Source organism: Acomys minous, assembly GCF_964271855.1.
Source record: "Acomys minous genome assembly, chromosome: 3".
In the NCBI taxonomy this organism is placed as follows: Eukaryota; Metazoa; Chordata; class Mammalia; order Rodentia; family Muridae; genus Acomys; species Acomys minous.
The window spans coordinates 76629124-76770208 of NC_140485.1; the positions used below are offsets into that span (position 1 = coordinate 76629124).

Sequence of the window (141085 nt, forward strand, 5' to 3'; positions counted from 1 at the left end):
CCTGATTGGCTGTTGCTCATCGGGCGAGATGACGCCACGGGAGAGGCAGAGCACAACGAGTGGAAAATCCCTTCGCACATGCGCAGATTAGTTGTTTTGTCAGCATGGGACACAGGATGTCAGCGCCATCTTGTAATGGCGAATGTGAGCGCGGCTTCTCACAGGAGAGGAAGTGTAAAGTGGTTTATTTCTCCTGCATATTACCTGCCACCTTCTTTGGTCACCAGCCTGTGCCCACCCCCCCACCCCCCCCCCCCCCCCCCGTAGCATTGCAACTTGAAGACTCAACTCCTTTGTCTGCTCATTGGCACTATGGTGACAAGCAACAGGAACATCAGAATTCTGGTTACGCTTGTACAAACACGACCAGTGTTATGACCAGACCGCCCTTGGATGTGACTGCTGTTGCCATTATCTTTGTAGGCAAGTAGTGTGGGGAGGCAGTGACCTGCCCAGCACCACAGGAAGGTGCCTGAGCCCCTCCCACTCTTTTTAAAATCATTTATTATATATACAGTGTTCTGTCTGCACACCAGAAGAGGGCACCAGATCTCCTTATAGATGGTTGTGAGCCACCATGTGGTTACTGGGAATTGAACTCAGGACCTTTGGAAGAACAGCCAGTGCTCTTAACCTCTGAGCCATCTCTCCAGGCTAGCCCCTCTTACTCTTTACAGAGATGGCAAAGAGACAGGGAGGAGGAGGAGAAGCCGTGCATCACTGTGCCACCAGCTTGTGACAGCGCACCCTCCAGTCTCAGAGCCCATCTCTGTCATACAAGGAGTAAATGGGTCTATTCCCCATGAGTTATCTGCTAGCCGGCAGCATTATCTATCTGTTCATTAACACAATTAACAAAAAACAACTCCACTGAGCTTTCTGACTCCCCGCCTGGGGGCCTAACTACAAAACACGGAAATGACTCTTTATTAAGTCTGATCAAAGGCTTGTTGTTCGGTAGTTAGAAATCATGGCCTCTCCTCGGAGGCATGTGGCTCATGAGCAACAGTAGGATGAGCTTTTGATTTGGGTCCAACCAAAACCTTCCTTGGATCCCTCTCTTCCTTGCTTGCACAGGCCTCACTGGGGGAAAGCAGTGAGGGGCTGTGATTTTGCTTTGGTTCTGGGTCTGTTGTGGGCAGCAAGCAGGAAGCAAGGAAGTGAGTGATGCTTGTGGGCATGAGGCTAGGAGCCTGGGCAGGATAAGGGCCTTTGTGATGAACACCAGACCAAGTGCTGGGGAAGGGTGTGTTTGGAATCCTCCAAAGGGCCAGAAAGAGAGGCCAAGGTTGTCTAGTCTTAGAATCCACAGGTAGGGCAGCGCATCTAAGACTGGCTGAGATCAGGTGGGGGAGCAATAAAGAGGCTCAGCTGGAATGTCATGTCATTCTATAAATATTTATTGATAACCTACTAAGCGCTAGCACTCTGCCAGACTTGAAGATCAGATGACGACTTGAAAACCACAGGGCCTGTTTTGAAAGCCATCCCAGGTCAGCGGAGGGAGAGAGTCCTTCCTGGAGGAGAGAGTCAAGTCCAGGTCAAGAGGGTAGACCTAGTGAAGAGGACTGTGGGGGCGGGGCCCACCAGAGCCAGGGACAGAAACACCTTTGTGTTTTGAGACTCTCTAGAGATGCGCTACACATCTGGAATTACAAGTGGCAGGTCCAGCTGTGGCCTCTGGAGCCCATCTTTCTTCTTGTCCTCAGGCTCTCGTGTACTGGACATTGGCACCCAAGTATAGGAAGTCCTGGGGAGAGGGGAAGAGTAAAGAGATTCCTTGAAGCTGGGTATTGCGATGCACACCTGCTGTCCCCGCTCTCTGGAGACTGAAGTGGTAGGGTCACAAAATTGAGACCAGATCTTGTTAAGAGAGAGAGGGGGAGAGAAAGAAGAGAGAAGGAGGGGGAAGAAGAGGAAGGGAGAGAGAGGGAGGAATGGAAGGAGGGACAGACAGACAAGACAAGACAGACAGACAGACAGACAGACAGACAGGCAATATAAATCCTTTACTCCAAGAAGATGCCTGCTGCCCAGAACACAAGCTGTGCTAGCAACAAGAGCCAGTTCAGTGTATATATCTCCAGCGTTGGTCCCCAGGGTCTTCACTGTAGGCTTTGCCAGCTACTTTCTCCCAGATGGCACCCTATCAATCTTTCCCAAGCTGAGGCTCTTGGCAGGCCCTCACAAATGTCCTTTGTATCACCTAAGTTTTCTCTCCTTGGCAAAGGACATGAATTCATGAGCTCCTGGGCTTCACTTTCTTAAATTTCCATCACCTAGAGGGGTGAAGGCCTGTTCGGACACTTACTGCAGTGATCCACCACTGCCTTGTATGTTCAAAAGGTCACAGTTGACCTCAAACTTCTAATGGAAAAGATAACGTATGACAAATCTTACAGCCACTTCCCAGGTGCCAGACGCTGAAGGAAAAGCTTCCATACTTGGCCCCTGACTTTAACAAAAGCTCCAGGAAGTTTGAGCTATACCCCATGGACAGAGGAGAGACCCCAGGGACAGCTGTGTGAATGGTCACCTAGCCTTTGCTCTGAGCAGCATGTTGACCACGGACCACAACATCTCCAATGGGGTTCACACATCTGCCAGGCCCGATATCTCACCTTGGAAATGTGACTTAGAGAGATAACTGAGACTCAGGGTGTAGATGGACCACAGAAACACGTCATCACCATAGTAGTCAGGAAAGTGAAAAAACAGATACATTTCTTCCTGTATTGATGGAGTCAATTGTTTTCCTTGTGGACTGTACCCAACTATCTAACACTGGGCAGCAGAAGCTTGATATGAGAAGGAATAAATACAAGGAGTGATGCTATATACGTGTATATGTATATACATACTTACACACACAAACACACACACACACACACACACACACACACACACATACACACAAAGGAAATAAAACAAGTTCATGCTAGGAAGACAGTTGTCAATATGAGGCCACTGAGGAAAACTGCAGTTGCCTCTTGGTAGTTATGTCTCCTATTGATAAGCCTGTTAAGTTGCAGTTAAGTTGCTCTCTCTGTGTTAGAAATTGAGGCCTCAGGGCATCCTCCCAGACACTCGCACTAACGAAGGGTCTGCATCACATATCGATCCAAGAGGATTCTGTTATCATTTGCACTGTGGCTCTGACTCCCCCTTTTGTGAGGATCTTGGAAAGGGGAGGTCTGGTTCACCATGGTTTGTGTGGGAGAAAGGTTACCCTATGGTTATGCCTCCAATGCCATACTTACAAAACTTGGCAGATCTATAAAGTAGAATCCACCGGTAGCTTGGGAATCCACCTTCAGAAGCAGACTCCAGTCTTTTTTGAGTATTTATCTAGCTCTTTAAATTATATTTACATCTATCTATCTATCTATCTATCTATCTATCTATCTATCTATCATCTATCTATCTATCTCTCTAGTTATTGTGTATGTGCATGATTGAGTGTGTGTGTGCTTGTGTCCTTATGTGTCTGTGTCCGTGTTCGTGTGTGTGTGTGTGTGTGTGTGTGTGTGTGTGTGTGTGTGTGTGTGCCTATGTGTGTGTGACACACAGACACATGGCACATGCCTGGAAGTCAGAGGACAACTTGGGGTAGTGTGTATTGACAGAAGTCAGTTGTCTCCTTGCATGATGTAGGACCCAGGGATCGTCTCAGGCCATCAGGCCTGGGGACAAATGCCTTCACCTCCTGGCCCATATTACCAGCCCCTGCTGAATAGACTTCTCTTCAATCTGTCTCTGTCTCTTGACTAAATTCCAACAGATCAGAAATGGAGAGACTCCTGTAACAAACTGAGAGCTAAGACTGCCCATGCCTGAAACAAATAGTAAGAAAACCTTAAAAAAGAAAGAAAGAAAGAAAGAAAGAAAGAAAGAAAAGAAAAGAAAAGAAACAAAGAAACAAACAAACCCACCTGAAACCCCTGGAATCTTGGAGACAAGTCTACCAAATTCCAGCTGTGCTCCTAGGTGGTAATGACTTTCAGACAATTATTTTAAATGTTCATAGGGTTATAGCACTTGCTTAGAATGGGGTGCTCTAAGCTGCATTTGGGGTATAGCTCTTCAACTTGAGAGTCAAGAAGGAGCTGGGCGTGGTGTTGCACACCTTTAATTCCAGCACTTGGGAGGCAGAGGCACGTGGATCTCTGTGAGTATGAGGCCAGCCTGATTGATCTGCAAAGAGTTCAGCATGACCAGGACTATTATACAGAGAAACCCTGTCTCAGGAAAAAAAGGAAAGATAGAAAGAAAGAAAGAAAGAAAGAAAGAAAGAAAGAAAGAAAGAAAGAAAAAAGAAAAAAAGAATTGAGAAGGAAAGCCAGGTGCCATGAACTTAGGGAGGCAGAGGCAGGGGGATCTCAGTGAGTTCGAGGCCAGCTGGTCTACAAAGTGAGCCCAGGACAGCCAAGGCTACACAGAGCGACCATGTCTTGAAATACCAAAACCAAAACCAACCAACCAACCAACCAAACAAACAAACACAGAAACCAAACCAAACCAAACAAAAATAGAATCACAAAGGGAATGGAAGCTATAGCTCAGTGCTAGAGTGTTTCCTGGCATGTGTGAAAGCCAGCACAGCAGAAAATCAATCAATCAATCAAACACGCAAGTATAAAGAATCATTAAAACTTGCCAATGAAGCCGGGCGTGGTGGCGCACGCCTTTAATCCTAGCACTCGGGAGGCAGAGGCAGGCAGATCTCTGTGAGTTCAAGGCCAGCCTGGTCTACAAAGTGAGTCTAGGACAGCCAAGGCTACACAGAGAAATCCTGTCTTGAAAAACCAAAAAAAAAAAAAAACCACCACCACCACCAAAACCCAAAAAACTTGCCAATGGCCCTTGGCACATGACCTGTTGGCAAGTCTGGGCTTTTCAAAATGAGCCTTTTGGGGCCTCAGGCTGTGTCAAACTCCTCCTTCCCAATAGTGACAACATCTGTATGCCTTATTATTAGTTGTGTGTATACATATGTAAGTAATATATTTATTATGTCTGGCACCTGGGAAGTGACTATAAGATTTATCATACATTATCATGTATATCGGCTATGGCCATTTGACTTTTAAAGACCATGGTAGAACCCTGTGGAAGAATTGAACTTGGCCCTCTAGATAATGAAAACTCAAGAACACCAAGAAAGTGAAGGCCAGGAGCTCACAATTTGTGTCCGTTGGCAAGGACAGAAAATTTAGGTGGTACAAAGGCCGTTTATGAGGCCACCAGGAAGCTGCAGCCTGTGTTTACGCATCTCTGTGTCGGTCTGCGCATGTGCGCCCAGGTACCACGGAGGCCAGAGGTATCAGATCTCCTGGAGCTGGAGTTACAGTCGAGGCAGCTGGAAACAACCACTATGGGAGGTGGAAACAGTCTATGGTCCTCTGAAGGACCGATACTTGCTCTCAACCACTGAGCCAGCCTCCTCCCGAACCTTGGCTTCAGCCCCATGTCCCTTCTAAAGGACACTCAGATGGCTTCCTGGTATATTTTAATTCCAGGGGACACTCTTTCCTCACGAATCTTCTCAGCTGCAGGACTGGGCTGGGCCCACCCTCTGTGTAGAGGCCTCCAGACCTGGAAGGCTGCCCAGCTTCCACCCCTTTCTTCCCCCTCCCAGAGCCCCACTGGACTCACTGACCTTGTGGATCTGGAGGTCAAGGTCCTGGAGTTGAATACTTCTTGGCAGAGGGAGAGGGAACCCCTTGGCCAGCTCATCTGTGGGTTGACAACATCATTGTAGAAATGTGCTGATGACTGACAGGGACAGACAACTTTTGACCAAAGGCTCAGAGCTCTGCATACGCTTGATACAGTGTGCCTAAGACTGTGAGGTAGGTGTTACTCTCTATGCCCATTTTACAGATGTGGAAACCGAGGCACAGAATGGTCACATAACTTGTTTTTATGTTCCAAAGCCAGAAAATGGCAGAATCGAACCCTGGATGGCTGGCAGGGCACCTGAGCCCCTACATGTGGTCTGACGGAGGAGGTGGCAGGCACAGGGTAGCCTAACAGTCAGATGAGAGGCAGTGGGCAGCTCTCTGGCCTCCATCACCTGCTCCCTATTGTAGCTTGCTGAAGGCAAACATCACAGAGCTGGGCGTGGGTCTTATGTTTTATTTGAATAGGAGTCAGTTAGTTGACTAGAAAATGCACATTCAAGGTGGTTGCCTTGCGCTACAATGACTCAGTCCCCGGCCTTTCACCTGCCACCTCAGGGAGTGTGGACACTTTCCAAGTCTCTCCCTCCCCGTAAAGAGTTTCCTGCGCCATCAGAGAACTGTCTCGATCCTAAATCCCCACTGGATCCCTGGAAGAACATGACGCTGCCTTCAACATTCTATGCCACAGCGGCCATCGGAAGGTCACTCAGCTTTCAGGAGACCCTGGTTTCCAACTTGGGGGCAAACACTCTCTCCCCGGAAGTGAGATCTGCAGAGGGCTAGAGCCATTCTTACCATTAACATCAGGGTAGAGGGTGTTGAGAAGATAGTGGTTTAGGAATGCCTGAAACAGTTTCACCTAGGGGAGGAAAGATGAGGTGCAGGTGACCACGCAGCCATTTTGTGCCCTGATAAACAGTTACATGCAGTATACCTCAGCCCATGTGGTAATGGTGGAGTTGACTGCAAATATTTGCTCCTTTAATCCCAGCACTCAGGAGGCTGAGGTAGGCAGATCTCTGTGGGTTTGGGGCCAGCCTGGTCTACAGACTGAGTTCCAGGACAGCCCTGGTTACATAGTGAGACCCTCAGAACAAAACAAAACCCACAACTAACCTTAATCTAATGAGAGTTAGCTTATGGGTATTTTTTCCTGCCTGAAAAGTTAAGCTATAGGAGACCCTGGGGTTTGCTACCAGTGGAAAGCACTGGTCTGTAAATAAAGCCAACGTGGGCAGAATTAGACCTAAGAGATGGACGGGGAGAAGCTCTTGATGCACAGACCTGCACATCTGAATCCAGTGCTACCTGAAATGCCCACCTTTAGTTTTTTGTGGTGGTAGTTGTCGGGTGTGTGTGTGTGTGTGTGTGTGTGTGTGTGTGTGTGCAGGCATGCAGGCATATTTATATGGATAAATTTGCATGTGTGCTGGTGCATGTGAATATGTGTGTGTGCAGCTGTGTATGTGTGTGTGTGCCTATGTGTGTGCAGCTGTGTGTATGTGTGTGTGTGCCTATGTGTGTGCAGCTGTGTGTATGTGTGTGTGTGCCTATATGTGTGCAGCTGTGTGTGTGTGTGCATGTGTGCATGTGTGTGTATGCCTATGTGTGTGCAGCTGTGTGTGTGTACATGTGTGTGTGCATGCACACACAAGTGCTTGCTATGAAGGACAGAGGTCAGCCTCAGATGTCACATCTCAGGAGCCATCCACCTTATTTTCTGAGACAGGGCCTCTCTCTGGTACCTGGGGTCACTGATTAGGTGGCTGGCCAGGGGGTCCACCTGCTCCTCCCTGACAATGAGATTACCATGCTTGGCTTTTTACTTGGTGAGATTTGAACTCAGACCCTCACACATGGCAAGCACCTTGCCAACCAAGTCATTCCTTAAGCCCTTTCGTTTGTTCTTAGTTCCGTGACCCTGTGAAGCCCACCTCTTTGCTCAAGGCAATCTGAGGTGGATTCCTTTTCACTGCAGTTAAAATAATTCTGTCCAGTAGCCAAGGTTACACTGGGACATAATTATTCCTTGACCGTCCTGCATTCTCAAGAGGTGTACAGGGGCCCTGGGCAGAGACCTGCTCTTTTCCCATTCGCATTCCTAGTCTAGGTGCCATGGCAACAGCTTCAAAAACACCAGCAATTAACTGGCATCTTCATCACATCACAGAGGAGGACAATAACTCACATTGAATATGCCAACTTTGGATTCTATCAGCGTCACTTGTGCCCTGTAACAAAGCAGAGTCACAGTGGTGGGCATCATATTGGAGAAAGGTTAGCCGGTCCCCAGAGAGGAGGAGCTTCAGGTGCCGGAGGGGCAGGAGAAACAGAGACACAGCGATGTTGGGAAGACTAATGGGGACCGGGGAAGCGTCGCAGCGCTGTCTTTAGCATTTCAGTAATCAACACATCTGAGAGCTAAAATTTGTAGACTCAGAAAAAAGCAGTGTTAGCTACTCAGGCATTTGAACTTTGTGGGGCAGGACAGCAAAAGAATTAAGCCAACCAGAGTAAGTAATATTTATATATCCTTCCCAAATGGCAGGTCCTCAACATTGACAGGGGTGTCACATCCCACCGGTACCCCAGTTACAGAGGCCAGATGGAGTTCCACTGGGCACCCACCCTTAGCCCTTCCCTGCTGTGATACACAAGGGAAACTTACTTCTCTGGATGAAGCATCCCGGTGACCTTGGTGTTGTTGAAGGTCAGCGAGGCAAATACATTAGTGACCTGGAAGAGGCGGTAGAAAAAAACAGGTGTTAGGCCACCGGGCATGGTAGCACATGCCTTTAATCCCAGCACTCGGGAGGCAGAGGCAAGCAGATTGCTGTGAGTTCAAGGCCAGCCTGGTCTACAAAGGGAGTCCAGGACAGCCAAGGCTACACAGAGAAAACTTGTCTCAGAAAAAAACCACAAAAAACAAACAAACAAACAACAACAACAACAACAACAGGCTTTACTGATGTAGTTGTCATGCTGAGGATGAGGGCAGGACCAACAGCCTCAGAAACCCGCCTGCTGGATTTCAGCCTCCCTCGGTAGTCAGTGTGTCCATCAGTAAGGGAGCGAACTGGGACAGGAGCAGGTTCCCTGGAAATGGCTGAGGATCACAGCAATTGAGCTTTGAACAGCGTACCAAGAGAAGACCTGGCGTTTGCATCCCTAGTTAGCTTTCAGAGGTCATGGCCAGCTACCCCAAGACCCAGATCAGCTCTAGTAATGATGGTAATGGCTTCTATTTTATTTATAACACCCTGAAAGGCTGACACACCCTCTGAGAGGAACTGCCCCTTCAGAAGTTTGGCCTTGTTGAGTTTTGAAGCCTGAAACAAGACGGCAGATTCTTCATCTGGTGCATGGGGTGCCCGAAATCTGTGCCCATAAGCCAGAGGCAATCAAGAAAGGAAAAACATCTTAGTAATTAGTTTAGAAGGAATTTAGTTCAGGGAAATTGTTAGGAGGGTAAAGGAACTTTAAGAAGGCCACCACCCCTGCCCAAATAAAAGAGTGTGGGAGGCTTCTTAAGACTTAGTGAAAGTGGGAGGCCAGCCAGTATATGAACAATGCAAAGGCTGATAATGCTGGAAGGCAGGATGCAAGGGAGCTTGGGAAATGTAGTCTTCAGTGATCTGCTACATTGCAGAGGCACCAGGACAAAGACCCTCCTACCACAGCCCTGACTCACGGAAAGACATGTACATTAAATAAACAAATCTTCAAATTGTGGTTGCCATGCAAGAGGAGCTGCAGTGGGCAAGTGAGACTGTCCATTGCTTTGCACAACTGTGGTGGGTATGCCTTGAAGAGGCACAGCCTGGGGGCTCTGGATAGCTCCTTGCTGCTGCTATGCCTTCTCATGTTTGTCACTGCTATATTCCTCATGGAGTGATTGGGCATGAGGAGACCCTCAGTGCCTAGAGTCTGGTGTAACTGACTCTTGGGAGACAGCCAACCCTGTCGGGCAATTTTCCTGCAGGTCAATATGAAAACAGGTTTTCACATGTAATCCCAGCACTCGGGAGGCAGAGGCAGATGGATTGCCATGAGTTCAAGGCCAGCCTGGTCTACAAAGTGAGTCCAGGACAGCCAAGGCTACACAGAGAGAGAGACCCTGTCTCGAAGAAGAAGAAGAAGAAGAAGAAGAAGAAGAAGAAGAAGAAGAAGAAGAAGAAGAAGAAGAAGAAGAAGAAGAAGAAGAAAATGGACTTTCAAAAAATAGTGTCGTGGGGCTGGAAGGACGGCTCAGATGTTAAGAGCACTGGCTGCTCTTCCAAAGGTCCTGAGTTCAATCCCCAGCAACCACATGGTGGCTCACAACCATCTAAAATGAGATCTGATGCCCTCTTCTGGTGTGCAGGTGTATATCCAAGAATACTGTACAAATAATAAATCTTTTTAAAAAAATAGTGTCGTTTAGATGAATTCATGATTTTACAGAATTCCTGATTTGATTTAAATACTTATAGGAAGTTAGGGTAGTTGATAGAAAGTTTAAGGAGATGGTGTAAACTGTTTTGCCAGAAAGTTATAATACAGTTAGAATTAAGAGTAGAATGTGGAAAAAAAAAAAGTAGACTGTGTCCCTCTTTTGTAGAATAGTGAAGGCTGCATAGGTTAGAAAAGAAAAAGAAAAAAGAAAAAAGAAAAGGAAAGAAAAGGAATTCAGTGAGGTTTCATGCATTACAAGCATGTGATTGTAATTGAAAGAGAAAAATAGGCTTGGTGGGACAAGTTAATGATCAAAGGAAACCTTCACTCCAGGTTGGGTCTGAGTTCCTGGTTCTTGTGATCTATAGATGTGGTCACAGGTTTCGGTACGCACATGAAAAGGAGGGTTATGACCAAAGAGTAAATAATTCTATTATGAGTATCTTATACTCAGAGACAACAGATGATTAGCCAGTTTAGCTGAACAAGACTTCAAAAACAAGATATAAAATAGATGACCCGTTTTTTGGTAACTACAAATTGTCCTGAGCTAAGCATAGGGAACAGTTTGCTACTCTAGACTTAGCCTGCTCAAACTTTGTTAATCAATAACAAAAGAATTGCCACTTTAGGACTATGGTGACCTTGTGGGGAGAAAGACAGATGGGTAGTGTTCAGCTAGGTGTGCGTTTCAAAAGAAGACTATATAATCGACAATCCTGTTGTCATGTCCTTGGTGTGACAATTTTAATCTGTTTTTAAAAAATATGGTTTTGTGGTGATTGTTTTTAGAGAATATGTAACTTGTGGCTCTGACGTAATCTTTTTCTTACATAGAGAGTTTTGCCTTAGGTGTTACAAAAAAAGCTAAGAAAAAAAAAAAAGCTCTTAGAGCTTTTCTCCATCCATCCAATGTGTGAATGTGTGTGTGTGTGTGTGTGTGTGTGTGTGTGTGTGTTGTGTGTATGTGTGAAGTTGTTGGAGCTTGTTGAAGCTTGCTTCATCCATCAAGTGTGCATGTGTGTGTGCACGCGTATGTGTATGTGTGTGTGTGTGTGTACAATTCTTTCCTCCTTTTTCTTTTCTATTTCACAGACCACAGGGAGTACCAGCCCTAGGGAATCAGGCTTTATTCCCCCTCAGAGGAAAGTCTGTTGAGTGATCAGTCACTGACTCTACACGCCAGCTCCGTTTACTCTGACCTGTCGAAGCTGTCCTTCACATCAAAAAGGTACAAAAAGAAAAAAAATGCCTGGGCGAGCAATGCCATGAAGAGAATTACAGAATGCCACCAGTTAACAAAAAAATGCAAACGGTAAGACAGATTGGTGGTAAGAGCAATTAAGAAAGCCCTTTCTGGGCTTGTGATGTAGCAGCTGAGAGCTGAGGAGAGTGAGGAGAAAAGCGCTCATGAGGAAGAACAGCATTTGCAAAGGTTTTGAGCTTTACCACTCCAAGCTGGAAGATAGGCTCCCGGGCGGAGCTGGGCAGGACCACAAAGCCTTTAATCTCCATCTGGGGGGCCAAGGATAGGTTCCCAGGGCTGACATGCAGGATCGGGGCAGAGACCACTGTTCCAAGTAGCTCAATGTTCATGTTGGGGTATCTTCGGGTTATCTGGGGGTAGGATTTGGACATCATGTCAAAAGAAAGGAAAAGGGCTACAGAGTCTAGAGCAGCACTTTGCAACCTGTGTGGGTCATGGCCTCTTGGTCAACCCCTCCATCTCAAAAAATTTTTTACACTACAACTCATGACAGCAGCAAAATTACAGTTATGAAGTAGCAACCAAAATAATTTTATGGTTGGGGAAATTACCACAACATGAGGAACTGTATTAAAGGGCCACAGCATTAGGAAGGTTGAGAACCACTGGTCTGGGGTCAAGGGAGAGAGAAAGGGACACTTTGGGGTTGACTGTATTTTCCACAAAGTGCGCTGTACCCTGTACCTTATCAATAGAGGAACATCACCCGTGCAGACATCCCACCTCCATCTTCCCAGGCCAGTAGGAAAGGGCCCATAGCCTCTGTGCTAGCTCTCAGAAACTGGACCAGATCAAATCTCAGTACTGCAAGGAGGCTCAATATTTTATTTAATTATGGTAGCCATAGAATTTAATTTGAGACAAGCCTGGGGAGGGTGGAGTTGGTGGAAGAACATCCTCCCATGAGCCTTTGGTTCTATAACTGCTGATCCATCTGTCACTATCAAGGAAGTTTGGGAGCTGGAGGAGGCAGGCTGCTTCTTTGTGAGGATGCAGTAGGTGGCTGCTTGCTGCTCTGATTAAGGTGATAGCAAGATAAAGACAGGGCAGTCCGGAGCTAAGGGATGTTGGACCTTGGGTGTGGCCAAGGATGCCTCAGAACTAGCTGGGACAACACCGTGACTTCAAAGAGACACAGGGAGTGACAATACAGGACTTGGTCATTCAATTCCTTTCGTAAAATTTAATTTGTTTTTGAGATTTATCTATTCTATTTTATGTTGATAAGTGTTCTGCTTTCATGTATGTATGTACACCACATGCATGTCTCATGCCACACGGGTCGGGAGAGGGCATTGGATCCCCTGGAATTCGAGTTGCAGATGATTGTGAGCCACCGTGTGGATGCTGGGGACTGAACCTAATCCAGCCATCTAGTGTTCTTCTCTGCTGAGCCGTCTCTCCAGCCCAGACTTTTAAATTCTTTTCCACTGTTTTAATTCCTTTCTCTACAGTACCTAGCTTTCTGCAAGGGACAATAGGCAGAGTTGGGGGACTGGAGAGATGGCTCCAGTGGTTAAGAGCACTGACTACTCTTCCAGAGGTCTTGAGTTCAAGTCCCAGCAACCACATGGTGTTTCACAACCAACTATAATGTGATCTTATGTGCACTGTATACATAATAAATAAATCTTAAAAAAAAAAAAAAAAGAAGGCCGGGCGTGGTGGCACATGCCTTTAATCCCAGCACTCGGGAGGCAGAGGCAGGCAGATCACTGTGAGTTCGAGGCCAGCGTGGTCTACAAAGTGAGTCTAGGACAGCCAAGGCTACACAGAGAAACAAACAAACAAACAAAAAATTAAAAAAAAAAAAAAGAAAGAAAAGAAAAGAAAAAAGGCAGAGGGCCGGGCATGGTGGTGGACGCCTTTAATCCCAGCACTTAGGAGGCAGAGGCAGGCCAGTTGGCTCCCCAGATTCCCACTGGTTCCTTTCCCAATTCTGCCTCCTCCACCCCAAGACAGGGTTTTTCTGTGTAGCCTTGGCTGTCCTGGATTTACCTTGTAGACAAGGCTGACCTTGAACTCACAGCGATCTGCCTGCCTCTGCCTCCTGAGTGCTGGGATTAAAAGTGTGTATACCAGATTCCATCCTCAGCACCCCAAATATTGTAAGAGCCCCTTAAAACAACCTGAGTGTGCTTAGCTCCTGGTAAATCCTCTCTGGTTGGTAGGTGATATTAACTATGGTGTCTTTCCCAGGATTCCCTGGGTTCCTTAATATTAAAACCATACTGGGAAAGCTGAGGAAGACTGATTAGGGGAGTTCAGGCCCACTCTGCAAGGATTTGGAAAGGAGCCCCCAAGTCTGCAGTTTGGGGTCTCCTCACCTGCTTCTGGGTCAAGTGGAGAGGGTCCCAGAGGTTCTAGAGAGAGAGATTTTGGCAAACTGGTGGGCTCAAGTTGCACATGTGGGGGGATGGGAGGGCTTTACCTGGGGAGTGAAGGGGCGGAAGGCCTTGGTGTTCAGTCTGATGTTGGAGTCTGGTGGTAACTGCAGCAAAAAGACACGGGGGCTTTAGGGCGCTTGTTAGAGCTCTGAGGAGAATTTCGGAGATGGTGAGTTGGTCACTTCTCATTGCTGTAACTTAATACTTGACAACAGTGACTGGAAGGCAGGTTTTTTGGCTCACAGAGAGGACAATTCATCACGGCTGGAGCTTGAGGCAGCTGGTCACTGCATTCATGGTCAGACGCGGTGAGTGGCGCTGGTGGCTTGGTTCACGCTTTCCACTTCAGCCTACAGAATGGTGCCGCCCACTGTGGTTGAGTCTTCCCACCTCAGTTAGCCTAATCTGGATAACCCCTCCCAGAGACGCTCAGGAGTTTGTCTCCTTGGTGATTCTAGACGGCTGCTAAGTTGACAAGCAATATGGACCGTGACAGTAAGGGAAGGCCAACACTAGCTTGTCCCCATGGGGTCCAGTTGTCTTGGCTACCATGAGGATTCCATCTTATAGAGAGAGTAAACCTCCAGGGAATGGGGGTATAGCTGTGATCCTGTGGGCACCGTTCAGAGCTCGCCCGCTTGAGATCTTATGGAAGCTCCCAGCTTGTCAGTGTGACCTATGTGCTTACCTTCTGGGGCCCATCACATGGTGTCTCTGAAGCAAGTGAGAGACACGAAAGGCCTGTGGTGGCATGGGGAGAAGCCACCTCCAGGACAAAATTGCCCACCTGTCACCAGAGAGCCCCCAGTCTTTGCCAGGTTGATCACTTTGTGTTCCCCACTCTCTTGACATCATTCACAGATCTCAACTCTCTCTCTCTCTCTCTCTCTCTCTCTCTCTCTCTCTCTGGTTTTTTCAGACAGGATTTCTCTGTGTAGCCTTGTCTGTCCTGGAGTCACTTTGTAGACCAGACTGACCTCGAATTCACAGTGATCTACCTGCCTCTGCCTCCGGAGTGCTGGGATTAAAGGCGTGCGCCACCACGCCTGGCTTCAGACCTCAACTCTTAAGAGGCGCTTATAGTAAACAACTTTTTCAGCCTCGAATTCACAGCGATCCACCTGCCTCTGCCTCCCAAGTGCTGGGATTACAGGCATGTGCCACCACGCCCGGCTCCGACCTCAACTCTTAAGAGGTGTTTATAGCAAACAACTTTTTGAACTCTAGAGAACCTAAAAGAACTGGGGAAATTATAAGGTGCAGTTTACCAGAAAAGCCGCTCTCATGTCTGCAAAATCCCTCTGGCAAATGTTACATCAAGGCGTGTGTTAGGAAGACACATTTGTTCCGTACACTCCAAATCACTAAATTAGGTACCCTTTTGACTTTGGCTGCAAGGAAGCTCCCAGGCAGATTCGTGATTAAAAAAAAAAAATTAAATTAAAAATCTAGTGTCTTCATAATCGTCAATTACTTATAGTTTCATCTTTATGTCTTTTCTCTGTAATGCGACGTTGCCTCATCCATTAAATTATTTTTAATAGACCTGCAGGACTTATCAGGATAAGAGAAAATGTAAGTTAGAGCAGGCCTAGACTAGAAGGTCAAACAGAGAGACACCCACAAACAAGTCTTTGATAGTTATGAGGGAGAAAGAATTTGGCCCTGAGTTTCCTGGTGACCCAGGAAATTATACAGATATATCTTGCTGGTCTTGATATTTGTTTAGCTGCAATTCACTATTCTCTTGGTGTAAGTACAACAAAACGGAAGGAAGAATGAGCTACGCTGTCCCCGGGGGAGCATGGCGAAGCCCGGATTCTCACCATGCTGTCTGTGATGGAGAAGTTCAGGTACCCAGCCTGGTGATAAACCCGACTGGCTATGTTGAAGGCCTGATCGGAGATGGCAAAGTAGACCATTTGTTTACTGACTTCAGGTAGGTTCATGGCCGGAGTGCGTAAGGCAGCCCGGGAGCGGTGATTCCGATTAAAAATTTCACCCTGGAGAGAAAAATGGGGGACAGCTGGACTGTTTGAAGTGTATCCCGTGGCTAGCCGTTGAACTGGGGGTTCCCTGCCTGGTTGACGAGGGACACGGACTGGAAACACTGCCCTGAACGGCCCCTCTAAATTTGTGTCTCTTACTACACGAGGACCCCTGAAGTGTTGGGCAGTCTCTCTGCCTCACCCGGGGGGTCTCCTCTGACTCCCTGCCCCTTCAGGGTGGGCAAGGTGCTGGAGGAGGAGGGAGGGAGGGCAAGTGTGAGTTCTGAGGCTAAGGGTGTTGATACACACTCGTGTGAATCCCATTTCTGGGACCATTATCCATAACACTGCCCTGTGCACAGCAAGAACCCTGAAATATGAGACAGACCTGAGCTTAGAGAGCAGGTGACCTCAAAGTGGCTACTGGCCTGTGGCTTGTGGCTTGTGGCTTGTGGCTAACTCCCGCTCCTGCTGCACCCTTACCCTTTTTTTTTAGTTTTTCAAGACAGGATCTCTCTGTGTAGCCTTGACTATCCTGGACTCACTTTGTAGACCAGGCTGGCCTCGAACTCACAGCGATCCACCTGCCTCTGCCTCCCGAGTGCTGGGATTAAAGGTGTGAGCCACCATGCCTGGCCTGCACTCTTACCTTAAACATCACATCCAGCACCTGGGCCTTTGCCTGGGGAGCCGCCACCAAACTGTAGTCGATGCCCAGGATATCGTCGATCTCTGCTGTGACTGTGAGTTAGAGTAGGAAAAGAGTGAGGGGCAGAAGTGGGTCCAGGTGTGGCCTGCAGCAGGTGAAGATGGAGTGAGCTTTTGCTGCTTCTCTAAAGAGCCTCCACCTTGGGGTTGGAGAGATGCTCAGAGGACCGGAGTTCAATCCCCAGCACCCAGGTCAGGGAGCTCACAACCACACGTAACTCCAGCTTCAGGAGGATCTGAACTCACATGTACACACACGCACATACCCACCAATACACATAATTCAAAATAATTAAAATAAATCCTATAAAAGACCCTCCATCCACCCATCCTGGCTCCCAGGCTGTGCCTCTCCAACAAAGAGACAAAGGGACAAAGGTAGAATTCTCCAGTGCCAGGGTGGGTAAGCAGTGCCGGTGTGTGTGTGTGTGTGTGTGTGTGTGTGTGTGTGTGTGTGTGTGTATGTGTGGGTGGGTGTGAGGTTCAGCTTAAGGCCTAAGCAGTTTCCAGAGCTGGGTTGTCACAGCCAGCCAAAGGGACACACACCCAAAGGACCTTCATGCTAAGCAAAATGATCAGGAAGGTCAGATGTCCCCAGAGCCTGGGGGAAGATCTCGTCCACAGCCCTGGTTGAGCAAACGTTCCATGCCCCATGCATAGTCAGATGTGCCAGGCTGAGCTTCAGCTGAGGTGTTATTAAGAAGTGCCACCCAGGGGTCTGGGAGCCTCACTGTACACTGTAGAATACTCAGACCCTCTGTCGAGTGCACTCTTTCCATATGTGCCCCGGAACTTGGGCTCCATACCCAGCTGCTCCTCAGATGCACACTTGAGTGTGGGCAAGGAGCGAATGCAGGACGCTCCCTGATGCCTTGTGGCCATTGCAAACAACAAAAACAACAATAAAACGAAACTAGATGTCTCTGGCGGCTTGAATAAGAACGGCTGTCATAGGAGCACGTGTTTGAGTGCTTAGACCCTAGGGAGGGGCACTATTTGAAAAGATTAGAAGGATTAGGAGGGGATGCCATATTGGAGAAAGTGTGTCATCAGAGGGTGGGCCTTGAGGTTTCAAAAACCCATGTCAAGTCCATTCTCTCTCTCTCTCTCTCTCTCTCTCTCTCTCTCTCTCTCTCTCTCTCTCCCCTCTCTCTCTCTCCCTTCCTTTCTCTCTCTCTCCCTCCCTCCCTTCCCCCTCCCTCCCTTCCTCCCCTCTCTCTCCCTCTCTCTCTCTCCCTCCTTCTCCCCTCTCTCTCCCTCTCTCTCTCTCCCTCTCTCTCTCTCCCTTCCTCTCTCTCTCCCTCCCTCTCCCTCCCCTCCCTCCCTCCCCCTCCCCCTCCCTCCCTCTCCCTCCCTCCCTCTCCCTCCCCCTCCCTCCCCCTCCCTCCCTCTCCCTCCCCCTCCCTCCCTCTCCCTCCCCCTCCCTCCTTCTCTCTCTCTCTCTCTCTCTCTCTCTCTCTCTCTCTGCGAGCCATTATGTTCCCTCTGACTCTCTGAAACTGTAAGCAGGCTCCCAATTAAACACTTTCTTTTGGAAGAGCAGCCTTGGTCATGGTGTCTCTTTACAGCAATAGAACAGTGACCAACACAATGTCCATCAGTGGGGGCTGCCAAATAACCCAGGACACCCTCAGTGGAATACTACACAACTGTTCAAATCATCCAGTTGCCTCAAGTGCTCTGGAAACTCATTGGCGGGACACAGTATTGAGTACCTGGTCTTATGACATCATTCATATATGTCCATACCTAAGACTCACAGCCACAGATCCTAGACTATTTACTGCAGCCCAGCCCAGAAAATTCTGTAATAAAAACTACTCAATGGATGGCCAAACTCTACCAAGCCAGGCTAAGCAAGTCCTCAATAGTTCCTGCCACACAAATATCTGTCAGATACACTGGGCTAGATGGCTGAAGATGATGCCCCAAAGTTATAGAGAGTTTTGGGTGACTGTTCAGGCAGCAAACTGTCTCTGTCGTGTTTTTAGGTCTAGTTAGAGTTTGTTTTTAAGACAATCTCATGTAGCCCAGGCTGGCCTGTAGTTCACTATGTACTGGAGGCTAGCCTTGAGAATTCCTGGTCCTCCTGACTCTGCCTTCTAAATGCTGGGATTACAGGAGCAAAAAAACCCCCCATGATCAGCAGTAAGAAGTCAGTGGCTGACACTCCTTCACCCGAGGCCCAGACTGGCCTGGCTGACTGTGTGTGCGACCAGGAGCATTTGTCCAACCAAGGTTGTGGAGGAGGGGACAGTCTAGTGCAGGCCATGCTTGACCTGTCTAGTTATGTGGCTCCCTATGAAGCTTCAGGTTGTCAGACCTGGTTTATGTCTGTCTGTCTGTTTGTCTCTCTCTCTCTCTCTCTGAACCTACATATACTGACATAGACGTTTCTCCAGGCCATACAAATTTAAAGATCAGAATAACACCTACACTGTGTACACTGGGAGGTAAATATTCCCGATTAGGCATGCACACACATACTCAGGTAGAAAAAAACCACACACACACCCATGAACTTAAGTGTTGTTATGAGTTTTTTTCTTTTCTTGAGACAGGGTTTCTCTGTGTAGCCTTGGCTGTCCCGGACTCACTTTGTAGACCAGGCCGGCCTCGAACTCACAGAGATCCACATGCCTCTGCCTCCCTGAGAGCTGTGATTACAGGTGGATGTCACTGGGCCCAACTGTGTTGTTACGTTTTGGCAAGCAAAGGAATTATCTGAAAAGATCCACCCAAGATCAAGGCTACATCTTAATAGAAAAGCTGGGGAGAAAAGAGGATTTTAAATCGCTCCTTTCTACTCTTTTCTCTCTGAATATTTGACAGGGTTAGAATACGGTCTTATGAAAAATGAAGAAGAATAGAGTGCCCCAGGGGCGCGTGGAGCCCTACTTTCCAGGAGCGTGTGATGCCCTACCTCCTCAGGAGCTCGTGGTGCCCTACCTGGAAGAGTTTGGAGATAAGGCTGCAGGTCAGAGGTCACGGACTGCTGGATCATCTCACAAATCTGAGAAGAATGGGAAGGGAAGCTGTCAGTGACATTTACTTTATAGTCACCTCCCTGCAAGTGTCTGTAAATGCTTAGCATGTACCAGGTGCTACCAAAGCACAAGTGATAAAACAACAACAACAAAAATTCAAGGTGGTACATGCCCAGCACTCAGGGAGGCAGAGGCAAGGCAGACCTCTGTAAGTTTGAGGCCAGCCTGGTCTACAAAGCGAGTCCAGGACAGGCAAGGCTACACAGAGAAACCCTGTCTCAAGAAAAGAAAAAAACTCATAACAACACTTAAGTTCATGGGTATATGTGTGTGTTTTTTCTACCTGAGTACAAGGCTACACAGAGAAACCCTGTCTCAGGGGGAAAAAAAGAAAACCAACATGTTAGCCCCGACAAGGACTCTAACAGGGTCCGAGTGGACTGTTCAGAGCTAGCCCCAAGGATGGCTATCGGCAAAGAGAAGGGCGCTCGTGGGAAGTGGTTTATGAAATGCTACCATTACAGGCTTCTTAGAAGAAGACTTGGTGGTGGGAGCTCTGAGCATAGAGGTCCTGCAGACGCCTCCTATTGGCTGTTGCTGGGCGGTGTCAGCTGCTGCAGCCCCTGCTCCCTGGGTACCCATGGGAAACTCAATGGCCGTGTCTATGAACCACTTATTCACAATTTATCGTCACCAGTGGGGCCATGAGCTTCTCAAGAGCAGGAAATATGTGTTTCCGAGCCTGTTTGCTGTCCTGGCTGCTGTAATCGCTTGAGTTATTTATTATATAAGCCAGAGAAATATGACCGAGAAGAAATGTTTCCAAGAAAACTAAATATAAATACTCTGAAAGGCGAAGTGCTAACCACGTGCCTCCCTCTGGACAACAGAGAAGTCAGGAGGAGAAAAAGGGTCTGAAAAATAGAGATGGGGACCAGTGAGGTGGCTCAGTGGGTAAAGAAACCCATGACCAATGCTGACATTCTGAGTTCGATCCCCAGGACCCACAGAGTGGAAGGAGAGAACGACTCCCACGGTTTGCCCTCTGACCTCCATGTGAGGTCTGCATGTGACCTCTTCGTACCCAGCTAGTTGAAGAAGAGGGCTTCGTGATAAGCTGATCCCACAGGTGACAAGGCCAAGTTCTGCATCTACCAGGTGCCCGTCTCGAAGTACAACTCCGTGTCCGGTGTCAATTTACATGTCTTCACATATGAGTGCATACGTGAATATTTCCTTTGTTTATGTGTGCACAGGAGAGTTACCACTTTGAACAGCGTTTCTTTGCTTTCTTTTGTGGGCATTGCCTGTTGTGTGCAGGTGCTCTCACCTGTGCGTGCAGATGAGCCAGACGTCGACTCTGGGTCTCGTCCCCTGTCTCTCTCCACTTTAGTTTTTTTTTTTTTTAAACCATGGTCTCGCTCTGAGAGACCATTTTCAGGCAGACTAGATGGCCAGCAAGCCCCTGGGCCATGCAGAAGCACCACACTGCTGGTTTTCTATGGGCTGAGTGAGCATCTAAGCTCAGGTCCCCAGGCTTGTACAAGAAGCACTTTCCCCACTGAGCCATCTCTGCCCTGTTTACCTCTATTTTCATGGATTCTTGCTATGCACCTGAGGCTGGCCTCAAACCTGAAATCCTCCTGCCTCAGTTCATCTAAGTGCTGGGATGCAGGTGTGTGCCACCATGCCCAGCTGAAAAGCTCTTTTTGATTTGTGAGTTCCCGCCTTGTGATAATAATGCCCATGTGTGGAACAAAATAGAGAGACGTGGAAGCTTTGCCCTCTGCAGTGGTCACGCGTGGCTTCACAGAGGACAATAGCTACGGCTGATGCACACTTAAGGACAAGTGGTTCCCGAGGGCTATCGGATAGGTGGGAGGCAGTGGGGAAGGCCACATGGCTGGGCAGACAAGGACAATAGCTCAACCTTTCTTTGTAACTCTGTGAGAACGTCATCTGTGACATGCCATAGAGCCAATGGAAGGGGCGAGAGCTTGGAAGATGTGGGGTGCGAATGGGAAGCCCAGAGAGGCTGTCAGCACCACCTACGGTTGTCCCTCCTCTGGAAAGACAATATCCCACCAACCCCCACCCCCTGCCCCAATCCTCAGCCTGGGTGCTCTATTTCTTCAGAGACCTATATAGTTGTGAAGGGGAGTCATGGGGTCCTTGGTCCCAGATGCATAGCAGGGTCTTCTGGAGGCATGGGGATATGGTGGCTAACGGTGCTGCAAGAAGGAGGAAGCACTCTGCGTTTAAATCCTGATCAGGCCCCACTGGCCCTGCGAGCTGCATCTCTGAGTTCTGCCTGCTCACAAGACCCAAGGCCAAGTTCTTCCTAAGTCTTTTTTTTTTAGTTTGTTTTTTTTATTAATTTATTCATGTTACATCTCAATGGTTATCCCAACTCTTGTATCCTCCCATTCCTCCCTCCCTCTCATTTTCCCCTTACTCCCCTCCCCTATGACTATGACTGAGGGGGACTTCCTCCTCCTGTATATGCTCATAGGGTATCAAGTCTCTTCTTGGTAGCCTGCTATCTTTCCTCTGAGTGCCACCAGGTCTCCCCATCCAGGGGACGTGGTCAAATATGAGGCACCAGAGTTTGTGTGAAAGTCAGACCCCACTCTCCACTCAACTGTGGAGAATGTTCTGTGCATTGGCTGGATCTGGATAGGGGTTTGAAGTTTACAGCCTGTATTGTCCTTGGCTGGTAACATAGTTCTTCCTAAGTCTTAGCAATGGCTTTTAAATTTTTATTTATTTATTTATTTTGACTTGATGCAGGACAGTCTAGACATGGTGAGCAAGGCCAGACGGGAAGGGGTGGGGTCTCAGCCTCTACACCTTGTTTCACCTTGGCCAAACACCTGGCTGTTTCTGTCTAACTGAGTGGAGCTGGATGGACCCTAGAGCCTTGCATCCTGCCCAGCTCTGCCATATGTTGTCTTTCTGGCCTGGGCAAGTTGGTTTTTTCCTCTCTGAGCTGTGATCCCATGTATGTCTAACTGATCCCAACAGTCTGCCCAGAGTCAGGCCTCTGGGGAGATCCACCCGACCTCTGACCTTTCTTACCTTGTTCTCCAATACTTTTTGAAGCTTGGACTCTATCTGGTTGTGGAAGAGATTCAGCAGCCACCTGAGCAGAGGACACAGCACACAGTCAGCTGTCTGCCACTGGGTACAGGGACAATGGGGATGGAGAAAGCCAGGCCCTGCCTCCTGGAGACGGAGAGATGATGGCTTAGGGTCCCCCCCAAAGTATTGTCACCAGTGTCCATGGGGCACTAAGCATTCCACCTAGATCCCTTTGAGGAACAAACCCAGGGGGTCTCCGGGGTGACTCACCCCACATTTCCTGAAACGTGCACATCCAAATCACAGATGCGGCTGCTGCACCCGGAGGCAGTGACTGTGGGCCGCCCCGAAGGATCGCTGCCCAGGAGGAGGTCCACTGAGATGGTGAGACCCGTGACATCCAGGTCAAAGGAGCCGTGAAGTTTCCTAGAGGAGGTCAGAGAAGCAGTTATTCATCGTGACTAGGATCTGCTGCCATTGAGGCCTACCAGGAAGCCAGAGTCTTATTCAAAATAAAAAGACACTAGCAGAAAACAAAACAAAAGCAAAACCCAAAAAACGTAATAAAAAATAATTGCCTTGGTGATTGGCAGACGCCTTTCTAGAAAAATCTGGACTCTTCAACGCCAGCAAGGAAACGGTTGGTAAACTGCAAACCTGAGAAGAAAACCCCATTCTACACAGAGTGAAAAGAATCATTTTCCAAGACAGCGCAGGCACCTCCTTAACATAGGAGCAGACACAGAGGCTCATTCCTTAATACACACAGTGAAGGAATTAAGGGAGGGACAAAGCAACGCAAAGGAACCAAAGCACCGAGGAGCTCTGAGCAGAGGAAAAGTTGTGGAAAATGAGCCTACAACAATGCCAGCTTCCACCCACAAGGTCGAGAAGACTTTTGAAAATGAAGGTAAGTAAACACTATAGGCACAGTGGCCCCCAGAGGACTCTGGGAGAACTTTCTGGAATAACCCAGCCCAAAGCACACTATCAGACCCAGATACCCAACTCTCAACTCTTTCTCCTGGATGCTTGTGTGTGTGTGTGTGTGTGTGTGTGTGTGTGTGTTGGCTCACTGAGGCATCATGGGTAGCAGCCAAACAAACCAAACAAAACAATAGCAACAACAATGAAGAAACACCTTCAAGAAACAGCCAGAGCAGGGCTGGAGAGACTACAGCAGTTACACATGTGTACTGCTCCTGCAGAGGACCCAAGTTCAGTTCCCAGAACCCACACCAGCACACCAGAGGGCTGTGGAGCATTGATAAGTCCAGATCCAGGATGATGCCCATGGCTACCACAGGCACCTGCACGACACTCACTCACCTACCCACTCCCCGAACCCCAGCATTCAAAATAAAATCAACCTAAAACCAAAAATTAAAACAAAAACAAAAAGCTTGAATAATGCTTTGGGCGTTCACGCTCTGTGCGGCTTTTGGACAAACCAAGGCAAGTGGCGTTTGCTTGTGAGATGGCTATTCAAAGGAAGGAGTAAGCGACATGTACAGTGATGCGGACAAATGTTCAAAACCTAAGTGACAGAGGCACGTATATGGTGCGGTATGATCAAGTTCATAGCCAGAGGTCCTGCACAGGTGAGTCTGTGCAGGTCCAGGAGTTAGGGGTGGGAGATGGGGAAATGGGTAGGTAGTATTTTGTGTAAATGGACTTTCCTTTGGGGTACACAAATGTTTGGGGACTGGGTAGAGGCCGTGATTACACAGCCCCATGACTGTACTGAAAGCCACTAAAGTACACAGGTCAAACGATCAGTATGATACTCTGTGAGTTTCATTAAAAAAAAAAAAAAGGGCTCCAGTCCCAGCACTCGGGAAGCAGAGGCAGGTGGATCTCTGTGAGTTCGCAGCCAGCCTGGTCTAGAGTTCCAGGTCGGCCAGGGATGCTACACAGAGAAGCCTGTCTTTAAAAAGTCAAATCAAAACAATGAAAACTAAATAAAAAGGCAAATTTGAAAGATAACAGGGCAATTCTTCATTTGCTCATACAGAAAGATGGTTAAAGGCAGATTGGAGACAAAAGTTGGATGAGGCAGTGCAGTCCAGTGTTGCTGATAGAAATGGATCGTGTGTGCACAGATGCCACATGCGCACGGTCAACAGACACAGAGTGGGAGTCACACACGCCACTTACAAATGCCTAGTAATCACACTGAAAAGACAGAGGAAGAGGCAGAAGTAATTTTTTAAAAAAAGATTTATTTTATTATGTGTATGTGTGTGCATCTGTGTGTATCTGGGTGTCCATGGAAACCAGAAGAGGGTGTTGGATCCCCTGGAGCTGGGGTTCTAGGTGCCTGTGGGCTGCCTGACACGGAACTAGACACAGAGCACAGGTCCTCTGCGAGGGCAGCCTGCGCTCTTAACTGCTGAGCTCTCTCTCCAGCCGCCCAATAGGAATAGCTAAGACCGTGCCTCCACCTCTTCCACACCAAATCTGTAAATCTGACCATTTCACACTTCTGGTGGGGTTCATACCAGGCGCTTTGCAAAAGCGCATGGTGTTAAGCTGCCACGCGAGACACTGCAGACCTCAGAAGTAGATGCGATCAGACCACCAGTCTGACACTGGCCAGCTCTTCCATCCTGGCTTGAATTGTGCCCCTAAATGCATGTTAGAGCTCCCTGCCCTCCTTGCCCTCCTCGCCCTCCCCACACGCCCCCCCCACTCCACCCCCACCACACCTCTTGATAGTGACTCCCATGGGGACAGTCCCTTTGGAGAGATTAACATAGGCAAGTCCTCACAGGACAGGGGTTCTCAACCTTCCTAACACCACGACCCTTTAATATGGTTGTGACAAGCCACTACCATAAAAGCATTTTCATTGCTACAACATAATTGCAATTTTGCTATTTTATTATGAATCATAATGTAAACCTGCGTTGTCCCATCCCTGTGAAAAAGGGTTCGTCGTCCCCAAAGGGGTCGAGACCCACAGGTTGAGAACCACTTGTCATAGGTGGTCGGAACACAGAAAAGAAGAGCTCATTGCTGTCCAGAGCCCACATGGGAATGTGGAAGCACACACCACCTGCAAGCTGAGGAGACAGGCCAGGCGGGGTGGGGGTGGGGGCTTCATCTTGACCTTTGACATTAAGTCACCCATGTGTATTTCATGGGGCTGCCCCATCCAGGGACTTGAATGCTGGTGACCCCAAATAGCCCTTGCTTGATGCAGGACATCGGAAGGAGGGGTGAGCAGGCTGAGCTGGGGGACTCTGAAGGACTTCCTGTTCCATGGGCTCCAACTGTCCCAAAGTTTACAGCTCCTGGTCTTTGCCTATCTCTGAGGGAGAGGACATTTGGAAAGCCAAGTCCTAAAGACAGCTCTAGCTCGTGGGAGGTCCTGGCCTTGGGGTCTAGATATGTGTGTGGGAAAGAAACCAGGAAAGGGCCATGTGGTCTCATTTAAATCACTCAAATCCCTTAGGGGAAGCAGGCCTGACCCCTTAGAAGATGAGGAACCTAGAGAGAGAGAGGCTTGGGACCTGCACTCTGGTCCCCGCTGTGGCCTGGGTTACACCTGTCTGTCCGCCAATGTGGTCTTTCTAGTGACCCAAGAAGAAGCAGCAAAGGCCAAGACCGTGGGCCCAAAGGCAGACGGAACTTAACTTACACGAAGGCCTTGCGTGCTTTCCACTTGCCTCGGACCCCGATGGAAGCGTCAGAGATGGCAAGACTCAGGCCCTGGCCTGGGAGGGGCTTCAAGGAGGAGCCACGCAGCTCACAGTTCTGGACCTCCAGGCTGCAGGGAGATAGGAGAGAGGCGTCACGTATCCAGCTGCCAAGGATCCTCCTTCACAGCCTTGCCTAGTATGGCACCAGGCTCCCGGCTTTCAGAGTTCTCCCTAGGCCAGGCACGGCTCAGACAACCCTCTTGATGTCACTGGGGCCCTGCAACAGGATGGTGCCGTGCTTGCCCCCCTTTTCACGGGGGACTCTGAGGACGGAGTTTAATGGCTTATAGGCACACAGGATTGGGCCCCGTGAACCTCAGTGGCCTGTGGTCAGAGCCCATAGATAAACTGTCAGATGGCAGATCCTTCCTCCAACCTTGCCTTCCTCATGCCCAGGGAAGGGGCCAGAGTTAAGAAAGCCTGAGATAACCCTCAGAGGAGACTAGAAGGGACCAGAGCTGTCCATGGGAAACAATAGATCAGTTGGTTTTTTTGGGAGAGTGGTACACAGTAGTCTGTACCAAGTAAGCTTAATAAATGTGCACTAACAAAAATAATAAAAGAAGGGAGCACTAAGCAAAGAGGGCATTTATAAGCTGCAAGCTTGGCTCCCATCTTTGATGTCCATCTTTCATACCTTAAAAAAAAATGAGCCACTTACATCTAGTAAAACCTTAAAGCCTCAGCTTAGGTACCCCCTCCTCTGGGAAGCCTTCCCTGACTGCTTCACCCACAAAAGGCATTGTTAGGGTTCAGGATACTTCGTTTTAAGTTCTAAACCTGTCTTCCCTTCCAGGCCACTCGAAATGGCCAGATCCTGAATTAGCCCTCTAAGGGAGAAAAGAGCAGCAGCAGCAGCTCCATTGCTCAGGCCACACACCCAGGAGGCATTAACACTGCTGTGTGTTGAGTGCAGGGACCCAGCTCCCTCCAAGAAGGCCCCTCTGAACCTCCACTGCCTGACCTAAGAGGTTACCTGCTCCTGGCCTCTGTCCCTTCCCCAGTCACCTATGAAACTCGTAACGCCCACGGCCCACAGCCTTGATCTTGAAGTCCCCGGTGAAGTCAGGCAGTGTGATCTTGAGCAGCTCTCTCTGCAGAATCAACAGTCCCTCCTTGGCCGCTGCAGACAAGGAAAAGCTGGGGTCAGCCTGGCCACCCCACCTCCCCTCTGTCCTCTGAATTCTTCAGTGACTCCAGCATCCCTGGCTAAAGAGGCTGGCTTCCTTACTGACGATAATTACAGCACAGGCGGCACAGAAGTGGGGAGAGCACCTGTACGTCATGCAGGGTGGTTAGGCTTGCGCCCATTTTACAGAAGAGAACAAAGAAGCCTTTACTAACAACATGACCAGAAGAGGTGTGTGAGTGCCTGGGGTGTGGCCCTCTTTTTTGTCCTCCCTGGCACCTGGTCTGTGTGGAATGATTTCAGGGTGAGAATCTGGCTGTGATATTTTTTCTATCCAAATGGCTTTGAACAAGAGCCCAAACTTCACTTCCTCTACTCTGTCAAGAACAATGACACCTTCCTCATGGGCTTGATGGAGACCAACCTGTCAAACCAGTGACAGCCTAGAGCGGAAGAGGCACTTACAGCTTGTGGCTGCCAGACAGCAGGGGCTCAGGAAAATGCCCAGAACAGCAAAAGGGGATTAACATTACTAAAAGTGTGGAAAGGACCAAAACCCCCAACTTCAGAGCACTGGATGCACACACAGCACATATTCCCCAGTTAAAAGGGCAGAAGACAGATGTTCCTGACTCAGGGTTCCCAAACAAATGCAGTTAGTGGTCCTACTGTGTGTTCTGGCAGGAGAGGGTCCCAAAAGTCTTCCCCCAGCCTGGCAGTGCACACAGGTCACCAGTGACTTCCATTTTCGCCTTTTCCATTGTGACCTCTTTAGGGTATACACAGCAGGATCTTTCTGATGGAATGCCACCCTTTGTCCCCGGCTAATTCTTATTGCTGTCTCTTCTTTACCTCCTCCTGGAAGCCCTCCCTGATTTTTACCCTCTGTCCATAGCCTGTTTTAGATCCCAACATCCCTACCCAGCTGAGGGACTGTTATGATGCCCATTAGATAAGGTAATGGAGGTTCTGCAGAAGTGACGTGTCTGGGCTAGACAAACATCCCAGCTCCCTCACCCCTTGGACATGGTAATTCTGTGTCAGTTATCTCAGCATCTTGTCAAATACTTTTTTCCCAGTCTGTAAAGTTGAGTCAAGTCTGGTGATAAAGAACTGTAACCCAGGCTACTTTGGGAGGCTGAGGCAGAAGAGTCACAAGTTCAAGGCCTACCTGAGTTATATAGAATGAGTTCAAAGCCAACCTGGGTAACTTAGTGAGTTGCTGTCCAAAATTCAAAAATGAGAAAGAAAAGGTATGGATGTGACCGTAGCCCTGTGGTGGAGTACCTGCCTATCCTGTGCAAGGTCCTGGGTTCAATTCCCAGTACTGCAATAAATGGGGAGAAAAAAGCCCAGCATGGTGGTGCATACCTGTAATCTCAGCACTTAGGGGGCAGAGGCAGAGGCAAAGACAAAAGCAGGTGGATTTCTGTGAATTCAAGGCCAGCCTGATCTACAGAGAAAGTCTAGGACAGCCAGGGATGTTGCACAGAGAAACCCTGTCTTGTAAAAACAAAACAAAACAAACAAACAAACAAACAAACAAACAACAAAGGAAAAAAAAAGCTGGGAGCATCGTGCATAAAGGTGCCTGAGGAACGCTCATCTTGAAGGTACCCAGCAATAAGTTGATTTTTGAAACAGGGTTTCTGTGTTTTAGCCCTGGCTGTCTTGGAACTTACTCTATATACCAGGCTGGCCTTGAACTCACAGAGATTCACCTGCCTCTGCCTCCCGAGTGCTGGGATTATAGGCATGGGCCACCATTGCCCACCAGCAGTAAGTTTTAATGTTTGGTAAGTCGCATTGCCACCACCCAGATCCGGACTTGGCACATCTCATCCCTGAGTCAGCCTTCGTTGATCCCTCCTAGTCTCTAACTGCCCCCTCCAGCTATGACTTGTGGTTTTAGGTCATGTTTTCAAACTCCACCAAGACTCATCCGGAAGGACCGTCCCAGGCCCCTGGGTGGGGCTGTTTATGGAGCACTTTCTTGCTATTTGCCTTCTCGATACAACTCTTCTGCCCACGGCTAGCTGCCTTTTTCTTACTTACACACCCTACTTCAGATTCTGGGACGCAAGTTTTCCTCCCTGTCTGGTGAGTGACAAGGCTAGAATCACAGCTATGACCACACGACACACAGAGCAGGCTCCCTACCAGAGAAACAAACGACCTCCACGTCCTTGCTGTGCCCGGTGTCTTGTCTCCTAGGCCAGCCTACAGTATGGCTTCTTACCGTACTCCAAGCCCTTGTCGGTGATCCTGGCCACCAGGGCGGGGTTGACACCCCGAGTCCCAGGCATGGACAAGAGCAGCAGCCCCAGTAGTGTAGAGAGCAGAGGCCCAGTTCCAGCCTCCATCTTGGATGCTCCGTAGGTGAGTGGGGACTGTGACAATGTGGGCTGGCTCTGGAGTCCTTAAGTAGCCAGGGGCCAGGGCTGGGGGCGGTGCTTGAGGGAGGGCGGGCTCCTGGAAGCGGGAAAGGGAGGCCCGTGGACTGGAACCTGCTTGCGACACAACTGCACAACTGTGGCTGGCTGGCTGCTAGCACTGCTCAGGTTAGCAGGGTGGGCCTGGTGCCAAGGGGTAAGCCACGCCCACTCTCCCCTGCAGAGGGGGTGGGGGACCCCACACTCTCTGGAGGTTCTGCCTGGCGTCAGCCAGTTTCTTGACCTCTCTGCTAGGAAAGCCTGGTGTCACAGGCAGGAAACTGAGGTTCACTCAAGGTCACAGCCTAACACATGAAAGCAGGAAGGAAAAGTAGGTGTGGCTCCAGCTGGATTCTTTTTTTTTTTTTCTAACTCTGTTTAAATAACCACCTCTCCTCCCAGCCCTGCTGTGGCATAACTGTCTGGACAGCAGCTTGGCAAATCTTCAAACATTAATTTCCAGCGCCAAGCCAAACCAAACACTACCCAAAAGCTCTCAAAAGAGCCTCCTGCCCTATGACCCTAGCAACAGCCCTTCTGGATCCGGCTGTGTATAATGAAGCCAGACCATGCATGAATGCGTCAGCAGCTGCATTGCATGACCCAGGCGGAGGAGTGAGGCCCGGCTAAGATGTCAGGGAAAGGGGACTGGCCACGCAGATTTTAACACAGTCGTTTCAAGCTAGATTGTAATGGTGCCACTCCTCTGGGAGCTGGACTTGGCAGTGCCATCCTTTCCTTCTTTTATCCTTTGTAAAGATTACGATGTTCTTCCTGTTTTCCTGCATTCTAGAACATTCTTGTGTTTGTGTGTTTTTTGGAGATTGAGGGTCTTCCTATGTAGCCCAGGTTGGTCTTGAACTCTTGATCCTCTTCAAGTCGTTTCCATTTCCCCATCACCAGCATTCTAAATGCAGCTTATGATAAAGATGTTAACTGCTGAGCACTGTAAGATTTACAGAATAAAGGGACCATCGCATGACATCAGAGCATGGGGACCATCACATGACCTCAAAGTATGGGTACTCTCACATGACATCAGAGCATGGGGGACCATCTCATGACCTTAGAGCATGGGGGACCATCACATGACCTCAGAGTATGGGGACCCTCACATGACATCAGAGCATGGGGGACCATCGCATGACATCAGAGTATGGGTACCCTCACATGACCTCAGAGCATGGGGGACCATCACATGACCTCAGAGTATGGGGACCCTCACATGACATCAGAGCATGGGGGACCATCGCATGACATCAGAGTATGGGTACCCTCACATGACCTCAGAGTATGGGGACTTTCACATGACATCAGAGTATGGGGACCCTTACATGACCTCAGAGTATGGGGACCTTCCCATGACCTCAGAGTATGGGGACCTTCACATGACCTCAGAGTATGGGGACCTTCACATGACCTCAGAGGATGGGGACCTTCACATGACCTCAGAGTATGGGGACCTTCACATGACCTCAGAGTATGGGGACCTTCCCATGACCTCAGAGTATGGGGACCTTCCCATGACCTCAGAGTATGGGGACCTTCCCATGACCTCAGAGTATGGGGACCTTCACATGACCTCAGAGTATGGGGACCTTCACATGACCTCAGAGTATGGGGACCTTCACATGACATCAGAGTAGGGGGACCCTCACATGACCTCAGAGTATGGGGACCTTCCCATGACCTTGAGTATGGGGACCTTCCCATGACCTTAGAGTATGGGGACCTTCACATGACCTCAGAGTATGGGGACCTTCACATGACCTCAGAGTATGGGGACCTTCACATGACATCAGAGTAGGGGGACCCTCACATGACCTCAGAGTATGGGGACCTTCCCATGACCTCGAGTATGGGGACCTTCCCATGACCTTAGAGTATGGGGACCTTCACATGACCTCAGAGTATGGGGACCTTCACATGACCTCAGAGTATGGGGACCTTCACATGACATCAGAGTATGGTGACCCCCACATGACATCAGAGCATGGGGACTATTACACAACATTAGACCATGGGGGATCCTCACTCTCACAGACATCAGAACATGCAGTGCCTGCCCTCTTTAGTCTTTCATTCTGAGTATAAACTAACACCCGCCCCAAACTGCCTAGAGGGCTAACACAGAAAAGTCCTACGTGTGTGAAGAGAAAGCAGGAGGCGTGGCTCTGTGGTACAGTACTAAGGCAGCATGCACAAAGCCCCGTGCCTGGGTGTGAGGAAGCAGGAACGAGCCCCAGGAGGCCAAAGTCGCAGCACTCCATAGCCAGAGAGTAAGGGGAAAACAAGAAAGACTAACTTCCTGTGAAGACCCCAGGAAGCAGGGAACCTTCCTGGCCACTGTCTAGTCTTTTCTCTCCCTATGAAGCCTCTGTGACCCCAGGTCCTGCATGTTGAAGCGTTGAGAGGGAGCAGTTCCCTCACCATCCACCTGATTTCCCACCCACCAGCTCTCATCTCCCAAGGACCAGCAACCAAGAGTCGGGGAAGTTGGCACAACGGCACAGAAATAAGCGGGAAGTGTTATTTCCAGTATTGTAAGGTCCTATGTCTTTGATCAAAATCAAAATTATCAAGGAGTTATGAGGAGTTGCTTTTGCCTAGTGGGTAGGATTGGGGCCTGAGGTCATAACTCTGTGGTAGAGTGCTCTCCCAGCATACAGACGACATTTAACTTTGTATTCTACTGGGTACTGAGATGTGTCCTAGAAATAAATGTTTGCACTAAGTAAAGCTAATAAAATTCCATAGCAGGAAACACAATTTACAGTAGGGATGGTCCTGTGTTTTCAGCTTTTGCCCATTATTTCCAGTAATTATAAACTTTGTTCCACCCTTGGCTCCAGGAACCCTTCCCTGATCACTCCCATGTTTCCCAGAATCCCTTGCATCTTCCCCAGCATGGCATTAACCACACTCAGCTCTATGGTAACTGTGGTCACTTAGAAACACGTTTTGCAGATTCTCTGGTGCTCTTCATCAAAAGCATGGAGTCTGGTGCTGAAGTGATGGCTCAGCGATTAAGAGCATTGGCTGCTCTTCCAGAGGACCCGGGTTCCATTCCCAGCACCCACTTGGCAGCTCACAGTCATCTGTAACACCAGCCCCAGGGAGATCCAGTGGTCTTTTCTGGCCTCTTCACACACCACATACACGTGGTGCACAAGGCATGCATGCAGGAAAAAACCAACCATACACACAATAATTAAAAAATTTAAAAGTGGAGCCTATTTACTTGCCATGGACTTGGGGGTGCCTCAGGAATCTTAACAGGCTGAATGTGGAAGGAATAACAGTGTGAGTGTCATGGTCCATAGGAAGGACTGAAGAAGGCACTGGGGTAAAGTGTGCACACGCAGCACACTCCCACAGCTCAGGACTGTCTGCTCCATTTACCACTTTGTCTTTGTCACAGGGTCAGAGGGTTATGGGGGCGAGGGGCTTTGTCCCTGGTCCAGCCCCAAAGCTGGTTATTCCCAGGTATTTCTTTTACCATGTGGCTACTGCTAAGCATTATGGGAATGAGAAGGAAGCTGTGTTTATCGATGGTCTATGTATGCCAGACCCTTGTTGGTCAAGCTGGCATTCTTCCCTGTGCCCGCCCCACCCTCTAGGGTATGCATTCTAATCTCTGGTGGGTAAACTATGTAGCATGTGGCTACTGCCAGGTCCTGAACCCAGGGCTGTGGAGTTCCATCCCCAAACACTTGTCAAGGGAGGCCTATTTGAGGTGACATGCCAGCATAAGAAGAGTGGTCCCAACAACAGGGACAAAGGCTGGGGACAAGAACAGAGCTCATAGGGACGTCCTCAGGGTCCCCAGGGAGCCTCTGCTACTCCCGAACCTGGCCACCTGGCCACCTGGCCAGAGCGGTGTATTGCTACCATGGCCAGCTCCTTGCTTGTTTCCTTGGGCAGCCTTTTTCCCCTCAGGTCTCAATTCCCTGTGTAAAGTGTTGGCATTGGACGGAAGACTCTCCTGGCCTTTGCAGCTTAGTGGGGAGAGGAGGACAGTCTGGAAAGTGGCAGCTTGGCAGGCATGGGAATTCGGTTTTTTTCCCTATTTCAGGTGGTTTGAGGATTTTCCCAGCTAGGAGATGTTTGCAGGAATGGGAAATTCCCACAGCAATGGCCTTTTGACTTAGAGCTGCCAGGCAGTGTGCCATTGTCCCAGGTCTGGACTCCCTGCCCCACCCACACTAATGACCTTTCTGGCTTAGGTCCCTACTGTTGTTCCAAGATTCATCAGAGACCTTGGGGAGCATGTGGCCCTGATGCTGGCTGGTGCTGGTAAGACCCTGAAGCCATCTGTCTCCAGTAGGCCGTCCCCCAAATGGTAGCCACACACTCAGCTCTCTGATGGGAAAGTGCTTCTCTCTCTCTCTCTCTCTCTCTCTCTCTCTCTCTCTCTCCTCATGGTTGGGACTTCACGGTACCTGCAGAATTCACAGTAGAAAATGGTTGAAAGACGAACATTACATGAATGTTATGGTCTCTGTGCCTAAGACCTAGCTTTGTGTTCTTTATGGCTTAGTTTCCTCATCTGAACCTGGACTCAGCCAGAGGACAGAGCACAGGAGGTCAGAGGTCAGAGGTCAGAGGTCAGGGCACTTCTGGACCATAGTTCTGGTAGGGGTCACTTTTTTTTTTCTTATCTGGTGTGATCACACTCCTGCTTGACCTTAGACACCTGCTTTCTCTCTGCTGCTTCCAGAATGCTCATCTTGGCTAGAACGCCTGAGCCTGTGCCTCACTCTGTAACAGCACCTCCTCTCTGGTTTCCTGCCTGGATTCTGACGACAGCTGGCTGCCCCTGGGCCTTGCTTCTGGATCTGGGTACCCTTGGTGGCAGAGCTCTCAAGCTTTTCCATAAGGCTTAGCTGGCCTTTTGGGAGCAGTAACCACTGAAGACAGAAATGTTAAAAAATCCCAGCAATTGGGCTCTGCTAGAAGACCCAGGGGGCACTAGGGAGGGCTTGAAAGAGGTGACGAGGTGACACTGCTGCATCTGTTGTGGCTGGGTTTGCTGAGGAGGCATGGAAGGGCAGTGAGAGGAATGCAGTGAGGAAAGAGTAATTGAGAAAAAGGCAATGAAGCCCAAATCCTGGGCCATCCCTACTCCCAGGGCACTTGAGACTCCTTTCTGACCCCCTAGTGGAGGAGGCTGGGGCCTGGGACAGTGGCTTCAACCTGTGTGGCTTGTGGCAGACCACTCAGAGTTCATGCAAATGTCAAGTCTAGCCCTGAGCCACTTCATGCTGCTTCCGCCTGGAAAATGAGAAGAGGTATGCTGCTCCCAGCCCCCAATCCCAGCCACCCCACATGCCTGGGTTCTGCCATGCTCTTTGCTGTTTTCCACACTGGCTCCCACACTCCTCAGAACGTGGGCCCCTCTTGGAAAGCAATGATGTCAGGAGCACCACAGCTCTGCTCTCTGTGGGGTGCTTTGGGGCATGGACTGCTGAGGCAGTCCCTCAGCACAATCACCTACAGATACACACACACACACACACACACACACACACACACACACACACACATGCACGCACGCACTTGCCCGCACACATGCACACACGCACACACTGTGGCCCATTCACAGGCATTCTGCACGTGCGCAGACCTTGAGTCATGCCAATTTATAAAATAATACTAATAACATCAGAGATGATCTCTTTGGATTGGAGACTGTGTTACCTGTGAGGAGTATTGGGAGGTCCTGGGACAGAGGTGGCCACAGAGACACACAGCCCTCACGGCAGTCAGGAGCACCTCAATACCCAGCAGTGGCCTCCAGGAAATTCCCAGCAAGAACAGGTTCTTTAACATTTGTCCACACTTGGATCACAGAGTTCCTTTCCTGAATTCAGACAGCCCTTACTTTTCATGGTGCAGGAGGAGGTCCACACTGTCACATGTAAGCAGTTCCTGAGCCAGCAAGGACAAGCCAGCCTAGGCACTGCACTGCACGCACGCACACACACACACACACACACACACACACACACACACACACACACACATATACTGTGGCTTTAGGGCAGTCAGATGTGGGATGACTCCAAAGTAATTTAAATATTTCTTGGCACCTAGTTTGTGACAGGCAGTGGTAAGCTGAGATTCTGCAGTGGGATGTAAACTGTATCCGCAAGAACTCAAGAGCAGAATCAAATAAACTGCCTGAGGTCACACAGCTGGCAGGTGGCAGAGCTGGGATTTGAACCTTTGAACCCAAGGTGCCTGGGGCCACAGCTCAGGCTCTTAGTTCCATCCACCGAGCTTATCAGCGGCACCCAGGCTCCTCCCAGCAGCCTCATCTGAGACACAGGTCAGGATTTTACCTCCTGTTTTCAAAGACAAAAGAGGCCTCAAGAGCTAATTGACATTTGTGAAGTCACCCAGCCTGGGGGATGGAGTGGGGGAGGAACCACTGGGTTGGTGTTTGAAACCTGGCCCAGGAACTCCATGGCCAGGGCCCATGCCTCATGACCTCAGTGGAGACTCTTCTAGAACATGAGGTGCCCCATCTACCTTGGGCATTGCTGAGAGGATCTAACGGGATGAAGAGTCAGGTGGCAAAATAGCAAGACAGGGGCTGGCTTTCTGTGGGCCACCTCACCCTCTCTCCCCTCAGGGCGCCTCTCCTCACCTGTCATAAATCAGCAGATAGTGCCTGACTCCCTTTTGCCTTTTAATTTAAAAAAACAAAAAACAAAAAAAACCCTTTGACGTTACATTTTACTGTATGGGTTTGGCATCCTGGTGATGAACCACCTGATCTGAACAGATGAAGGGAGGGGTGGTTTAATTTGGCCCACGGTTTTAAAGGTGTCAGTCCATCCATCTTGGCAGGGAGGGTGTGGCGGAACAGAGCAGCTGGCGTCATGGTGGGCAGGAAGCCGAGAAAGATGGTTGTAGGAAGGGCCAGGGAAGGAGCCTCGAAGACTTGTTTCCGGTGACCTGCCTCCTCCAGCCAGGTCTCATCTCCTACCCTTCCACCATGCCCCCCTCCCCCCACATCAGAGTCTGAATCCATCCACTAGGTCAGATCCTGCCATGATCTAATCCTTTCTGGAAACACCCGAGATGCACTTTACGGGCCTCCTAAGTGTTTATTAATCCAATTAGTTTGATAGCATTAACATATGGCTGTAACATTCACCCACGCAAAGCAGGCAGACTGGGCTCCTTCGGTCGGGCGCAGAGTGCCTCAACCACATCACCATTTAGTTTTAGAGCCTTTTCAATCCCAGAAGGAATTTAGGGCACGCTGGTGGTAATTTGTACGAGGAAGTCCCTGCCTGAAGGAGGAATGGCTCACACAGCAACTTTGCAGATGGCCTGGTCTGGGTCGTTGGGGACCGTGGCTCCAATCCAGACCCCATGCTGCTGTTTTTTTTATCCCCTAACACTAGAGAGGAGATGCTCTTGAGGGAACTGTCTGCTCCACCTGCCCATGTAGGGCCCAGAAAGTTGGCAGAAAGTTCAGGAGGACATGAGAACTCTCTCATCGAGAGAGGGTAAAGGCAGCGGAGGGCCGTGACTCTGTGTGTAATGGATGTTTCCACAGCAGCCCAGGGAGAGACTTAAAAAAAAAAGTTAAGTCGTGTCTTGAATAAAAATTGTCTCTTTTTATGTTGTAGGGATGGGATGTCAGTATGTGGGGCCTGTGTACAAGCATTCAGGTACCCACAGAGGTCAGAAGAGGGTTTTGGATCATCTGTGGCTAACAGTCTGATGGGAACCGAACTCTGGTCCTCTGCAAGAGCAGTGAGTGTTCTCAAAACCCTCCAAGGGCTTCCCTTAGCTTTTGAGACCAGGCTTCCTTCCTTCTAGCCTCCCTGGCTGCCCTCTGCTCCTAAGCCAGGTTCTCCACTAGTCATCGGCAAATAAAAACAGGAGCACACCCCCCCTGGTGGACAAATTAGAGAAAGAACTTGTGTTTCCTGAGCCTTGGTGCCTTTTTATAGTGTGTGACCAAGGCAACCGAATCCAGAAGTCCTTAGACGTGCCAAGCCCCCAGACAGCTTTGTCGTCTGGAGTGAACTGAATGCTCACGGGCTGAGGGCAGAAGTGTGGGAGCCCCAACTTTGCTACAAGCAGGGCTTGTGATTGGCTGTGAAATGAGTCCCAGAATGAGGGAGAGAGAGTGTGCTGAAGACTGAACGAGAGCCTCCTCGGCTGGGCTGGGCTGGCACCCGTGGGGTGGGATCAGTGGCCCTCGAACCCCAGTCATGACTTCCGCAGGTGTGTGCGACCTTCTTTAGGAAGCCCGCTCGCTTACTCTGCTTCTTCCCACTTCGGCCTGCGTGAAGTCTGAATCCCAAACTTTAGTCACTCGATTCCACTTCTGCCTTTCCAAAGCTTTCAGATGTCACTCAAACACCATTTTAAAACCTAAACGGACCGTGGCACCTGGGCCACGCAGCCTGCTTCAATCTTCAGATGTGTCCCTTGGTCACCATCCTGCTCTCACACCAAAGGTCCCCAGCCCAGAGAGGCCTCGGGGACACTTGATCTGTGCAAATTGTATCTAACAGATGTGGGCAGTCCCACCAGACATCTAGAGGAAGGAAATGGTCTAAAGTCCCCCGCCTCCCCCAACGGGATCTCACACCCCACCTGGGGAGCCTGGGACTGACAGTTCCCACACCAGGGCCTGAAGAGTGTGAGGTATACTGATTACAGTAAGTAAGAGCTGCATACCCGGGCCTGGGTCTTGCTGGGGCACAGGGGCAAGGACCACCAGCTGTTTGGGGTCATGTGTTCAATAGCGCCACTAGGTGGCAGTGAGGAACAACAGTCTCAACATTGGTCGCAGGAGACAATAGGCTGTACAGGAGCGTTACACAACAGCGACCCTGTGTGGTAATCTCAGGAACAACAGCCCAGCTCATCCCTACCGATTAAAGCCCCAAAGGACGCTTGGAACGGTGGAGCTTTGTGTTAATGTGGGTGTACAGGACTCAAGAGCACAAGTGCTGCAGGCCATGCTGGCCACAGCCGGGGAGTGCATTAACGAATGGACAAAAAGCCACGCCAGCACACAGAATCCACAGGAGGAAAAAAAACCCCGGATGTTTTCGTAAAGCCCAAAGTGATATCACAGTTCCAGCGGAAATGCCAATATTGGAGGAGCTGTGCTGAAAGAGGCGTGGCGCCCTGGCACACAGATCTCCCGCTTTTCCGTGCTCAACTTCCATTGGCTTGAGCTGAGCTCTGGGAAGCGAGCAAGGGCGGGGAAGGGGGCGCTGGGGGCCAAGGCCAAAGACTAAAGGATTCCGGGAACGTGAGTGTGGTGGCCCCTCGGGAGCAGCTGCAGAACTCCCTGGCCCCAGGGCCTACGGTGACCTCAGGTCCCGTAGACATCTGCTTCAAGCACCAGGAAATTCTAGGGAGAAACGGACACCATTAGCTGAAACACACCCTTGCTGCCGGGTTGGGGTTTTAAGAAGGGAACATGGCTGAGAAACTATGTCTCAATCCATAAGGTGGAGAGTGATGCGTGAGGCCACCTCTGGCCTCCACAGGCATGCGCACATGCACATGTTCACATCCACGTTCACCTGCATCCGTATACATTCAAATACATGGACACATAAGCATGCAAGCCCCCCCCCCCAACACATACACATATTTTAAAAAGAAAACTTGGGGCCTGCCCCAAGATGGGGGCAGGGTAAGGTCAGTCTAATTGAGAAAGGCAGGAGTCAGCGGGACCCTAGGGTGTCACCAGTGCGTCTGTGTGGCTTCAGGGACAACTGGACAACCTGTCAGCAGCTTCCCCGGTAGGTGTTCTCTTGGCTGCCTTGGGGGCCTCTATGTGTCATCCCCGCCTTGCAGCAGCTCCAAAGACCTGGTTCCAATCAAGGCTGAAAAATTACTCCCTAGCCGGAGTGCCCTTCGCTATGTTTCTAAGTGATGAAATTAAATTCTGCCAGGTTTTAGTTTTAGTTTTAGTTTTTTGTTGTTGTTGTTGTTTTGTTTTTTAAGGATGACCTTGATAAAACTCAGCAACAGAGATGCTGGGAGGCTGGGAGCCGATCTGTCTGATCGACTGCCTGTTTTCCAGTCTCATCTTTAGCAGCTCCCTGGTCTACAGAGCTGGGGTTGACTGACACCAGATGTTAGAGCAGTGGTTCTCAGCCTTCCTACTGCTGTGACCCCTTAACACATTCCTCATGTTGTGGTGACGCCCCCAACTATATCATTGCTTCATTGTTGCCGGGCATGGTGGCACACCCCACGCCTTTAATCCCAGGACTTTGGGAGGCAGAGGCAGGTAGATCTCTGAGTTTGAGGCCAGCCTGGTCTACAGAGAGAGTTCCAAGACAGCCAGGGCTACACAGAGAAATCCTGTCTCAAAAAAAAAACAAAAAACAAAAAACAAAAACAAAACAACAAAACAAAACAACAAAAATTGTTTGTTGTTACTTCATAACTGTAATTTTGCTACAGTCATGAATTTTAATATAAATACCTGAAATGCAGGCTATATATGTGACCCCTGTGATAGGGTCGTTTAACCTTCAAAGGGGTTGTGACCCACAACTTGAGAATCACTGCATTAGAGTGATGGATTTGGTGACAAAGAAATTTTCTCATAAGTACCACATGTTAGAAAGGCAAGCTGTCAATGGAAGTGGGAACTCGGGGCCCAGCGAGGGCTTCACTATGGAGTTTTGGGTTTGCTGGGGGATGTGTAGGGACAAAGGGACTTGGGATGCAGACACTGAGGAAAGAAGGTGGCCATCATGTACCACACAGAGGAAGGCTGGTCCCGTGGTGGGAAACTGGACGGTACAGAGGTGGCATCTGAGCCTGAGGAGTTGCTGAGGGTGGCCAAGAATGGCAGTAATACCAAGAGAAGATGCCAGGGGAGGAAGGTACGGGCTTGTTGGTATGCAAGGAGGGGACAGAACAGTAAAGGGAGAATGAAACCATTGAGGAAAAGGCCACAGGATCCTAGGAGCCCGGAAACTTAGAGGAAGGTATGCAAACCAGAGGGTGTCACACACTTGCAGGACAGGCTGAGAGAGAACTCTGTATCCCATGCATCAGTGGCATGCGCCATGCAGCAGGTGCTACTGCCCTGCTGAAAGACTACACTTCCCAGCTTCCCTTGCGGAGAGGCTGCGCCCCATCTCCTGTGGGCATTTTGGTCAACAGAACACATGGGTGTCAAAGATAACCCCCTAGCTATGAATGAACGTGGTCTTGCCTCAGATCAGACCAAGCCTCTTTCCTTCCGCCTTCTCTTTACAGCAGCTTCGTAAAATAATTTCACACCAGGCACTTAAACGTTCACTTAAAAGAACGGTGAGTCGCCTAAAAGAACCGTGTGTTTTCTTGACGAGTCCATGTTTGCCGAATAAGCAACGATGGTGTGAAAAGCCGGGAGCCTGTTTAGACTGTGGACTTGATTTAACGCCACACACGTTTTCTAAGCCCCAGCTCCTCAGTGTCCTAGGGACATTGTTGGGATAGGCAGAGCTAGGGGGTAGGGGGTGGCCTCCAGGGAGCTCTGCAGTGATGGGTTGATATGGTGACCAGAGACCTTGGAGACTTACCTCGTAGGAATGAAACATGACGTTGTTGAGATGGATCCCAGCCGGCAAAGGGAGAGGGAAGCCTCGGTGCAGCCTCTCTGTGGTGTGAGACAAAAGACGCGAAAGTGCAGCAAGGGGCCGGCACAGGATTGTGTGCCAGGAAGGAAGGCTGCCCTGCCTGCGTGTCCTCCATCAGCGTCCCAGCCCACATAAAGGACCTGTTGTGAGCCTCTCCCCTTCTGAGGGGACACACCACTGGTCTATGTCACACCTGAGAGAAACCAGGGGCTACATAGATAGATTCTGAACCCGAGGTTGGGGTATGGGGTACGTGGAGTCCCTCTCTGTCGCAGATAAAGCTGGGAACAGGTAGTATCTGGAGCGAGGAACTCATGCACCCCATAAACCCAGGTGGAACTGAGGCAGTTGAGCGCAGGAGATAGTTTAGTAATCTGGAGTGGCTTTGGTCATCCCTGAGGAAGTCCTCAGAGACCCATCTTTCCCATGAAGATGAACTCGGGTAGGTCAGTCTTGGGGATGCTGACGTGAACCCCAGTTGGGGACAGATGTTTTATGCCACCCTGAAAATGTCACTCAGCAACCCCCCCAATCCCCCCAAACCCCAATCCCCCCCACCCCACTCCCCAGCCTCCTCACAGGCTTCTGTAAGACAGGCATAGATTATGTAAAGGATGAAAGTAGAGTAGGAGCCCAGGGCGTGTGGTTCCCTTTGTCCTCTGACCTTCTGGGTCTGAGGTCATCTGAGGTCATTTGAGGGCCCCATCCTCTGCCCTCACAACTCTGGCCGTGAACCGGGACCTGCAGCCAGGCAACCCCACCTATGCGATCCAGGATTGAAACCCATCGGGTTTCTCCAAAGCTGCTCACCGTTGATCTTGGGCAGCACCAGTGTGGGCATCAGGTAGTTTATGACAGCCTCCAGTAACTCCACCTGCAGAGGGGGAGGGTGGGGCTGTGTTATCAGGATGGCCCCGCCCCCTCATGCCGCCTTTCCTTGCCGTCCACAGCGTCCTGGCCTGGAGACTCACCCAGAGTGGGTACAAGATCCCCAAGATACACTGAGGAGGGAAAGCGGGCAGCAGGTGAGGCTACAGGGGCGCAGGCTGGCGAGGAATGTCAGGAAAGGGCGAAAGGGGAGCTTTTCAGGCCTCTTCCACAGTAGTCAATAAAAGCCTTGCAAATGAGCAGGGCGTGGTACATGCCTGTGATTGTGGGGGGGGAAGGGGGGGCGGGGGAGCGCTGAGGCAGGAGGATCATGAGTTGGAGATCTGCACAGACTACGGAGAACCTGAGACCGTAAGCCCTGGCTCACTGCTCAGGAGGCACGTGGCGCAGGTGGAAGGCGGATCTCTGTGAGTCCCAGGACAGCCTGATTTACACAGTGAGTTCCAAGCCAAGGTTACAAAACAAGACCCTGCCCCTCTTAAAACAAAAAGCAAAGAAAAAGGAGGAAGAAGGAAGGAAGGAAGGAAGAAAGGAAGGAAGGCAGGCAGGCAGGCAAGCCTTTCTTTCAAATGTGTTTTTTGGGGCGGGGTCTGTAGCAGGCCTTATGTATTCATCCTGGGGATGGATGATAACACAGGACAAAACAAAACTTAAGAAGCAAGACTCTTCCATAGACACACTTAACACACACGATAAACCGGCTGAGACCAGCAGCAGCGGGCTCGCTGGGGGAAGAGTGGCACCACTTTGATACCAAAAAAATAGTGGGCAGCATAGGGATGGGGCCACTGTGCGAGGGAGGAAACGGAGGCTCTAGGAGCCAAGGAATTCTGCATTCTAATTAAAGAGGCATAATGGAAACCTAGGAAGGATACATTCTAAATCATGAGCTGAACGGTAGGAATACAAATAAGTTTCACTTCTTGTGTTTGCAAAAGAGCAGGTTCTGGTGCTCAGTGCTACACGTGTGCTGTTTTGACAATTATTTTTTAAAAATACATATATAGCTGGGCATGGTAGTGCATGCCTTTAATCCCAGCACTCAGGAGACTGAGGCAGGTGGATCGCTCTGAGTTCGAGGCCAGCCTGGTCTACAAAAATAAAAAAACTGGTCTGGAAAAATAAAAAAACAAAAAACAAAAAAACATCATCATCATCATTATCATCACCTGGAACCCATCATTAGATGATTGTCCGGAGCAGAGCCACTTAGAGCTTGTAAATGTGTATGATTTTGTTTCTGGAGCAATCACGCTTGCTCCGCAAGGCTGTGCTCCCCTGGGTGCCTTAGTTTGGTGCCCTCCTAGCTCTGCATCTGGTCTGCATTTTCATTTTCTGCAGGAGCAGAAGTTAGTTACCAGCCTGGCCAGTGAAAGCCAGAGGAAGCCCAGGAGGACCAGGTGTGCCTTCTGTTTGCTGTTCTCCCAGATGGATTCTCAGCATGCTGGGGACCATGTGATTTGGGAACCGGAGGAGGCTCCAAGGCCCTGAGTGGGGAGCCTGAGTGGTGTCCACGGACGAAGGCAGATGCTCTAAGCCTCGGCCTCAGTGGACACATGTGCACTGTGTGCAGGTGCCGTGTGGATGCGGCTATGGGCAGGGCTGGGGGAGGAGGGAGAGAGCTAGAGCAGGCAAGTGGCTAGACCTCCTCAGGGCCATTCGATCACTCGGCTGCAACCCAGATCCCTCCACGATGCCTTCCCACAAACATGTCACATCAGTTCCGCCTGAGCCCCCTCCAAATCCCTCCTCCAGCCCACCCCGCTTCCTCTGCTTCCTGGCCACACTCTTGTGATCTCTGGCTGTTTCTCTAGTGCAACCACAGGGCCCTTAGAGTGCCATAAACCACAGCTCTTGGTTCCTTGTATGGACAGGCTCACAGAGGCTGTTCACTGGCCCTGAACTCCATCTGCCCTCCTGCATCTACCTAGACGGCCCAGGGTGGTCTGGCCCTGGCTGATCCGGCCCTGGCTGATCCAGCCCTGGCTGATCCAGCTCTGGCCTCCTTGACCAGCCATATCTCCTATGCTCTCTACTCTTTACACACCAGGCACCCCGGTTTCCTCCATTCCCTACACACGCGAAGATGTTCCCGTCACAGGACCTTATGTCCCTGTTGTTCCCACTGCTGCTGGCTCATTCTCACAAGGCAAAATATCACCTCCTCAGAGTGGCCTTCCCTGATCTCACTCCCTCTGCCCCTTTCTTTGAGACATGGTCTCCCGATGTAATCCTGGCTGAGCTAGAACTTACTATGTAGACCAGGCTGGCCTCGAACTCACAGAGATCTGCTTGCCTCTGCCTCTCAAGGCCTGGGACTAGCACACACTCAGCTTGATCTCATCTTCTGATACCTAGGCATGGGTGCTCAGTAAAGTAATTCATTTGTCCACTCCACAGACGCCCTGAGTAGTTCTTTCATGTGCGTTTTGTCCCAGTGGAATCCCAGGGCGCAAGCTCGGCTGAGGAGGAGAGGCTGAGTTGCAAGGGCAAGCGACAGGCCCAAGGCTGCAGTTTGTGAGACCAAGGACTCCTTCCGGCTTAGGCGACCGGCCCACGGAGCGAGCCGTGTGCAGCCGAGCCGTGTGCAGCTGAGCCGTGTGCAGCCGAGCCGTGTGCAGCCGAGCCGGGAGCTTTCTTAGCAGTGCTCACACTTACCTTAAAGAGGCCAATGTCAGAGTTCTTCAGTTTCAGCGTTACCCTGAGGAGGAGGGGAGATGGGGTCATCCAGTGGCCTGAGTGGCTGAGAACCTATCCCGGACACCACACCAAGGCTTCTGACCCACTGTGCTTTCTCGGCATGACCCTGGCTCTCCCTTGGGGACCACTGCTGGTGCTACTGGCCATGCCCTAAGCTCCAAGGGCAGTCAGCTTTTTTGTTCAATGCTGAAAAACAACAACAACAACAACAACAACAACAACAAAACGTGCTGCCCAGTGAGAGCTAGTGTCAAGGCTTCTAGAAACACAGCGAGTGTCTGTCTCCTGCCACAAAGGAAGCTGCATGTGGGGACAGCCTGCAGGGAATGAGGATAGCACAGGCGACAGCAAAGCTCCCAAGGACATCACTGGGGCACTTGGGCCTGGAAGCCTCAGGCTTGTCAGTTACCTGAACCCACAGTCCACTTCTTGGTGGCCCAGATGTCATTTAACAGTGATTTGAGAGCAAGAGAGAAATGTAGGACCACTAGGGTGGGTGCTTTGTACCTGTAAGGCTCCAGGTGAGGAGACACCCTCACAGAGGTCAAACCGTCTCCCTAAGGCCACACAGTTAATAGTCAGCAGAGCAGGGCTGCAGCCAGGGTTCTAATTCTCTTCAAAGCCTGAAAAAGTGGCTCCTGTCCTGTCTGTCAAATCAGTAGCCCCCAGTCCCTGCTCCGAGGGGTCCTTTCTATCCCTCGCCTCTTCTCTGACACACCCTGGAGGCTGTGTGTTTGATTGGTCCATGCTTTGTCAGCACTTATCTTTCGCTCTGTGCTCCCCTCCCCCACCCCTCCCTGCCGCTTTGCCTCTCTCTGCTATTATCACCCCCCACCCCAGGATGTTACAAACATTTGTGCACATCTTGGTTTTGTTTTGTTTTTTTGTTTTGAGACAGGGTTTCTCTATGTTATCTTGGCTGTCCTGGACTCGCTCTGTAGACCAGGCTGGCCTCGAACTCACAGCAATCCGCCTGCCTCTGCCTCCCGAGTGCTGGGATTAAAGGCGTGCGCCACCACCCGCCCTGGCTGTTTGTGCACATCTTAACATGCCATTTCCGTCTCCACCTCTAGGCTCACTTTCTAGCTGGGGAAAGTGGGGTTCAGAGGGTGTAACCACTGCCTGTTAAACCCAGTTAAAGCTAGAACCTTCCTGTCATGCTGGCTGATAGAGTCAAGAGATCAAAGTCGAGTCCTCAAGGGTGGGGGACAAGGAACACTGGGTACTGTTCTGCTCCTGCAGGACAGACCCTCAGTAGGCATTTCTGTCTGAGTGGGTCTGCGACCACTAAAGCCGAGACCACTCAGGGTAGACTGGGACACGAGATCACTTATGTGTGACCCTAGGTGAGTCGCTTGCCCCTGAGCATCTTGTTTTGTTTTGCTCAGCAGTGCTGGGGAGAAAACCCAGGGTCGTCCCCGCCGGCCACCCGCACACGTGCCAGGCGAGCACTTTTCCGCCATCACAGCCCCAGTCCTTTGCAGCTTTGCTTTGAGACAGGGTCTCACCAAGCTCCCCGGGCAGGCCTCACATCTCCTGAATGCCCAAGTCACAGGCCCGCGCGTCACCACCACCCCTGGCTTTGAGCCAATGGGGAGACCGTGCCCCAACCGTACACTGTCTGAGGCTCGGTCAGGCAGACCAAGGCCGGGGACTGGGTGCTAAGTGTGTTGGGACCTGGGGACATTAGACACCCGCCTCCTCCTGTCCCCGCAGGCCTGCTTACTTGTCTAGTTTCAACTCTCCGATAAGCTTGTTTTTTTTGGCATCCATTTCCAAAGAGGCATTCATCTTCTGCAAAGCAAGTGATCCAGGTAACTGGCCTGACCTCCAGGCAGAGGTGGGTCAGGGGGGGGGTCAGCTTCTCAGAGGCCCAGCTGAGTGGCCATTCCTCTGGGTCACACCCACAGAGCCCAGGAAGCAGGGAGACTGGCCCATGTGGTTCTAAGAGTCCTGGATGTCAGCCCGGGCTGGGGAAGAGGCAGCGTCTGGGGTCCAGGCTGGCCTTTCCTCACAATAGCCACCCACAACTTTATTCAACACCTACTAAAAGAGAGAAGCTCCATCTCAGCTTCGTGGCCTACCCATGGTCTTAGGTAACCAAGTTACAACCCATTTCACCAGCAAAATGGACTTCAGCTTGAAATGGGGCAGACTGGTGACAGGTCTCTAGCGCCCCCTGCCTGGAGGGCGTAGACCAATGCAGGTGCTCCACGGGCCTCTTAAGGGCTAAGCAAATTCACAAATGGAGGAATACTCAAAGATATGCGTGAAGGAGCAAGTGGTGAATGAAGGCCCAACTGAACAAAGGTTTAAGCAAACGAATCCGTGAATAATTGAATAAGTGATTGGGTGTAGGGGCCAGAAAAGGGACAGCATATTTCACGGAAGAATGAGTAATCGATTTAATTAACAATTGGCCAAGTAAGTGAACGGATGGATGAAAAAAAATCACACAGGTGCCTATCCGAATCGCCAAAGCCGGGCAGCTGGGAACTGTTCTACGCCGTGGAAAAATGGAGGAATGGATGAGCGAGTGAACGCACAAAGGCCAGCTGGCGATGAGTGCCTGTGGGGGTGTGAGCGGGTGAGCCAGTGTCCCCCACCCAGCTTACCATGCCAAGCAGGAAGAGAGGGGCCAGGGAGGAGTTGGGGAGAACCGCAAAGGCCTGGGTCTCCATGGCAGGGTTGAGCGAGAGGCCTGAGGGCTGTATGCTCACGCGAGGAGGCAAGGAAGCCGACATCACTAGCTGTACCTCCATGCTGGGGAATTTCATGGCCACCTGCAGTCCCCAGTGGGGACAAGTGACAGAAGAGGTCTTTCTTACTTAAGGGTTTCTGAGATCCATCGTGGCCCATCGGCACACAGACCCCTTCCAGCGTCTTGCTGCTGTCCTTGGATGGCTGTCAGCCGGGACCCGCCAGCCTGCCACCACGCCCCCATGGCCCCTACCCCCAGGGTCAGGGCGTCCCTCCTGCTCTCCCCGTGCAACACACTCCTTGCCACAGAAAACCTTTTCCTTCCTTGGATGCTTGTCCCCCCATTCTTCTCTGGGCAAGCTCGTGGCCCTTCCTTCATATCTCAGCTCGGCTGGCACTTTGTCGAGAAGTACTTAGGAGACTCTTGACCCTCCCTTCTCTCTGTAAACCTACCTCCACCCCCAATCCCAGCCCTTCCCTCTGCAACCTACCCCCCCCCCCAACCCCCAATCCCAGCCCAGGTGAAAAACAAGGACCACATAGAAATTTCCAGATGCTATCGTAAGTGAAATGGTTGCACTCCGTTTCTGTAATTCATGTGAGAGCAGTGTGTGGCTTTGCTTAGGGATGGGCCTCCACGGAAGCCAGGGTTAATGTGCTCACGGAGTGTGGGGCTCTGTCCTCAGAAGAAGAGATGCCTGTGCCTCCCTCTCCCTCCCTTGTACTAGTGGCTGTCAGATTATCTTCCCAGGTCCCCAGTCTTGGCCTTCCAGCCCACAGAACTCTGAGAAATAAATTCCTGGCCTGAGCCATTCACCCTGCAAAAGGAAGAGGCCTCTCCACCTTGATTACCCACTGCTGTTGCCATCACAGGCTGCGTGCATGGTGTGTTTGTTCAACTGCCTTGTGCGTCGCTCCCCACCCCAACTCCCTCCACCCCCCCACCCCCCACCCCCGCCAATGGAAAATTCCTGCCTTCATAGGACTGAGAGAGGCAGGAAGCAGAGGAACATGAAGGAAGCAGAGAGGAAGAGGAAGCAGCAGGGGGAGGGGGGAGGCGGAGGAGATAGAAAACAGAGGTGTGTGTTTTGCAGGGTGGGGTGGGGGAGTGTCAGGTAGGTAGACAGTTCTCCTGGTTCCAGGCTCAGCAGAGATTGGATGGTTCAGTGAGCTCTGCACCTGGCCTCACCCTCTGGGAATTGGACTATATCTGGACTATATCTGGGCTGGGCTATGCTGAGCCACCTCCAGTCTCTCCTGCTGCTGTCTACAGGACTGACGTGGGTTCCATCTGGTCAGGGTGGTCCAGTCCTCCCCAGCACTCTAGTGAGCTGAGCGAGGCGACAAGTCTTCCCTACCTTGGGCAGGAAGGTCCCAAAGAACTCAGTGTTCAGCTGGAATCTGGCATCCTTTGGCAGCTGCAGTGAGGAGAGGAAAGGAGACTGTACAGGCTGAGAAGAAGAGGCACATGCCAGGCCAGGGGCAAGATACTGAACATCAGTGCCCCCTGGTACCACTGTGACAATGCCACCTAGAACTACAACTTGAGTGGCAACAGGCCCGGAAGAGTAGGCGTGGCCTGAGACCGCCATCTGCTGCCAAACCAATCACAAGATTGCACCTTGCTACAGTTAGCCTGACTCCATGTTACACCCCCCCCCGCCCCTCCCCCCCCCCGACACTCCCGGCAATAACAGCAGCCTGACAACCCCACTCCTCCCCTATCCTGTGGTGCCCCATCCCTGCCGCCATGGGCCCCAGTCTTGCTCTGGGTAAGCAGCCCGAGCCACGCTGGGAGGACTGTGTTTCTTTCACAGGGGGTAGTGGGCATTCTTGCGCCTTCCTGTACAGAGATGAGAAGCTGATGGTTCTGAGGAGTGTTGTAAAAGGAGCCCAGGATGTAGGGGACCAGGCTGGGAGTGCTGTACCTCCTAGGCTGTAGAGAAGGGGGTTACTTCATCGGGTACAGATGAGGAAACTGAGGCCCACAGTGAGTCCAGGAATGAACATGTGGAAAGAGCCAATAAGATTGACGGTAGCGCTGGGGAGGTGATGCTGAGTCAGGTGTGGGAGTGGCATATGGTGGGGGCGTGACTACTATGCACTGAGCCCTGGGCTCCCAGGTCTCACACTGTTATCTCAGTTAATATTCACAGTGGCCTCTGAGGAGGGCACTAGTATTGGTGGCTTACAGATGACTCTGCGGTACGAGGATACGGAAGTGACCTAGGGTCCCCCACTTGAAACCGAGTGGGGAGCAGCACTTGAACGCAGGGCTCCCTGACTCCTGACCCTCACAGCACCTTGGACTCCGCCCCTGTGAACGAAACCTCGCACCTAGGTCAGCTGACTCGGAGTCACTGCTCCTCTGTGCGCACTGTCTGCCACGCTCACCATTTGGTTCCTCAGAGTTACTCTCAAGGTTCCAGACTCTTGGTATACAAATCCTGCGGTGCTGAAGAAGTAGTTGGAGATGCCCAGGGACACCATGTGGTCATGGCTGGGGCTGAAACTCATTGACGGTGGGGCAATGTGGAATGCGTGTGGTTGTTCGCGCCAGAAAAACTGCCCCTGGGTGGAAAGAACAGAGCAAGTCTGGGTGCCATTCTAGGATTGCAGGCGAGCCCAATGAAAGACTAGGCATGGCCTGGGACTGCCAGTGGCAGTGTGGGGCACCTGCGTGCGCTTTCCAGCATCCTGGGGCCACGAGGAGGTCACACAGCAAGTAAGTGGCAGAGGCAGAGGCGTCAAGCCAGCACCTCCTCCTCTCCGCACCACACCACATCCCTCTTGCCAGTCAGCTCGGCAGCCACCGAAAGAACAATTGCCTCCGCTGTCTCATTAGCAGCATCCAGAAGGCTGGATTGTGTGTGTGTGTGTTGGTAAGTGTTACATGCTAGTGGGAAGACACATGCTCCTTATGCCTCTAAAAAGCAATTTGACAACGTGAAACGAAAGCAGATTGTTTGCTTAGGAAGAAAAATAATGTTGATCCCCAGAAAAGTACATTATAGATACATATGGTAGAATACCACTTATGTAAAATTTAAGGAGCACACAAACTCTAAAATGTGCACAAAAGACAGACATCATAGTCAGTGTGCAGTGCCTGGGGTGGGCAGGAGGGCAGTGAGGAACACGAACCTTTGGTGTCATACATGCAGGTAGCCCCTGTACCACTACAGGCCAGCCCCATCCTCTGAACCTCTGAATTATTCTGTCCTTTAAAATTAATGTCCCTGCTGCCCATAGTTCCTTTCTTTTCTTTTCTTTTCCTTTCTCATTCCTTCCTTGCTTCCTTCCACCCCATCTCTCTCTCTCTCTCTCTCTCTCTCTCTCTCTCTCTCTCTCTCTCTCTCTCTCTCTCTCCCTCTCTCTGAGACAGGGTCTCTATGTATCCCTGACTAGCCTGAAACTTGCTATGTAGACCAGGCTGAACTCACAAAGATCAGCCTGCTTCTGCTCCTGAGTGTTAGGATCGAAGGCATTTATCACCACACCCAGCTGACCATGCAGTTTTTAAAGATAGTGCAAAGTGTCCTCAATACGCATCCTTAGGAGAGAAACGCAACCAGGACTGCACCATCCCACCATGCAAAACAGGTCATCAGCCAAGACCAGATGTGCCTCTTATGCAATTGAGTATATATTTCTATATAGGTTCAGGTGAATGTGTATATTTGCATGTGTGTATATGTATGTGTGCAAGTGTATATATCTATGTGTGCAAGTATGTGTATGTATATTTATGTGCATTTATATATGCCCTATGTATATGCATGTGTGTGCTATGTGTATGTGTGTTCATGTGTATGCATAGGTGTGTGCACTGTTTTTTTGTATGTGGGTTAGGGGGGGGCATTCAGTCTTGTCCAGCATCTCTGGAGAGTAGTCATGGTAGACAGAGATCTCTCAGGATGATCCCTGTGGATGCAGCTGCCTAATGTTTCTTCCTGGATTAATGCAAGTGATGCTTTGTCTGCCCTGAGTTCACTGTTTTTCTATCTCCATCTTCCCCTGGTCAACCTCCCATCACCTCTCCCCAGGTCCCAGACCAAAAAAATGTCCCAAAGCTGGTCCTTAGGGAGGTCTAGAGACCTGGGCCGCCTGCTCACACTTACCCATCATGTGAATAACTCTTGTCATTTCAGAGACTGGCATGTCACACAGTGGGCAAAACAGACCTGGCTCAGCACTAATTGCAGCTCTGGTTAGCTGCATGGGACACCCAGAAAGAGTCCAACTGTCCCAGGTGGGGCACTGCTGTCCCGGGTGGAGCACAGCATAGGCCTTACCCTGGTAGTTCACTGAAGGACAGAGTCACCGGTGAAAGGCCACAGAAGACATTTCATGGGTGGCTTGGGGGTTGCCCACAGTGTGACCTTCTGGCACAGTGACGGATAGCAGTGTGCACCACAGGACCGTGAAGCACGTGTGTGCATTTGTGTCTGTGCTGTGTGGATCTGTCTCTATGCTTCTGTCTGTGCTGTTGCTGTCTCTGTCTCTCTTTGTGCCTGCTTCCCCTTCTCGCTCTCTGTGTATGGTGTGTGGGTGTAGAGAAGGGTAGGAGGGTCTTATAGTGCTTCTTTCTGGGGGTTAGGATTTAAGCCAGTGGCTCTCAACATGTGGTTGGAGACCCCCACAGGGGTTGAATATCAGATATCCTGCATATCAGATACTTACATTACAATTAACAACAGTAACAAAGAGCCAGGCATGGTGGTGCTCACCTGTAATCCCAGCACTTGGGAGGCAGAGGCAGAGGCAGAGGCAGAGGCAGAGGCAGAGGCAGAGGCAGAGGCAGAGGCAGAGGCAGAGGCAGAGGCAGGCAGATCTCTGTGAGTTCAAGGCCAGGCTGGTTTACAAAGCGAATCCAGGACAGCCAAGGCTATACAGAGAAACCCTGTCTCGAAAAGGAAAAAAAAAAAAAGTAACAAAACTACAGTGATGAAGCAGCAACAAAATAATTTTATGGTTGGTGGGGTCACCACAACATGAGGAACTGTAATAAAGGGTTGCAGTGTTAGGAAGGTTGAGAAGCAATGATTTAGGCAATGTCACTCCTAGCTCTTTTCCCTTCAGTTGCTTTGCCAACCTCTTTCCTCTTTCCTCCCACCCAACAAATTTTCTGAGCACCCACCCTGTACCAAACATATTTCTAGGTGCTATGCATACAGTAGTGAGCAGAAGCAGTCCCTGCCCCCTCCCCCCCCAGTGTGTGCGTGTGTGAGGTAATTGATTCTGCTGAGATGAAAGCAGTGTTGGGAGCACAGTGAGGGGCTGTTTCAGCAGGAGTGGCTGGGGACAGCATCCCTGGGAAGATGCTCCTGGAAAGGGCCTATTTGAGCAAGACCTTGAAGGAAGCAGAGAGAGCTGGGAGCCTCTCTGCTGCAGAGCACCCTGTGCAGAGGAGAGGGTGAGTGCAAAGGCCTGGCCAGAGGACAGGCACAGTGAGTTTCTGGAATCTGGGGAGGGAGGGGAGGGGTGGGACCAGGGCAAAACAAGTTGGAAGAGGTCAGTTTCCAGGGTTACAGGTCTCCATGGAAAGCCTCACCTTTAGCTGCCCCTCCAGGAACTCGGCTGTGATTTTCAGAGGTGCCACCAGACTGTAGTCAATCACAGCTACGTCATCCACTCTAGCTATCACTAGACACAGAGAAGATGGACTGTGAGCTGATCCCGGTTGGCAGTGGCCTGCATGGCTGCCAGGGGAACTGTGGTCTCTCTCCGTTACCCCTCCCAGGGAACCCCTGAGATTCCCCTAAAAGACATGAAGTCTGGTGATGGAGATTGCGTTGGAGTGCCTACAGAGCCAATGCCAGGCCTTGGATTCAGTTCCTAGCCCCATGCACACATACATGCACGCACGCGCACGCGCGCGCGCGCGCGCACACACACACACACACACATGCACACATGCACATTCACACATACAGCAATGGCTCAGTGAGGAGCCAACATGCTTGTAATCCTATCACGCAGGAGGCAGAGGCAGGAGGATTGCCTCCAGTCTGAAGTCAGCCAGACTGCTTCGAGTTTGAGGCTAGCCTGGGCTGCAGAGTGAGATCCCGGGGGATGGGGGGGGGGCTGTTCTTTGGTCCTGTATCAGAGCACGCATTATGGAGCAGCGGAGCTGAGGTCAACAAGGGGGACACTCTTGTCTGTGTATAAAGCCCAACTTCAGGTGGGCGCGATTAAGACACATGTATGAAATTGCCAAAGAGGAAAATTTTAACTCCACTCCAGGATCTGGATTCTTCTGGATGGCTCTGGGACCTTGAACAAGTGTCTGCCCCCCTCTCTGAGCCATAGTTTCTCTAGGAGTGAAGTGAAGAGGCTGGGACGGACTGAGTTCCTGGGACAGGAGGATGCCCACCACCAGCAGCTGCTTTTTGCCGTTTGCTGCATATAGAGATACTGCAGTAGAGACTATGGAGGAGTATACTGCAGTAGAGAGATACCGAGGTCTGGCCTCTCATCTCAGGCTGTGTGTGTGTGTCACTGGCCTCAGAGAGCCAGGGTGTGGGGGTGCGGAGATGTAGGGCTACTAAGGTACGGGGTGCCAGGGTGCTGGGGTATCAGGTGTTTGTCTTCTGCCTGACTGGACACTAGCCCAATGCCAGCTGTGGTGGAACACAGCCTGCCCTGCCCTCCCCCAGCAGGCTCAGGCTTGCCACATCCACTCTGCCCCCTCTCCCACTCACGATACCCCCTGTCATCCTTAGCCCACTCCCAGCCCTCACTTGGAAGAGTCCGCAGATAGGGCTGCAGGTTGGAGGACACGGAGCTGCTCACGATCTTGCAGATCTGGGGGCATCCAAAGAAATGTCAGTGAGCCTCGGAAGCGGAGAGCGCCCTCCACAAGCCAGAGCCCAGACGTGCTGTCTTGATCTTTTCTCTGTGGCTACAGCAAAACACCAGAGGCCGAGTGATGTACATAGAACACAGGCTTATTTAGCACATGGCTCTTTAAAGTCCAAGGACAAGGGGGCTGACGTCTGTGATGACCGAAAACTAAAACCGTTCTTCCTCTCTGGACCAGCGCTGCAGGCGAATCTTACAGGAATCCTACAGTGGTGGGGGTGGGGATGAAAACACACAAACACAGACACACACACACACACACACACACACACACACACACACACACAGAGACAGAGAGAGAGAGACAGAGAGAGACAGAGAGAGGGAGGGAGGGAGGGAGGGAGGGAGGGAGAGAGGGAGAGAGAGAGAGAGAGGGAGAGATAGAGAGAGAGAGAGGGAGGGAGGGAGAGAGAGAGAGAGAGGGAGAGAGAGAAGAGCCATACACCAGCATGAGAATTTGAACAAGGATACGTCTCGTTAGGAGAAGAATCAATGAGAGGAAGAAAAGACTCACCCTTAACTCAGTAAACTAGGGAACCTTTAAGAAAAAGAAGTTTGTGTGGGGCTGGAGAGATGGCTCAGTGGTTAAGAGCACTGTCTGCTCTTCCAGAGGTCCTGAGTTCAATTCCCAGCAGCCACATGGTGGCTCACAACCATCTATAATGTGATATGATGCCCTCTTCTGGTCTGCCGGTGTACAAGCAGGCAGAGCACTGTATACATAATAAATAAATAAATAAATCTTAAAAAAAAAAAAAAAAAGAAGTTAGCATGCACCTCTCAGTGACAACCCTAAAGGTGGGGTTCAATGGTAAAAGTGCTTGCCATGCAAGAGTGAGGGCCTGAGTTCGAATCCCCAGGACCTATGTAGAAGCTGGGCGGGTACCACAAGCACATGAGAGCCTAGAAGGTAAGGGGATAGAAAAATGGGCCTGAGTTCAAATCCCCAGGACCTATGTAGAAGCTGGGCGGGTACCACAAGCACATGAGAGCTTAGAAGGTAAGGGGATAGAAAAATGTCCAGAAGCTAGAGGGTCACCAAATCACCTCGCTTGGTGTGCTCAGCAGAAAAGTAATGAAGACACCTGCAAACAAGATGGGAAGTGAGGACAGATACCCGAGTCATCCTCAGACAGAGGCAAAGTGGGCACAAGTGTGTCTGCCTTCCCACGCACGAGTGCACACTCACCCAGTGTACACACATACACACACACACACACACACACACACACACACACACTGACAACAAATGTAAATGGTCTTAATTCTGTAATTAAAAGATGCAGTGTGAGCCAGGCATGGTGGTGCACACTTGTAATCCCGGCACTGGGGGAGACGGAAGAAAAATGGATCTCTGCGTGTTTGAGGCTAGCCTGGTCTACAAAGCGAGTCCAGGACAGCCAGTGCTACAGAGAAACCCTGTCTTGAAAACAAAAGACAAAAACGAAACAAAACAAAATACAGTGTGTGTTTGTGTGTTTGTGTGTGTGTGTGTCTGTCTGTATGAATGAATGAATGAATGAGTGAGTGAATGAATGAATGAACGAACGAACAAAGGAATAAAGTCTACTTATTTGCTAGGCCTTGGTTTGCAGCCCAGATCCCTCCTGAGGCTCTAATTAGGGCTCAGGGAGGTAGAGAGATCAGGAGGAGGGAAAGGGAGAGATGGGAGGACTGGGAAGGAAGAAGGGGATGTGAAAAGCTTCCCCTGGAATGTGCTTCTGTCACAGGAGGCCCTGAAGTCCCAAGAGGAAGCGAGCCATTCTTCTCTGAGGCCCCTGTGCCACTTCTCCCACTCACCTAGGATGAAACAGGTAGCAGGGCTGGCTAAACGCCCAGCTGCTCCTCAGGGTACTGTGTGCTCCCCGTTGCTTACCCACCAGGCCAGCGGGAGGCTTCAAATCACCAAGTGGAGCCTGAGTCTCTGCAGCCCCCCAGGGACTCCCCAGCCCTATCCGGCTTGCTCAGGCCCACCTGCAGTCTTGTGGAACCTGACTCCCAGCGTCCTTCAGGGCTGCTGCCAGGCAGGGTACCCTGCTGGTGATGACCTTTGGAGACCCAAGGCCAGAGTACACACAGAGGGTCCTTGGGATTGTGCTAAGCTATGTGTGCCCTCAGCATGGGGGAAGCCCTGCCATCTGCACCCTCACCATCACTGTGCTTCACAGGGGTCCCTCCTAGATGTAGCCTCTTCCTGGTGGGTTGTGTTCTAGGGCAGCCCCAGCCAGGGCAAGGGAGGGGAAGATGGCTAGGGAGAGGCAGGGGTGGGGTGTTGAGGGATGGAGGGGGTGAGGGCTTGGGGTGAGATGGCAGTTCCTTTGTGAGGAGTCTGGGGGGGGGGAAGGTTGGTGCACACAGGCTGTTTGGCAGTTAAAGGCAGCCTTCCCTGTACTCTCTGTGCTGCCTCTTTGTAAAGCACACAGCTGGGCTCTGGGGATGAAGTCATGGGTTCAGATGTCCTGTGGATGCTGAGGGGTTGGGATGAAGGCCAAGGTGCAGCTCCGAGGCCTCTGCTCTGCCACCACTGATGCCCAGTTCCCGTACCTTCTTGTAAACGGTGCTCTTCAGGGAAGTCTCAATTTTCTTGTGGAACAGTTGGATCAGCCACCTGGGGAAGTTGAGACATGGGAGGGGCATGCAAGAGACATTCAGGTGTGCCTGGGGATCCTGACACCTAGCCCTTGGTCCTGCGGTGTTCGTTAGACGTGTCTCTCTATTTGCAGCAACCTGCTTACTGGACCGTTTTCTTCATTGCAACAGATTCCTGCCCCATCCCATACCCTCCTCCGCACTGCCCTCCCTCTCTGCCAACCAGACACATCGACCTGCCTTGTTCCCAGGTATCTCTGCTTCCTCCCGCCACAGTTTGTACATGTGGTCCTCCTTGCCCAAAACATCCCGTCGCCAACTTCTGCCTACTCAGTCTTTTCATCTCAGCTCCAATGTCATTTCCTCCTGCCCCCCACGCCCCCCCCCCCAGCCTTGGCCAAGTGCTCCGGTTCTTAGTGTCCAGGGCACTGTGTACCTAGGTGAGCCCTTCGCCAGTGTAGTGACGTCACTAACATTTCTCTCCCCCGCTGGGCCAGGGCCTTTAGGAAAACAGGGCTGGATTGCCTGGGAGCCTAGGATCAGACAGCCCTGTCCTTGACTACTCGATGGTTGGTCAGGAAACCTCTTTCCGAGTTCCCTGGGCGGACGCTGTGAGAGCGTGAATATGCTGAGTCGTATTGGCCGTTACCTTGTTGTGCAGGCAATCCAACTGGCCTGCCCTCGGGGGGCCTTTAGGGTACCGACAAAGTCCTAGGCCACCACCTGTGTCCTATGTCATCACCTGAGCCAGGTGCTCAGGATATAACCAGGCCGCCACTCCGCCATCTCGCTCTTCCCTCGCATTCTCTGCCTGTCCCCCTGATTCTCTGTCTGCCGCTCTCTCCACTCTGTATTCTCTTCTCTCTTATGCTCTCCCTGTCTGTTCCCGCTCTCTCTCTCCTCTTGCCCATTATAAACTCCCTGTACCACACCCTGTCGTGTGGCACGGAATTTATATATTACAACATTTGGTGCCGTGACCAGTGGCTTCTGGGAGTGTCTGGGCACGCTGGAATCCCCGCAACCCATGCTGCCCTCAAGGGATTCGTCTTCGGCTCCACCTATCGCTAACCGCCGCTCTGTCCATGACTGATTGCAATTGGCTCTGCTCAGGTTTCCAAAAGCCTGCGCTCTTCTCCCGCCCCTTCTTTAATTGGCTCTCTGTTACAAAAACCTAAATTCTACTATTATCTCTAAGATTCTACTTTCAAACTCTTAAAAATAGAAAGTCCTTTCTGATTTCTTTTTCTGCTCTCAAAAAAAAAAATCATGGGATTACACTGTAAACCCCTGCCTAAGGATGTATAATTTGCTTAGTGAGTATCATTTTAAAAATCTAAGTTTAACTCCTGCTTAAGAAAGATAAATAATGGGCTGGAGTGATGGCTCAGAGATTAAGAGCACTGGCTGTTCTTTCAAAGGTCCTGAGTTCAGTTCCCAGCAACCACATGGTGGCTCACAACCATCTACAATGAGATCTGGTGCCCTCATCTGGCCTGCAGGCAGAATACAGTATAAGTAATAAATAAATAAATCTTAAAAAAAAAATCATGTGGCTCCACCATCTTGGGTTGACCACATGGTATAAAGCAACATTTATGAAACTTCTTAGCCATAATTAAATCTGTTTGTTATTCTATCTCCTTCTAGACAAAAAAAACAAAAACAAAACAAAACAACAACAACAACAACAACAACAACAACAAAAACCTCAGCAAATCTCATCTTATATTGGTATGGATTTTTATAAAAATTCAAAATTATTCTTTTTACAACATGCTGTATATATGATTCAACACTGGTTCAAAATATTGTTTATATGATGTTTATTTCAAGGTTATAAGAGTCTTTTCAGATAAACAAGCTAATTTAAAACATATGCCTAACTACTTATGTCTTTACTAGTTTTGGATGCATGAATGAATGAATGCTGTTTCTGCTGCCACCAACTGCCTGTCCTCTGGGTTCACCACTGGGCTTTCTGGCCAGTAGATGTTGTATAATAGATTCAAATGTAATTTAAAGTTGTTTTATACTGTTCTACTGTATTTCTGTCTGTAAGTGGGTTATTGTTCATCTTTCTCAGACCCACTCATGTTTTCAAAGTCCAGGATCAGTAGTTGAAAGCTTGTGCTTAACTAGTCTTAAACCATGTAATATAATTCAAAGATACTTTTAAGTTGGGATGTATTAATTTTAGAGACATTCATTTGTTTACATGTTAAAACTTGGTAACTGTGCTTGATCTTCATTCTCAAAAAGGTTAAAAAAATCACGACCTTAAAAATACATTTAGCCTTGTTGTCTCAAATACGACAATGTTATTAATCTATAATATAGTCTTAAATTTTTATCTGCAAAATATAACATAAATATAGATCATAACATTCTGTTTTATGCTTGCAGGGTGTAATTTGGAACAGATAACTAAGGACAGACAAAGGTTATGTCAGATATGGGAGCCCTCCAGCGTGTCAGAGATCTGCTGAACATGGCATCTAACACATGTTAAGCTTATTAATGATATAGAGACTTCCAAATCCCGATAGCTGCTCCCCAAGGTCTCTGAGAAGATTTGGACACAGCAGATGACTTCAACCTTGGATTGTGATATGCTGACCACTGGGCAAGACTGCCCTCAAGATCTTGTCCTCTGCTGGGGCCCAGCCTGAACTGTGGACAAACTGGACCCCTGCCGAGTCATTGTCCCCTGTTGCTGAAAACGAGGTACGGTTGGTCAGTCTCTCCATGTTCTGCCACAGAAAGAGTCTCTCATCCTCTGTGCCTGATGGCCAGGCTGTCTCTGCCTGTGTTGCCATGAGTACCACGGGAGCTGCGGACAACCGTCCAGGTAGTGGACTGTGACTGACTAGCCACCTCTGCTATTCTCAGTGACACATGGATTCATTTGGGTTGCAATGTGTCCTTCTCAGGTCCCTGATCACGTTGATGGTTAAGCTAATGGTAGCTTGATAGCTACCAAACAGTCAATTAACTCCTTAGGCCAAGGTAATGCATCATGTTAGTCTATTAGTCAATTTCATTAGCTAGTTAAAACTACTAAATACCAGACCTCGTATTTAAAAAGACAAGCAGGGTCGCCTTACTCACCGGCATCATGTCAGAAAGGCTTCGGATGCTTTCTCAGTACTCTTCATGCTCAGGGGACCAGGCCTTAAGCCTCACTGTTAGGGCTGCTACCGTCAGGTCTAAATACAGTCTACTTTGTTACCAGATTCAAAAAACAGGTCTCAGGTATAACCTTTTACTCTTCCTTTAGCTAAAGGACAGTGACTACACCCAGCAGTCTCAGCTGTGTCTCATGTTAAATAATTAAGTTTTTTGAGGCCTAAGGGTGTAAAAGTTTAAGTTATGAAAGAAAGATTCGAAGAAAGTATTTGCAGGTCTAAGAAGATGTTTGACAGGTGGTAAATGCAAGTTATGAAGGTGGGGGATCTAAAAGGACGACTTAAGATACCCAAAATAGATAAATAGGTAAAATGCTTCCTATTTCCTCCTGTTGCTATGCTGTTGTATTAACTGTTCAGAGAGTTGACGTTAATCACTGGAGCTCTGATTTACCAATCCAACTCTGATAAAACATTCCACTATACGATCCACTGTCACGGTTCCAAGCTCAAGATTTTAAGCTTCCTTTGGTTTGTGTTTTAGGTGTAAACTTACAATATTTCTCACTGTGCTTGACTTATACACATCCAGTCTTCTGGACAGAGGGAAGAGGCCCCTCTTTCATGATCTGTAATCATACTGAAAATCAAGACCAAGTGAGCTTTTGCCCCTTCTCTACTTCATGGATGGCATCTGCCATCCCAGAGCTCATTTTAAAGAATATTTTTGCTGTTAGCACAAAGCTATATGTCTACTGCCTTTCCCTACAATGTACATTTCACTGCAGATTACAATGGTGATGCTAACATGTCTAAAGTTTGTCGCCTTTGTAGACTTAAAGAGGATTCTTGTGGGCTACCGGACACCCACCTGAATCCACATCTCAGGTCGGATGGAATCCAGGTAAGTACTGTCAATCAACAGCCTGGGGTTCCCACCTGTTGCCTGTTTCAGAGGGTGAGATTCCTCCCCTTTTCCCTGGATTTGGGACTCCCCTCCCCCAACTTTGTGGCTACCCAATCTCTACATTTCTGCACTCAACACTGGCTGATTGGTGAGTTCCCCTCCCTGGTCATCGCAAACACATCCCTTTATCTGAGAGACCACCGGCACCTCTCTGGTTCACTGGGGAGCAGAGGTACCCCAACCTCAGCCTGCATGACCACAGTTGGTCTTTCTTGCCACCCTTCAGTTAGGCCCTTTCCCTCTCTGGCACAGCTTCTGCTGCTGAAAATCCCAGTGCTAGGTAAATTGTATCTGTCCGGGCTATGCCCATGTCTGTCAGGGCTATGCCCTTGGTCTCTGACCAGCACTGATGAGCTGCTGGAACAGGTTGCACCAATTTTTTGAGTCAAAAATCCATTCTTGGGACACCTGGACAGATTACTGACTCCACTCTGCCCATGGGAGTAGTCCATTTGACCGTCCCTCCAGGGTCCCCTTTGGGATGCCTTCTGGAGAATCTCAAATCCTTGCACCTAGCACGCGCCTTAAAGGCTTGGAAGAGAGTATTCAGCTACACTTCCCAGGGAAGGGAGGGGACTTAGAGGGACAGTCTCTTCTGGGAACTACAGCTCCAGGAGACCTACCCCAGCATGCCACCTGAGACTTGGACATGGATATTGTTGATGTGACCTATGCAGGAGGGACAGGTGACGGTGATGTGACCTGAGGAGTCAGTGCCCAGCTTCAGGTCAGCGGAGATGGAAACGCCCTGGATGCTCAAGCCAAACTTGCCGCTGCCTTTGCTGAAAGGGAGACAGAGAGAGAGAGAGAGAGAGAGAGAGAGAGAGAGAGAGAGAGGTGACCTGAGGTGAACCTCCTCAAACTTCCCCATCAGCAGGGGACCACAGGTTCCATATTGGCACCACTCCAGGGATCAGGGGCTTCATAGGAAAGAGGCTGCAAACAAACCTCACCATGCTGGATGCCAGGGCTCTAACCTGACATCCTAACCTGTTTCTGCCTGGTAATTAGTTACTCTGCCTCCCTCAGTGCCCTTGCTGTGTGGCTTTGTGCATGTTTGTTAACCTCTCTGAGCTTCTGTTTTCTTACCCAGACCTTGTAAAAGCAAATGAACATTGGGTGTGGGGTGGGGGGGGGATGTGGGCAGGGGTGGGAGGGTGTGGGCAGGGGTGGTGGGTGTGTGCATCTCAGTTTTGTCACTAAAAATCTGAGTGTTTGGTGTTCTGACTTTAAGTAATTACTGACCCAGTAATCGATGAAGGAATTTAATCACTGTCCCTGTAAGAATAATAAAATGAATTTATATAAGACAGGGGACAGGAATGTGCCTGGTCCTCTCTGCCTTTTGTGTTCTTTCTATTACTAAGACTATCCTCTGGGTAGCACACAGGACCTTAAGGAAGGAGCCATGCCTCTCAACTGGGCCTAGATTATACACAGATACAGAAAATGCATCATGGTTACTGTTTCAAGCCACTGAGACTGTAATGTTTGTTACGCAGCAGCCGTAGCTGGCTAATACAGGGAAGAAACCAAGAGTCCTGCTTAGCTTTCCCTGTTAAGCCACACATCAAAAACTCAGACTTGCCGTGTCCTGCACTTGTTTGTAAATAAATAAACCCAGCTATTTATCCAGGGGTTTGTAGAGTGCTTTTAAGTGCCACCCCCTTCCCAGCCCAGAAACTTTGAAGTGACACATGTCTATAGACAAGGCAGAGTGGACATTCCCACCAGCCTGGCTCTGGTGCTTCCAAGTGCCACCACTCTATCCAAGTGCAACCCGAGTGCGTGAAACTCACAGGAAGTTCTTCCTTGATTTCCATTTTCCATTGATCGTGATGCTGGCATCATTGATTGACAGCTGAAGGCTGTCACTGGGCATCAGCTTGATCTGAGGACTAGGAATCTGAAACTCTTCCACAGCCATGCTGCAGGAGGAAAATAAGGCCCAGTCAGCGTCTTGACAACTGTTGGAATATGCAATCTGCCACTGGGACACACAGTAGGTGCCTTCTAATGCCGGCTGAATGGACCAGGCAACACTTGGGGGTTTTCTGTCTGGCGCCCTCACCCCATTTCTTGGAGCAGCAGACTAGTCAGTGTGTTTTGGGGAGCTCCTTTCACCCATTCCACGCTAGGAACCTGTCTTTGTGGGGGTGGAGGTTGGGACTTAGCCAGTTAGGGTTTTTTTTGTTTTTTCCTACTCCCCTGGCACAGTAATTGGTTCAGAGACATGTACACTGTTTGAACTGGGCCAATCAGAGTGGAACTTTGGCTTGTGTTTGAGAAGGCTTCTTCCTCCACTGAGAGCTGAGGGGACTGTGCTCTTGCAGTTACTGGGTGGCTCGCTTCTCTCTGGAGGATTGAGGACCTGACACTGGGAGGTAGCAAGAGAGACCAGTAGCACACAAACCTAGTTCAAACAGGCCCTGAGGCTGTTTTTTTTTTTTTTTTTTTGTGAGACAATGCATTCAGGCATGGGCCATTTTTCTGTCTCTGAAAGACATGTGTGTGGCACAGGGGTTTGGGTTTCATGATGTCTCCTGTGGGAGTGGTAGAAGGTGCTAGAAAGACGATTTTGGTGGCTTCCTCCAGGCTCAGCTTGAGGTGAGGCATCGCCTTGGGCTGTTGGGTTTGGCCTCTTAAATCCCATGAGCTGAGAACTTTGCGACAGGCGTCAGGTCCCAGGGACCCACGTTTGGAGGGCTAAGCCTCGGCAAGCCTCACCTGTAGAAGTTGTAGTAGCCTTTCCCCCGGTGCTTCGTCTTAAGAATTTCTCCAGAAAAGTCAGGGATGCTGATGCCTTGCAGTTCCTTCTTCAGCACAGCCACACCCTGCTGGCACGCTGTGGGACAGAGCATAGAGTGAGAAGCTCAGAAATCAGCTCGTAAGCAGGCCTGGAGGCTCCTGGCAGCTCCAGACCCTTGGGCCTGACCTCAATGATGACAGTGGGACAGGCATGGGTCTGTCTCCAGGCAGCCAGGACCCTGAGCCAGTGGCTCACCTATTCCTTCCGTACTGTGTACCACTTGGATATCACTGAGGCCACGACAGAAAGAGGGCCATTTCCCAGCACTGCTCGGACCACTGGGATAGTCATTCGCATGTAGTGGGCCGTTCTTCTTTTGATTTTTTTTCCCCACAAGGACCATCTTTAAGATGTATATACCTGTAATTCCAGCACTGGGAACCCTGAGGCAGGGGAGCTTGAATTTAAGGCCATTCAGCAAGACCCTATCTCTAAAAAACAAAAAGAAAAAAGAAAAGAAAAGAAAACAAAAACCAGCTGCTTGTGGAAGGTGGCTCTGGAGTTAAAGTGACAGCCTCTCAAAGATAAGGACCATCTATGAGTTTGAGGCCAACCTGGTCTACAAATTGAGTCCAGGACAGCCAAGGCTATACAGAGAAACCCTGTCTCAAAAAACAAAACAAAACAAAACAAAACAAAACCAGACAAACAAACGACAAGCATCTTTCTCTGGACTGTTCTCCCACTGACACCTCCCTCTGTTGCCCCCAGACTCTCTCTACAGGACCTTTGAACACACCTGCTATTCATCTGTAGCCATCTGTTCAACTTCTACTCTGCCCCATCTCCCCTTCCTTCAGAAAAATTCCCCGACACAGATGTAAGCATCCTTGCAGTCCTGAGTGCCTCATTCGGAGCACCCACTTTTCCTTGCAATTAGGCATCTATGCACAGGACCCTGATTGATGACACACACACACACACACACACACACACACACACACAGACACACACACACCTTGCCAGACGGAAGTCCCCAGAGGTTGGCCACAGTGTCAGTCTTATGTATTAATGTGTCTCTGGTATTTACCATGGCTCCTGGCACTTACTATTTGTTGGGTAAATAAATGAATGCCCCAGAGGCAGGAATCCAGCCACCAGTGATTATGTGGCTAACAGCACGGAGGATCCAATTAACAGGCAAACATGTCGCCCGAGGGGAGGCAGAGAGGTGAGCTGAGCAGGCTTTCAGCTTTCTAGGAACCAGCCCTTAAGTAGTCATCATCATCGATAGAAACAATAAAATGTATAGGGTCTTCCTGCCCACCTGGCACCGCCAAGCTGAGCCATCCTAGGAAGGGTGCCCTTTCAGTCTCTTCCATCCCCCACTGCTCTCTGTTCAAGAGCTCATAGCTGACATGTGGTAGAGGCAAGGTGGGAATATGGGCAGGCCTCTTATTCCCCACACTCCGGCCCCCAGGGTCAGCCTTTGGAGGTGAGCGTAGGGAGGAAAGTGTACGCACTTTCAAATAGGCTTGCTGCGCTTTCAAAAACAGTTGCCAGCCTGGCGGCGGTGGCGCACGCCTTTAATCCCAGCACTCGGGAGGCAGAGGCAGGCCGATCACTGTGAGTTCGAGGCCAGCCTGGTCTACAAAGTGAGTCCTGGACAGTCAAGGCTACACAGAGAAACCCTGCCTCGAAAAAAAAAAAGTTGCCATAACAGAAGACAAAGGTGGGGCAGCTGTGACAGCATGAGTGCTTGAGCTTCTGCCCCCCTCAAAGCTGTCGGTCCCACACAAGCACTCATGTGAGGGCATGTACACCAAACACACGCACGCACTCAGCTTTGGGTTTAAACACAATCACATCCTCCTCAAAGCTCATGGGGGAATCTGCCTGCATCCTTGCGATTCAGAAATGTCCTGCCTGGGCTGCAACATGAGTTCCGAGATCGAAAAGAAGAGCCCCTGGGGTCTGAGAACACTGGTTTTGAGGACCTGCCTCCCACTGGTCTGGTTTTGAGTTCTGCAGTTCCTCTCTTGGTCACCTGGGGGCAGCACCAAGCAACCAGGAGGAAGGCCTCGGAAAGCACCTGAGCTCAAAGGCAGGTGCGCACTTCCCAGAACCTCTCCTGCTCATCCGGGCAGGAGTGGTGTGTCCCACCCAGTCCAGCAGAGGAAGAATCGGGACTCGGAGTGTCTGTGAGGCGCCTGGCAGCGAAAACAGGTGAGCGGAGTTGTGACATGCCCGGGCGTGGGGAGTAGTAACCTTGGGTAGCTTTCCTTCAGTCTGCCAGCAGAGTGTGGACCCTTCTCCCAGCCTGCTCAGCCTCTAGGGGACCATGAGGACCCTGAAGGCCCAGGGGCACCTGCAATCTCCTAGAACGGTGGTCCAGTCCCAACTCTGACACTTCCCAGCCCTATGAGATTGTGCCTTACTTTCTTTCTATGTAAAACAGGGGGAAAGAGATCCTGGCCGAACCAGGCACCCGATTTAAAGGGCTGTGCACCCCGAGCATCCCTCAAAGAAAGGGAGGAAGGGAGAAAGGCATTTAATTACCGAAATCCAGACCCTTCTGGGAGATCACGGCCACAAAGCCAGGGTTGGTGGCCGCTGTCAGGGCTGTGCCTATGGTGGCCAACAGCGCCAGGGTTGACCATTTCCGCACGTTGTCAGGGCGCCAGGCCATGTCCTCCAGGGCAGCCCAAACCTCACAGCCTCGGAGGGGAACCTGAGACCTATAAAGAAGCCGTCTAGGGAAAGGCAGGACAATATTACAAAGAGGAAGGAAGAAGGCACTTGTGGGGGCGGGAGGGGGAGGGCAGCTGCGGTTCCCCATCAACGTTGGGGACCAGTCCAGGGCTGCCCCAGTGGAGCCTAGAGGTCTGTGCGAACATGGGCGTGTGCGCATGTGCTGTGCACGTGCTTGCGCACATGCCGGCATGCACGCGCGAGCCTGTTGATAACCTGTGGCTCTTGGGCTGATCCCTCTTCCTAAGCATCCCATCTCTTTCCCGAGTCCTCCTCCCCACCTCACTTAAAGCTTTCTTTGAGCCGGAGGTGGTGGCGCACGCCTTTAGCCTTTAACCCCAGCTCTCGGGAGGGAGAGGTAGGGGATCTCTGTGAGTTCGAGACCAGCCTGGTCTACAGAGCCAGTTCCAGGACAGCCAGGGCTGTTACACAGAGAAACCGTGTCTCGGGGGAAAAGAAAAGAAAAGCTTTCTTCGAAGCTGGGTGGTGACCAAATCGAGATTCACCGTATCTATTTTCTATTCCTTTGGTATTTTACTCAGTAAGATGGTTTAAAAAAAAAAATCATACCTTTGGAGGATTCCACCTTCCGACTCCCCCCCCCATCCCCATCTCCACCACCCCATCCCCCCCACTCCCTCAACCTCGTCCCCAGAGGCCTGAGGGGATTTTTTTTTCTTTGAGACAGGGTTTCTCTGTGTAGCCTTGGCTGTCTTGGACTCGCTTTGTAGACCAGGAACTCTCCCTCTGCCTCTGCCTCCCGAATGCTGGGATTAAAGGCGTGCACCACCACGCCCGGTTGGGAGAAAAAAAATTTTTTTTAATGCTCTAATTCTGTAGTTTCTTCCTTGGTATCCCAGCTGCTCTCTAAGGCTGGTCTCAGCCTCTCTGAACTTCTCTGAGCCTCCGATTCCTTTTCTATAGAGTGGGGAGACAATCACCGTTGTCCCTAGCTTACTCTGGGCTCGGAATGGCCTGAAAGCAGGGAAAACAGGCATAATGTGCCTTGTGGGAAAGAAAATCCAGGAGGCAGCATTAACCAGAACTTCAGAAGTACACACAGGAATAAGTTACATGGACTCTTCTCCAAGAAACAAGACCAAGCATATTTTAATTTTCTCCTGTCCTTTTTTTTTTTTTTTTTTTCCTGGTAATCGTACATGCTTGGTTCTGCGAGTTTGTTTTCCTATCAGAAACGGGATCACACTGGATAACCCTGCAAAGTTCTCTTTTCTGAATAATAAGCAGCGAGCATTCTTGCCCAGCATTCAGTATTTCTTGTTTCCTAGGCCTACAGTTTTCTTAACCAGGTATCTGTTTTCACACATTTCACTCCAACCTCTGACGCTTGAGGACTTGAGCCTTCAGAGGGGACAGCGGGGTCAAGATGCTTCCTTCAGACACCAGGGGGAGCCAGGAGCGCCTGGCTGGAGGGGCCCGGCAGGACGGTGTAGTTCTGCAATCCACGCCCTGGGTCTGAAGCAGCCTCAGGCGCCAGGTGGGCGTGACCCCGGCAGGCTGCCCTAGTCTCCAAGGCGACCAGAGGGGGTTGGGCTTCGGGGGGCGCTCAAGGTTTCCCACGCCCTACCCCGACCCAAATTTTATGGGAGTCCAAGGAATCCCGGGGCCTTCTTGAGGTTTCTTTTCTTTTCTCATCCTCTGTTTCTAAACGGGTCTTCCTGTGGTCGGCTCCAACTGGAGTCGCCCTCCGTGCAATGGACGGAACACAGGGCTGTGTACACAGGTCCGGCCAGTTGTTTCTCAGGGAGCCTTGCTGGGGAGGGCCCGGCTGCTCCAGCTGTGCGACAATACCAAGTCAGGTAATGGTCCCTGCCTCTCAGGAGGAGTTACAGAAGACTTGCCCTGGGTTTTCGCCCTTTGCACCTTACTCAGAACCTTTCTTCTGCACTCATAGGCAGCCGGGATCCTGTCATAAAATGCCATTTTCAGAAATAATCATGGACTCTTTCACACTCAGACACACACTCACGCAAAACATCCCGGCATGTAAAATAAAAATAATCTAATCTTTTAAAAGAAAATAAACTGTAGAATGACGCAGGAACACACATAGAACAGATGTCCCAGGTTTAGGAAATATTGACACTTATCATATACCTTTGTGTAATTTATTTTATTCCTATGGGTTTCTGATCTTTTTTCCTAAAATGTTTTTCTGTTTAGCTTTAGCTGTCCTGGACTCACTTTGTAGCCGAGGCTGGCCTAAGTCACAGTGATCTACCTGCCTCTGCCTCCAAGTGCTGGGATTGAAGACATGTGCTAGCACGCCAGGCCTAAGATTTTTATTTTTTTAAGTATGCATATCCCTGTATGGGCATGACTGCAAGTCACTTCAGAGGCCAGAAGAGGGCGCCAGATCCCCCTGAGCTGGAGGCACAGACAGTTGTAAGATGCCTGAGGTGGGTGTCGGGCACTGAATCCAGGTCCTCTGTATGGTTCTTTTAACTGCAGAGCCTTCTCTAGCCTGGCTGGACTTTTTTTTTTCTGCTTAGAACATGTACACATCCCCCCACACTCTCTACTGCTATCCTGGCTCCATGGCTTAAGTGGCGAGCAGAACTTGTGATCATGGTAGGACTTCATGCGGGGACTTCCCGAGAGGGCTGGCCCAGAGGCTGGCTCTGTGTACTGACTGTCCTGCTGTCTGACCTCACTCTGTTGAAAGGTAAACCTCAGGGCGAGCCGTGTAGACCTGGGACCCCTGCCTTCTCACCTCCTCCTGGCGAGGTCTGGCTAAGCTCCAGCCTCCCTTTTTGAAGTCAGTGTTTGCTCATCTATGGATGAGAGACAGTGCCTGTCTGGATGTGCACTGATCAGAAAGTGAGCCGTCAGGACTGAGTGGATTTGCCCACACAGCTTCTAGCGTAGTCATGGGAGGCCCTGACGCTCACAGTGACAGCTCACCAGGGCCCTACTGCAGAGCTGTGGGACCTCTGGCTTCTGAGTTTGTCCTGAGTGAGTACAGACAGGACTCTGTGGCTCTTGTGGCCTCTGTGAGCCTTCGGCTCAGCCACTCTCTCGGTCACAGGCCCCAGCAGAGGCAGCTAAGAATGGCCGTGGAAGCCAGACATGGTGGCCCAGCATTTGGGAGGCAGAGGGCAGGCGGATCGCTGTGAGTTCGAGGCCAGCCTGGTCTACAAAGCAAGTCCAGGACAGACGAGGCTACACAGAGAAACCCTGTCTCAAAATACGAAAACAAAAACAAAAACAAAAACAAACAAACAAACAAAAAGAATGGCTGTGGCGCCTGACCAGCATGGTCCTGAGTTCCAGACCTACTGCTTGCTTGTCATGTGACTTAACTTGGCTGAACCCCAGATTTCACCTTTGTTCCCACACTCCATCCTGAGGTGTCATGTCTCTCATCAGCTCTGAGCACTCATCTTTCCCAGGAGGCCAGCTTCTGACCAGTGAGACCCTATAGGCCTCTCTCCTGCCTCAGTTCCCATTCTCAGGGCTTTGTCACTCCCGTCCTCATCTGGGACCCCCCCCCCAGGTGCCTGGCTTCCAGTGTATGTTGTGATAACTCCCTGCTCCTGGGTTGGGGTGCAGATGTGCATGGAAGACGTGAAGGCACAGGGCAGAGAGGCTCTTGTGGAGACCAAGGGGGCATCTGACACTTTTTTAGTCCAGCAGTAATTAGAAAGGGGCTCCCTTGCTTTGTTAAAATGCAAAGAGTGGGGCTGGAGAGATGGCTCAGAGGTTAAGAGCACCGTCTGCTCTCCCAAAGACCCAGAGTTCACTTCCCAGCAACCACATGGTGGCTCACAACCATCTGTAATGAGATCTAATGCCTTCTTGTGGCAGGAAGGTGCACATGTGGGCAGAATATTATATAAATAATAAATAAATCTTTAAAAAATTAAAATGCAGAGAGTTTCTCCTGAATTCTAAGGGGACCCCTTGAGTCACTTGGTTCTAGAGGATACCAGCCTCCAAGGGTCAGAGGTAGGTCAGTGTCTTAGCTTGCTTTCTATTGCTGTGATAAACACCACGGCCAAAAGCAACTTGAGGAGAGAAGGGTGTATTTCAGTTTAGAGTTGTAGTCCTCCATGAAGGAAAAATCAGAACAGGAACTCAGGGCAGGAACCTGGAGGCAGGAACTGAGGCAGAGGCCATGGAGGAGTGCTGCTTACTGCCTTGCTCTCAGTGGATCTCTCAGCTTGCTTTCTTATACCACCCAGGACCACTAGCCCATGGTGGAGCTGCACCCAGTGGGCTGGGCTCTCTCTTGCAGCCATCACTAAGAAAATTATGCATAAACTTGCCTACAGGTAATCTGATGGAGGTATTTCCTCATCTGAAGTTCCTCTTCTCAGATAACTCTAGAATCCGGTTGATTTAGACAAAAACAAAAATCGACCAAACAAACAAAAAACTAACCAGGACAGACAGATATCCCTCAGCATCAGCATCACCATCATCACCATCATTACGGCCTTCATCATTATCATCATCACCACAGCAGCTGCCGCCACCACCACCACCATCATCATCATCATCACCATTGCAGTGCTGGCTCAGCTTAGTAGATCGCGTTTGTAGCGCTCAGAGGGAAAGCAGATTAGGATTCTAGGGCAGGAACTGTAACCTATGAGTGTTTAGGGACAGCTGCTCTCTCCCACCTGGCCCCAAGCTTCCACGAGGTGAGGGGGAGCAGGTCTTGGGGCCCTAGGTCTGGGGAAGGAGGTGGGTTCTGAGGCAGTAGCCTAAGCAATCCCCCGAAGAGCCATCAGTGATGAGAATAAAAGAAAGCCAAGCAGCTCCCACGAGAAGTTGCCTGGTGAGTCTCCCACTTGCTGGTCTCTGGAAACTGAAGGCCTGGCTGTCCCATGCTGGAATTCTGGCTCTCCTGGCAGGCCTTGCTTCAACCAAGCCAAGGTACAACATGAGGAAGACTACCCTGCGGTTAGTTGCCAAATGTCCAAGGGCCCCCACACTTGACAGGGGCGCTGTCACACAGCCTGTTGGGAAATGTGCACATGCTCAGCAGAGGAAGTGGAGGGGCTCTTCTGAAGTCACCTTCCTGTAGACCTCAGCTCTGAGCTTTACGCTGGTACAAGGTAGCCCAGAAGGAACGCAGGAAGAAAGTGGAAGGCAGTCAGTTGCCAACTATTTGAGAGCCTGTCATATTTGCACTATCCAAAGTCACACTGGGATGGCCAAGAGTGTCTATGGGACGCCAGGACTCCCAGTGTCACATGAAAGACATTTGCGGGCAGTAACAAAAAGCCAGTGTTTCATCTGCAAGTTGGTGTGGCCCAGAAAGACCCCAGTGACCTGTCCTTTCAAATTCCTAAGACCTTGGCCTTGTCCTTTCCTTTGCGCAGAGAGTTTCTGCAGAACTGCTACACATGCTTCGAGGCCCAGCAGCACCTCCTACGTGAAGCCTTCCAGGTATGCCTGGCTCCCTTCTGACCCTGTCTCTATCTCTGTTGGCCTGTGTCTGTTTACTGGGCTCGAAGGGTTGACAGCAGAGCTTTACCAGCTGTCATGGCCACCTGTGCTGCTTACATGCCTGCGACCTTGGAAGAGTAGAATCGCCCTTGTGTGGTCACAGTTAGATTAGATGAGCTAGTATATTACAATACAAAACAGAGGCTTGGCTAGGTGGTGGCGGCGCAGGCCTTTCATCCCAGCACTGGAGAGGCAGAGGCAGGCAGATCTCTGTGAGTTCAATGCAGCCTGATCTACAAAGCTAGTTCCAGGACAGCCAGAGCCACATAATTAAATGTTGTCTTAAAAAACACACACACACACACAAAGCTGGGCGTTGAAATGTTGTCTTTAACAAAAAAAAAACAAAGCTGGGCGTGGTGGCGCACCCCTGTGATCCCAGCACTCAGGAGGCAGAGGCAGGCGGATCGCTGTGAGTTCGAGGCCAGCCTGGTCTACAAAGTGACTCCAGGACAGCCAAGGTTAACGCAGAGAGACCTTGTCTCAAAAAAACCAAAAAACAAAACAAAACAAAACAAAAATTATGACAGCCATTTTATTACATAGTTTTTGGTTGTTAATGCTCTGAATTTACAAATGGGAAGTTGTTTAAGAAAGAAAGAAAGAAAGGGCCAGGCATGGTGGCGCACACCTTTAATCCCAGCGCTCGGGGTGGGTGGGGGATGGGGCAGAGGCAGGTGAATCGCTGTGAGTTCGAGGCCAGCCTGATCTACAAAGTGAGTCCAGGACAGCAAGACTACACAGAGAAACCCTGTCCCGAAAACAAAAACAGACAGACAGACAGAAAGAAAGAAAGAAAGAAAGAAAGAAAGAAAGAAAAAAAGAAAGAGAGAAAGGAAGAAAGCGAGCTGCAAGGGTCCACAAAGGAAGCTGAAGTGATTCCCTGCAGTGAGGCTACAATGAGAGGCCCAGGGCTACAAAGGTCCCGGGAGGAGAGAGGAAGAATTAAACATTCGGTTAGGCAGAAGCAGCACAGCACATGAAGAGCTGATCATAATAGAGCCTTACAGGGAAGAAGGTTCTTCCCCTAACCCAGCGGCTCTCAACCTTCCTAGCACTGTGACCCTTTAATACAGTTCCTCATGTTATGGTGACCCCAACCATAAAATTATTTCTTTGTTTCTTCATAACCATAATTTTTCTACTGTTATGAATTGTAATGTGAATATCTGATGTACAGGATATCTGATATGCGACCGCTATGAAAGAGTTATTTGTCCTTCAAAGGGGTCACAAGTCACAGGTCAAGAACCACTGCTTTAAAGCCTGGAAAAGAGCTCCAGTAAGAGTGAGAAAGAGAGCTGACACAGAAGGCAAAGGCAGGAGGATCTCTGTGAGTTGAGTTCCAGACCAGCCTGGTCTACGTAGAGAGTTCCAGACTAGCCAGGGTGACATAGTGAGACCCTGCTCAAAACAAGTGAAAATGGGGGCCGGGTGAACAGTCTCCGTAGGGAATCTCAGACCAATTCCCAGCAGGAGAGCTGGCACCACCACTTGTCTGCCAGGAAGTGATGCCTCCCTACCTTGCCCCTCACCAACTGGGTAGTTGGGAGAGCTGGCTGAGGTCATGAGAGCAGGAGAGCTGTCCCTGCCCCTCACTGGCATGAGAACAGGCCCTGCACCTCACCAGGGCTGGCCCTGATAGCAAAGGCACAGGTAATCCAGCCCAGAGGGTGTGAGAGTGGGAGAGCTGGCCTAGCTCTCGGGAGAGTGGGGCCCCCCACACCTTAACTGGGCAGCACAGTGGAGCTCGCACTTAAGGTGTGGGTGCCAGTAACCCAGCCCCAAGGGCACGGTGGCACTGGGTGGCCTAGCCTGAGCAGTGCTGGAGAGCTCACCCTGGTGGTTCAGATAAGGGAGAGAAGATGAGCTGACCAGCTCAGCCACCACCCAGGCTCAGATCCATGGCTTTGAGTTCACTCACCCCAAAATCTACATCATCTGTGAACTGTTGGGGCACATGAAAGCATTGGCCCTGCTGATTTAAAGCCACAGGATCCCCATGATGCAGGGCAACAACAGGATAACCAGGAGGAGTCCCAGTGAGAAGCCAATATTGATGGTGTCACAGAAGCCAGAGACCTCAAAACAGACCAATGACTCATTGCAATAAACACTTGCAAGTGAAGATGTGTGGACAGAGGGGTACACTGTGGGACACACTGTGACACGCTACGGCTTCCATGACCAAACGTTTTTTATGTTTTGTTTTGTTTGTTTATTTGTGTGAGTGTTGTTTTGGTTTTGGGTGTTTTGTTTGGTTTGGTTTGGTTTGGTTGAGAGGGAGGTTGCAAGGGCAGAGGGCAGATACAAGGGAACAAGGAGATGAGTGGAACTTCATGAAATTCACAAAGAATCCATAAACAGCTTTTTTCCTTTGTTTTGTTTTGTTTCAGTTTTTCGAGACAGGGTTTTTCTGTGTAGCCTTGGCTATCCTAGACTCACTTTGTAGACCAGGCTGGCCTCGAACTCATAGCCTCCTGCCTCTGCCTCCTGAGTGCTGGGATTAAAAGGGTATGCCACCACACCCGGCTAATTAAAAGTTGTTTTTTTTAAAGCCATATAGAAAAAAGAAAAAAGAAAGAAAAATAGACCAGGTGGGGGTACCACAAGTCTTTAATCCCAGCACTGAGACAGGTGGATCTCTTTGAGTTTGAGAGTGAGTTCCAGGATGACACAGTGAAATTCTGTCTCAAAAACACAGAAGAAGAGGAAGAGGAGGAGGAGGAGGAGGAGGAAGAGGAAAGCCACATAGGGCAAAACATGCCTAGGACCCCAGTGACAGGGAAGAGAAGACAGGAGAACCCCTGGGGCCTGCTGGTCAGCTAGTCCAACTGAATTTGTGACCTCTGGGTTCATTGAGAAACCCTGTCTCAAAAAATGGCTCAGCAGTTAAGATCACTTACTGCTCTTGAGGAAGACTTGGGTTCGGCTCCTAATATCCACATGGTGCTTTGCAACTGTGTAATTACAGTTCCAGGGCAGCTGTCGCCCTTTTCTGGCCTTCATGGGCACCAAGCAGAATGCGATGAACATACACACATGCAAACACTCATATACATGCAGTTTAAAATATTTTTAAAGTGCAGAAGGAGATTGAGGAAAGCACTTGATGACCTCCACATGCACACTTCCACACACGAAGATTTCAGACAGGCATTTTGAGCTATTAACATTTCAGGGCATTTGTATTATGCAAATCTATGTATAGCGATGTATATATTGTGTCTTTTCAAAATTACTTAAGCATAAATGCGGCATGCGTTTCCTAGAAACAAGGGCACGGCCCCACATAATCACAGCACCAACATCAGCCTAGAGCCAGCAGCCAGTTTACTGACCCCATTCAAGTCTATGTGCAAAATCTGCCACGGATGTAACTTGTGTCCCTCAAGCCTCCTGTGAGCTGAAACAGTTTCTTTGTGTTTCCTTGTGTTTCCTGACTTTGACATTTCTGAAGAACAAACCAGCTACTATCTGAAGACTGCCAGCTTGGGATGGTCTGAAGTTTTCTGAGGGTTAGACTTAGGTCACACATTCCCTCAGAGGACCTGGTGGGGACGCTGCCTTCCCAGGGCATTTGTCTGTGGCATTAAATTGTCCCTTGCTGGGGATGCTGCCGTTGGCTGTGGGTTAATAAGGCGTGAGGAGTGCTGAAAGGTGGGGTACCAGCCCACAGGTGTCACCACGCCCTTCTTGTGGAGCTCAACAGGTTTGTAGTCTCAGGAAAGTAGGGTCGGGTCTCCAGGAAGCGTCTGAGCACCGAGTAGCAGCTACTGTCGTCACACTCAGGGCTGGGATGCAGGGCAGAGCCCAGGCACATATTCTGGAGTCACTGGGCCATCCTGTCACTCCAGGTTCATGTGATACCTCAACATTGATGCTGATCTGGCTGGTAGGTATACTTTCATCCTCATCCCCTCCTGGTACCAAGACCTGACCTTCAGCGGGACCTCCTAGGACAAATCTCAAGGTTCCCAGAGCACCTGGCTTGGGAGACAGAGGGGAGGAGTAAAAAAGACCCAAGGGGGGAAACAGAGGCAACGCCTGGGAGCCAGGATCACATTTCATGCCTGCGACTACAGGACCAGTCTCTACAGGAGGCCTCCTCTACCTGACCATGCTTTCTTGACAACTTGTGTTTGTCCAAATGTCTCTGAGGCACCAGCCCAGGGTCACAGTGCAGTCACTGACTCCATCTGGGTAGGCGCGGGCCAGGCCCACCAACTCACAGGCTATTGCACCGTCTAGCCTGGGCCTCCTTACCTGTTAGGTGGGACAGTGACACTGGCCTCACGGGCCCTGAGGAGGCAATGTGATGGCAGTACACAGTGCATGGCAGCTGGGTGGGGACGTGGGGATGCCTATAGGAATATGGCTTGCTTGTTCCTTTCTTCCCCATCTCCAGGTCTAGCCATGATTAGAGTTCTAGGGAATACCAGAACTTTTGGGGGGGGGTTGTTTGTTTGTTTGTTTGTTTGTTTGTTTTTTCGAGACAGGGTTTCTCTGTGTATCCTTGGCTGTCCCGGACTCACTTTGTAGACCAGGCTGAGGAATACCAGAACTTTTATAATCTAGATTTCAGACTTGCAAATTCAATCAAACATGGGTCCAATATTTGGAGAAAAACAATCCAGAAAGTTCTATAAGACTTGAATTGATCCCATGCTCAATGCTTGTGAGTGTGGTAGTGTGTGGGTGTACCCTGCTGTGCCTTCCCCCTTGGGGCTCCTTACTCTCTAGCCTTAGCCTTGAACCGTGTTTGCCTCTTGTCTCTTGTACACAACCCTCCTGAAGATACTGCTGTCCTATGACCTCCTGCAGGGGAAGAGTGAGATGGATCTTCTGGCCAAGAAGCTGAACCTTAGGCCCTCTGCGTTCAGCCAGCAGCCCCTCCTGCTTCAGAAAAAAAGAAGCAGGCTTGATGAGGTTCCTGGGCCCAGGAGGTTGATGCTTCCACTCTCCTGATCCTCAGAAACCTGTGCCTAGAAGGTCTGGCATCATCCGACAACCAGGACCTGTGTCCTGACAATAGGACAGATGCTCTTGAAAAGCTCAGAAGAGAGACAAGAATGTGACCAAATATACCTTTCTAGAACAGTCCTGATGGCTACCCGTAGGAGGGTAGGGTCGGGGAGAGGAAAGGGACACCAAGGACCGGAACCATGAGGATGGAGATGCAGTACTCTAGGTGGGACCCTTGCATCCGGCCCACAGGAAGGCTGCTCTAACTTGCTATCTGCGGTATGAAGGCAGCCCTGACGGGGAGGACCAGGGATGTGGTCCTTAGTGTGAGATTGCAAGAGGAAGGCATTGTGGATGAGGCCACAGGGGCATGTTTTGGTCTTGTCCTTGAAGGCAGATGACTCCACAAATGTTGAGTGTGAGGGTCCTTCTGGGTGCTAGTTGAGTTTATAAAGCCCTGATTCTGGGGAGGGGACAAATTTAACACATTTTATTCTTTTGGTCCCCAGTATAGATCTCTGAACCAAGGAGCCTAGGGACATTGTCTGAGGACATTGGATGGAGTTCAGCCACCAATGTAACAGGATAGTAGGAGCGGGAGTGGGGTCAAAATTATCAAGAGAGAAAACAGTTTGGAGATAAAGACAGAAGCCCCCTACACTGCCCCCAATAATGAATAGATAAGCCTTGTCTTCAATTCTTTCTTTTTTCTCTTTTGGTTTTTCGAGACAGGGTCTCTGTGTTAGCCTTGGCTGTCCTAGACTCACTTTGTAGAACCAGGCTGGCCTTGAACTCACAACGATCCACCCCTGCCCCCACGCCCCAGGGCTGGGATTAAAGGCGTGTGCCACAATGCCTGGTCTGTCTTCAATTCTTTACTAGCTTTATTGCTTGTTTGTGAAGGTGGAAACAGCCAATGTCCTGGAAGCCTTGTGATTTCTCTTTTTTGGTTTTTCGAGACAGGGTTTCTCTGTGTAGCCTTGGCTGTCTTGGATTCACTTTGTAGACCAGGCCGGCCTCGAACTCACAGAGATCCGCCTGCCTCTGCCTCCCGAGTGCTGGGATTAAAGGAGTGCGCCACCACCGCGCTGGCTAAGCCTTGTGATTTTTACCTAGCTGCCCAGTGTGGGGAGAGTGGGAAGGGTGAGAACAAAATGGGCTTTGGAGAAGCAGAAGTGGGGAATGGAGCCCTAGGCCCATAGCCTTTTAGCCACCCGGAGTTTAAAAAGCAAAAAACAAAACCCCAAACAACCCCCCCCCCAAAAAAAACACTACCCACGTCACAGTTCCAAATTCCCAGGGAAGAGGAAAGCCCGGAGAACGGAGCCGCTGCAGAGGCTGGGAGGGATGAGCCGGAGGAAGATGCTTGTGGCTATGTGTGCACATGTTAAAGAATTCGAAGCCGGGCGTGGTGGGAGGCAGAGGCAGGTGGATCACTGTGAGTTCGAGGCCAACCTGGTCTACGATGTGAGTCCAGGACAGCCAAGGCTACACAGAGAGACCTTGTCTCGAAAAACAAACAAACAAACAAAAAAAGAATTTGAAGCATCCGTCCCCACCAATATGTCCCCACCCCCCACCCGAGTCCAGGATTACTATGATGGACCACTAGAACTCTTAAAGGATGCTGAGCAGAGCCTCATGCCACAGAGGGGCAGTATTTAAAGACTCGTTGGGTAAAGGCACAGAATCTTCATTCAGGGCCTGCGAATGCCTGTTACTACAAAAGGCCAAAGCTCAGTGTCTTGGCCACCGTAATGCACCTGTCGCTTTTGTCACTTTAAATCTGGTCTGACTCTAGCTCACTTGGCCTCATACACACGCATAAGAAGTATCTACCTAAGACTGGCCACCCAAAGCTCTTGTCTGCCCTCACAGCCAAGGCCCAAAATGAACAACAGCAGGTGTTTTCTCGACATTTCCAGGCATAGTATAATCAACATGTTGCCAAGTGCCAGCTCGTATAACGTCCGGTTACAGACACACAGAGTGGAGCCTGGGATCTCCGAGCACAGCGAGGCCTTGCAGCAGATCATAGCATGTAATAACCCCCCCCTCACCACAGTTTGAATTTGAAGGGCCCCCAGTAAGTGCCTATGTTGAACACTTGATCCCCCTCAAATCTGGGAGGCATTAGAAACTTGAGGGGTTGGGGACCACCTGGAGGAACTAGACACTGGGACTGGGACACTGGAGGTCATACCTAGTCCCTGGTCCTGCCTTCTTCCTCTGCTTCTTGTCCGCCACGAAGTGCACAGCCTCCTGTTTCATGTGCTACTGTCACCGGGATGCTCTGCCTCACACAGGCCAAGAGTCCAGAGCAGAAAGAGCAACAGGCAGAGAGCTCTGAAACCCATAGATCGAAATGGACAGCTGCCTTCAGTTGCTATGTCAGCTGTTTTGGTCATAGCTGTGTCGAAGTGGAGTGATTACCCCGTGACAGGAACTAAGGTGGCCCCTCGTGTAGGAGCAGCTACCTCATGCTGGGACGGGGGCTGCCATCTATACAGAAGCAGACATCGCAGTGGGAACCGAGGTTTGCAGAAGCAAGCCTGAGTTGTGATAAACTGGGCCGTTTTTAGGGAGGCCGGCTGGCTGTGCCTGCTTTGTTTTGCCTCTGTCATTCCTTTTATGATTTATTTATTTATTTATTTATTTATTTATTTATTTATTCATTCATTCATTTTTGGTTGCACTCTGAAGGCAGGTTGTGGACTCAGTGCCCCTTGAAAGCAAGGCCGGGACCTAGCATACTAAAGGTAGGTTCATCCGCTATGGCAGGACTGAGGGTGCAGGCCCTCTGTGTTCTCAGCCACAGCTCTGCCAATTATAATTCTCTTCCTGCCTTTACCATGGCTTGGCCCCTTGATGGGCATCTTGGGACAGGTGCCATAATCTGGCCGCTGGAACCCCGAAGTCAGAGTCTTTGCCCTTAAATGTCAGTAATAATAAGATGTAATTTTACTATTATTATGACTTTTTTTGACCACTTAACTTTTGTGAGGTATGATGTTGTATACAATTCAGCTAATGTGAAGGTTGGTGTGCTTTTCCCATGAGCCCAGTCGAAGCAGTCTTGACGACCTCTCTGCTCAGGTCCGTACAGTCTTTTTCTGACACCGACAGCTGGGGACTACGATACCCATGAACATCAGTCCATGGCGCACAGGAGCGTGTGTGTGTGTGTGTGTGTGTGTGTGTGTGTGTGTGTGTGTGTGTATGTGTGTGTGTCTCAGTAATGAAGGTAGCCACTCCAGGAGAAACACCACTAGCAGTGGTCCTAGGGGTCTTTCCTCAGGCGCCTTCTGTCCTGAAGGTGGAGGCTTCCTTCCTGTCCTGGATAGTTACTACTGCTGTGATGAAACACCCAGACCAAAAGCAACTGGGCTTACATACCCTGACTCACAATCCTCATCAACAGAAATCAAGACAGGAACTCAAACAGAGCAGGAACCTAGAGGCAGGAACTGGTGCAGAGCACATGGAGAGGGGGCTGCTTACTGGCTTGCTCCCCATGCCTTTCTCAGCCTGCTTTCTTATAGACCCCAGGACCACCAGCCTGGGGGTGGCCCCACCCAAAATGGACTGGCCCCTCCCACATCAATCACTGATTAAGAAAATGCCCCACAGTCGTGCCTACAGCCCAATCTTTGGGAGGCATTTTCTCAGCTAAGGGTCTCATCTCTCAAATGACTCTAGCCTGTGTCCAGTTGACATAAAACTAGCCAGCACACTTCCTGAGAGAAAAAGGAGATGAAAACTTGCAAAAAGGTGACTGAGAGAGCGGCTTGCCTTCACAGATGAAGATACAGCGGCCTGTGATGGTGAGTTTTACTCGTCAACCTGTTGCAATGCAGAATTACCTTGGAAATGAGCCTCAGTGAGGGGTTGCCTACCTCGGGTTGGCTTGGGGAGCATGTGTAGTCGGGGAGGGTGTGTCTTGACTACATCAATTGATGTGGGAAGACGCAGCCTAAGAGTGGGCGGTGCCACTCCCTGGGTGTGGCTCCTTAACTGCTTACAAAAGGAGAAGGCGAGCTGAATACTAGCGTGCCCGCTGCCTCCTTCTCTCTCTGCTCTTGACTGTGGCTATGACTAGCTGCTTCACGTTCCTGACGTTTTGAATGATGGATGGTAACTTGGAATCATTGATGGGCATGCACAGGAGGCCTGGTACAGTTCTAAGGGCCTTGCACATGTACATATGTGCAAACTATGTACGAGACATCCCAAAGACACAGACACAACGCCCGTCTCAATGTTATAGATGGAGACAAGGCCCAGAGCCTCACAGCTAAGCTGACTCCTGGGGAGCTGGTGTGATGCACACCAGACAACGCACTCTCCATCTATTGCTCATTCACAAGAATGAGCCACTGACCAGGAACTGTGGGTTCAGGGAGCCCAGCTGCCTGGGAACATCTGAGGGGCCCTACTGAGCCTGGATGCATGCCCAGGCTTTCAGTCTTTGGTTTTATCTGCCCAGGAAGGAGACTAAATATTGACAGGGTGGGACCCGGAGTTCATGTGCATCTTCTGTTTTTCCAGCTGTGGAGCATCAGCCTCCTCCATCCTCCATGAGTCAGCCCTGGACTCCAGCGGGGCCTGAAAGCCAGGGTCAAGTGTGGCCATTGAGAGAAAACACAGAGAGCAAAGGAAACAGAGACCAGTGGCCTCTGTCAGTCCACACCGACTGCTGGGCACCTTCTCGGTGCATGTCCTGCAGGCTTTTTTTTTTCCAGGTATGCCTCTGTGTGCGTGCCTATGTGTTCCCACGTATGCCTGTCACGTGATTGTGTCATAGATAATCCTTGACGGTACTTTGAAACTACTCCATGTCGTTAGTGTCCTTAAAGCCAGGCGGTGGTGGCGCACGCCTTTAATCCCAGCACTCAGGAGGCAGAGGCAGGCAGATCGCTGTGAGTTCGAGACCAGCCTGGTCCACAAAGTGAGTTCCAGGACAGTTAGGGCCTCACAGAGAAACCCTGTCTCAAAAAACCAAAAACCAAACCAAACCAAAACAGGAAGTGCTCTAATATGGCACATTTTTCTTCACCTTTCAAGTATTCTGGGGTTTTGTTTGTATTATTTTTTTTTTTCATGCTGGGGACTGAACGCAGGACCTTGCACGTTCTAGTCATACGTTGCCCCATTGAGCTACACGTCTACCCCCTCTCTCCACATATATAATTTTGAGACGTCATCTCATCTCACAAAGTTGTCCCAGCTGACCCTGAGCTGGCTGTCCCCCTCCCCCCCTTAGACTCTGTAAAGGCGCGCTGTCCTGCTTCTCCAGTCTCAGCTACACGCCATGGGCTTATTTTAATTTACAGAGGCATTGTCCACAGCACCTTGTATTCTGTATGTGTGGGTTTTGCTAAATCTGCAGTCAGACGCAGAGTAGGACCTTCACCCTAAACACACCCATCCCCTTGTGCCTCTTTAGAGCTCACTGCTTCCTCCACCCCAGCCCCTGTCTGTGTTTTGTGCTCCTGCAAGTTTGTGCTTTTCAGGGCATCATGTAGGTGGGGCACGGAGCCTGTGCCCCTTTGGGCCTGGCTTCCACCACTTAATATCGCACACTGGCGCTTATCCTTGGGGTCCTGTCTCCCAGGAGCGCTGATTTTCATTGCTGAGTAAGATCTGTGGTGTAGACGTATCAGTGTTTGTTTATGCATTCATCACACAGGCTGCATACTGGCCTCCAAGTGAACATGCATATTTTATTAGAGAAACCACGTAGGAATGGTGTTATTGGGCCCTACAGCCTGACCCTTAGCATATGCAACATCATTTTTTTTGTTGTTTCATTGTTGTTGAGACATGATCTCGCCGGGCAGTGGTGGTACATGCCTTTAATCCCAGCACTCGGGAGGCAGAGGCAGGTGGAGCACTGTGAGTTCAAGGCCAGCCTGGTCTACAAAGCCAATCTAGGACAGCCAAGATAACATAGAAAACCTGTCTTGAAAAACAAAAACAAAAACAAGAGACATGATCTCCCCATGTGGCCTAGGATAGCCTCAAACTCACACTCTTCCTGCCTTACTGTCCCGAGTGCTGAGGTTATAGATGGTTACCACCATATCTGGCATGTACTTGTGTGTGTGTGTGTGTGTGTGTGTGTGTGTGTGTGTGTGTGTATGCATGCATGTGAAGAAGCCAGAGGACAATCTTCCTCAGATACCATCCACCTTTTTTTTTTTTTTTTTTTTTTTTTAGGCAGGACTCTCATTGGCCTCAAGCTTTCTGATTCCACAAGGCTGGCAACCAACTGGTGAGTCCCAGAGATCCACCTGTTTTTGCTTTCCCAGTGCTGCGATTTGTAAGCATGTGCCACCACGCCCAGCTTGTCCTGGGTTCTGGAGAGTTCATCTAAAGTACTCAAACTTGTGCAGGCGAGCGCGTTATCCACTGGGTCATCCACCCCTACCCCAGCAGCCCCTGAATCATTAAAAAAAAAAAAAACCATAAATTGTGTTTTCTCTAGGGTGACCCCATACCATAAAAATTTGAACAATCTGGGTGGGGTACAATCAGTTTCCATGGTCACTGTTTGACTGTGTCTCTGGGTTGAGGGCAGAGGGCTGCCCTGTGTGGCTTCTCCATCTGCATCTGCCCACCCCCAGTGCTTTCCCCACATCACTACAGTGAAGCCTCCACCTCTTTTTAGATTAATGTACTGTGTTCAGCTGTACAAAGACACAAAACTTCATTAAATGGTCTGTCTTACTAGAAACACTCTTGGGTTCTCTTCTGGCTTCCTAAAGCAGCATCCCTGTGTCAGGTCTGTTTTGCATTTCCAGTTGTGTCCCAAGGATAAGTTCTGAGACAAATTGCTTGGACAGTTTTCCGGCGCACACTCTGTCATCTTCCCTTCGTGCTCCTCTCTCTGTGTATTTGTGGATGGCTTCCACACAATGCCCGTCCTGTGTCCTGGAAGGAAAGATGGTCTTTTCAGCCAACTACACCAGAATAATTAGCTCTTCATGTGAACATGACACGCACATCACACTGCCCATTAAAGCCCACTCCGTTTTGCGTTTTAATGTAAGTGGTAAAACTTGACAACCTTTTGGTGAAGTGGTGGAGAACACCCTTATAAGAATGACGGGGGCTGGCTAGAGGGCTCGGCAGGCAAAGGCACTTGCTGCCAAATCTGACAACCTGAGTTCGATCCCCAGGACGGACTCACATGGTGAAACATCAAAAGCCTCCGTGAGGATCATGAGAAGATGCTGTGATGTTCAAAAGCCATGAGCTAACCTACACTGAGAGCAGAGAGGATCCATGAGGTTAGGAAAGATGGCGCCTTCACTGTCCATGAGGGAGCGCGGGTGGAGACCAGGGAGAAACCGTCACAGACCCACCACCTTTGAACATGCTGGAAGTCAAGTCAGATGACAGCATAGCATGACAAGGGTCTGCAAGATGCTGGAAACAGCTTCTAACCCGTCAGTAGAGCTGTACGTTTTGGGCTGGCATTTGACCACCTTCACGTAGGCACCGCCACTTTCCAAAGGAAGCTCTCAAAGCTGAATGTTAGCAACCCAGGCAGAAACATTCATGAACGTTTGCTCACCTGACAGGACCCAAGAAGTTATTGACAACAGCAAGCAGAAACACTGTCACGAGCAGACAGTGAACACAAATGGACCCTGACACCTGCGTCCACGTGGGTGAATATCAGTAGCAGAGTGGTGAACAGAATGCAAATCACACAGGGATGTTCTCAGCAGATTCCCTTACGAGAGAGCCTAAGGACAGACAAAGCAATAAGATATTTGTTTTGCTTGGGTGTATACATCCATATGCAGTTTTATTATAGAGAAGAAAAAAAAAGAGGATTAGACAGTTGGGCACAGGGGACTGAAGGGTGGAGTTGTGTGGTTCTTATTTGTTTGTTTTCTTTTTTTTGTTTGCTGGCTGGGCAGAGGTCTCTCTGCTCCTGAGCTGGAATAGCAAGAAGTCTGGTTGCTGTCACCAAGTCTTACAAGAGAAGAGACGCGGCACCGCCCATGCCTGTGTCCCCTGCTCTCACTCCACTCATACACCACACGGTGGTATCTTCCTGTCTGACACCACCCCATGCCTCGGGGCAGACAACTAGAGCCCGGCCTGGAGCCCAAAGCCTGCAGGTTCTTTCTTCTAGCCGCTTGCAGGGGCTTGCTCTGCCCTGTGGGAAGCTAATGACAGCCCTGGCCCTCCTCAGGTGGTCATGAGTGGCATGGCACACCCCATCCCCTATGGGCAACAGATTCTTTCTCCCATGGCCTTAGTGTCTCCAAGATGTCATCCCGCCACCTCAACAAGTGAGCTTCCTGTGAACCGTCACTGAGCAGGCAGGGGAAGGAAATACTGCAAAGTTTGGTTGACATAATGTCTTATTGAATCCGTGTGCTGGGGGAACCCATATGCCATTGTGTCCGTGGCATGTTCCACAGAAGGGGGGGGGGTGTAAGTAGGGTCTGGCCCAGGTTGACCTCAAATTTGCTGTGTAGCCTGAAATGACCTTGAACTTCCTGTTCCTCCTGTCTTCACCGAGTGCTGGGATTACTGGTGTGGTTCATATAGTGCTGTGGATGGAACCCAGGGCTTTGTGCATGCTAAGCAAGCACTCTACCAGCTGAGCTGTACCTCAGTACCCAAAACTATTAGCATGTACTGTAAAAACATACATCACGTGGTACCTGATGTGGAACTCAGGGCCTCGGGCACAGTAGGCAAGCTGTGCCAATAAAATACATCCCCAGTCTTGTTTCTACTTTTTAATTTTGGGACAGTGTCTCACGGGTTGCCCAAGGCTAGCCTTAACCTTCTTCTCCCTCTGAGTGGCTGACACCACAGGCCTGTGTCACCAGACAGAGTATGGAGAAAGTGCGTGATGCACCTTACGCAAATGCCACAGTGAAATCCAGTGGTTGGCGCAGCTAATGAATGTTAATTAGCAGCAAGTTTTCAGGGAGCTGGATTCACAGGTCCCGGGGGCCAATCTGGGATATCTGAATCCTGCTCCCTGAGCCTTGGGCAACCATGAACAGTTTTCTAAGGGCAGGGTGGGGCAGGGCCCAAGGATGTGATAAAGTGCAACGTGCTGTCTCAAGAATCTTAAATATTGTCCCTGATAGGGCGGAGGTGGCAGGCAGAACTTTCCTGAGGCCCAATGGAATAATCCTTGGCCCTGATACGAGGCAGGACATGGAGGGTGAGCTGGGGAGAACACAGCATCCATTGAGGAGCTGGGCAGCTGGCGTGGGGCGAGTCCTGCAGACTCCGGCTGGGAGGGGCTCTGGAGACGAGGGGAGGGATGAAAAGTAAGGAAAGTCTGAAGTTGCAAGGAGGGAGACCCAAGAGCTGAGAGTGGGTGGTGACCTCCATCTTCAAGTTCCCTTCACACCTGGCTGTCAGCCAGTTCCTTGTCCCACCAGGAGGACACACCTGACTCTCCTCAGCCCATCCTGTGTCCCTCATTGCCAGGAGACCTAGAGGCTCTCTCTTCCTGCTTGACATTTCCTGCTTGGCATCTGAGTCTTCTCAGCTTACAGCCAGGGAGACCTCCCCTGGGTCCCACATCTCCCTCCAGCTGACGTTCATCCTTCAACCAAACCTCCTCCAGGCCTCACTTGTGTCTGCTCTGCAGAGGCCACTTCCAGCCCACAGGGTTGCTCAGTGGCCCAGCACTGTTGAGTACCTCCCAAACAACCTCCTCACCTTGGAGGCCTGCTTGGCTCAGCCCCAGCTTCCGGAAGGCCAGTCCTAGGGGTGGAACTGTGCTGCTCTCCCAAAACTCACACCCTGAAGACTTAAGTTAACCCTTAATTGCACAGAGCGTAGACCTATTGGAAGAAATATCTGCCCATGATGTTTTGTTTGGCAGCCATGGCAAACTGACCCAGCATGCAAGGGTGGCCATGTGCTGCTCTCTGCATCTCTCCATTTCCTGTGCCAGAAAGGCTGCCTGCCCCACAGACGGAATTCAGTAAACAGTGGTAGTTTGAGTACACAAGAGGACATTTTTTCCAAACTCGGCGGCTACTGCTTTGGGTCATTTGATATTTTTTAAAAGTGTGTGTGTGTGTGTGTGTATGTGTGTGTGTGTGTGTGTGTGTGTGTGTGTGTGTGTGTGTGTGTGTAGAAGGGGTGGATGTTGAAGATACAGAGAAGAAAACTGCAGCAGCCAGGCCTCCCAGATCTCCTTCAGGAAAGCATCTACCCGTAGCCATCAGATGCAAGGGAGCTGGGTGGCCTTGTCATTCGGCCAGGGACTGTTCAGTGCCTGGCATAATTTGTATTTTCTTTGTGGAAGCCAGTGTGCAACATGGCCTTCTGTCTTCCATGGCCTCATAGGGTGACAATCTGGGGGCTGTGACAAGGCTTAAGCTACAAAGAGGTGTTGGTATGCTTGGTCAAGGAAAAGGACTTGACAGTCCCTTCTTGAGGACACAAGACGACACCTTTCCAAATTGATTTCATCTGTGTGTGTGTGTGTGTGTGTGTGTGTGTGTGTGTGTGTGTAGTGGAGCGGGGAATATGGGAATGTTGAAGATACAAAGAAGAGCCAGCCAGTTAGAATGTTACAGACATTCCGTGACTTCAGAGGTCAAGTTTCTCACCCTTGTAGCTTGCAGCCACCTTCTCTTGGGGGTAGGAGGTCAGGGTCATATTGTAAACCAGTCCAGTAGTCCCAGGTCTACGTGGAGAAACTCAGGCCTCCTGCCCAGCTAGCAGCCACTCCTCAGCCATGGAGGGGAGCCATGCTGGCAGTGGATCTGTCAGCTGTCAACCCTGCAGGCGGTGCAGCCCGCCAACATCTTAACTGCAACCTCATGAGAGAGGCTTGCGGCCAGAAGCACCCAGCCAAGCTGTTTCCAATGGGCCCATCCTTAGAAACCGTGGGAAGTCGAGTTCTCTGCTGTGGGAAGCTGCTGAGCTGGAGAGGCACTAGACACCCAGCATCCTAATATCACCTGGAGATTGGTCCCATCCAAGTCTGCCCACTGCCAACAGGGTACTTCGGACATATGACAGCCTCTGGTTCATTAGGGGCCTAACTCTTTCCTGCCAAAGCACCCTTTGACCTCACCCACAGTGCTATTGACACTCTGCTTAGGATACTAACCATTCAGCTTTTCCCATAGGCTTTTGCTCCACTGTTTAGGCCCCGTGGCTTCCTGCAGCCTGGGGCTCCCTCTCCTTCCTCTCAACAGTCAGAACCCTTGAGAATAGATAGGGGTCCTGGTCCTCTCCCCAGGCCCAGCATGGTGACACCTCTCTGTTGTAACTCGGATCTTTCTAGCGCTCTGAATCATCACCCCCATGACAGAGACATCCCACAAAAGCCCCATCACTTTCCTTTCAGCCTGCTCCTCCGTCTCAGTGGACGTGCCTCTACCAGCAGTATCTTTCTCACTCTGCCTTCTGCTCAGCAAGAGCAGGCGACCTCGCCTTGGGGTTATGACCCCCCTGGTGGTTAGCTGCATCTCATACAGGCCTTTTCTTGGTCTTCCAGCTTCCTGCTCCATTTTCCACACCGTACGTAGTCAGAGAATTTTGGGTTCTGAACTTCAGATTGTATTCCTTCCAAGCTCAGACTTTTGGTGACTTCTTATACTTTAAAAAGATGACGTTCTTAGCATGACACCTAAGGGACTCTGCCACCTGCTCCTGCAGGGCCCCCTCGGTCTCATTTTACTCTTGCCTCAGGACCTTTGCACCTACCCAGCCCCTCTCAGGGACAGCCTTAGTGAAGTGCCTTGTGGAGTCAACACTGAGGGAAGGTTTTATCAATGAATGGATAGATTGAATTGAGTTGAATTGAATCTGTCAGTGAATGAACGAATCTGCCTGAGCCCAGCCACAGCTCTTTGTCCAAAACCTTGAGCAGGTCTCCATCCCTCTGTGGGTCCCAGTGTTTCTCAGACTGTGTAAGCAGCGGTCTGGCTGACCATCTGTGCCTATTAGAAATATAGTGCCCCGCTGAGGTTGTCTGTGTGCATCTAAGCCCCAGCACTAAAGGAGTTAAGGCAGGAGGGTCACAAAGAGACCAGCCTGAACTGCACAGTGAGTCTGGGGCCCAGAGCACACGCTGAGTCCCTGTCTCCAAAAACAAAGCAGCCTCTGTGGTTTCCAGTCCTAGGCCTTGAGGTCTAGTTCTGTTGGGGGACAGCGCATGTGTGCAGGGCACCCTGCAGCAGTTCCTGAGTGAGCAGCAGGTGTTTCTAAGGTCCCTTCCTAAACTGCGGTCCTGAGATGTCGCTTTATCAGGCCCCATGGATTGAAGCGAAACCCAGGGCTCTGGAGGACCATGGCAGTGGGGATCCAATGGAGGAGACACAGACTGGAAAGAGGGTGAGTGCCCTTCCTGCCTTGGATGAAGATGAAGGAGAGGAAAACAATGAGAACCAAAGCCGTGGCCCTCCTCAGGTTGGCCGTCCACCCGGAGCTGAGCCCTTTAGTGTAGGAGGAGGCTGAGGCCCCAGCATGTGCTGGCCCCACACCTGTTCCCATCCTGAAAGCCACAGCATGAACAGCAACTGTTCAGCTTTCAAATGGTACAGAGAAGAGTCCTGGGGTGTCTGGGTGCTTCTAACATCATACCCGACCCCCTAATGTCCTGCAATCTCATGAAACCCTGAGCCAAAAAAAAAAAAATCCTTCTCCTAAGCTGATTCTGCAGACACTGGATCCTAGGAAGGCTAAAGTAATTAATACTGTTTTGCTGTTATTGCTCTGGTTTTCCAGATAGAATCTTGCTACATAGCTCGGGGCTGACCTCGAACTCTCAATCCCCCTGCCTCCACTTCCTGGGTACTGGTATTTCAGGTGCATCTGCCTCATGCCCAACTCACTGATGTTATCAAGTTGATATGCAGATGAGCTTATCTCTGACTGTTTGTATACGAGTTCAAGGTTTATGCTTTTGTCTCCTCGTCTAGGTTTCTGAACCATGTAAAATGCTTACATGGTTAAAACTCAAGGCCACATAAGCATCTTCCCAGAGAAAACTTGTTTCCAGCTCTTCCTTCCCTAGGGTGTCCCCTCCCTCCGTAAGGGTGGCCCTTCTCAGTAAGTTTCTGGTTTATTCTTTCTTTTGTGTAATTAAGTTAATATGTATGTTTTCTTTTTTTTAGTTATTAGTGTGTGTGTGTGTGTGTGTGTGTGCAGTGCCTGCCAGTGGAGGCCAGAAGAGGGTGTCAGATCTCCTGGAGACGGAGTGCCAGGTGCTTGTGCGTGGCCTAATGTGGGTTCGGGGAATACGCTTAGATTCTCCAAGAGGACAGTAAGTGCTCTTAACTGCGGAGAAACCTCTACAGCCCCGTTTTCTGTTTTCTGAAATGAAAGGTGGCATGTGTTTATATCTTACTTTTTTGCTTAGAGCCGGCCACTAGAAGTCCCTCGGCATAGTGTATAGAGATCTTGCTTTTCTGGCTACATAAGATCTCCTGCGTGCCACCTACCAGTGGTGTCATGGTTAATCTTCATTGTCAACTTGACCGGAATGAGAGATGCTTAAGACTGAGGCATACCTCTGGGTGTGTCTTTGAGGGGATTTGGGGGGAGAATTAGCTGAGGGGGGGGGGGAAAGACCTTCCCTGCATATGGGTTCCCCTGGCCTATGGGCTGAGGGCCTGGGTGGAAAATAAGAGCAAAAACGAGAAAGAGAGCAGAGTCTCTGCTTGGCACCAGGTAAGAAGCACCAGCTTCACACTCCTGCCATTAGCCACCAGGCTGCCCTCCACAGTGAGCCATGGCCTGTGAAGTCATGACTCAAAATAAGTCCTTCCTCCCATAGGTGGCATCTTAATGTGTGTTTGGTCCCAACCATTAGAAAAGCACTAAGAAGTGGATATCTGAGTAGTCTCAGCGCGTTGCTGTTATAAACTCAGCGAATAAACTGTGTGTCAGACACAGTTTTATTTGCAGAATTATTAGAATATAGCCTAGAAGAAAAAGACCCACTCTGGGGGGGGGGGGAGGTAAATGTATACCTCGATTTTTGTTCCCTTTGTGAGGCATTCCACGAACTTTGGTCAGACTTCTGCTACTATAACAAAATGAGAGAGATAAGGATAAAATGCAGAAAGAAGTTTATTTGGCTCCTGTTTTCAGAATTCCAGTCCATGGCCGTCTGGCCTGGTTGCCTCTGGGATTGTGGTGAAGAGGAACCTGGTGGCAGAGGACACCACATGGTAAAGGCAAGCTGGCCATCTCATGGGAGCAGGCAAAGAGAGAGGGAAGAAGGAAGGGGGAGAGAGAGAGGAAGTTAGATTCCCTTCCAGGATATGCCTTCGGTGACCTCAGACCTCCCAGATCCTCACCCGCTGTCTTAGTTACTCTTCTATCGCTGTAAAGAGACACCATGACCAAGGCAACTTACAAAAGAAAGCTTTTACTTAGTAGGGTTTCTTGGTTTCTTACAGTTTCAGAAGGTGAGTCCATGAACATCATGGGGATGGAGCATGGTGACAGGCAGGCAGGCATGACATTCTCAAGCAGTAGCTGAGAACTTATGTCCTGATTCAAAAGTTGGAGGCAGAGAGCAGGGCCTGGCATGAGCTTTTTGAATCCTCAAAGCCCCCTAGTGACACACCTCCTCCAACAAGGCCACGCCTCCTAATCCTTCCCACACAGTTCCACCAACTGGGGACCAACCATTCAAATATACGAGCCTATGGAGGTCATCCTCATTCAAAGCGCCATACTTCCTAAAGGCTCTACCACATCTGGAGGCCAAGCCTTTCACACAGGCCTACACAGCCACCAGCAGTGCGATGGTGCCCAGCGCCCGGGGTTTGGAGCCTTTGCTAGCATGATGGATAAAGAATAAGAAAGCATGTCGGTGCGGCCTGGGTTTACATTTAAGCATTCTCTCTGTGTCTGTGTCCCAGGGCACATACTGGGTAATTCCAAGTAGCTCCAGTGCTCTGAGTCTTGGCTTGCTTCCTAGCCCTTTGGAGACTGGTAGCTGGGACTGCCCACCGTGTCTCTGGAGTCAGCTGAGTCTTTCCACAGGGCCACAGCTTCTCATTCTTGAATGCTACCAGTCCTACCCTGACTCCTCTCCCCACAGAGAAGCAAACTGCTCTCCCACTGCACCCACAACACACACACAAAGACAGCTCTGAGTGAGGAATATGACGCAGCCTCTGAGAAATGCCGGAGCCCTGACTTCCTGCAGGGTTCAGAGGCCAGCCTGGCTGAGGAATGACAGAGCCAGGATCGTGGTGAGAGGTAGGAGGTGGGGGCTGCTGGAGAGACACAGGGTTTCTTGTGGACCTCTTGGCCCAAGGTCGTCGGCTCTCTCTTTCCCTGCTTGGCTGCCTGGCTGACCTGTCTAAAACTCGGAGGTGACCATGGCACCCCAGGATGATGATCTTCTAGATGTCCAGGATTGTAAACTTGTTGGGATGGAACCCCCCTACTTTCCCAATGGAACCACTAACACTACCTAATGCGCCCTTACCCACCCACCCCATCTCCCTATCCATCCACTATTCATCTATCCACCGACCTACCCACATCCATCCATCCATCCATCCATCCACCAATCTGTCTATTAGCCACAGGCTCAGCCACCCACCCATATATCTACCTACCTACCTCCATTCTCCATCCATCCATCCATCCATCCATCCATCCATCCATCCATCATTAATCCTCCTACCTATCTATCCATTTATCCACTACTTATCTATCCACTAACCTACTCACGCATTCATTCGCCAACCTGTCTGTCCACCCATCTGCCCGCCCCACCCCTCCATCCATTTTCCTCCTACCCACCCAACCCACCCATCTCCATTGCTTATCCGATGGTACTTAACAAGCTCTCTCACAGCTCAGCGTGGGTCAACAGTAAACGTTTCTTGTTTCCTGGAGTCTCTGTGGACTGGGTGTTCTGAAGCAGCTTCATGGGATGGCCCTGACCCAGGGTCATGCACGGAGTGGCAGTCAGGGTTGCCAGCCTGGCATGTAGCTACTCAAAGGCTTTCCTAGGATGAGGACTCAAGTGAAGATGGCTCCCTGGGTGTTGACCAACAGCAGCAGCCCTCAGACCTCCTCATCTGAGCATGTCCACAGGAATACTCAAGTGTCCTGGCCATGCGATGTTGGCATCCCCATGACACATCACACAAGAAGCAACAAGACAGAGTCATGTTGCCTCTAATGATATCATCTTGGAAGCCATACTTCACCTTCCTTTATGTTGTGTTCACCACCCCAGTCTCAGTCTGGCCCACATCGAAGGGCCTCCGCCCTCAATGATAAGAGTAAGAAAGTCACTGGGCGGTGGTGGCGCACGCCTTTAATCCCAGTACTCGGGAGGCAGAGACAGGTGGATCGCTGTGATTTCAAGGCCAGCCTGGTCTACAAAGCGAGTCCAGGACAGCCAAGGCTAACACAAAGAGACCCTGTCTCAAAAAAACAAAACAAAACAAAACAAAAACAAAAATAACTCAGGCTCAGTTTTCATCCTTCCCATAAATTATCTCAGGGGACTCCCACAGGCCTCCACTAGGAGCATCTGGAACCTCCACTGCCCACTAAAGAAACTAGCTCTGGCGGTGATGCAATCGTCTCAGGACCTCCCAAGGAATTACCAGCAGAAACTCTTCCCATGTCATCTCTCATGTTCCCTTCCAACAGATGTGGGGTGGGGGCGGGGGCGGGTTTGAGTTCTCCAAGTGCAGCTTAGCAATTGGACGGGGTTCAGTTACTCGCTTGATGAAGGGAAAGGATGTGAATACTTAACCAACCCTTGGGAATCCCCCCTGGAAAGTCCAGAGGGGCCACGTCCAGCCCAGGAGCTCAAGTCTCATAACTGAATTCTTCTATGTCCCTGGCACTTGAACAGAGCTCTAAAAATCCGCCTGCTTGCTGAGGCCCCATGGCAGTCCTACAAGAAGTAATATTCTGAACACAGAAGAAGAATCTGAGGCTCTGAAAGCAGTGTTCTATGGGCTCAGACCACGTAGGGGTGTGTGTGTGTGTGTGTGTGTGTGTGTGTGTGTGTGTGTGTGTTTGCTTATGTGCACATATAGAAGTGCACATGTGAGCAGACACACTCTTGGATGTCTGTGAAATTCCTATGCCATATCAGTACAGCACACTCTTGGAAGAGCACACCCATGGGCATAGATGTGAAGGATGCTGAGAGGCCCAGCGGTGGCCTGCACGGCGCCTGTCATTTACAGTCCACTTCATGTCCACTCCCCCGCCTCCCTATGCACTCGAATCTCCTCTTGGATAACCGGCTCTTCCTCATATGGGTAATGAGTCCTACTGGATTCCCGGGCACACGTAGGCAGGGCTTGATTGGCTTGTCCTTGTAAGGCTTTAGAACAGTGACCCGGGCAAGAGGAATGTCTGCGATTCATTCAGGCAGCACACCGAGGTAGTTAACAGAGTGGTTTCTAGAATGGACAGCCTTGTTAAGTGCAGGAATGCAGCTTTCTACCCCACCTTACTCTGCCTCGGGCTTTTCATCTGTAAAGCGATGTCAGTGGCTGGGCTGGGCCCCCAAAGTTTACTTGTAACAGCATCTGATGTGTAGAAAGTTCCATTTTGGTGTGCTCACGGTTCACAGCTTGAAGTAATTCCACTGGCTTTCAGGGGCTTCCAGGTTATCCCCGACCGACAGTGAGACTCTCGAGGCAGGACAGCCTAGGCTCTGTCCCTCAGGACAGTGAGACTCCCAGAGGGTGGACCCCAGCTTTTCCCCCACAGACCCTGTGAGAGAGCACCTGAGGCCTTTTTGATCCATTTTTTTTTCTCCACTTACCTAATTCAGAATCCTTTCTGTGTTCTGTAATCACTGAGCTCATCCTGTCTCGTTGCTGTCTGGAACTCCCAACACCGCCTTCCAGCTGAATTCTGTCTGCACTGTAAACCAAAGGCCGTTTTCTCCTAAACAAATGCATTCCTAGGCTGGGGCTATTGGTAGAGTGCTTGCCTGGCATATTTAAAGCCCAGGACCACATAAGACACATTGTGGATGTGATCCCGGGACTTGGGAGGTGGAGGCAGCAGGATCAGAAGTTCAAGGTCACCCTCAGCTGCATATGGAATTCTAGACCAGGACCCTGTCTGAGAAAATAAACAAGCAAATGAAAGACAAAATAACAACAACAACCCCCACCTCCATCCTGCCTGCCTCTTAGGGAGGCGTTGTCTGGGGTTGAAGTAGCATCCCCAAGGGGACAGTGAAGCTATTCGGGGGGATTATTAGTCCAACAGCGACAAACAGAGGCCCAAGGGGCACGAAAGGATCTGAGCTAACTCCTAACTCAGTTCTTGCGAAGAGACTAGATAACCCGAGTGGGGTGGGACACAGCTGTGGATGCGATACCGCCACACCCATCCTTCGAGTTCTCTCCTCACTCATCCCCATGTGTTTAGCTCAGGTTTTGGAGGTGTTACACATGCTATCCTTGTTTCTAGAACTCCGGTTTACTGCCGCCCCTACTCCATTCACTTAGATCTGGCCACTCTTTAAAACAAACAAACAAACAAACAAACAAACAAAAACATATGTGGGAGCCGAGCAGTGGTGTCGCACAGCTTTAATCCCAGCACTCGGGAGGCAGAGGCAGGAGGATCCTTGTGAGTTGGAGGCCAGCCTGGTCTACAAATTGAGTTCCAGGGTAGCCAGGAGAAACTCTGTCTCAAGAAACCAACCAGCCAACCAACCAACCAAACAAACATGTGTGGGTGTTTTCCTTGCACGTGTATCTGTGTATCATGTGTGTTCCTGGTGCCCTCTAAGACCAAAAGAGAGCACTGGATCCTCTAGGACTGCTAGTCACAGATGGTTGTGAGCTGCCATATGGGTGCTGGGACTCCACCCTGGGTCCTCCAGAAGAGAAGCCAAATCTCTCCAGCCCATTCGCTGGAGTTACCAATCAACTAACTGCACTCCTTCTCAGCTGCTAACTCGGCTATTTTTCTGTTCTTCTCTTTCTTGTCCCAGTTCCGGACAGATGACATCTCCTTCCCAACGCGGCCCCAGGATATAGTAGTGTCTCTGCTGCACTTAGCATAGTATTTGATAATAAACGCATCCCAGGGAAACCTAGTTCAGGGCACCTTGGGTGGGGGCTTCCAAACAACACACTTTCTCCCCTTCATGGTTGGTCTCAGAGCAGGGGAGCCCAGTATGGTGGGTGTCTGGAGCGCCTTGTGCTCTGCCTCACAGCAACCCAAGCCTGAGATTGAGTCATCAAGACGGATGGTGACTCTTACTCCCCAATTCCAGGAGGGGTTACTATCCTCACCAACATAGCCTCCACCACCTCCCCATTTTACAGGTGAAGAAACTGAGGCGTAGGCAACAAAGTGACTTGCAGAGAGGGACAAGAAGCCAGCTCTGACTTGGCAGTCCTGGGTAAGGACTCTGCAGGGAGAGACAAGCAACCCCGCCCTCAGACGAGGGCTCCGGTGGCCTCGGCAGGGGGTAGGGGGTGGGCTGAACGCCCGGGCTCCCATCACCCGTGGCGGCGGCGGCGGCGGGGCGGGCTGCTGGGCGAGGCGTCGCACAAAGGGCCGCTGTCCCGCCGCCGCCCCGCCCCCCGCGGGTGGCCCGCCTCTCCCCCGACTCCCCCTTTCGCCTCCTCAGTCTGGGTCCCCTCTCCCTCTTCCTTGTCCTGAGCTGACTAACCCTCGGGATGAGGCCGGATTGGGAGTCCCCCGCCCGCTCTCCTCACTCTCTCCAGAGCTAGGAAAGCCAAAGCTGCACAGGACAGAGACTGCCGGCTCCCGGACCAAAGAAGCATCACCATGGTAACGCCCTCCTGGGCTTGGACCACCTCGCTCTGCTGGGTTTTCTCCTGACACAGGCCCCTGGGGTCGGAGTTGGGGGTGCGCGCGCGAGCGCACGCAGCGCCCTTCGGTTCCTGGTCTGGGTCGGGTGCTTAGCTGGTCAGCCCTAGCAGGATTAGGGCAAAAGTGGGGCTCAGATCCACCCCTGGGCCGTGCGCCCTGTCTGGGCCTCTGCAGAGATGCAAGCTTTCATCTCGCTCCAAACCAGAATGCAAATCTGAACTGGAATTCTGGACCTTGGGCTATGCAGAAAACTTGGGGTGTTTTTAGCATGCACTTTAAACTCTCTACTGATTGACAGCGCTGTGTCCTGTAGGGTGTTTGGACTGAGGTGGGGATCAAAGACCCCTCCCAGAACAGCACATTAGTGCTGGGAAAGGGCGGACCCTGAAGGCTGCAGATGGGTAAGAGGGAATTGCTCACCAAATCTTGGGTATGCTTGCTGCTTTCGACTTCGGGGTTTGGCAAGTTAAAGGTGCACATGTTGGACCATGGGGTTCTCCCATGAGCATGAGGTGCAGAGGCTGGTGGGAGAAGGCTGAAGGGGTCCAGTACCTCTGTGCCTCAGTTTCCCGGACCTGCACCCTGGGAAAGGGGACCTCAGGGAGAGTTGTGTATGTGTCATTGTGCCAGTGTCTGGCAAGAAGGAATCTAAATGAAGTCTGGTGTAGAGAGAGTCCTAGCTCAGCTCCAGACAGAGTCAGGGTTGGGCAGAAGTCAGGGGAGAGCAATCTTGCAAATCTCAGGGGGATTTGAACAGAGCTGGGAGACAGGCCAGGGCGGTCACCCCTTGACGCTGGTTCACTATGCTGCCTTGGGTGGGCTTTCCCTTCCTGTGCAGGTCCACACCCAGAATTCTACAGAGGTGTATTCACACCGTGCATGCACACACAAATCCCTTTCCGCACAGCGTACAACAGGCACACAGGCCGTGTGGACCTGCTTGTTCATGCTGGCACATGGACAGACACCTGTGCACACAGACAGCACAACACCAGGCTCCAAATCCAGACACCAGAATCATGGTCCACACTGCTTGCTCTTGAAGCAGTTAAAAGTACATCCTAAAAGCCGGGCGTGGTGGAGCACGCCTTTAATCCCAGCACTCGGGAGGCAGAGGCAGGTGGATCGCTGTGAGTTCGAGGCCAGCCTGGTCTACAAAGCGAGTCCAGGACAGCCAAGGCTACACAGAGAGACCCTGTCTCGGGGGGAAAAAAAGTACATCCTAAGTGGCATGGCCTAAGGTAGTGGTTGTCTGCCTCTCTATAGAGCAAGACCCTGTGCTGGGCAGGCTATAAATGTAGGGCATACCACTCTCACCAACTCTAATTGTACACTTTTGGCTCCTCGTCACACACATGAGAACCCGTAGCCCCAGGAGCTGAGGTGGCTGGCCAAGTCTTTCTCACCCCGCACAGCCACCTTAGTGCCACAGCTCATCTATTTGTCAAAGGTCTGCTTTTGATGGGACCAGTTATTCATTTTTAAATTTATAATCCTCCTCCTCAATGAACTCCAGACTTGCAGGTTAAGGATCAGACCCTGGGGTGCTCCTCAGAATGGCTGAAAGAGTATTTCCTGACTGGGGAAGATGGGCATGTTTTCTTCCATGCCTGTGTGTGTGTGTGTGTGTGTGTGTGTGCGTGTGTGTGTGTGTCTGTGTGGTGTGAGGGAATGTATGTGCATGTGTGTGTACACATGTGAGGGGTGTATCATACAGTACATGTATATGTATGGGTGCCTGCATCACACACGGAAATCAGAGGAGGGCCTTGTGGGGGGATGCTCCTTTATCACTTGCACCTATTCCTTAGAGCCGGGGTCTCTTCCTGAACCTGGGGTCTTGCATTTTTATTGGCTAAGGTCAAAGAGCCCCTGGGATCCTCCTATGTCTGTCCTGCTCAGTGCTGGGGTTATAGGCATGTGTGAGGCCACACCCAGGTTGTGATGTGGGCATGGGGATCTATCTACACTACTCTATCCTCGTTTTAACTAATAAATGCTGTCACCCACCCTCTTCTCTGATCTTAACTCTGTTCCTTGAGTACTCTGACCTGGTCTCAGAATGCCCTTAAGGTTCACGATCTCTCCTGCCCCAGGACCTTTACCTGTGCTGCCTCTGCTGGGAAAACCCTCTTTGTCCTGTAAATCTCCACCCAAACAAACCCACCATGGTTTACCCTCTCATGATCTGCCCATGCTCATGGTAGCATGCCACTCCAGCGTGCCTTTGTGGCATGCATGTGGAGGTCAGAGGACAACTTGTGGGAGTGGGCTCTCTCCTACTATGGGGGGGATCAGACTGGTCATCTGGCTTGGTTGCAAGCGTTGTAACTTGCTGAGCCATTTTGCCCCTGGAGGAGATTTAGTACTGTGGCTTTTGTTGTTGTTTTCGAAACAGGGTTTCTCTGTGTAGCCTTGGCTGTTCTGGACTTGCTTTGTAGACCAAGCTGGCCTCGAACTCACAGCAATCCGTCTGCCTCTGCCTCCCGAGTGCTGGGATTAAAGGCGTGCGCCCCCACGCCTGGCATGTACTGTGGCTTTTAAAAATGATCGAATCGAGGGCTTTGTGCATGTTCTACCACCGAGCCACATCCCCAGCTCTCTTTTTACTTATTTTATTTTGAGACAGGATCTCACTAAAGCACCTGGGCTGGCCTAGAGAAGTCTGTATTCCTTGCCTGTAAGGACAGGTGCCATGGAAACCTGAGGAGATTTCTCACTCTGGCAGATCTCTGAAGGGTAGCTAGGAGCTTAGTTTGTGCAGGGAGGGGTACCGTGTGGGCAGAGGTGGCAGGTGCCCAGGAGGGGATGCCACAGGCTGAACGAGGTGGCACTTAAAGTAATTTTTATGGAAATGATTGAAATGGCACAAACACATCACAATAAATAAAGCAAATTTACATTGAAAATGAATAGGAAGAAAAGTCAAACACTGAATAATCGAGAATAAATACTAAGCAAATAACAAATCCAGGTATGTGATCATGGCAAGAAAACCTCGCACACAGGGCAGGCGGTGAGGAGGAACCCTGGCCAGAGCAGAGCCTGTTCAGGAAGCAGGTATGGTAGGATGGGAGTTCTAAGCACTAGGCCTACAACTGCGGAAGCAACAGGGGCCACTCTGTGTATGAAAGTCTACAGGGAGCCTCAGAGGATGCTTCTATCCACTGACTGGGAGGACACCATGAACCTCTGTTTATTAAGCTGTAAAACGGGGATAAGGTACCTACCCCCACAGAATTATCAGGACAATTATATAAAACCATGCACGGGCTTAGCATGGCCTCCCCCTGAAGGCTTACTCATGGCAGCTCGGAGGCAACCCTTGGGGATCAACTTTGTTATTTTATGGCTTGAGTGAGAAGTTGTGCCCCGGGCCAGAGGCACAGGAGAAGAGAGACAAGGGCAAGCATAAGAGGAGGAAGGGCTCAGACCAGCAGAAATAATTTACTGGATGCCACATGACTGGGCTGGACTTGAACGCAACTCTTTTGACACCCACTCTCGTCCCGGTTCAGTGCATCTGGGCCGTCTTTCCGGTTTTGAAATCCTGTTTATAAGGAGCTGATTTGAAAGCTGGTTTTATAAAGAGCCGGATTCTCACTCCAACCTCCATCCACCCACACAGAGGCAAAAAGCGCAAACAATTTGAGTCGGATGTGAGCAGGAGCTTTTAGCAAGCTGACTTTGGGACCTCAGCCTAGACAAGTTCAGGAGGCGAGTCCCAGGAACTGGAGGTCACAGGCTGACACCTGCTGGGCAGCAGCTGGCACACAGATGTGCTTGCTTTGGCCAATCTTGAAAACACTGTGGCTACTCAGGAGGGCAGGCAAGGCAGGGCTGCAGTGACCTCCATGGCTCAGGCCCATAGCTCCCATTGCTCCCCTTGGGGAGGGTGGCTAGTGTGTGTAGGGGGGTCCTCAGCGAGGGTCTGTGGGTGTGCTTTCTCACATGCATCTGCTTCCCTTTCTCCTATCACCCGCAAACCCCCTTATCAGACTGTTCCCCAGCAGGAGGAGGGACACAGGACGAGGTCGGACCCTTGAAACTTCCTCAGCAATTAAAGACTGGTCCATTTAGAAACCACATCCTTACCCCACACCTTCCAGAACAAAATTATATGGAGAATTCTAGAAGGGCCCTAGAATAGATATGCCCAGTGCTTATATATATATATATAATACTTTTATTAATTCTTTGAGAAGTTCATGCAAATATACAATTTTTATCATACTCAGTTTCACTTCTCCCCCAACTCCTCCCAGACCCACCCTCCGCTCCCCACTTCCTCCCAAATCTATCCTGTTTGGTTTTGTTAATTTGGTTTTGGTTTTGTTATTATTTTTAATTTTTCAAGACAAAGTTTCTCTGTGTAGCCTTGGCTGTCCTAGATTCGCTTTGTAGACCAGGCTGGCCTCAAACTCACAGCGATCCGCCTGCCTCTGCCTCCCGAGTGCTGGGATTAAAGGCGTGTGCCACCATGCCTGGCTTTTTTAAAAAAAAAAAAAAACTCTGGAGTCCAATTTGTGCTGCCCATATACTCACTGGTGTGGAGCTATCCACTAGCCATCAGTCCATGTACTCGGGGCTAACCTCTCAAAAGAAGCCATCAACTGCCAGTCATTCCTCCTCAGCAGAGGGAAGGCCTGCCATAGGCTTCTCCCAGCCCGTTGCTGGGATGCTCAGTGGCTTCATCTTGTGCAGCTCTTGTGTAGGCAACCACAGCTTCTGTGAGCTTGTGAGGGCCGAGGTCCTGTCCTGGCCAGGAGACACTGTCCTCCCGTAGCAGTTCTGGGGACGCTCCTCTGGAACTTGTCTGGCCTGAGATTCTAAAGCCAGCTGGTCATCTCTGACCTCTGGCTCTTAAAATCTTGCTGCCTTATCTCCCATGATGGTCCGTCCCATTGGTATGATGCATTGGCACTTTGGCCAGTTTCAAGTTTCTGCCTTAAACTGCACCAGAAGACGGAGGAGGAGGAGGAGGAGGAGGAGAATAAGAAGAGGAAGGAAGGAACAAGGAAAGAAAGAAAGAAAGAAAGAAAGAAAGAAGGAAAGAAAGAAAGATCTCTGATGAGGCCTGAGCACTCCAGTGCCTCCCACTTATAAGGAGAAAACCTGTGGCCAAAAATGTCACCTTGCACGGCATAGTCCTAGCTTTTTCCCCCTAGCTTTTTGCTTTCTTCTTCATTTGTGGTGAAGATGGATGGAACCCAGGTCTGTACTCAGTAGGCAAACGCTCCCCACCTTCAAGCATCTCAGCCTTTCCACAGAGCAGAGGGAATGCCCTAAGACCCTCCCCACACCAGCCCTTGCCTCTCTCTTCCTTTCCAAGAGGAAGAGGAGGAGGAAGAGGAGGAGGAGGAAGCAGCCAAATGAGAGTAGAATCTTGGCTCTGCGGAGTAAGTGGAAAGATTGGACCTTTAAGCCAGCCCAGCCCACATCTCAGAAGGCCCAGCTAACAACATCTGGCGAGACCATTTAAAAAAGGAGCCAGCGTTAAAAGCACACGATCACACTTTTTATGTTTTCCCCCCTGGTTATAAAAGCTACACTCACTGGTTCCAGAGTGTTTGGAAAATATAGCAAGCTCAGAAGAAAATTAAAAGGCTGCCTCGTGAGGCCCCTGCCCCTCGCTGCCCTCAGGGTAACTTTGCTTAATGCCCACTTGAGCTTTGTCTGGATCTACTCACATTCTGCGGATCATACTGTATGGAAAAATTTTCTCTAAAAACATAACAGAAGCTTAGATTTGGAAGGGGAACAGTTGGCTAGGAGTAAGCCTCTTTGTGGGGGGTCACAGAACTCTAGTATATTGAGCTGGGTAATGGTTGCCAGGGTTGGTACATAGGTAAAAGCATATCTGCCTGCATACTTTGTATTTGCTGATTTTGCTTGATAAAATTAACATTTCGGATGACTGTAGATCAGGCTTGCTGCAAAGCTGCTGAAATAGACGTGGACAGACCAGAGCAATGGTGCATGCCAGTACCCAGCACTCAGGAGACAGCGGTAGGAACTGGTAGGCAGTCTGGGCTGCCTAATGACTTCAAGGCTAGCCTTAGCTTCTGGTGAGAACCTATGTCAAAAGACCAAGAGCTGGAGGCATGGCTCGGTGGTGAAGGGGGTGGGGTGGGAGAAGGGAGCATTCTCATGCACAGACCCTGGGCTCCAGCTCAGCACTTCAAAAAAGAAGCTAGGACGTTTCATGTATCCATCCTTGGCTGGTGTGCTGGGCTCTTTCTCTGGCCCCGGTTGCAAAGGGCAAGTCTTGCTTCTATCTTTTTTAAAGCATCCATCCATGCTTGGCTCCTGTGAGGAGCAACTGACTGCCGTCTGGCTGGGCTGCCCTCACTGGGAAGGAATGGAACCATGTCTCTCAAGTTTCACAGCGATCATTCAGAGTCTGGCAGCAGCATTTGGACTCCTGTGGTCCAAGGGCGGGGCTGCTCAGCTCATTTGTGATGGCCAGGGCCAGCATTCTTCCCGGCAGCCTCTGGGGCCTCTTCACCATGTTCTTCCTGAATTCTTGGACAGTTCTGAGACTCAAGAGTCAAGCCTCTGGTAGGTAGTGAGTCGCCTTGAGTGTAGCCTGTCCGCTTGTCACAAATTCCCACTGTTCGGCCATGTTTAAAGCTGGCTAACGTGTGTGGCAAGTGCAGGCAGCCTGTGCAAGTCGAGGTTGACACAGTGGGCAAACCTTGCTTTTCCTCTTGCGGTTTCTTTAGGCCATGAGAATCCGGAAAGGAGTGAATCCCAGACAGAGCAGGCAGCCAGAGGCTGGGCAAGCCAGCTGTCTTCACTGCCATGGGTCTGGGGTGCATTCTCACTGTTTTTTTCCTTCTAAGACCCAGGGCAAGGTTGGCTCTGACCTTTTAGCTGCCAAATGAGGTGCCCTAGGTTAGCAGTGGCATCACTGTGGGTGATACCAAAGAAGAGACTGTGATTGTAGGGCTGGTACGCAGCAGGTGCCTGGAGACTAATAGTCATAGTCTCTCTCTCTCTCTGTGTCTCTGTCTCTCTCTCTCTCTCTCTCTGTCTCTCTCTGTCTCTCTCTCTGTCTCTCTCTCTGTCTCTCTCTCTCTCTCTCTCTCTCTCTCTCTCTCTCTGTCTCTCTCTGTCTCTCTCTCTCTCTCTCTCTCTCTCTCTCTTTCCCCTTTCTCTCCTTTTGAGGTAGGAACACAGTTAGCTACCTTTCTGCAAAGTGGGTAGATGTGAAAAACAACAACAACAACAACAACAAGCCCCAACAGTTTTAATAGTACAAATGCTGAAGGTCATGAATACTTACATTTCCAAAAATGAAGCAGACATCCTGGCTGGAGATGAGGCCTAGAGAGAGCAAGTCCCTAATAAAGGCCACCAAAAAAAAAAAAAAAAAAAAAAAAAGATGTGCCAGTGACCCATCGTAGACAGGGTAGAGGGGGGCACACGGCAGGAAGGGATGCAGGTCCAGTGAATTATGGGCCTGGGCCCTTGGATGGCATTTGTGATCTCTTTCTCTCACTGTCCCCAGGTTGGTGGGTTCCTCAGTCAAAGACACCGTGATGAAGGTGACTTATAGAAGAAAGAGTTTACTTGGGACTTGCCGTTCCAGAGCACCGCCATGGCAGGGAGCAAGGCATCAGGCAGGCATGGCGGGGCGGTGGCCGAGAGCTCATGACAGAGTGCTACCTGGGAATGGCTCGAGCTGCTGAAACCTCAAATCCTACCCCCCAGTGACATGCTTCCCCTAACAAGGCCACACCTTCTAATCCTTCCCAAACAACTCCAGCTGGGGACCAAGTACTCAAACATGCAAGCCTGTGGGACCTTTCTTGTTCCGATTGTGACAGTGGGAAGCAGGGGTTGGCTGGTGGCTAAGGCTGGGGTCACTAGTGAGGCCAAGAGGCCTGGTAAACCCGTCCCTGCTCTACCACACCAAGGATCCCTCTCTCAACTCTGGAGGGTGACCTCCCATTCCCACCCCACACCTCAGCATCGTGACCTACTCTCCTTCAGCATGCAGCTGTAGGCATTTTTTTCTTCACTCATTCACTTATCCTGACAACGTAGGGGGTGGGGTGGCCTGTTCCAGGGAGGCTACAGATAGCGAGGACCGTGGCCCCTGTCTCACACCCCTGGCTTTGGAATCTCACCTGCCTACAGTCCCTGCTCTATTGCCGCCAGTCCCTCTTGGCCTGTATTCACAGTCTGTGGAGATTTCCATGTGAGCCCCTTTGGGTGCTGTCCTACATGACCCATTTGCCTTTTGGGGACCAGAAGTCAGTGTGAAAACTTTTCTAATAAGATACCGAAAGAGGAGAAACATCTAGCCGAACTGGGTAGAAGCTGATGTAAAGTCCAGAGTACTTTCCAGAACAGGAAAGGGCTGTCAGGAGTCTTGAGGTTAAATTAAGAGGGAGTTGCCAGGTGAGGAGGTGAGAAAGAGGTAGGCAGGTGTTTGGGAGGAAGGGACAGCACTGGCAGAGGCCTGAGGTGAGTTAGAGACTCCTCCTGTCACGGTGGAGGTACAGACAGAGGTGGCAGGGCTGGGGGAGGCTGGCGTCATGCATAGCAGCTAGACCTAAGCGGCTGGATGCCTGGTGAACATGGCTGGAGTGAGGCAGAGAAGGCGGTTGCATGAAATTGATGCTAGCCCTTGGCTGGGGGAGGAGTTATAGAGAGGGAGAGGCTATTGAATGTGACACAACTTAGGGCTGTTGAGGAGGGGGGCACAGTTTCAGGAAGGCAGCTGCAGAGGGCATGCTGCCATGGGAGCTGGGCTGTGGGGCCATCACGGGGCAGAGGCAGGGAGTTACAGGCTTGGGAAGTTCCTGAGCTTGGCAGGAGTAAAGTGGGGGACTAGTCCTTTCCATGGGAGTCAGCAAAGCCTCACTCACAGGGGTCCTGGACGTCACAGCAGAGGGCTCCTGCGCTCACTGCTACTGTAACTGTTCTTCCTCTCTGCTGTCCCTAGCAGGACCCTTCAGCTCTCGACATGGCCATCCAGCATGCCCTGGCAGGGCTCTACCCACCTTTTGAAGCGACTGCCCCCACTGTCCTGGGTCAGGTGTTCCGGCTCCTGGACTCTGACTTCCGGGGAGATGGGCTGAGCTTCCTCCTGGATTTCCTCATCCCTGCCAAGCGCCTGTGTGAGCAAGTACGGGAAGCAGCCTGCGTAAGTAGGGGAGAACCTGGGCTGTGATAGCTAGCTCCCTTAGAAGGCCAGAGGGCTGGGATCAAGGAGAGAGGGAGATAGGCAAGAAATATGGTGGCAGTGGGGAGGATTCTCAAGAACCACTGCTTATCCAAAGGGAAAGTCCATCTGCCAGTAGAGAAAGAAAGTTATTTAACTTACAGCCCTGTGATACCTAGGGGCCAATGACATTTAGATTTCATCAACAGGAGGGACATCCAGGTGTCCAAGGACCTTGCCTGGCCTTGAGGGACCTGCCTGGGTGCTGGTAACCACTGGCTCTGGCCCTGGTGCTGCCACTTCCACAGAGGCAACACAGAATATTCCAGAGCATTCCTAAAGACAAGCTCACTTTTACGCCTGGAAACCTCTTGAGACTTCAAGGAAGTAACTCTTGGGGCAAAATGGGACAACAAATGTTTACAACTTAGTCCCCACTCAGGCCACGAGTTTACCCCAGTCAACCTACTTGAAGACACATTCTGTTTCCTGCTCTGGCTTCTCTCTGTTGGCCAATGGCCACAACAGCTATGAAAAGGATCTTAATTGGCCAGCCTGTGGTCATGTGTCCATGGCTGAACCAATCACTGTTGACCAGAGGAATTGGGTATTAAGAGTGACCAGACCATGCCATGTTGGGGGCAGTGTTGGTGTACGCCTTTAATCCCAGCACTCGGGAGGCAGAGGCAGGTGGATGTCTGTGAGTTCAAGGCCATTCGGGTCTACAGATTGAGTTCCAGGACAAACCGTGTCTTGGGAAAAAAAAAAAAAAAAGATTGACCAGACCTGAATCATGTTCTGTCTCTGTCTCTGTCTGTCTGTCTGTCTGTCTGTCTGTCTGTCTGTCTGTCTGTCTGTCTGTCTATCTGTCTGTCTGTCTGTCTCTGTCTCTGTCTCTCTCTGTCTCTCTGTCTCTGTCTCTGTCTCTGTCTCTGTCTCTCTCTCTCTCTCTCTCTCTCTCTCTCTCTCTCTCTCTCTCTCTGTGTGTGTGTGTGTGTGTGTGTGTCTGTCTGTCTGTCTGTCTGTCTGTCTGTCTGCTTCTCTCTCTTAACTGTTTTAGGAAAATAGCGGGGAGATCACCAAGGAATCAAAGTTCTGATTGCCTCTGTCCTCCTCCCTCAGAAGTTTGGCAGTGCCCTTTGAGTTACTGTTAGTTACCCTGAGCCCACTGCTACCCCCCATCAAGAGCCACACAGCTAGTCTTAGGACCCACAGCACTTGCTGGGGAAAGCCCCATGGGGGCTGCACCTGAAGGAAAATACTAAAGTGTAGTGTTTCCCAGAAGCCTTTGCCTGTGGCCTCTCCATGAGCCTCTAACCTTGTTGCATGAAGGTCCTCCCCCCCCCCACTTCTTTTTCCCTCACCGTGACAAGCCATATTACTGTCACTGCTTGGTTGTTCAAACCACATGTGTGGGGCTGGAGCGGGAGCCCGGGTGGTGGAGGGCTTGCCTAACGTGCACGAAGCCCTGGACTTGGATTCATCCACATAAACTGCCATGGCGATGCTTGCCTGTGATGCCAGCATTCAGCAGGTGGGAGCAGGAGGATCAGAAGTTCAAGGTCATCTTCAGCTACAGTGTGAGAGCTAAGCCATCCTGGGCTACATGAGACCCTCTGTCCTTAAAAGAAAAAAAAAGGTCAAAAGCACACTCGCCCTGACCCCTTCTTGCTCAGTGGTAAATTCACAGCCTTTCTGTGACTTTATTCTTAATTATAGACACATTTGATTTGCCTGTCATGGGCAAATTCATGTCACCTCACCATAGACAGGAGCTGAGGGACTCACAGTAGGTTTTTATTTTCTGCATTTCACAGTAGGTTTTTTGAGGTCAGGTTCTCTACTTCAAACCAAGACTCGATCACTGAGACCGTGGGGGTTCCGCACCATCACCCCAACTCCTGTGGGTGACACCGAGAAAGACTAAAGTGGCCTTATGAAAGAGTGGCAATGGCCTGTTCAAGGTGGTGGGGCAAGGCAGTGACAGGGTTCCCCGACCTCTCATGATGCACACTGTTTCTGTGGTTTCTGTGTCATTTTAATTGCTCAGCCGGTGAGATGACTCAGTAGTCAAAGGCTCTTGCCACACAAGCCTGGTGACTCAAATTTGATTCCTGGGACCCACATATAAAAGAAAGGAAAGAACCCAGGCCTCAAACTTATTCTGTGACCTCCACATGGGCGCTGCCCCGCTATGCACACGCACCCACCCAAGCAGGTATTTTCAGACAGGAGTGAACTCATGTTGCCTGAACCTCTCCAAGCATCGCGCGCGTTGGCTTTTCTGCACCCGTATTCCATCTATCTATTTCATGTCAGCCCAGGAGCATAACGATAAGTTATATGGGGGGGGGCTTGTTAATCACCCACTCTAGCTCCCAAGTAAATGAGATAGAGACGTAAGAATTATTAATAGGTTGGGTGTGGTGGCCCACGCCTGTAATCCCAGCACTGGAAAGGCAGAGGCAAGTGGATCTCTGTGAGTTCGAGGCCAGCCTGGTCTACAAAGTGAGTCCAGGACAGCCAGGGCTACACAGAGAGACCCTGTCTCGAAAAATCAGAACAATAATCTTTAAGCACTATAACTGGGCAGATACCTGTTTATACTATTTCTCTATACTAGTCTTGCTATTTCCCAGCCATGTGCCCTGAATTTCTTGCCTTATTGGTCCTGTCTGAACTAACTGTTTCTCCTCCATCAGGTCAGTTCTTAATCACTACATCCTTTCTCCTCCACCTTTTCTTCCTCCATGGTCCCTACTTGAGACTCTGAGACAGGGAACCAAAGTTCTGACTCTCTTCTGCCCAGCCATAGGCTGTCCAGCTTAAAAAAAATTTTTTTTAAAAAAATTAACTAATCAGAGATAATTGGGGAACAAAGTTTACACAGCATTGATCAAGAATACGTGACAATGCCCTCATCCGGACTGCAGTCAGATCTTGGGGCTCAGAATTCAGCATCTGAATTACACAAAACACCAGACTGACACACACACCCCTGCCCCCCCCACACACACAGGAGTACTGGTGCGTTTTATTTAACTCCAATTTGCAGAGAGAGAAATCAAATCTCAGAGCAGCTCAGCAACATGTACACACAGCCCATTTAGACCTCTAACCCATGTCTTCCTGGCTTTGGGGGAGGGGTTGGAGGGGTTTGGGAGGAGTGGGCGCCTGTGCTAAGGCTCCGGCTGGGTTGGAAGAAGTTTTTTTGGGTAAAAGGGGAGGGAAAGGGAGGGCCATGAGCCAAGCAGGGTTGCCATGGAAGGCACTTGTTGGTTTTCATGCCAGGAGTTATCAAGCTATCTTCAAGGCCAGTGCCCAGGATAGGAGCAAGTGACCGCACACACTCTGAGAGCAAAGGCCTTTTTGGTGTCTGGTTCTGGGTGTCTCTCTTGCCTGTGCCCTGTCCCTGGTGTTCCAGGGCCCATATGGGAGAGGGAACGATCTGACCAATACCAAGGTCCCCTGGGGCCTGTTTCTCTGACGCCCTTCCCTCCCCCCCCTCTCTTTCTCCTCTCCAGGCCCTCTATAGCCACTGCATCTTCCTGCACGAGGGTTGGCCGCTGTGTCTGCGGGATGAGGTTGTGGTCCACCTGGCACCGCTCAACCCGCTTCTGCTGCGTCAGGGGGATTTCTACCTTCAGGTGGAGTCCTGGGGGGAGCAGTCCGTCCACATGACACTCAAGTGTCTCTCCTCAGACCTCCGCCAGGTGGACAAGCAGCCGATCCCTGAGTCCTCCTACTGTCTCATGTTCACTCCAGAATGGCTGGAAGCCATCCGCAGTGACTTTGAGGGACGTCCCTTACACAACTGCCTCGTGGCTTCGGAAAGTGGCGTCACGCCTGTGCCTTGGACCAGGATCACCAGCCCAGAGTTTGTAGATGGCAGAGCCCCGATAGTGAACGACCCTTCCTCAGACGGGGACTCCTGTCCACCAGAGGCACTCCATCTCAGCAGCCCTCAGGAGCCACGCCAGGCCAGCTCCTCGGGCGGCAAGGGGTCTACGGCCCAGAGTTGGGCTAAGGATAAAGGGAGGCAGTCGGGGGACAAGTATCTGGGCCTCATCAAGGTGGAGCCAGCAAGGCCAGGGCAAGTGGCCTTCAGGATAGACAGTGAGACCAACCAGGCCCTGGAAGGGGACTATGTGGCTCTCCTGGGCTTTCCCCAAGAGTGTAGAAGGGGGTCCCGAGACACGGAGGTAGTGGCACTCTGTGATCCTCAAGGCCCACAGGAAGCAAGATCCGGAACTAAAGGGGCACCTCCCTTGGGAAGACAGACATGTGCAAAGCCAGCAGGCTCTGGAGAGAAGCCCTGTAGTGGGGGCTCAAGGAGAAAGGCCAGGCATAAAGCCTCTGGCCGCACTACAGTACAGCAGCCCCACTTTGGTGTCCTGGAGAATCCGCTGGACTGCACCTCTGGCCTGGCGAAAGACACTGAAGAAGAGGCAGCAGCCTCCAAGATACAAAAGCCTTTGGGAACACCGGCAGCTATGGTCCAGCTCAGGCCTGGGCCAAGACAAGCATCCTCTCCCCTCTTGTCCCCACCTGGCCCTGTAGCCCCAGCGTCTGAGACGAAGACAGAAGAGACCACACCGGGACATGGCAGAGCTTCCAAACGTGGGGCCTGCCTCAGTAAGAACGCCTCCTTCCATGGGTCCCCAGCTCCTGGGCTCCAGCTCTCCTTCTTGAAAGGTCAAAGGGCACCTCAGGAGCCCCCTGAGAAGACTCTACTCCAGCACGCCACGCCTTGGGAGACCCTGGGCCCCCTTAGCTCCTTGCAGCCTCGCAGAGCCAAGGCTGGGGAGAAAGGTAAAAGCCTACACTCAGTAAGGCAAGAGCCAGGCTTCTCCTGGTGCAGGAGGCTCTGGCTGTGAGGGGCAGGGACCACAGGCTGCCTCAGTCTCAGGGGGCTAAAGGCCCCTCACTAGTGTAGAACTGAGCAGAGCTATTCATTAGGGCTGCCTGGGTTCACATTCCAGCTTTGCCTCATGCTGTGTGGCCTTGGCCAGACACTTAACCTCTCTGAGTTTAGGCCTTCTCTTTGTGCAAGCAGGGGATATGGCGATGGGGCGGGACTTGGGGCGGAGGGAAGGTACTGGAGGGTGGTGACATGAAGGGACTTAGCATCCCCGGCAGAGAGCAGATCATGTTATGAGCTAGATAGTCATTTGGGTGGGAAACAAAAACCCTGTCCCTGGGAAAAGTCTGTCTCCTGCCTAACAACATCCTCCGCTTTTTCTCTCCTCCCCGCCCTGCCCCCACCCCAGATGCAACAATTCTCCCCAGAACAGCTGGCTCAGGCCCAGTGTCTGGGGAGCCGCCTGGCTTCCAGCAAGACTCTGCAGCTCCCTCAGGACTTAGCTTGGAGGAGTGTTCCAGGCCCGAGCCCAGGATTGGGACTCTGGGGGTCACGCTTCTCCACTCCAGGATAGCCTGCCTGCCAGGTACCAAGGTTCAGAGGGGAGTGGAGGGGGGGTAGAGCCTCCTCAGAGGCTGGTGGGTAAAGAGGGGGCAAGGCCCAGGAGGCTGCAAAGTTTCCAACGACAGGCTTGGATTAAAAGAAAGCAGTTTCTAGGGACCCATTCAACTGTCCGTTCATTTGTCCATCCAACCAACCATCCATCTATCTATCTATCTATCTATCTATCTATCTAGACTTTGGTTAGGCAGCCAAGGTGTGCGCCAGGCTCTCTAGAAGCCAAGCCTGACACAGAAAGTTTTGGAAAGGCTCCCACAAGAAAGGGACCAGGACGGAGCAAAGCAAGGCAGGAAGCGGAAGGGATGACCTAGGCTGTGGCCACTCCCTCGGGTATGGATTACACCACCTAGCCGGCTAAGGGTCAGGGGTCAGTATCTAATGTCTGGGTCTGTTAGACATTAACCGCAGGCTGGTCTTGGTTGTGTCAGTCATTAACCGCAGACTGTTCCTGAGTCTGTCAGTCATTAAGTGCAGGCTGTTCCTGGAATGGGATGCAGGCTGAGCCAACAAGCTAGTACAGATAAGGGCAAGTCTTCCGGGTAGGAGACATCTACGAACGAGCCTGTTAATAGTCCTTCCAGTCCCTGGGGAGCACCCCCACCGAGGGGCTTTGGACCAGCTGCTGACAGCTTCCGTGCTGCACGTCGTATATTCCCAACTCGATTTCGATCACTGTTTTCTGAAGCCTAGACTCAGTCCTGTTAGGAAACAATCTGATGTAATCCCTGCACCCACAAAACCTTTACTCTAGTGTGAGAGAAAATTCAACAGGTCACTGTAATCCAACACAAAGGAGAGCACAGATAGTGCTCCTGGCTCCAGGCTTCCGGTGGGAGAAACCAGGAAGAAGTAAAGAAAAGTACAGCCATTTGGTAGTATATAATAGGCATTATCTGTATAAATATTGGGAATAGTGTTTCTGAAACAGGGCCCAGTACACGTAAAGGTCAGGAGCAGGAAGGACCACCAGGCCTTTGGGGGCTAACTGTCCTGCCACCTTGCTACTCCTGGACTTCTACGTCTCCTGGGCGCCATCTTCCCACAGATCCTAGAGGGGTCACCTGCTGGTGTCCCACTTATTTATTGAATATTTTTTTTAATTTCTCAGTGGCGTTAGGAGCCTCTTGCACTCCTACCTGCCTTTCCTATTTCTGTGTGACACTGATCACCCAACACGGCCATAGCAGAAAGGTTGTCTGGGGCTAGACATGGTATTTCTGGTACCACCCACCAGGCAAGGGCAGTGTTTAGGGCACAGAGATCTCCTTGGTCCAGTGAAAAAGCAAATCAGCTGGACAGTGATGCCTCCCCTGTGGGGTGCTGCCTGTTACCCAGCTCCTATCCAGGCAGCGTTTGGTAAGCAGGCAGAGCCAGGCACTGGCCACCTGATGCCTTGTCCCAGGGCATCCAGCATCTGAACTTTTGTTACTCAAACTTGGGCAGGGACTGACTCCATCTGTACAACGTGGGGGCTAGGGAGAAGATGCACACAGAGCTGTGGACCCATCTGCGCTCGGCAAGCTCCCAGACGTACAGGGTTAGAGCTGTGTTGTTCTAACCTCCACGCGCTGGCCAACTCCTCAGGCATCCGTGCCCTGATGCTGTCCTGAGCTCTGGGTTGTCGGGACAACTTACTGCAGGATCCTGGGCTGGAGCCAGAGTTCCAGAAGGAGGGGGATAAGGATGTGGTGCTTTGGCTGGACCAGAGGACAGGGAGGATCTCACTAGCTGGAGACAGGAGGGCGGGGCACACTAAACAAGTAGAACTGGGTGAGGGAAGGTCCTGCCAGCAATGCTGAGTCCTGGCGGGGGACAGTGAGACACATAAGCCTCCACTCTCAGAACAGGAAATGGCCTATCAAGAATACACAGCTGGAGAAGAAATACACAGCTGTGGGCTGTGTGGGATGGGGACAGAGATGGTACCCGGTCACCACAGCTGCATCCACTGGTCCTGGCTGAGCCCCAAACACCCTCAGGAACTGGTTCACTTAATCCCCAAAGAAACCTCATCTGCCCTGAACTGAATTTGTCCCATCAGATAGATGAAACTAAAGCTCAGAGTTGCACAGACTTACCCAGGGACACACAGCACATTAGGATGTGAAGTAGTCTGTGTGACCCAGAGCTCATTGCTCCAGCTTTGCGTCCAGGAGTGCATGTACTATACAGAGACAGCCCCAAGGATAGTGAGTGACTTGTCCTCTATGCTGAAGAAGAATTCAGAGAGACTTTCCTTAGGAAGGGGCTTTGAAGCTGGGCCTTTGTAGGATGAATAGGAGTTCGGAGGTCACAGAAAGAAGATAAGAAAGGACATTCCAGGTAGAAAGAACAGTGCAGGCAAAGGCCTGGGGAGTCACAGAGGAAGCTCCCATGGAGGCTTCCAGGACAATTGTCATTGCTCATGCTGTCCTCTCTCCTCCAGGTGGTAGGGACCGGGTCGGGCGGCCTCTGCTTCTGGTGTCAACGAAGGAGGAGGCCTGGGAGGCACCATGGTGTACTGCCTCGGAGGTCACAGAGCTGCTGTCCTACTTATTCAGTGTTCCTAGGTAAGGGGGCGCTATCATACCTTAACCCTTTCCGCCCTTACCCCTCAGCCAGGTATGTAGTGGAAAGGCCCTGGCGCCTTTCACCCACCATGTGTGCAGAGAGCCAGCCACAGGTTAGGCGCAGGGTGGAGGGGTGGAGGTGGCAGCAGATGGGCCCTGTCCCTACACAGGGCCTTCCCACGGCTGGTGTGAGACAGGGAAGGTGTGCGTGTAACATTCCACAGGCACACAGCAGGCACCCACAGCTCTGGCCTGATGGTGCACTGGAGTCATAGAATAACCAGGTGAGCTGTTGAAGCCGAGCACGCGGCCCCCGCCCAGCAAGAGCTTCATGGTCAGCAGGCCTGAGAACCTGCATTTCTAGTGTGGTCCCTGGCAACAGGGATGTGGCTGGGCGTGTCTTTGAGAAGCACTGTTGTAGAGCAGAGAGACCGAGAGGGTTGATTTTAGCCGGGAAGCCAGGGAAGCCTTCTTCTGGGAGGTGGCATCTTGGATACAAACGTTGTTGACTAAATAAAAGGAAGAGCAGTTGAATGAGTGAGAGGATGAATGAGAGACTCAAAGAACCAGGGCTTGAGGGCCACAGCGCAGTCAGTGAAGTGCTTGCCTTACAAGCACTAAGGCCAGAACCCACGTACAAAAGGCCATGTACAGTGGTGCGTGTTTGTAGTCCCTGCTCTAGGGATGCAGAGACAGGCCAGCCAGCATAGCCTAACAGGCACGTTCAGGCCAGTGAGAGACCGTGCCCCTGAGGATGAGACCCGAGGTTGTTGTCCGGCCTCGACACTCCTACAAGCATGCACCCGCACACAGACACACACAGACATACACAGATACACACACACACACACACACACACACACACACACACACACACACACACATACACGTAAACACACAAGGATAAGCACGAGTGATGGATGGCCCAGGCTGGTTTCCAGCACCTCTCTCTCCCCTACTTCATGGCTGGGGAGAATCCTGTCTCACCCCAAGACACAAGCTCCCACCAGGACGTGCAGAGGTGGCGTTGGTATCCCTACCACGTAGCTGTAGAACTCCAGCCAACTGGAGGCTCAGCATCTTGGGGGAGGTTAGGGAGCCTTGGAACCCTCTTTGCCACGCCCCATCCCAGCCACCTGCTCCCCTGCAGGCCACCGGATACCAGATATTCTGCAGGTGGAGCATCTGAGTTTCCTCCTCTGTGGCTCACCCTGATCCCCAAATGACCAGGAAGCCTGGGTAAGGGACATGGGATGCCAGCTCCTCTTTCAGTCTACTGCTTGGCTGCTCTGTGTCTCTGATTCCCTGCCTGGGAGTGGTCACAGCAAGCATTTATGCCCCTCTTGCTCTGGGCAGACACTGGGTACGGTAGGCTAATGCGCCTTCAATCCTCGTGCAGCCTTGTCAGTGATGGGGACGAGAAACAATGTGGCCAGGTGGCCAGGTACCCATGTAGGGACTTGCGGGCTGTGCCTGTGAACTGGTGGTGTAAGGTTGGAAGACAGCTGGAGGTGTCTTCCAGACCCCTTTGACCAGCAGACCGTCTGAGGGCACTCACAGCCCACCAGACTCCCCTAGGCCCCGCCCACTCTCCCCTGTGATGCTCAAAGTCTGAGGGCCCTGGAGTTATAGTGATTATACAAAGTAGGGGCTCTGTCTCACTCGATTGGTTACCTCTCTTCTTCTCCTCTTGCCTGCTCTGTCCCCCTTCCTCCCCCCTCCACTTCCCAATACCTTCCTCCCACTTTCAAGGAATTCCTTAAAGGAGAAAATAGATTTTCGCCCCCTGAAACCATTCAGTTAACTTGCCTCATCTCATTGGGAAAAGATAGGTCCCATGACCCCATCAAGCCAGGGAAGTTGGGTCGCTGTGTGGCTTCTATAGATCAGAAGCCAGGTGCGTGAGCTGGTAAATTCTGAACAAACGGAGGCTCTGCACACACACACACACACGCACGCACGCACGCACGCACGCACGCACGCGCACACACACACACGTAGGGAGTTGTTTTGTTGTTTTATTTCATTTTATTTTATTGGCTTGGAACTCTGAGAATGGAACCCAGTGAGGCTTACACATAGCCTCATCCCTGACCACAAAAGGATGGTGGATGCAGCCACACTAGTGGGTACGGTGATAAATCACCTGGTATCTGTGAGGTGAAGAAGAGGAGGCTGTGAATTCTGCAGGAGGAATCCTGGGTGCTTCCTGGAGGCGGCATTGGTCTTGCAGAGCAAAGACTCTAGCCAACCTGTTTCCCTCACCTTTCCCCCAGACCCTCTGGAGTCCCGGGCTGCCCTGCAGGCCCTGATTTCTGTTTTCTACCCACAGGCTGGAAGCTAAAGCCAAGGGGCTGCTGGTGGTGATCGATGCCAGGAAAGGGCCCCCGAGGCCTGGTCTGGTCAGTGCCCTGCAGAGCGCACAGGTGAGTGCCATTTAGGGAGCTTTAGTTTAGCTGGTCTTGGGGGGTCCCCAGGGACCATGACATGCCTCGTGGGCTTAAGGTTGGTGTCACAAAACCCAGACAGAGACCTTTAGTGACAACTAAAAAAAAAAAATCCCTCCTGGCTCAAGAGACTGCTCAGTAGTTAAGAGCACTGACTGCTCTTCCAGAAGTCCTGAGTTCAATTCCCAGCAATCACATGGTGGCTCACAACCATCTCTACCCTCTAATGCCCTCTTCTGGCCTGCAAGTGTAGAGCACTCATATATGTAAAACAAAATCTTTTTAAAAATGAGTTGGTTTCCCTTTAAAAAAAAAAAAAGTGCAGCCAAGCTTCTGGAAAAAGGGCATTGACTGGTTTGATGTACTAATAAAGAGGTTAAAAAGTGGCAGCCTTGAATCCTAAAGAGAAAGCTAAAGGGTGACTCTCTTCAGAAAATCATTGTATTAGACTGAAGGGGCTCAGGGTGTAATGGGGCCTTGAGGTGAGAGGGATGATGCGGCAAGGGAGGGACAGATCTACAAGGACCTGAAAAAGAAGGGGCGGGGGCTCCCCTTAAGGGGCTCCTCTTAAGACCCGGAGAGGAGCTTCATGGAGAGTGAGGGTAAGAAGCTGGATGGTGGTGGCGCACGCCTTCAATCCCAGCACCCAGGAGGCAGAGGCAGCCGGATGTCTGTGAGTTCGAGGCCAGCCTGGTCTCCAGAGTGAGCTCCAGGACAGACGGGACTACACAGAGAAACCTTGTCTCAAAAATAACAAAAACGAGAGAGAGAGAGAGAGAGAGAGAGAGAGAGAGAGAGAGAGAGAGAAAGCACACAGAGGTGTCTCCTCAGAGAAGTCCCCTGAGCAAATCCCTCTAGCAATCCCAGAAACAGAAGAGCATCAGACTTTTATAAGTTTGGGGGCAGGGGAGGGGGGCGCTGGCGGAATGTTTTATGTCATGTGATTTTGCTCAATGTACTGTATGTGACAGAGAGCAGGGACAGAGAGCCAGGCACCAGAAAGGAAAATCAAGTCACAGATTGCTTCTTTACTCTCTGCCCCAAAAAAAGCTGCAGGAAGGTGTGGCCTGGTCTCTTCTGGCTGTGGGATCTGACCTTTCAAGAGTGTCTACTGTCTTAAAGGAGCAGGCCCGGGGGGTGGAGAGATGGCTCAGTGGTTAAGAGCGCTGCCTGCTCTTCCAAAGGTCTTGAGTTCAATTCCCAGTAACCACATGGTGGCTCATAACCATCTGTAATGTGATCTGATGCCCTCTTCTGCAGATGAAGTACTCATATACAATAAATAAATAATTTAAAAAAAATAAAGGAGCAGGCCCACGTTTTAATGGCCAGGAGTTGAATCTACCTCTGGTTAAGGCCCCATCCAAGAGCTCAGAAGGTGCCACCAACTCTATTTCTGTCCAGGTCTTCCTAGAAGAGTGCCATTCTCTTTATTTATTTATTTATTTTTGGTTTTTTGAGACAAGGTTTCTCTGTGTATCCTTGGCTGTCCTAGACTCTCTTTGTAGACCAGGCTGGCTTCGAACTCACAGAGATCCGCCTGCCTCTGCCTCCTGAGTGCTGGGATTAAAGGCATGTGCCACCATACCGGGCTGGAGTGCCATTCTCTTATGGCCCCACTTCCACTTGGTGGCAGTATGGCTCCCAGCAGCTCTCTCTTGAAAGTCACACAGTCGGGCATTTGACTTCAGCAGGACACAGTGAGAGAGATCCCAGCAAGAGTTTCTTAGTGTATCATTTCTTCTGGTTGGCTCTGAAGTCCACATCGACTAAACCTCCTGCTCTGGGGGATTCTAAGCTCTGATTGGTTTTGCCTTAGGCCACATAAACACCCTGGCAGAGAACAATCTTAACCAGTCAATGTGTGTACCTGGATAGGTGAAAGTATGATGTACCTGGCCATCTGACTGCTCGTCTTATAGATGGGGAAACTGAGGCCTCAAGGAGGGCTTACAGCTCAGCTCAGGTTTGCTTTTTCTTGATGGTTCACTCAAAGCCTGCCACGCAAAGCCCCTACCCAGGGACCACACCATGCATCTACACATCCCTTGGGGTCAAGGAGGTGACAAAGGGAAAGGGGAACAGAGCTGTCCTGACGAGGCTCTTTCTTCACAGGCTCTGACTCCGGCCTCCATCAGCAAAGTGCTCCTCCTGGGGCAGAAGGCATCGGTCCTCAAGTTACCTGCACTACCTGTCCAGGTGAGTAGAGGCCTGGGCAGGGGCGGGGCAGGGGCGGGGCAGGGGCGGGGCTGGGGCAGGGGCGGGGCTGGGGCAGAGGCAGGGCTGGGCTTGAGCGGAGCTGGGCAAAGGGATGAAGAACCGCAGGAGTGAGCCACGCCTTGAGAGGAATTAGCCTAGCATGGGAATAGCCAGCTGCCGTCCCTTCTCCGCAGGAGGCATTGTCACATGGCCTTGGGTTGTTTCTTTCTGGAAGCCCAGCAGTTCCTGGTGGACAGTGCCATAGGGCTGAGATGTGCATGCGTGGAGATCAACTGGGAAGACTGTCTGGGCGGGCTTTCTTCTTTACAGACAGGCTAGGTAGAAGACCACCCAACAGCCAGACCCAGAACTGGAGTCTCAGCTGTGCTGGATCCTCCCCCGCTCCCCCTGCCCTATGCACCTGACATTTCTCAGACATCGCAGGAAACACCCTGCCGCCCTCCAAAGGGGCACCAACTCTGCTTGCTGCAGGAAGTGATCCTGGATGCACCCTCACATGAGGGGAGGCGGTGAGGTGGCTTAACGGGTAAAGGCAGTTGCTGCCAAGACTGACCACCTGAGTTCAACTCCTGGGACTTACGGTGGAAGGAGGGAACCAACTCCCAGAAGTCATTCTCTGACCTCCATGTGTGCTCCGTGGCAATTGTTCACACACACACAATAAAATAAAATTGATTAAAACAGAAGGCACGGAGAGAGTTGACCTTGCCTCCCGCATCCAGATTGGTTGCCCTGAAAATAACTTTTTTTTTTCATTGTCTCACAAAACGAAATTTCACTATTTCCTCTATTTTTTAATATTTTATTAATTTATTCATATTACATCTCAATTGTTATCCCATCCTTTGTATCCTCCCATTCCTCCCTCCCTCCCGCTTTCCCCCTACTCCCCTCCCCTATGACTGTGACTGAGGGGGACCTCCTCCCCATGTAAATGCTCATAGGATATCAAGTCTCTTCTTGGTAGCCTGCTATCCTTCCTCTGAGTGCCACCAGGCCTCCCCATCCAGGGCACTCTTAAATCCAAAGGCCAGCCTGCCCTGGCCTAGTGGATGGACGCTGTGGTAGGACCTGAGCAGACACATCTCTCGGGGATCCTATCCATGTGTAGGCTCTGATTCAGGAGTTCCCATGGGGGCTGGGATCTTGCAGTCTGTGCTCTGAGGGGATGACAAGGATGCTGCCTGTGAACTGCCCCTGGAGCATCCAGGACAGCAGATGAGTCCATCCCCACACTGCCCCACCCCAAGCCTGGAACAGCTCAAACCTGAAACCTCACTGCTTGGTGGAAGACGTTCCCAGGGCCTTCTCTGTGTCTCGAGGGGCATTGTTAGGATTTGGTAACCATCAGCCCCTAGGTGGGCACAGCGGGTCATTTGAGAGCGGTGAGGGCCATGTACAACTTCATCTCAGGGAGAGCAGTGTTGAAAAAGAGCTAACTTCCGGAAGAAGGAGCGCTGCAGTTGATTGATGATGTCTGCTTGGACACAGACTTGGGAGTAGCAGTATGTGTGACTTGTATGTGCCATTCCATAGTCGGGGTCTGGTTCAAATGATTTGTCAAAGCTTCCAGAGAAGACTCTGCTCAGAAAACACCACTCTGGACCTTCTCAGTGGAAGACGTGGTGCCTGGGCAGAAATCAAAACCAGACCTTCTACATCATCACTGGGGGAGAGTCCTCTGGTCCTCCTAACTCACTTTTTTATCTGCAGGTGGAGGTAGTGACCTCACTGAAGGCCCTCAGGAACCACGTGGACCCTAGCCAGCTGCCTGAGGCTCTGGAGGGCTCCTTTCCCTACAGCCACAGAGAGTGGGTGCAGTTTTTCCAGGTGCGCACCCTCATAGCCTTCGGTCTCCAAACCTTACTTCTCCTCGTCCCTTCACTGCCCTGCCCCATGGGTCCCTCAACCCTGTCAAAAACAGGGTTCAAGAACAGACTTCACTCAACAAACATTTACAATGAAGGTACAGGGTAGCCTCAACATGGCCTCAGGCTCTGGGGCCAGCTCTGCTCTGTGACTCTGGGTGAGTTTCCCACCTTCTCTGAGTCTTGCGTTCTTCGTCAACAAAGCAGGGGATGGGGAAGGTAATGAAATTACCTCTTTATGGGATTTTCATGAGGACTGAGTTAGTGTGAGTAAAGTAAAGTTTCATTATCAACTGAAAGCAGACTGACGGGCATCTGCTTTGTGAAGCCACAAGGCATGCCTCACGTGGTGGTTTAGTGTGCGTTGCCTCCTTTAGAGCAGGGAAGGAAACTGACTTCATTCCCTCTTCCCACTGCCCTGCAAGGGCTAATTTACACACACACACACACACACACACACACACACACACACACACACACCATGGTGTGCAACACCTCTCTCCCAATGAAAAAGTTAAAACAAACAACAGCAACAAAAAATAGAGGGGGGAGCGGGAGGGAGGGGGACACTGCTTTCCCGTGGGACCTAGAGAACTCTGCATGTCATGAGTCTGGAAACAAACCAGCACAGCTTTCAAGGCAGCATCAACCTGGCATCAAGTGGCTGAGTCACCCTCAAGCCAGTTTATAGTCCCCAGCAAGTAGCCATGGTTCTACAAGACACTTAGCATAAGGGGCCTGGCCATCTTGGTCTTTGTGTTCCAGGGGGTCCTGGAATCACCGGGAGATGTGAAGAGTCACTGTGAACTCACACGTCAGTGGCATGTGTGCTCCCAGGCTCCAGGTTCCCTCTCCAGGGGGCCACCCTTTAACCCAGTGACCTTTGAACTTCAGTTTTCAGGCTTTTCCATTAAGTGGAATCTTGCTGGGTGTTCCAGAGTGTGAAACGGATGGTGATCACGATTCTGGCATGTTCTGGGGGCGCTATTCTAAATCCTGTTAGTCTATCAGTCCCTTACCCTGCTGTTAAACGTACTACGGTTTCCACCTCCCCATACAGGGAAGCCCAGAGAGGCTAAGTAACTTGCCTGTGGTCTCACAGCTAGCAGACGGCTGAGCTGAGCGAAGGGCGCTTCTCCACCCCACCCACTCACTCCTGTCCTGCCCCCCTGTATAAAACCCCCCCAGGGTGTGTGGACAGCTCAGGCCTGTCTTCTCTCTCCTCTGGCTCTTGTCCCCTCACTAGAGGCCCCGCTGACCTGCAGCCCCAGCACTGTGGCTTACAGACTTGGTAGATGGGCTCAGACTGCCCCAGAGCACTGCTCAGCTATGGGGCAGGGTGGGAGGAAGACTGCGGTATGGGGGAGGGGAGATGGAGGTGGTCCAGAGCTGCATCTTCACCAGTTCTCCTCATGGTTCTGATGTAGTTAGTGTAAGTTCTAGAAGCCCTCCCTGGCCCCTTCCCGAGCCCCACCCCCACCCCACCTCGGGAAAGGCATGTCTCCCCTTTGGTCAACCCAGGTTGAGCCCTGTTCTGGCTCCTGTCCTTGCAGAAGCTGGACCCATTCCTCACTGACCTCCGCCAAGCCTCATCCCTGCTGCAGGCTTCCATCCAGGAGTTTGAGAAGGGTGGCCCCCCTGGTGGTGTGCAGGTAAGCCTGGGTGGGGAAGCCTCCAGCACACACAAGAGCACTGGGGAGGGGACCCCTCAGGGTGGCCACTCTAGTGTTCACTCTGTCACTCAGCTAATAGTTCTTGGGCGTCCACCAAGTGCCCTTCACTGGGGCCCCAGCCTGAGGAGCTGGCTTGCCTCTGTTCTGGTGAGGATCAGAGTGCAGTGGCAGAGCGGCCATTGGGAAGGTAGTTACGAGGGCCTGGGGAGTATGGAGCAGAGGTAGAGCAATAGCCTGGCATTAGGGGGCCCCTAGGCTGAAAAAAGAAGGTAATTAAAAATGGTGCCAAATGAGGCTGGAGAGACGGCTCAGTGGTTAAGGCCACTGACTGCTCTTCCAGAGGTCCCGAGTTCAAATCCCAGCACCTACATGGCAGCTCAGGACTGTCTGTAACTCTAAGACCTGACACACTCACATAGACATACTTGCAGGCAAAACACCAATGCACATAAAATAAAGGTTTAAAAAAAAATTTAAATGGTGCCAAATGCCATAAAAGATTAATCGAGAAAAGTGAGGAAGGTGAGTGATTTTTTGAAGGATGGTGTTTAATTGAGGCCTGAAAGAGTACGTCTTTGAGGGGAGATGGACTCTGGGCAGAGGGCGAGCATGTGCAAAGGTCCTGAGGCAGAGTGGCTGTCTGTGGAGCAGAGTAAAGGGGAAGCCCTAAGGACCTTTAAGCAGGGGATCCTGAGGCACGAAGCCCTTTGGTGTCCCTTTTTTGCTGCAAGAGAAGCCAGAGGGCATCAGAGAGCTCAACGAGGAGTCTGAGGTGGGTGTTCCAGAGAGAGGATAGAGCCAGAACCAGTGATGATAAGAGGGTTATGCCATCAGGAGATGTGCTGGAGACTGAAAGGACAGACTTCCTGGAGATGCTTGGACCCAGCTGAGAAAGCCAGGCTCTCTCTGTGTGGAGTGCCCTGGAAGATTACAGGTGGGAGAGAGTGGAGATTGGGCCTCAGGACACTCCCCTCTGTTGGCAGGAGGCCACCAGGTGCCTGAGCAAGTCCAAGGAGCTGATGGAGGCTGTGCTGAGGGACCCGGGCCTGCTGGCTCTCCAGAGGGAAGGTGGTGCTACTCTGGCCAAGTTGCAGCAGGAGGCCAGCCTGCTAAATGGCAACCCTGATGTCAGGTATAGGCACTCAGTCTCCCCTCCTTTATACCTCATCAGAGCTGAGGGGGAGGGGGGAGCCTTGCCAAGGGAACGCTTGGGGTGTGTCTAAGGCAGCCACCTCCCCACTCTCTGGGCCCTGGGGATAACCTCACAGCTCCTCTTTCACCTCCGGCCATCTTCAGCCAGGGACAGGCATTGGAGGACTTCCTCTCCTGTGTCCTTCCTCCACACAGACCACATCCTTTTCTAACCCAGACTCTGGTCCAAGCCCTTCAAGACCTGTCTCATTTGTTCCTGGCAGGAACCTGGTGCTGCCCAGGCCACTCTTATTTGGCAAGTAGAAACTGAGGCTGAGCACAGGGAAATAGTAGTAAAGCCCATAGGAAGCCACGCTGGGACAGCTGGGTAGCCAACCCTACAAGCCTGCTTTCCTTATGCTCAAGAGCCACAGAGTGGGTGACAGACCCGCTCAGAAGGCACCAGCTTCCTGGCCTGCTGCAAAGTGGACCCTCCTTAATCTGAATATCAGATGTCTTGACTCTCCAAAACTCTCAGGCAGTCTGGGCACAAGTGGAAAATTACACCCAGAGAAACTGCTTCATACACAAAGTCATTGGAATAATTGTGCAGAGTTACTTTCAGGCTGTGTGCAATGGTGAATCTAAAATGGAAACAGACTTCTTGTCTAGGCTGAAGTTTGGTTGCCCACATGCCTCCTCATATATATCCAAGTACCCTGAAATCAGGGGGGGAAAATCCAAATTCTGATATGTCTCCGATCCCCGAATGGACTCTGAACACGTAGTTGAATTGCTCAGTAATTAGAAATATTTGCTCTGGTGAAGCAAGGGTACACACGTTCAAAAGTCCAGGGTGAAGTTTGCGCACACACTTAAGAACAACTTGTGTGAGCCAGGCATGGTGGCGCACGCCTTTAATCCCAGCACTCAGGAGGCAGAGGCAGGTGGATTGATGTGAGTTCAAGGCCAGCCTGGTCTACAAAGCGAGTCCAGGACAGCCAGGGTTGCACAGAGAGACTCTGTCTCGAAAAAAACAAAACAAAACAAAACAACTTGTGCATTGAACCAACATTTGATGTGTGTGCATTGCTCTAAAAGTTATAATTATTAACTCGTTTGAATAACTTTGAGGTGAGTCTCTCTTGTTATAGCAGAGAAACCTGAGACTCAAAAGTATTTTAGGGTCACACATCTGGAATGTGGTGGGGCCTGGAGGGAAGTGGGTGGGAGCTGGTAGAACACGCACATCGCCTTAAACTGAACCCCTAGACTCCAGGGGTAGGTTCGTGCAGGAGAAGCCAGAACAACTGGGCCCTGGTGAGGAATGTGAGCCACCTCTGGCCCCTCACAAGCCCTCCATGCCTCACCAGCTTCGCCTCTTGTCTTCCTGAGATCCCTCCAGACCTTTGAATTGGAGATCCACCAGGGGGCGCTGTCGGCCCACGCTCACCGCACCGCTTCCCCAGTCTGTGCGGGTCCCTGCCGCCCTCTTGGCTCTCCTCCCCTCCTTTGGGTCTTCTGGGCTTTCTTCTGATGTAGGACTCCGTGTATGGGGTCCCTTGAAAAGGCAGCCTTCCCCTCCATCATCTTTGTCTGAAAACCGGCTCCCCCGAGGCAGGTTTCTCCCTTCACGGAGCATCGCCACCAGAGGTGTGCCGTCGCCAGCTTGCTTTGGGTCCTCTGATTCCGGCCACTTTAAAAATGCCTTGCAGGGCAGGTGGGGTTCAGGTTCAAGGTACCTTGGCTACACAGGAGTTTGAGGCCCCCAACGTGGTGATTGTCGCACAAGGACCCACACTAGCATGTAGTCCGGCTGAGATTCATCCTCAAATACCCAGCCGGCTCAATACTGTGGCAAGGAAGGGGGGCGGGAGCGGGGGGGGGGGCGTGGGAGTGTCGTTCCAATTCCCGCAGCATCCTCAGGTTTGCGCCTGAGGCTCAGAAAGGGCTAGGGACCTGCTCTAGGGCACACAGCAAGTCAGTGGCTGCCACCCCAGCTGGGGCCACACATTAGAAAGGCAGGTTCATGCCTAGTGAAAGCACAGGGAAGGGCATCTCCTCATCTCCTTCCCCGTCCCAGGAGCCACCTGACTGAGGCTGCCACCCTATACAACCTTGTGGAAGATCAGCTACATGTCCTGGTCACTGCATCCAATCACCTCCTCCGAAGGCTGGAGCTCCGTGTCCGCCTGGGCCACCTGGAAGCTGCCATCCACCAGGTGAAGGGGAGACTACTGGGGGACATGGCACTTCACAGGGGTCACTTTGTTTTGAGGTTAAAACACCAGGCTGGCAACCCTATGTGTTCAGGGCAAGGCAGAACACATGCATTCAGTCAGCAATTAAGATGTGATCGTAAGGGCTGCACTTATTGAGTGCTGGCTGTGTGCATGCCCTGGACAAGAGTATTTGTGAATATCCTTGTCTTCCAGTGTGGTCTCTTAACGGTGACAAGGGAGCTTTGGGGACTCCCCACCACAAATGGGGAAACCAAGGCCAGGCAGATGCTGCCCACTGTGGTTTCTTTTCCGGAGTCTGAGCCTGGAGCTGTTGGTACCTCCTCACCTGGCTTCAGTACCTAAAGCCAACACACACACACACATGCGTGCACACACACACACACACACACACACACACACACACACACACACGGAAGTAGGCAGCAGGCCCAGGCCTATCACAACTAAACCACCGTCCTCTGCCCAGGTCAATGACTGGATGGAACGGGAAGGAAGCCAGTGTCTGCAGGCACTTGCCCCCGTGGATATATGTGCAGAGACAGTAGAGAAAGCCCACGCGGAGTTTGAGGATTTCTTCTTGCAGGTTGCGGTATGTTCCAGGACCCAAGTTGCCAAGAGGGCATTAGAACAGGGTCTTCTAGGTCCCTGCTCTAAAGGTAGGAAAGTGCAAGGGAGCTTCCAGGGGCAGTGAGGGGACAGACTGGACCACCACAGAGGCATCGCTTTAGGTTCTGTCTCCTCCAGGATCAAGTACAGAGAAGTCAGAACGCCCTGATGATTTCCTAAAACACAGGTCGCAGGGCTCAGACCTAGGACTGCTGGGTCAGTGTAGAGACAGTCCTGATAGGCACAGGAGACCTTGGCCTGTCACAGCTCTCAGAGAACTCCAGGCAGGGGGACATGGGAGTGGTTTTGACAGCAGAAGGGACTATGGAGGATCAAAGCCTCTGACCTAGAGAACCTTCCAGCAGATTCCAAACTTCCACAGCAAAGGCCTGGATTGTTGGATGTTTGACAACCCCTATGTTAACCTCTGACCGTGGGCTGAGCTTTGTAGCTAGGGAAACTGAGGCTCAGGAGGCCACGGAGGACTGCTGGGTAGGCCCTCAGGAAGTTGAATAAACATCTCTTTCCCTCTCAGGCCCAGTACCGCCAGGGTCTGGAATTGTCCAAACAGGCCGCCCAGCTAGGAGCTGCAGAGGAATGGGCAGGTGAGACAGGCCTCCCAGACCTGGCAGCCTTCGCCTCCACCCAGCAGGCCTTCCAAGCCAGGCTGACACACTTCTACATGGCGGCCGAGAGGCAGCGCACCGACCTGGAGACCCTGCGCCACCTCTACCGCTTTAGAAGGAAGGTGAGTGAGCCTTGTGGTGTGGCCGACCCCGGCACACACCTGGGTTCTTCTCCACGAGAGGTTTCCTTATCCAAGTAAGCCGGGTAAAGACTGGGCAAAGCCCACCTGAGTGCAGACCCTGTACTTGCCTACCTCTGGGAGAGTCACGGATGCCTGCATGGCTCCCATTTTACAGGGAAGGAAACTGAGGCTATCTGGGTAGTATTTCACCTCCTAAATCCACATAACCAAAGGGCCCCCCTCCATTTTTCTGATGGAGAAACTGAGGCTTATGGACAAAGAAAACAGGCTGGGAGAGCCTGGACCAAGCTGGAGAGGAAGCCACATGGCGGCCCTGTGCCCTCAGTTGCCCCTTGAACTTACCAGGAGGGACAGAACATGGGAAGAGCTTGACCCCACCCCACCCCCAGTTGTTGGCTGTTCTACCATGAATAGAGAGATAGGAACGTAGAATGCTTCAGGGGACAGTTAGGAGGGACCCAGAGGACTCACGCAAGCCTGGGGACTCGAGAACAGGGCTTCTCTGTTTCCTCTGGTCAGGGACAAGGCAGGCAGATGTCAGCAGTGGCAGTGAAGGGGCACCCTCCCCCTTTCCCACCATGGAGGGCCCAGGAGGGCAGAGACATGGGCCACAAGAGCCCATGTGGGCTGTGAGACCTGCCACAGCTGTCCCCACTGCTCCGAGCCTCAGCTTCTGTTGCTGTTAAAACCGGCTTGGTTTGTTCTGATGTGGGGGTCTCTAGTGCCAGGCTCTGTTCCGGCCATTTCATTGTCGCACCGACCCTGTACTGAAAACAGAGAGGCTGAACGACTCACCTAAAGTCACACAGCTGGTAGATGGCAGGGATGCAATTCAAACCCAGAGCCTGGCACGGAGTGGACTCCCAGCCAGCTGGGTGGAATAGCAAACCTGGGCGGGAGAGATGGCTCAGTGGTTATGATGAGCACTGGCTGCTCTTCCAGACATTCCAGAAGACCCAGGTTTGATTCCCAGCATCCCCTATGCTAGAGCTTCCTTGTGCTCCCTGGGGTCTGAAATGACCCTGCTACTTGCTTGTCTCTGATGTGCCCTGTGGGTTGAGCTTCCCTGAAGCTACAGAGAACGCTTGGTGAGAAGGTAGCATCCCCTCCCGGGTAGGCAGGGGCCAGGCCTGCCTGACTGTCCCCCTGTCCGCCTCTAGCCGGTTTGATCAGAGCTGGACACAGCTGTCCTGACCGCTCCTCTGTGGAGCCGGGGACTCCAGTGTCCGAGGCACTGGCTGGGAGGATGGCGCCACAGACAGGACTCTGCCAGGCTGGGGGCCCTAGCGCTGTACCTGGTGCCCTAAATGATCCTCACTTGATTGGCCGCTAAGGGAGATTTATGGTGCCGCGAGTTCTGAGTGCTGCCGTGAATATGAAGCCATTTATCTAAAGACAAGCTCCCTTAATCCACAGAAAGACGCCTCCTCGCAGCAAATGCCTCCGCTGTCCCCTGGCCGGTGGCTTGCAGTCGGCCCTAAATTAATGGAGAGAGAGAGAGAGATTATCTTTTGCATGAGCTGCCATAGCATGCTGGGGGCAGAGGGGGAGGGGGAAGGAGGGTTGAGGGGAGAGGAGGGGTATCAGGGAGAACCACGTGATGGGCAGAGGCCCAGCTGGTATGTGGGCTATGGAGGGAGCCTGCTGGGCTGACAGCCCATTCCTGCCCGAGCCAGCTTTTCTTTGGGTGCAAGGAACAGAGCTACAGGAGGCAGGCCAGAGGTTATTGTCAGCAGCCTGTGCACCCATTAGTTCACTCAGCCACGCTGACTCAAAGGCCCCCTGCTAGGGCCTCATCTTGTCTTCGCGCAGCTCCCACCTGCTTCTCCCTTCCTGCCCTTAGATGTCCCGCTTCCATATGGACTGTCAGGACCTACTGAGCCAGCTCAGCCTGGGCAAGGCTGCGAGGGCCAGCCCCGGGGACCAGCTCCACCTCCGCCTCCACTGTTATCTGAAGCGCCTGGCCTCAGAGTTCCGGACCGAGAAGCTCCTGGCCATGAAGCTCCAGGTGGCCTCCTTGAGCCGGGCCAGCCTGGGCCAGGAGTTGTGGGAAGAGGTCCAGGAGAGACACCAGGAGATCCAGAGCTTGCTGGAGAAGGCTCTAACCTACTGCCCGTGCCCAGAGGTTCCAGCTGCTCACTCGGCACACACAGATCGAAGCCGGCCAGCGGCGAAGGCCCAGGGTCTGCCTAGAGAAGTGGTCTCCAAATGGGACAGGTCTCTACAAGACTTCCTGGCTGTGTCAAAATCCCACTGCCCTCCCCAGACCCCTCAAGGGGAGCAGAGCAGAAACATGTGGGCAGGCCTGCAGCCCCAGGAAGCAGGACAGTCTGTGGACACTGAGGAAGGCAGAGGTGCCCCCAAGCTCCCGGAGCCCACCCTGGAGCGCCTCCTTGCCTCCCTCTTCTCCTGGCATCACCTTCCCAGACAGAGCAAGACCTCCCATCCTACTGGAGGCAGCTTCTCCTCTGAAGGGACAGGCTCCCAGACATCCCTGGAGGACTCACCCCACACAAGTCCTCCTGCGTCCCTCTAACTGGATCTGAGTCATCACACCTGCTCCGGGGGCTGTGATAGGACCGCCAAAGGGGCTCTGCAGAGCCCAGGCCACCCTGTCAGACATGGCCATGAAGTGATCTTAGAAGGACTACCTTCTGGCTACAGAAAACTCCAAAGAGATGGCTTGTTACCCACACAAAATAGCGCATGTGGGAGTTAGAATCCAGATTAAATAAAAGGACATTTTTATTGAGGGCTGAGACTATAGAGTCTCATATGGCAAGGCTGGCTGGGGCCACCTTTGGCAAATATCTTTATCCTTAGGCAGCCCGAACTGCTGCTGGGGTTCACGTGGGTAGCAAAGAAGTGGGAGGGGCCTCTTGTCTTAAGCCCCACAGTAAGAGACCTTGAGACTTTGCGTTTGCTGGTGAGCCCAGGAGCCACTGGGAAGAGAGGAAGGAGGAGGAAGGAATAAGGGGCATTTGTCAAGCAAGCTCCATCCTCCTGGGGTCTGGCCAGGAGACAACAGGGACAGCAGGGGGACTCTGAGATGCCCATCTGAGGGTGGAGACAGCCCAGCACTCCTACTCCCCAGGAGCTGGCTCTGGTGGGCAAGGGCAGCAACATGGCAGAGGAAGAAATTGCCTGATGCAGCATTCTCCCTGGGGATTGGGCTCCCAGCTCAGACTCAAGGAACCTCATGGAATCTTGTCCTTGCACTCCACACACATCCCCGGTTCCTGTGGGGTGCCGCTACATCACCACATCCCACATTCAATGTCAACTGTGCCGAGTGTCATCAAGGGCAACAATGGCGGGGGTTGGGTGCAGTCTTTGAAAGCAAGTGAGGGTGGGTGCAATGGGAAGAGGACTATTAGGGCCACAGCACCTAGCTTTTTACAGGGTTAGCGTAGCGCCCCCTAGTGTCATCTCTGAGCACTGATGCATTGGAAGTATTCACAGGCCTCTCAGTCCTCACTGCCAAGATGGCCTCTTGGCAGCCCAGCAGAGGTTTCCAGGCCCTGGGAGGAGGCTAGGAGCCTCCCACCAGTGAGGCTAAGGCAGAGGAGAGATGAAGCCTGGATCAGGCTTTGGAGGATAAGGGGCTTCAGGAGACATCTCAGCCCCCAAACAGCTTCAAGAATCTTCTCTGGAGATTCAGGATTTCTCTAAGCACAGCTGGAGGCTTCCTGCTTCAGAGCCACCAGGGAAGGTGACTGTAAGGAAGCCTGCCCCGGGAGTAACAGTCCCTCCTCAGCACATACTAAAAAAAAAAAAGCTAGCTCTGGGCCTGGGGGAGGCTGGAGGCTTCACTGGGGCCATCTACTCAGTTGTTTTCTTAGCCATTGTAGTCTATTCTGCGGCCACCACAGATTGCCACAGGCTGTGTGACTGACAAGCAACGCAAGTTTATTGGACTCACAGCTCTAGAGTCTGGGGAGTCTAAGGGCAAGTTGCTGGCTCTGGTGAGGACCTTCTGTGCCAGCATCACCTGTAGGTGGAGCCTGTGTCAGAGATGGGGGGGACAGAGCAGGGGGGGGCCAGGAGCAAGCACATCCTTATGAGGCCACTCCCACATCCTTATGACTTTGCTACCCCCCCCATCTTTCAAGTTTCCAAAGCATGAATTTCAGGGGGCACTTGGAACCTAGGCTGTTTCCCTAAGGAGGTTCTTACGGCTCCAGGCCCCAGGCAGCTCAGACTTTGCATTCTTCTCCCAGGTCTTGTATCCAGAAGAGTGAGGATGCTTGGGGAATTTGATCAGCCATCTCCATCCAAGCCTGTCACCTCGGGGCGGAGGGGGGAGGGGGAGGGGAGGGGAGGGGCTAAGGCTCTTAAGCTGCTGTTACCATAGCAACAGCATTCCAGCCAGTGGAGACCACAGTCTGGGAGCTGGAAACCTGGAGAGTAAAACTGGAAGCTGGCTTTAGTGAGACCCACAACTTCTGTTGTGACTGCAGTGGTGGGAAGAAGGGATGGGTGACCCATGGATCTTTGGGTAGGAGGGGACCCCAACATCTTGCACGTCCTCCTGGTTCCAAAAAGAATTGTACCTCAACTATTGGCCTGCTCACAGAAACTCCTAGGGAGAAGGTGTGCAGAAATGGGCTATGGGTAAATTACAACATTCCAAACACCAGCAGGGGCTGGGTAGATGGCTCAGTGGGTGAAGTGTTTGTGAAGTGCTTCCTGTGTAAGCATGAGCCCAGATCCCCAGCACCCGTGCAAAAAGTGTGGTGTGACAGTCCATGCCCACGACCCTGGAGCAGGGGGGCGGTTAGAACAGGCAGATCCCCAAGGCTCACTGCTCAGCCAGCCTAGCTGGATCAGTGAGCTCCAAGCTCAGTGAGAGACTCTGTATCAAAAAAGCAAGGTGGAGAGAAAGACACCGCTGTCCACATCTGGCTTCCACGCATAGAGACGATGGCTCCCAAGGGCACACAGACATACACACAAGGCTTTAGGAATCAAAAATGAGGAATCGGCTGGTGTTTCCGTTGCTCCGTCTTTGTGCTGAGATCCTTACAAACTCTGCAAGACTCCATCCGGCCGCATCCTGACAGCCCCATGGAGCTGGTATTAACTCTCCATCTTTCCAGAGGAAGACGCCAAGCCTTGGGGATGTTTTGTACGAGGTGACAGCACGTGACTGAGGTGTGACACCGAGACCTTGGTCACCGCAGGTAAAATGGAGCTGATTGCTGGCCATCAGCCCCTGGCCATTGTGCTGGGGGGCCATGGTTCTCTGGTTAGCACTTACACCAGGACCTCTGGTAGAACATGCACAGGGCTAGAGAATGGTTAATGAAAAGCACCTGGAGCTGACTGCCCAGGCAGCATCAGTCACAAGCTGTGTGTCCTGCGCCAAAGGAAGAAGCATCTCTCTGTCTCTTGGTTTCCTTACTTGTAGAATGAAAGCCACAAGGCCTCGGAAAGCTGTTGGCAAGTATCTAAGCTGGCTGTGGGAGCATAATAACTGCTCACTAAATGGTACCTACACTCATACTTTGGTCCCAGACCTGTCAACATCTGCTTTTGTTGCCTCTAAGGTCCAGGAAGATGTCTCTCCAGAGCCCCACCAAAGTCCCCTACCGACTCCCAAACTCTGTCACTCCAAATCATATGGCTTCCTGTGTTTTCTGAATCCCCAGTCGTCCCTCAAAGGCTACAGGGACTTAATTAATTGGCATGCATGGCAAGTTTCCCCATGACCATAACTTCACATGGCAAAGCCTTGGCCCCCTGGAGGCTGCCCTGAGAGGTGGGCAAAGGTTTGTAACCTGCTGTGGGGTGGGGGTGGGGTAGTGGAGTTCACAGAGACCCCTAAGCAGGCCAGTGTGATGTGACCAATTATCCCACTATCTCAGGACCCCTTTCCAACCTAAGGAAATGGGAGGCTGGGGACTGTTGAAGGGAACACAGCCTGAAATGTTGGGGTGACCTCCCCCTCCCCCCACAGATGGCTCCTTGTCTCTGATGCCCAGATCTCCTCATTTATCGAATGGGCACTTTCCACCCGGGAAGCAGAAGGTCTTGGCCTTGAACCCAGCTTTACTAGCCTGGTGCTCTGAGCAGAGGGCTGCCCTCAGTTTCCCCATCTACCAAAAGGGTTGACAAGCCTGCTGGGTCGGGAAATCGGTGTCTGGATCCCCAGGCTCAGCACTGAGCCTTTCCTTTCTGCAGGCCACAGTCTCATGAAGGGATAAAGCTTTGAGAGTGAGCTGAGCCAGAAGGGAAACTGAGGCCCTGCACGGTGCTTTCCACATGGCCGTTTCCTCATCTGATGCTCACCCCAGCCCTGATGGTGCTGCAGCCACCCTCAGAGACACGGTGGTTTCCCAGACAAGTAGATGGATGTCCGAACACAGAGACTCATCTAAGCCCGAAGAGCCGGGAAAGGAATGGAGAGGAGAAAGCTCTGACCCAGACCTGCCTGTCAGTGCCGCATCTGGGACAGGACAGAGCCTCTACCAGAGAGCGCCATCCACTCGGAGGTAGGCGACACACACTGTGCCCACTAGCTACTCACTCCAGATGTACACAGGACAGCTGGCCAGGGTCAAGGCACAGCCTGCCCTCAAGAACCAGGGCTGTGCTGTTCCCAGGGGCTGTAAAGCTGGCTCCCTGCCCAGGACAAACTGTCCAGCCCGGAACCCCACCCTCACCCAGCTGAAAAATAGTGCAATACATGTGAGCCAGCAGGACCCTGTGGAGGAACCCTGAGCGAGGACAGCAGCACCCCTGGGGTGTGGATGGCTCTGGAGGGTGAACTTTAACCTCCTTAGCCCTCACTGTCCCCATCCATGATGCGTGGGTGTGCCGCTGTGGTAGACTCAGAAGCATCCAGTTGGTCTCCACACCTGGTGCGCGTGAATGAGGAATAGGGATTACCAACCTTCAAAACCTTGTCTATGGAACCGAGGAGGACCGAGGGGCTGAAAGTGCCATTGGAAGTCACACAGCCTGTGACTCACCCTCGAGGGCTGCCTTATAAGCTCTTTATAAAAAGTCCAAGGCCTGGGTCAGGGGAGCTGCCTGGGGACACTGGGGAGTACAGGAGGGTGGGGAGCCCAGTCTGAGCACAAGACTTTCTGTCCCTTCGCTTGCCTTGCTCTTTCCATAGCTCCCATCAGGCTGTTGTTCATTACCACTGTAGTGGGTCTGTATGTGCAAGCATTTCCCAAGTTCTGCCTCGGCAAAGAGATGGAGCCTCAAGGAAGGGCATGGGGCCCTTGACTTAGAGCTGTTCGTTTGGAAACACAGGTCACAGCTCAAGGCTGTGATAACCATCTAAAGTGGGAACAGTCCCGTTGGCCATAGCCGGTGGCCCCTGCCATTCTGTCATCCAACTCTAACCCCAGGGAAGTGGTGCCATCCTGACCTCAGTCAAGAAATAACCACCCAGAGTCCGTCAGAGACCTGATTGTTTGTGGAAGAACCCCATGGCTTTAGCTTTTTAGCGAGATCTTTTTGTTTTGTTTTTGTTTTTCAAGACAGGGTTTTCTCTGTGTAACCTTGCCTGTCCTGGATTCATTTTGTAGACCAGGCTGGCCTCGAACTCACGGTGATCCACCTGCCTCTGCCTCCTGAGTGCTCGGATTAAAGGCATGCGCCACCAAACCTGGCCTACAGAGAGCTCTGACTACTGGCCCGTGGCAAAGGACTGAGGGAGTGGAGGAGGGATGGCAGGGTGGAAGGATGGGTACTGTCATCCGTCTAAAGCTCCTGCCTCCCTCTCCATCCTGCCTCCCTCTCCATCCTGCCTCCCTCTCCATCCTGCCTCCCTCTCCATCCTGCCTCCCTCTCCATCCTGCCTCCCTCTCCATCCTGCCTCCCTCTCCACATTCTATCAGCCCACCCTGGCACCAAGGACAGGAACAACATGCCCTTGAACCTCTCCAGAACTCTAAGCACACTATAAAAACAAAAGGAAAACTTGCCTGGGAACAACATCAAAAGAGCCTTTTAAAAATGGCACCGACAAGGGATGGGGTAACAATTGAGATGTAATATGAATAAATTAATAAAATATATATATATTTTTAAAAATGGTGCCGATCTGTCCAGGAGCGGGATTTAAGCCCTGCTGCTGCTAAGTGGCTCTGGCTGCTTCTGTTGGCCTTAGGGACAGGTCATTGCATCATGTCCAGAGGCTCGGGTGCATACCAGGAGGTATTATACACTAATTACCTTGATTTTTTTTTTTGTTCTTGTTGTTAGACATCGTCTCGTGTAGGCCAGCCTCTAATTCACTTCTGATCCAACTGCGCCCACATTCTAAATGCTGTGGCTACAGGCAAACACTGCCGTGCCCAGTTTTATGCAGTACTGGGGATCAAATCCAGGGCTCTGTGTGTGCTGGGCACGCACTGTCTACCAGCTGAGCCTCGTCCCCGGCCCTGCACTAGCCACACAGACATCGCTGTGTAAAACCCCTGGCAGAACAGATGACAAGGAAGACACAGGAACTGTCTTGGCTAAGGATTCAGTCCCCTGTGGCGGGAGGGTGCGTTGGCGCAAAGCAGTTGACATCCCGGGAGCCAGGAAAAGCAGAAGGTCAAGGGTGGAAGGGGCTGGGGAGAATACACCCCCAAGCATGCAGCCCCAGTAACTTACCTCCTCAGCTCCTTCCAAATTCTCCAGAACCTTCTAATGCAGCAGGGTCAGCAGGGGAGACCGCAACCAAACTTCTAGCCTATTGGGGTCATTTCAGCCTGAATGCAGGACCCCAGCCCAGGAAACTGTGCCCTCCACAGTCAGGGTGCGTCTTCCACCTCAATTAATTCAACCAAGACAATCCTTCCCCCCCCCCCCCCCCCATGCACTCCAGCTGCTACGGGAAGTTACCAGCCTTGTGCTCTCTGCACATAGCCTTTTCTTCATCTTCGGCCAGTCACAGGCCCGGAACGTGTTCTCAACCCCAACAGAAGCTTCCCCGCAGCTTTGTCATAAATCACACAAAGTCAGTTTCTCTGTAAGAGCAACTGAGAGGCTTCCAAACTCCCATCTCCCCAAAATAGTTGAAACGCACGCATGGATGTTATCAGTTCACTGGATAGCTGGAGAGGGAAGGAAACCTGGCTATACAAAGGCTGGATCACCGACCTAACCAGATGTTCGTTAACCGGAAGGCTAATGTTGAGTTTACTTGGGAAACAGTATGTGGCTGATATGTTAAGACGGTGGTTCTCAACCTGTGGGTCGTGACCCCCTTGGAGGCTGAGCCATCTTTTCACAGAAATCACATATCACATACCCTGCCTATCCGATATTTACATTGTGATTCATAACAGTAGCAGTGTTACAGTTATGAAGTAGCAATGAAATAATTTTATGGGTAGGGAAGGTCACTACAACATGAGGAACTGTATTAAAGGGCCACAGCACTAGGAAGGTTGAGAGCCACTGCCCCAAGGTATTAGCTTGTGGGATGGTTTGGGGGTCTATAGCTTTCAAATATTAATTGTGAATTAATTAATTGAAACTGAAGCTGGAAAAGGCCCCTCATTTTCTTAGATTATTGTATGGGTTTCCAGGAATATTCTTTTTGTAGAATTAATTTAATTTAATTATTATTATTATGTATGTGTGTGTATGAGATGTGTTGCAGGGTGCACATGCACCCAGACAGAGGTCAGAGGACAGTGTTTGGAAGTTGGTTGTCTCTTCCACTGAGGGGTCCTGGGACCAAACTCAGGTTGTCAGGCTCATGAGGGCAAGTGCTTTCACCGATGGAGCCATCTTGCTGGCCAGATGTTCCTAATATGCAATTGATGAATGTAAGTTCTCTAGAGGTCCAGCTTAAGTTTTTATTAAGGCTATTATGTATATAGAAATGTAGATGTATATCTTTATATTAAATGCCCTTCTCATACTTGAATTTCCAGGAGAATTTAGTCCCTACAAATAGTAGCTTTCGAGACTTGGCAAGCTTACCCTGAAGTAACAAGTCCTATCAAAAAGGGAGAGCTAACCTCTCACATTGAAGAGTGTTTAGAATGTTAAAGCATGCTTTTGTTAAGTGCTCAGAAGTTTCCCAAGCTGGTTTCACCAGGCAAAGTTAAAAATGTAAATTCAGGGCTGGAGAGATGGCTCAGTGGTTAAGAGCACTGGCTGCTCTTCCAAAGGTCCTGAGTTCAGTTCCCAGCAACCACATGGTGGCTCACAACCATCTATAATGCAATCTGATGCCCTCTGCTGCAGATTAAAGTACTCGTATGCAATAAATAAAATAAATAAATTTAAAAAACAAAACAAAAACATGTAAATTCAAAAGATGAACTTTTATATTGGCATATATTTAGAGATATTTTTACAAGGTTTCTGGATTTTGTTCCATATGGAAGGGCATATACATACATGTATATGTAAATATGTATATATATATAATTTTTGGTTTTTCAAGAAAAGGTTTCTCTGTGTAGATTTGGCTGTCCTGGACTCACTTTGTAGACCAGGCTGGCCTAAAACTCACAGAGATCTGCCTGCCTCTGCCTTTCCAAGTGCTGCGATTTCAGGCATGCATCACGGTGCCAAGCGGGCATATATTTTTGTCAGTATTGAATGGGCTAATTAGTGGGCTAATTTTCCAGTTGGAATAATAAAGTTTCTGCTCAGCATTAGTTGGTTGTGAATAGGTGATATATTTTGTTATAAGTAATTTTATGAAACTGGATATTTTAATATCTACCTTGGTGTGTATATACATTGTAAAATCATCAAGATCTTATATTTTATTAGAGTTGCTTATGTTTTCTGTTGATTTTTGTCAATAAAGTCAAGATTCTGAACTGAAGTATTTTTTTAAATCTTTATTTATTTATTTATTTATTTATTTATATGTATGATGAATTTTTGCCTATATATATATATATATATCTGTGTATTATGAACATGCCTGGTACCCGTGGAGTCCAGCCGTGGGTCCCTTGGAACTGGAATTACAGATAGTTGTGAGTCAGCATGTAGTTGATGGGAATCGAACTCAGGACCTCTGCAGGAGCAGTAGGCGCTCTAAACCACTGAGCCACCTCTCCGTCCCAGTGTTAAAGTCTTTTTGATATCTGGTTTACACATAACTATCTTAAAGTGATTTTAGTGAATTTAATCCTGTATATCTGTGGTTAGAAACACATGGAGTAGTGTGTCTGAACCATACTACATTGATTAATAATGTGTATGTTTGTGTATATGTGTGCTCTTGTGCACGTGAGCATGCCACAGTCCATGTATGGAAGTCAGAGGATGATTGACAGGGGTCACTTCTCTCCTTTCACCATGTGGGTTCCAGAAATCAAACTCAGGTCCTCGGGCTCTGCGGCAATTACCTTTGTTTTCTGAGCCATGTTGACAACCCTTCATTTATACATTATACAAAAGCTTACAGAGCTAAAAGCATACATACATACATACATACACATATATTTGATGTGTGCAAAATGACAAATAAGTGCTCTCTTTCATATGATATGTTTTATATCTGGATTTTTAAAAAGATTTATTTACTTGTCATATATACACAGTGTTTTGCCTGCATGTACACCAGAAAAGGGCACCAGATCTCGTTATAGATGGTTGTGAGCCACCGTGTGGTTGCTGGGAATTGAACTCAGGACCTCTGGAAGAGCAGCCAGTGCTCTTAAACACTGAGCCATCTCTCCAGCCCCTTATATCCGGATTTTGAACACAGAAAATGACCAAGGAAATTCTCCTGGCGTTTCTGCCATTGTTAAATCTGTGTTGTTTAGAGCACAAGCTCGTGGCGTGAGCAGGCCTGCCGTTTAAACCCTGATCCACATCTGTTTGCCTTGACTAAAGATCTTCTGCTAGTGTGTCTATGAGATAATATTTGCATGTCAGAAAGCAGGTCCATCTGCCATCCCTAGCGCTGTACACCTTGCGTTTGTAAGAGGTCTAATGGTTGGGGTGTTTGTCTGTGCAGTGACATTAACCATGGCTAGCTGTTCAGTGTACATAATATTCTCTTTTGAGGCCTCAGAATTCTACAGTGAAAAGCATGAGAGAACTCTCTAGCAGACTGCTACTCTCCAGACCTTTCCTCACGTGCTCCTAATTGTATCATGACTGTTCTCGTGAAGCAAAGATAATTAGACAGGCCCTCGCATTGTGCACTCCAAGCAGTGTTTCCTAATAATTAAAAGGTATTAGCCACTAGGCACTTAGGGAATACATCTGTAAACAAGCAGTTAATCTGCAGGCTAGTTTTCCTTAAATATTTGCTCCTGTTGGTTGTGTTTTTGTAAAACTGTATAACTGTTGTCTGGTAACACTCTGTAGAATTACAGCTGCAGTTTTTACTACAAAAGCAGATTTTTTTCTTTTTCTTTCTTTCTTTTCTTTTCTTTTCTTTTTTTTGTTTGTGTTTTGTCTGTTCACTTGCACAACTGACAAAAATTAATTCTCTTGGTTGACTATGAGAACTTGACAGAAGACCCTGTTGCTGAAGAGGCTGCACACTTTGGTTCCAGGATTTACAGAAATCAAGACGGCACAGGCCTGGAAGCGCCATCCCTGAGGGCTAGCTCTCACGGTGAGGTGAGGAGCTATGCCACCTGCCAAGAGAGAACACTTATCAACCGTTGTATCTAGCTGTAAAGCCTGTGAACCACCACCACCACCACCACAACACAGGCCCACAAAGACAGCCTCAACACTGCAACAGTGGCACAGCCAGCAATGGGGCAACCAACAGCTGTTTGATTGGACTAAAGCCCTGTTCAACAGGAGAGACCGCGTGCCTGATACTACAAACCAAGGCGAAAACCTACGGCTGTAGAGGTTATAGACCTCAACACAGAATCTCCAACTACCATTTTTGCTAAGTTAATATAGCTCCCAATTGTCTTCTAAATGCTATCCTTATGCCCACGGATACACGCAGCTTCCACGCCCCCATCAAAGAAGCTGCTTTCTTCAACAGATGGAGGCTGTTGCAAAGATTCACAGCTGCTCACAGTGCACGGAGCAGACCACTGTGTGTCCAGCCCCAAATGGAGCATCTACAGTACCACCTCTGTACCTAAGGTTCAAGGAGCTGCAAAAGTGAGGGTGGAAATGTTAAAAAAAAAAAAAAACCCTGAGGATGGAAAGGGTCGCTGCGAGAGTGTGTCTGCTAGGTATGACAAGAAGGCTACACTCACGGGCTCTGAATAACATGGCTGCTGGCACCAGACCACAGCAGCTGACATGGCAACATGGATGCGAGAGAAAGGGATGGAGGGAGGGACACGGGAGGAGTTGGTGGGGAAAGAGGGAACGATAGAAGTTATGTAAAAGCAGTGTGCTCGTGTATGAAGGTATCAAAAAATTGAGATAAAACCATTCAAGAACAGACTCCAGTTAGGTGTCCTTTGTCACCTCCAGAGTCATTCCTTTGACATCCCCTAAGTTGCTTAAAACTTGTCATAAAGGTTTATTTGCACCAACTCCTTGACATGACATTTACCATTACCCATCCGCCAACATGGCAGCAGGGGGGCCACGAGCTGGAGGTCAGCCTGAGCTACATAACAAGACCCTGTCTCGAACCAAGAGCAGAAAGAGATTGCTTGTGCCTGCCCTTCCTAGTCCCTAGGGCAGGGAGGAAAAGAAAGGTTCTTACCCACGCTGACCTGACACTAACTGAATGTCTTCCAGCCTTAGTTGCTACTCAGACTCTGTTTATGCTGTTTGCTCAAGACACAGGTGTATTTCAGAAACCTTCACATCAACTCCAGGATGTCACCGCAAGTCCCTCAAGACGGAAAATCTAAAAACAAAAAGAGAAGGGTGTTGTTTTGGTCCTGGCAGGAGAGACAGCATCCTCAAGAGGGCACTCGCACAGGTGTCAGTCAGATTCCAAAGTTACAGGCCCCAAGAATTAAAGTTTCCCCAG

General features: G+C 50.9%; 3 protein-coding genes and 1 long non-coding RNA gene across 8 annotated transcripts; 2 read left to right on the top strand and 2 right to left on the bottom strand.

Annotated features, from left to right (window-relative positions):
* Positions 1-1379: 1379 nt before the first annotated feature.
* LBP (lipopolysaccharide binding protein) lies at positions 1380-29858 on the bottom strand. Its single transcript, XM_084776773.1, has 15 exons — positions 29609-29858; positions 27249-27363; positions 26180-26308; positions 22807-22962; positions 22534-22597; positions 19418-19481; positions 16410-16501; positions 15599-15775; positions 13817-13876; positions 11568-11735; positions 8353-8420; positions 7873-7915; positions 6480-6543; positions 5660-5736; positions 1380-1750 (listed from the first exon to the last, which is right to left on the bottom strand). Exons 1-15 carry the CDS (start codon positions 29730-29732, stop codon positions 1706-1708), a joined length of 1446 nt encoding a protein of 481 aa, XP_084632899.1. The 5' UTR covers positions 29733-29858; the 3' UTR covers positions 1380-1705.
* An 8981-nt stretch (positions 29859-38839) lies between these two features.
* On the bottom strand, positions 38840-66917 carry BPI (bactericidal permeability increasing protein). Of its 2 annotated transcripts, XM_084776990.1 has the most exons (15): positions 66576-66916; positions 63995-64112; positions 63067-63195; positions 61891-62049; positions 57128-57191; positions 54463-54526; positions 53274-53365; positions 50114-50290; positions 49078-49137; positions 47635-47802; positions 46746-46813; positions 44978-45020; positions 42242-42305; positions 41375-41451; positions 38840-39195 (listed from the first exon to the last, which is right to left on the bottom strand). In XM_084776990.1, exons 1-15 carry the CDS (start codon positions 66853-66855, stop codon positions 39157-39159), a joined length of 1602 nt encoding a protein of 533 aa, XP_084633116.1. In that variant the 5' UTR covers positions 66856-66916; the 3' UTR covers positions 38840-39156. The 2 variants fall into 2 exon arrangements, with proteins under 2 accessions (XP_084633116.1, XP_084633117.1); XM_084776991.1 differs by lacking the exon at positions 47635-47802 and having other exon boundaries at positions 66576-66917.
* Positions 66918-96711: 29794 nt separating this feature from the next.
* Positions 96712-129945, top strand: KIAA1755. 4 transcript variants are annotated; one of them, XM_084776248.1, is made up of 15 exons: positions 96712-96986; positions 97342-97429; positions 105985-106185; positions 109728-111015; positions 111474-111650; positions 114111-114234; positions 116567-116660; positions 118797-118880; positions 120615-120731; positions 122323-122421; positions 123426-123574; positions 125657-125795; positions 126283-126405; positions 126958-127170; positions 129035-129945. In XM_084776248.1, the coding sequence occupies exons 3-15, from the start codon at positions 106006-106008 to the stop codon at positions 129725-129727; spliced, it is 3480 nt and encodes a 1159-aa protein (XP_084632374.1). In that variant the 5' UTR covers positions 96712-96986; positions 97342-97429; positions 105985-106005; the 3' UTR covers positions 129728-129945. The 4 variants fall into 4 exon arrangements, with proteins under 4 accessions (XP_084632374.1, XP_084632373.1, XP_084632371.1 ...); XM_084776247.1 differs by having other exon boundaries at positions 105988-106185; XM_084776245.1 differs by lacking the exon at positions 97342-97429.
* A 1580-nt stretch (positions 129946-131525) lies between these two features.
* On the top strand, positions 131526-137986 carry LOC311595339. Its single transcript, XR_014778407.1, has 2 exons — positions 131526-132374; positions 133375-137986. It is a non-coding gene; the product is annotated as an uncharacterized lncRNA (long non-coding RNA).
* The last annotated feature ends 3099 nt before the right edge of the window (positions 137987-141085 follow it).

Excerpts from the sequence above, each read along its gene's own strand:
- BPI (XM_084776990.1), bottom strand. The coding sequence starts at position 66,855 with ATGGGGAACCGCAGCTGCCCTCCCCCTCCCGCCCCCACAAGTGCCTTC. Across the intron at positions 63,196-63,994 it reads GGCTACTACAACTTCTACAG|CATGGCTGTGGAAGAGTTTC; the intron begins GTGAGGCTTGCC and ends TTCCTCCTGCAG. Across the intron at positions 45,021-46,745 it reads GGAGAGTTGAAACTAGACAA|GGTAACGCTGAAACTGAAGA; the intron begins GTAAGCAGGCCT and ends CCTCCTCCTCAG.
- LBP (XM_084776773.1), bottom strand. The coding sequence starts at position 29,732 with ATGGAGGCTGGAACTGGGCCTCTGCTCTCTACACTACTGGGGCTGCTG. Across the intron at positions 11,736-13,816 it reads TCCGCCCCTTCACTCCCCAG|ATAACCCGAAGATACCCCAA; the intron begins GTAAAGCCCTCC and ends TCCTACCCCCAG. Across the intron at positions 8,421-11,567 it reads CTATCTTCCAGCTTGGAGTG|GTCACTAATGTATTTGCCTC; the intron begins GTAAAGCTCAAA and ends CGCCTCTTCCAG.
- KIAA1755 (XM_084776245.1), top strand. Across the intron at positions 116,661-118,796 it reads GTGCCCTGCAGAGCGCACAG|GCTCTGACTCCGGCCTCCAT; the intron begins GTGAGTGCCATT and ends CTTTCTTCACAG. Across the intron at positions 123,575-125,656 it reads AATGGCAACCCTGATGTCAG|GAGCCACCTGACTGAGGCTG; the intron begins GTATAGGCACTC and ends TCCCCGTCCCAG.